Here is a 144,179-nt window from a genome sequence, read left to right on the forward strand (position 1 = left end):
GAATGCATTAAAAGCCCCCAACTTGAGTTCCAGTTGTGCCAGTTGTTTGCCATGTGACCTTAACCAAATAATTGATCTGAGCTTGAGATTTCATGCCTCTAAAATGGGGATAATTTTTATTTTTTAATTTAATTGCCACTTATATAGCAGTTACTATGTTCCTGCTTCTATTCCAAGTGCTTTACAAATATCAACTCATTTAATTTTTACTAAGAAAGCCATGAGATAGATACTTTACAGATATAGAAACTGAGGTATAAAAAAGTTAAGCTACTTGTGCTGGTTTGAAAAGATGTATGTCCCCTAGAAAAGCCATGTTTGAATCAAAATCCCATTTCATAAAGGCAGAATAATCCCTATTCAATACTGTATGTTTGGATCTGCAATTAAATAATTTCCCTGGAGGTGTGATTTAATCAAGAGTGGTTTTTAAGCTGGATTGGGTGATGACATGTCTCCACCCATTTGGGTGGGTCTTGATAAGTTTCTGGAGTCCTATAAAAGAGGAAACATTTTGGAGAATGAAGGAGATTCAGAGCATAGAAGAATGACATAGCCACGAGAAGCAGAGAGCCCACAAGCCAGCGATCTTTGGAGGTGAAGAAGGAAAATGCCTCTTGGGGAGTTTCATGAAACAGGAAGCCAGGAAAAAGAAGCTAGCAGATGACGCCGTGTTCGCCATGTGCCCTTCCAGATGAGAGAGGAACCCTGACCATCTTCATCATGTGCCTTTCCAGATGATAGAGAAACTCTGTATTCACCATGTGCCCTTCCACTTGCGAGAGAAACCCTGAACTTCATCAGCCTTCTTGAACCAAGGTATTTTTCCCTGGATGCCTTAGATTGGACATTTCTATAGACTTGTTTAATTGAAACATTTTCTTGGCCTTAGAACTGTAAACTAGCAATTTATTAAATTTCTCTTTTAAAAGTCATTCGTTTCTGGTACATTGCATTCTGGCAGCTAGCAAACTAGAACACTACTTTTTCAATGTCATAAGAAGTAAGGGGTACATGGCAGAGCAGGCAGCTTGGCTCACATCTATTCTTTTAACTATCTCTACCACTTTAGGGATATTTTGAGGATGGAGGAAGAAATAAATGTTTTCAGTCACCATTTACTACTTAATCAAAAGTGTGCAACTAGTTGATAGGAGAGGCCTTCCCCAGGAGTGTGAGGGACTGCTTTCCTGAGTTAGTTAAACAGTTTGCTGACTTGGCCTCCTGCTTTTTCCTTATGAGCTGGGAAATCACTTTCTGAATATACCCTGTCCTTGAACTCTAGTTAATTCTTAAGTGAACAAGAATTTAGGATAGGTAGGAAATGGGATAATTTCCGTACAGGGTCCTGGGTACAGTGATTGGTGCCATTCTGGAGGATACGATGGCAGCACATGGGTGTGTTAGATTTTAGGAGCTACCTGAACATGTAGCCAACATTTTTCCTTGAGCTAACAATCCTTTCTTTGGGTGGTCTAATAATTTGAGTGGAAAGAATGAAGAACCTGATTTAGGATAGGTCACATTATGTGAAAATAAAAAGAAAATGTGAGGAGCTCTTTTCTAGACTGAATTAGCCAGGATAGGCTAACTCTGGGTGAAAAAAAACAAACAGCAAAATCCCAAATCTCGGTAGCATAACACAGAAAGCTCTTTTCTCCCTTACACAATGGTCTGGCATGGACTTTCCCAGCTAGCTCCTCTCCAAGAAGTGACTCAGAAACTCTGGCTCCTTCCATGCTGTAGTTCTGCATGCCTGTAGGTCCTTGGAAGAGAAAGAGAGTAAAGAGTTGTTCATGGGAGTGTTTTATGGGCTAGACTTACAGGGATTTACAACATTTATGCTTATATTCCATTCACCAGAAGTCTGTCACATGCCTCATCTAACTTTAAGGGAGGCTGGGGAATGTAACCCAACTATGCCAAGGAGGAAAAGAGAAATGGTTTGGGGGGTAATTCATTAGTCTGTCCCAGGGAACTAACAAAATAAGCAGAGAAGAAAATTCCACTTACCTTTTATGGTAGATTATACTGTTGAGCCTAATTACTGATTGCACACTTCCCTGTAAGATATCAGACATCCTCCTCAAGTCCATGCAACTTGCAATGCCCCTCACCCTGGAAGGAAAATACTTCCTCTTTCCATTGAAATTTGGCTTGGCTGTGCTATTTGCTTTGGCCAATGTGATGTAAATTACACCACCTTCTGGCAGAAACTTAAAGAACCATTGTATGTATGGTTCTTGCTCCCTTTTCTGTGCCTTAAGAACAGCATGTCCCAAATAGAACTGGCCCTTCAACCTGAGTCCTGGAATGAGAAGATCTGTGGAGCAGAGCCAAATAGGGCTGAGTAGAGTTGATCAAAGCTTCAGCAGCTACAACCAACCTACAGCCACTAATAAGCCACAAAAGCAAGAAAGAGATGTTTGCTATTAAAAGCTACTTAGAATTTGGGGTTATTGGTTGCATCAACAAAGCTAACACATTTGGCATATGTTTAATTCCATTATATATAAGATCATGAAAAGCAGGAACAGAGCTGATGAGTGAGAGATAGAAGCTGAGAATCTTTAGTTCTTAGAGCTGATTCTCACAAGTATGATTTGAGGTATGCTTAAGCTATCCCACCTATTCCCCAATTATTCCATCATCTACCCAAGTTATTTTCTTTCTGCGTCTTTAGTTTGAACAGTGATAGAATTTCTAACAATAATATCACTAAATAAAGGAAACATGTTGTATTTATATACAAATTCTTAAAATAAGTCTATGTAATTAGGGGGAGTGAGAAGGACTGGGGAAGGGAATGATTAGAGGTACTCCTCCATGAAGTTAATAGCACATACTGAAAATTAACGTAAAAATTTGAAACCTTGAGATACTGAAGGCAACATTTTGAGCAAGTGGAGCACAAAATGGTATGTATTAATTAACAATGAAGAGTAGGACATATCCGGGGTATGTCTAGGACAAATGAACTTGGGAGAGCTCTAGGGAACCTTGGACAGGGAAAACATAATGATAGTAGGTGTCTGGAATGGGATAGAGAATAAGAAGACAGTTTGTGTGGGTGTTGAAGGAGTACTTTATATATGGATAGCCCTATTTACTATTATTGGCAAACTTCTTTAAGTAGTTTGAACAGATGCTATGATAAAGCTTATGTGAAAGTGCAAAAATTCATTGATTGTTGCTTATATAAAAGGAATTATTACTGAAGATATATATCATACTTGTCACCATTATAAAATTTCTTTAAATTCATAGATAGGCTACATGCTAGAAGGTAAATTTGTTATGCTGGCACATTTGCTCATTAAAATTATGTTGGAGAGTTAAGGTACACATTCGAGCTTGAACTTAAAGATGGGGCATAAACTTTAAGTATTAGGTCATCCTAAAAACATCATTTGGTTTGAATTTGGTGTTATTCTGATGTTAATGGGCAATTTAGGTTGTACTCTGGGTGATGTAGGAGTTAGGATTCCTTTGTAGTTCCAAATAACAGAAAACCCAGCTTGGAGTGGTTTATAAAACAAAGGAAATTTGTTGGTCAATCAATGAAAACACTAAAGCTAGAACAGGTTTTAGGTATGGTTTAATATAGGCTTGGCTCAATTTCTCTGTAATTGTTTTAGCTCTACCCTTTGTCATGTTTCTACTTTAATCTTTGGCTGGTAGCCTTTACACTTGCACTATGACTGCCAACAGCAATCAGGGCTATGTTTCTTCTTTTGCATGCTGTATGGCAGGGATCACATTTCATTCTTTTTCCCTGTGAGTATACCATTCTTGCAGGATCATTTGTTGAATTTTTGTTTGTTTGTTTTGTTATTTGTTTGTTTTTTAGTAAGTGCATGGACTGAGAATTGAACCCAGGTCTCCTGCATGGCAGGTGAGAATTCTATGCTATGTGCTTTTTCATTAACATTCAGTGGGAGAGAGGCTTCCCACATATATCTAACAAAAATCTTGAACTTTACTCTGATTGTTCCAACCTGAACCTATCAATGTATCCAGGCAAACTCATGTACTAATGAACTTTTACTCATTTCTAAAGCAACTGCTGTGATAAAATAAAATAAATGAAATTTTATCCCTTAACTTATGCCACTCAAGTTACATGACTGGTATACAATCAGGAAGGGACAGTTCCTTCAAGAAACGCTGTTAGGTTGGAGATAGATGGGGTGGGTCCTGTGCAAGGAAACAGTGAATGCCATATACAGGTGACATCGGCTTAGTTTCCTAGGGTGACTGTAACAAAGATTCACAGACTGGGTAATTTAAAATAACAGAGACATATTGTTTCATAGTTCTGTAGGCTAAAAGTCCAAAATAAAGATATCAGCAGAGCCATTCTCCCTCTGAAACCTGAGGGGGTAGAATCCTTCCTTGCCTTTTCCTAACTTTGATGGCTTGTTGGTAATCTTTAGCATTCCTTGGCTTCTACCTGTATCATTTGAATCTCTGCCTTCATCATCACATGATGTTCTCACCTCTAGTGTATGCACTTTTTCTCTTCTAATAAGGACACTAGTCATATTGGATTAAGGACCTACTTTATTCCAGTATGACATTGTAACTAATTCCCTGTACAGTGGCCTTATTTCCAAATAAGTTCACATTCTGAGGTATCGGGGGTTAAGACTTCAACATATCTTTTGGGAGGTGCAATTCAACCCAGGATATTGACTGAAACTTCCAGATTAGTTGAGGAAAGTAGAAGAACTCATGGCCTCAGAGTCCAATTGACCTACTTTCTGGCTTTATTTGTGTTACATACTGGTGTGTGAACTTAGACAAATTTTATGACTCTGATTAACCCCAGATTTCTTTTCTTTGGTAAAAAAAATGCTATTTTTCCTTGAGTACCAAGCTTCAAGTACCAAGTTTCTCAGATTCACCATTGACTAAGTAATAACTTTCTGGAAAAATAGACACTATATTAAGTGCAGGTAACAATGATAAGATGCACCCCAATTTAAAAAAAATGTAGAATTTTTTTATCAAGGGAGAATCTCAGGTTTGAACAAACATGGTAATACATGAAAATGAAGTTTGTTCTGAAGATTAGAGAATATGGCATATGGTAGGCAAGAAATTATTGCATTATCTATCTCCCTTGGGCTTGGTTCATTGTGTTTTTTGGGGGGGTGGTGGTGGTGGTTAAGGGAGGATCATCATCTTAGTTTTAATACTAAATTTTTCTCAAACTAGGCATGGCTTTTTGGGGCAAACACTTCTGTGGTAAAACCTAATATTTTGCATTTGTAAAATTGGTGGTCTGGACTGGATGGTCTCTAACATCTCCTTCACCCCTTTAAAGCCATGAATGTTGACAATGATCCACGTTTCACTAACCTGAAATTTAAGCTGCCTCTGAGATTTAGGGGGAAAATGGCTGAATGATTTGGTGAATGGTCTTTTCCTTCTAAATTATAGCCAATGTTTGCCCACAGCCCTGTGAAAGCAAAATAACCTCTGTCTGGTTTGCAATATTACTGGATCCAAGAACTTACCTTTTCACAGACCAATGTGGAAAACTACCAGCGCATCTGCTACTCTAATTTATACCTAAAAGGGTACGGCTGGCTGGAAAGACCACGGAAATGACAACATTTATTCCCATTTTTGCAATTACAGTGTCTCTTTCAGAAAAGTAGGTTTTTTGTTGAAAGATTTTGCATATTCATCCTCTTTCTTGGAAAAGACATATGTTGGCCATAAAACCAGCAACATGGATGTATTTAACTCTTTGAAAGCATTGTAAATTATTCTCTCAACAATTTTTCTAAAGAATTATAATCTTAAAAGGCTGTGTGACAAAGACCACACTGTTTAAGGAGTCTGCCTTTCAATTCATCACCAACATCTCTTTTGACAAAAGAGAAAACGTATCTGGTTTTTACTAATCCCGTTCTTCATCCAGTCTGCTTGAGGTGGGTGCCTGTCCTTCTGTTAAAAGTGAGATAAAATTAGTTCATTTATCCATCTCCTTTGTTTATTACGAAACCAATATCCAACCATGTAATGTCTGTTAAGTCAGGTACTTTGGGAAGTGGAATTAATACTTTCAGATCAATAACCTCTCAATAAATTCAATGAAACAGTAATTTACCAGGGATTATACATGATAAAACTTTACCAGTGTATCACATAGCTCCTGAAAGAGTTAATTTTTCTGGAAAGGGAGAGAGGAGGAAAACTAATATCTGTTCAAAATGACTGTTAAGCCTTGTGCTAGGCATTTTCACATACATGAATGCATTTTCTTTGTAGCATTGTTGTAAGGTATGGAAATTATCCTTGTTTCTGTCTGAGGAAATCCAGTGTCAGATGCATTTATGGAACTCATAACCAATAAACCAAAAACTGTGATATGTAGTATATTTGACTGCAGAGCAGATTCTCTTTCTTTTCAATACACTGTGATAATCCGGATTGTCATTTTATAAAGTTCTGTATTGATCATTGTAATAGCAACCTTTGTTGAATATTTATTCTGTGCCAGGCACTATGCCAAATACTTTACATGCATTATTTCATTTAATTCTTAATAAAACCCTTCCTACTATTCTCTTTGTTTTAGAGATGAGGAAATAGAGCTAGAAAGGAGCACAGTTTATATTCTTTTCCTGTTATAGCCAGAGAATTTTTTTTAAATGCAAATCAAAATCCAATTATGTTGCTCTCAAGTAAAACCTTACAGTGTCTTTCCCTTGGCTTCAAGGGGTTGTGTGACCTGGCCCCTGCAACCTTCCAACCCCATCTTGCCTCACTGCTCCACAACTCTGTACTGCAGCCACCCTGGTTTTACACTGGGCTCCCTCTGCTGAGAGTGCTCTCCCCCTCCACCCTCAGCACCAGCTTAATTTGTATTCATTCTTAAATTGTCATAACTTCTTCATACAACTGATTCAAATACAGGATTAGGCCCACCTACTTTTACTGAATAGCATTACTCACAGCATTTAATTATACTCTTATTTTTGTGACCTTTTTTTGATTATGGTATGATCCATGAAAGACAGAGGCTGTACCTTTTTTAAAAATCATAACTCCTAGTGCCAAGCACATTTTCTAGTTCTTAGTGAGTGTATATGTTTTTTGAATGACTTTATGACTAGTACTAAAAACAATTTTTTTTCTGATTTATAAGAAACATATATTTAGAGAGAAAATATCTATGCAGCAGTATAATGTGAGAAATATTAAATATTTTATTTTCTTTTCCCTGAATCCAGTGATCTTATCCCATGTAGACAATAAGGGCTTAGATGATTAATGTCCCAGTTGGGAAGAGGAGAAGGTGCTTTGGAGAAACTATGGAACTTGATGTTACAACTTTGGCTGTTCACTTCTAAAGCTACAACCAGGTATAAGAAAGGAAATGTATGGGAAGAAGAATACATTGGCTGAATGAAATTAGAGAACTCTAACTAATGGTAGAGAGAGGCAAGTTTGGACCAAAATTAGGAAAGTTCAATGTTAGTATGGGTTGCTCTACATTGTTCATCCTATCCCTTGGCAGTGGGTGATTGATCTTCCTCTTTAAGTCATGAGAATTGAGAAAAGTGGAGTATCTTAGCTTACGTCTTCTATAGTTGGCTAGGAAACTGCAAGTATGTCAGAAAATGCCGTATGCTACTGCAGGCAGAGAGAATCCTACAGAGTGACTAGGCTGATGAGCCCGAATGCTGCCTCCAAGGAAGAGCTCCATGAGAACAAAGAACACTTACGTTTTCTATTGAAGGCTCAAAGTGGTATGGAGGTGGTGCTGAGAGCTGCTGGCCTGAGGAAGGCTCACAGGGTGGCACAGGAATTGCAGGCCCAGATGGAAGCACGTGCTTCAACTGGGCTCAGCTGGTGGACACAGCAGCTTTCATGGATTCCAGTAGATGAAAGGGCAGGCAGCTGAACCACAGTCACAGAGTGGATCAAAGCCACAGTGGTATGATGGAGTGTTCTGTGATGGAATGATTGTACATCTCTGTGAAGGAAGGCCAGATGGATCAAAACTAAGATGTAGGTGTGACCTCCCCACCCCTTTCCACCTCTGCACCACTCCAGGGAGGGCAGGGAAAGGAAGAGCTCATGTTTGTCTTAGTTTAAATATTAAGAAAATATTAAGAAAGGTTTCTTCTCTCAGGGGAATTAAAAGTTGATGAAAGAAATTAAGTTCGATTACAGGAAAACAGAAGATTATATATACAGTTTTGCACTTTCCAGTTTGAAAGAAATTGTACCTTCTGCAATTCTATTGTGTTTTTCTTTTCAAATATATTTTAAAATGATTAATGGCCATGAATTTTAGGTTGTGTGAAATCAATGCCCTTCTCCAAGTCCCAAAGGAAATATTCTTTGCCTCAGGTTCCCAGAATCAGTAAATCTTGTGGTAGTGGTTGCCTTCTTCATTTTATCAGTAGGACAGTGGGAATCACATAACTCATATGAAGTTAAATATTCAGCCCTCCAAAGTAAATTGCTCACAGGAAAGGAGAAATACCCCTTTTAATTATTCTTGCATATAACTTGATATTACACTGAAGACAAACCACTTCAAATTCCAATTTACCAAACCAGAATACTCTAATAAAAGCAAGATCTGTCATGTGGCCAGATTTAGCCTTTTCATTTCTTTGAATCTTGGGCAAATACAAACATTTTCTAATATAGTAATGTTTTCATTTCACATTCTGTTCCAAACTGTAACTGGAGAAAAGCATAAGAACTTTAGATCCAATTTTACCATTTAGAATGATGTCCATTTTGTTGTTTATCAGTGTTTCTTTAAAATGTTTCCTCAAAACATGAATTTCTGACATTTCAGTAAATACTCCTTGAAAATATCTCAACTTCTTCAAGGAATAAGATGTTTTCAGATGTTAGTTGGTAAATAGGCACATTATCTTTCATGTCAGATAATCATTGCTTGGTTTTACTTTGTTTATTTATTAACTTTGTACCAAGAGTGCATGATATTAAACATACATACACAATTCTTTTTTTCCTCCTTTCCATCAAGAGTCAACTTCATTTTGCATTTGAGAGTGACTTTGCATTCTTCCTCAGTTTGGTGTTCTAAGCTGAGGGAGTGGGAACTATTAGAAAAGAGCCTTAATCAACACTAGAGCATTGGGCCATTATTTTATTTTAATACACACAGGGTAATTCTTCCCCCCTCAAATCAGCAATGAGAAACATGCATTGTAATGCATCACTGCTAAATAATTAAGGCAACTTTGAGTTCAAAAGTCAATAAATATTCTTTAAATAATGCTGCTTCAGAGTTTGAGTTATTTGCCTTGAGAGTCTCCATTGACTGAGTTAACAGGATAATTGCCAAATAGTTATTGTACAGATGCACAGCTAGACCGGGCATGTTCACTGTTAAACATTGATAGAGGTTTTTATTTTATGAATTGACTGAGGAGACCACCTGAAATGAAATGAAAATTACTTATACTGCTTAATTTTGTCTGTGTTTTCACCCTTGACAAAAAAGACTGCCAAGCTAAACAGAGATCAATTTAGAAGTTTTAAAATTTTTTTCCTTGTAGTTGATAAAAAAACTTGTTGAATCTCAACTTTAAGTACTTAAGTTAATTAGATGAACTTATTACTAATTCCAATATTTCTTCTGTTGAATTTAATGATTACAACATTAGGTAATTTGTAATAAAGTTTCCAAATTATATAAAAGGTTAGAGAGTAGCATCTTACTGAAATTATATACTAATATAAATCTCAGATTTTATCAGTCCAGACATCTTTCCTGTATTCCAGTCTTAAAATGACTATTGCCTGCATCTCCACTTAAAAGTGTAATAGACAACTCACACTTAATATGTCTCATCTGAACCCCCGATCTCCTATTCCCTAAATGTGTTCCATCTGTATTTCCCCCAAATCAGTGATGGCAACTTCATCTTTTTTTTTCAGTTGTTCAGATAAAAAAAGTATGAGTCATCCTAATTCTTCTCTTTTTCTCTTATACTTCAAATCCAATTAGGCAAAAGATCTTGGTGGCATCCTTCAAAATACAGAATCTGACCTCTTTTCATCTCCACTGTTATCATTCTGATAGTATTATCTTTTACCAGGGTTGCAATAGTCTCTTCACCGGTTTTCCTGCTTCTACTTTTTCATCTGTTCTTCCTCAGTCTATCCTCAACATTGTAGATGGAGTGATTCCTTTCAAATGTACATCAAATCATGTCATTCTCCCGTCCAAATGTTTCCAGTGACTCCCTGATGAGCTCAGCATAAAGAAAGCTTTACAATGACCTGTAAGACTGTACTTGATTTGCCTCATTCCACATCCTCACTAAATCTTTGACTTCTCCTTCACTCACTTTCCTCTAGTCACACAAAGCTCCAAGTCGTCCTTTAGGCAACCCCGGCATGGCCCTTTCTTAAAGGTTTTGAAAGGACAGGTCTTGCTGTCTGGAGAGTTCTGCCTCTGGATAGTTGCACAGGAAGCTCTTTCACCTTCTTCAAATCTTTGCTCAAAATCTCATTGAAAATGAGTCCTACTTCAATCACCTTATTTGAACTTGCGGCCTATCCATTCACCTGAGCTTCTGTCCCGGCACACTTGACCATATTTACTCTGCTTTATTTGTCTTTTAATATTTCATAACACTTAGAATCTTTTTGCACAACGCACACAAAGACACCTGCAAATATAAAATTATAAACATAATTTTCTTTATTTCTTTCCTGCCTTTTCATGCTAGAATATAAGCTCCATGAGTGCAGGGATTTTTGTTTTGTTCACTTCCTGTTACACGATGAGCTCTCAGAAATAAGTATTTGATAAATAATTAAATAAGTAGAAATTAATTAGACTCTATTATTGGAAGGATGAAATCCAGGTGTTACTTTATTTTGTAAAAATCTTATATTTTAGGTTTGGCCTTTGTTTTTCCTGGACAGCGTTTAATGGAGTCTAATTTAAGGGGGTCTACATTGCCCACAACCCTTCACCCAACCCTGTCAAGAAATGAATGAATGGTTATTTTTATGTTCTCCTTTTACTCTCTCTTCCACCTTAGTGCATAAATTAGAAATTGTGCAAGTTAAATTCTTCCCTGCTGCAATTCCAATTTAGCATCCTATAGAATAGAAAACCTCAGGGCTAAAATAATTTTTTACCTTGGATTTGAGATCTGATTTTGCTACAAATCTCATGTAGTCTGAGCTTGGGCATTATTTTTTAATATAAAGTGAGAATAAGAAGCAATTTAAAGGTTATTTCTAATAATGTACCATTCGATGATACAGTGGGTAGGTACCTCTTGCCGATTGCATTATTAAAAATGCGACTCTAGAGAGATTGAATTGATGAACCTCTGGATCTACCTGGATTGGGATAGAAATAAACACAGGAGAGGAGTAATAAATAAGGAGGAAGTAGAGATGTCAATGCATTTGTGGCTCCCTATGAGATTGAAGAAAGCAAAAATGGAAATAGCTTTAAAAAAGCATATATATATTTGATCAGATAGTGGTGCTACTAGAAGTAGTGATTTGGAGTCAGAACAGGTTTGCATGATGCCAAGGGCAAGGCTACAACTTTAGGAGTTGTGACTGAGGTAAAGCAGAGGAAAAGGTGAATAAGTGATGAAGTGAAGGAACTGTGGGAATGTATGTGGATGTTGGTATCTCCAAGACAATGGTAGGATGGAAGACTGAGTAAGCTTCAATCCTTCAGAATATGATGGAAGGTGCTTGAGATTATGAAGGTCAAAGCAATGAGGAGGGGGAGATTATGTTATGTTGTGGTATAACCCTTGCCATCAGATCTTGTGAAACATGAAATGTAAGAAGAGAAAGTCTCATCATTAGAGAGAGAGAGAGAGAGAGGTAGGGGTGTTTTAGTTTGTAGGCTGCTGGAATGCAATATACCAGAAATGGAATGGCTTTAAAAAAAGGAATTTATTAAATAGCAAGTTTACAGTTCTAAGGCCATGAAAATGTCCAAATTAAGACACCAACAAGAGGTTACCTTTGCTCAAGAAAGGCTGGTGATATCTGGAACAGCTCTGCCATCTGGGAAGGCACACTGTGACATCTGCTAACTTTCTCTCTTCATTTCATAAGGCTTTCCAGGGGTGTCTTCCTTCCACATCTCCAGAGGTCTCTGGCTGTGTGGGCTCTGTTGGTTCTAAAGCTTTTTTCAATATGGTTCCCTCTTAAATGGCTCCAGTAAGCAACCCCACCTTGAATGGGTAGAGACACATCTCCATGGAAACCATCGAATCAAAAGCTATCACCAACAATTAGGTAGGTCACATCTCCATGGAAACAATAAAAAAGATCCCATCCAGCAGTATTGAATGAAGATTAAAGGACATGTTTTTTCTGGGGTACATAATAGCTTCAAACCTGCACAAGGGGAGTGTCATGTTTTGCTAGGAGAAGGAATTGAATGAAATTGGACACATTTATTGCCATGGGATAGCAACTATTGTGAATGTAATAGAGAAGGGTACAAAAAAAGTGTTGCCATGAATGAAGATGTTTCTCTACTCAAATGAAAAAGTTTAATTCGGTTTGAATTTAATCAGGGTAGTATTCATGGTCTATGATGGTATATTGAAAGTAAATCATGTATATCATACAGCAAGCTAGAGGAATAAAATTCTTCCATTTATTTATTTATTTATTCATCTATCTCTCTATTTCTATCTCTATCTATCTATCTATCTATCTATCTATCTATCTATCTATCTATCTATCTATCTATCTATCATCTATCTACTAATCCTTTGTCAGGTATGTGTATTACAAGCATATCATCTCATTGTAGTTGAATTTATCAATATTTTCCTCTATGAGAAATAAAATTTTTTAGAAGTGATAATTATTTTCTCCTGGAGTCCAAACAGCATGACATTTGACCAAATATTGGCCATCTATTCAGATTTCACAAGATATCTTTAAGAGTTTCATGGAACCCATTTAATTTATGTTGCCTTTACATCCATTTACATAATCAAAACACCATGAAGACACACACCTGAATTGCACAACCCTACAACTTCAGCACTTTTAAGCCACCTTATTGGTTGCTGTAATTAAATTCAAAAGGATTTTTTAAATTAAGACTCTTGTGGGAAAAGATATGTTCAAGAAATGAAATTATACTAAAAGAAGGAGGCTAAATAGATTGCATTGAACACTTAAATTGGGATTGCAGATAGTTTGGAAAAATAGCATATTTTTTTCTTTTCACATTCCAATGCTTTAGTGCATTAAAGAAAAAAAAACTTCCTTCTTTCGTTTTCATTTCTCATTGGAAAATCTGATTTGTATGGAAATTAATACACCCATGAATTTTCCATAAAGTATGGCACCATGTTCTTTAAAATTTATTGAGTACATAATATCCCCCAGCCATTGATAGCAAGTTAAATGCTTTTGTTAATAATGATCTGCATTACCAATTACATATTAGCATTTCATGTATTCCAACTGAAAAATTATTGCATATCTACAGTTTCAACAGTGAACCTAAAGAATTATATAGGAAGAGTTGCGGATATGTTGTTTTATATAATGAAACATATATATATATATATATATATATATATATATGTTTATATGTATATATATAAACATATATATACATATAAAAAGGTTTTTTTGACCCATAAAATCACTTTTATTTCATTATAGTTACCCTCTTCATTCAAAAATCCATTGAAGTAAATACTTAGAAGCATAGATACAATTCAACTTTAAATGCATAAAAATGTACTAGAGAAGTACTTATACACTTCTAATACAGAAACGTTGCATACATTAGTTTCAGCATTATTTATGGAGATTTAATGCTGATTATTAATAATATCTCATAACATCACATTAAGCAATATTTTAATATGTGTTGGTTCAGCCAATTTTAAAGTGAGGTATTAACATAACTGTTAATAAGAATGCAAAGCACCACCATCCCCTGAATCCATTCTCCCAGCACCTTTGTATGTGATGTTCTGAATGAATAACCATTATGAAGATACACTTTTTTGATTTCTTAAAAAATACAAGAAATACCAGGAATAACAGTCAACCTTATAGACAACATTCTAGCATTTCATATTTAAGGGTAAATGCTTATCTGTTACTCTATTTTTTTACTTTTGTATATTTTAAATTGTTATACTATGCAACAAATAGTTATAGCATTTCTAAATATTTTCTGTAAACATTTAATAATAATAAGCTATTAGGTCTGGAAAATGATTTCCAATATAACAGAGTTTGAAACTGTGTAAGCTACTTCAAGCTCATTAAATTATTGACGTCAATCTGTAATATGAATTTGCTGATGTTTAATAATTATTGAGCTAATTTTGAAGACTTGACCCCATCTAGTGCATTTGTAAGGTTTTTTGCCTTATGAATTCTTGCCTGTTGACTGTGGGATGAATTGTGAGCAAGGCTTTTCCATACCCATTACATTCATAGAGCTTCTCTTCAATGTGAGCTCTCTCGTGTTGAATAAGGGCTAAGTTATTGCAGAAGGTTTTCCCACATTCATTAGAGTTTTTCTCTAATAGATTTCCTGGTGTCAGATAAGGTCAGCCCCATGGGTGAAGGCTCTTCCACATCTGTTACTTCTGTAGGGTTTCTCTCTGGTGTGAGTTCTAATATGCTGCATGAGGAATGAGTGATCGTTGAAGGTCCTTTCACTTTCAGTACATTCCCAGGATTTCTCATCTGTATGAATTCTTTGACGTACGGTAAGTGATGTCTAGTTGAGGGTTTTACCACATGGTTTGCAATCATAGGATTTCTCTCCTATATGAGTTCTCTCATGCTGTGTGAGTGCTGAGCTCTTCTTCAAGGCTTCCCCACATTGATCACATTCGTATAGTTTTTTCCCTGTATGAATTCTCACATGTTTTAAGAGGGATGAGATTTCTCTTCAGTATGAATTTTCCAGTGTTAATCAAGATATTCACTACAGCTAAAATATTCTCCACATTCCTTACATTTATAGAGTTTATTACCAGCATGCATTCTTTAATATTTATTAAGGTAAGAACTATTCCTGAAGGCTTTTCCACATTCATTACATTCATAGGGTTTCTCTGATGTACAGTGAAGTGTGGTTTTCTGCTAAAGGCTATTTGGCAGAAATCGCATTCATAGGGTCTCTCATCTGTATGTGATCTTATATGTCTGGTTAGGCATGAAAGAGTGGTCAGCAAAGGCTTCCCCACACTCATTACATCCAAAGGCTTTCTCTTTGGTACGCATTCTCTGGTGTCCAATCAGGTATGAGTTCTGTTTGAACACTTTCCCATATTCATCACATTCAGTTTTTCTCACTAGTATGAATTTTCTTATGCTTCATTTGAGATGCATTATACCTGAATGCTTTTTCATCTCCATTAAGTTCATGAAGGCTCTTTCTTTTACAATTAAGTAAGTGTAAAATGATGTTTCAAACTCCTTTCGCTTAAAACATGTTCACATAATTTTAGTTTTGGAATAATACTTGAGCTCAGATAAAATATGTTTGCAAAAGCTTCATATCCATAAACTTTTTTCTTAGTAGGTGCTTTCTCATAGATATTCACTTGATTCAAAAGTCTCTCTGTATTTTCATGGTATATCTTTATTTGGCTACCAACTCCCCAGTCATCTCCTGGACAGCCTCAGCTTTGAGGTGAGGTTTCCTGCCCCACTATCTGCAGTTCTTCTCCATGTTCCAAGTTAAGATCACATGTGACCTAGGAACATGGTGCCCACGGACACGAGATTCCTTTAGGTCTCCAGCATCATGTCCCAGAATGGGGTCCTCTGAGCAGGTTCCAGCTGCTGCCACCCCTCCAGGTAAAATTCACAGCCATATCCTCAAAGGTCAATGATTTCTGAGTTTTGGTCCCGTCCTCCTTTTCATTGTTAAGGGCAGAGGGCCCAGGAGACAGTGCAGGGCCATGCAGCTGGTTTCAGCCAGTTTGCAAGGGAGCCAGGACTTCAATTCAGGCTGCTAGGCTCCAGAACTTGCAGGGCAGTGCTAAGAGCTTGAACCAGCCAGGCCAACGCTGTCTGCAGTCTCCTGCACACTCTTTGGAGGATAGATGGAGGCTGACAAGTAACTGTTCCCACCTGGCCTGGTCACTCGAGCTAAGTGCTAGGACTTTGCTGCCAGGTGCCGATTCATGTTTCAGTTTTGCTTGTGATGAAAAACAAGTGGTTTTAAAATGTTGAAATATATTTATCTCAAAAATCTTTTGCTTTGAGAAAATTTTCCTTAGTACTAAGTGATATACCGTAGGTATGCTTTAGATATAGATTTCTAATTTTATGGACATATTCCAGAAATGTATATCTTGTTTTTTGTTTTTGGTATACTTTTCCTATTGTCAAAATAGTTCAGACAGGTAAGCAAAATGATAAAAAGCTCTGGAATGCATTTTGGAGGGTCCTTAAAACATAGATTGACAAAATAATTAAATCAATGGGTATACATGTCCTGGTTAGCAGAAATTACTCACAGTAGAGTATGTACTTTAAGCTGTCAAGTATTGATATTGAGAGATTTCTAATGATACAGCCAAGCTCTGCCTAGATGAGTTGGAGTTAAAGGTACAATGTATGAAGCTATTGACTCACAGAATGACTAGATGGGGATCTTGGTCTTTTTAATACAATGTTCTAACCACAAATAATTTTATAAATAGCTACATGCATATAAATTTCCTTACAATAATTTTCTCCAAATAATAATTCTATTTACTTATTTTGAATTATGGCACATAGAGTACTAGAGATGAATTACAGTATTAATTGATCTAATTAAAATCAATTCACCTCCAGCTTTCTAACCATGGGCTATGAAACATATGAAAAACCCTTCCTTTGGTCTTATAAAAGCATCACTAACTAATCAACCAATCAATGTGGTGATGCTCAATTCTTTGAAGTACTGAATCCACTCTCATTCGCTTCCCAGGCCTACTTGTTATTCAGGTGAAGCTATTTGACTCATTTTGGTAAACATCTGTGGATAGAAGTGGGTCTGTAACTGAGAGGCCAAATATAGAAGAATAGTGATTAACACATCACCTGTCTCTCTTCTGCCATAGGTCAGAGAAGGATGTATACTGTAGGTGGGGCAGTTAACTGGAGTCTCTGTCAGCCTGAATCCTCCCCATGGCACCCCAATCACCCTGTGCTTGGATTTTGGGATCTATCCTGTTTAATGGAAATATAACTTAAAATAATGACAGAAACAAATGCTGGCAAGTGTTAACTAGGAAAAACACAAATACTCAAAATTATTTTGGAAATGGAAATCACCAGAAGTAGGTAAGAGTTCGTGCAAAATCATGGAGTCATGCCACATCATGGGATTGGCTGGAACACACACTGTGAGGGGAGGAGAGGTAGCAGATGAGGCCATAGAGGTAGCCACAGATGCTGCCACACTTTGAGCTTTTAATTTTAACATGTAATGGTTGTGGAGTCATTGAGAGGTATTAACTCAGATGTCTGGAACATCCATGCTTATACTAAAGAATTCAAGAGAATCTACTTCATTCAAACAACTACTTGGAAGGAACCTAAGGAAGAACTTCAAGGTATTAATCCCCCATTTGTCACAATTACGGACCAAAAGTATTTTTCAGCCAGCCATCTACATTACTCCTGATTCCCAAGTATAATACCAAATGATATGAAAGGGCATAAGATCATAATATCCACACAGTTATTCCTTCTAGAACAACAATCTCAATTTTAAACACAAGGAATACCAGGGGGCTGAAAAACACCCAGAATATCCAAGCCATACCAAGGAATAATTTAATCAGGGGTGCAACATGGGCATCTGTGCTTTCTAGAGTTCCTCAGGTGATTCCAGAATGTAGCCAAAATTGAGATCCACTGTTATAGTGAGAAAAAGCATTCTATTACATAATATGCTTTTTAGTCTTTGGCCTGCATTAAAAATATAAAGTATAATATTTTATTTCCACCTTAATAATAATTTCCTAATGGCATGCAACATGTACTCATTTCTAATGGCCACGTTTTTTTTTGGTATGCTTTAACTGCCTTCATATTATCAGTGTTATATGAAAAGAAGAGTAATATCCCCAGGGAAATCTTAGACATTCCAGGTCTCCTTAATGTTTCAAGGGTTGGATTAGAGTTTTCCCAGGTTTTGATTCATAGTGTATTTCCTCAAGACCTTAGCTAGGTAGGGAAAGGGCCATGCGGGAGCTGACATTCAGATAAAATCACTACATGTGTTTGTTTGAAGGTAATTATTGAAGTAAACGCGGCTGATATTATTCCAGTGTGCCAGGTGCAGGGTATGTGTGTGTACAAATGTGTGTGTCTGGGGAACAGCAATACATCCTTGGTGTATTAGAAAGTTTATAAAGAAAAATACTTGATATTTACATACTCATAGAAGAATTTCTTAAAGCTCTTGCATTTTTATGAAGTTCTTGCAAAGTCTGAATTCGTGGGCGCCAGTGAAATCCATCTGCTGCTCTTAAGGAAAAACTGACTTCCTTTTTCCGTTTGGAAGGATATGGGTGAGAAAAATCCACCTACAGGGATATATAGTCATGTGAATATGTATTCGTATCTGTACACGCAGCATGTCAGTCTGTGCAAATGTGAATATACTTTCTCAAGTATTGCATTTCATGAAATATTGACAGGTAATATGCTCTTTTTTTCTAAACATTTTGCTGACTGGGAGTATTCCCAGTGATAAAGCTGCTGCCAGACTGCTTGGGTTAGAATACTGGCTCTGTCACTTGCTAGTTGGATGATACTGGAAAATTTACCAGGTATCCCTGTGTCTCAGTTTCCTCATCCTTCAAGTGTGTGTGTGGGATGATAATATTTACTTTCATAGGATTGTTTTGAGGAATAAAGGAGGTGATATATTTAAAGTGCCTAAAACAGGGCCTGGTACTTAGAAAAGGCTAAAAATATTTGTTATTATCCTGGAACAATCTAAAATGCAGGATAAGACATCATATCCCTAATGTATTTTAAAGACTTTCGATGAAAAGCTATTAAGTGTGTAAATCACATATAGACCACAGTTGGATGGGTTACCTCTGTCCTCAAAACCCATTCGATTTACTCACATATCAACCCTGGAGCCTCATGTAGGTGTTTTATGAATCTTGACTTATGTTTTTCATGTCACTGGAAATCCCATTCAATATTCTTATCTGGTGTGCTTTATGAAACTGCTCTCTCTGCCTGCTTAGTTACCCAGTTGCTTCATTTGTAAGCTGTTACAGGTGTTGCCAGCTGAGAATTTCTGTCATAAACTGTTGAGCCTGGTTGTGTTCTCTGGTTTTTCCTTACTGTGGTTTATATGTCTATTCACCCCTACTTAATTATGTGGGGAGGGTAGAAGGGAAGTTTATCCATTTCCTTAGAGGTTACACATTTGTAACATTCTCCCTGTTCTCCAAGTGTATTGTATATTCCTGCAGATTTTTCCACATAGATAGATGAAGGCTAAAAGTAAAATGTAGCATATCTCTGCTTTCTCCTGCCTTTCACTCAAAAGTTACCACTTTTCTGTCTCATTCTTTCATTCATATATTCTCATTCATATTTTGTTCATTTTAGGTGGTGAATAGAGAAGGTATATAGATATATATTGCAACCTAAACTTTCTCCTTTTAGGCACACTCAGAGATATATCTCAAGGCTGTGAATTACATTCAGCATGTTGTGCCACCATCCATCACCAAAACATATCCATCACTCCAAATAGGGACTCTGTATTTTAAGCCATAACTCCTTATTCCCTATTCCCACAGGAAGCTGCTTTTAATTGAGACCCTTACATACCAAATATAATAATTCAATGAAATGAAATTCTAATGAAATTCTGAGCACATGACAGATTAATGAAGAATTCCCGGGCTGAGTAGTTAAAAGGCACAATTGTTAAGTTCTCCTGGAGCCTCTGCTAAAATTCCACCACTTCAGATAAAAGAATAATTTGCTATAAGATTTTGTTCATATTTTAGAAATCTAAGGTAATGGGCAGGACTTTAAAATTATGTATTTTCTGGAAGTATTTTAAATATATATTTGTAAGGATCTAAATTAACAATAAAAAAAGCCTTTATTGTATTGCCGAAATGTCCAGTGGGGGAAGTTTCTGTAAAGCAATCCAACAAGATTTTTTAAAAAAACCATAACCATTTAATGCACCATTACCTGCAAAGGGTCACCCACTAGTTTTGTCACTTGACACTAAGAATTAAGGTAATGCTGGTAGCTTTAATATATAGGCCACCTATCTGCTAATTGATATTTTATATCAGCATTGCATTTAGAATTTTAGTCAATTAAGAGCTTCTTTTGTTACTTTTTCATAGAAAGAAAAAAGAAAAATATCAAATTCAAAGGTTAATTATGGCTAACCTTAAATTTTTTCATTTAAACTCAATGAGAAATTACCCTGAAACAGTAAGTTAAGGTACTTCCTCTATGAGAAGCTTTAGAAACAGCCAACCTAGTAAAGAAAAATCATAATTGTTTTTATAGTTGGAAATGTCTGTCCTATAACATATTTTTTTAGATATCTGATTTTTAAAAAATAGTTTGAAATAGGGGCATGAATAAAATCCTAATGTCATAACATTTAAGAATGGCTATTTTAGTTTAGCTTGTATCATCCATATTTTCTGGTCAATCCATGCAAATTACACAAAAATAGAGTCCTCAGATTACTCTTCAGTTTATTAGAAAATAGGTAGCTATATTTTAGAAATCTCATAAATCTACATGCAGAAAAGTGTTGCCTACTCATCAGTTGTATATAGAGGCCTGAAAGACTGCAGAATGGATCATAGCATTTTTTGCTACCACTTTTGTTTTCTTTCATTACATTTATTTGCAAATAGGTGGGAACTCTGAAACAGGCATATGTCATGAAGACACAATGCCTCATGTGTGTCTCACATTTCTACACATCTTGAGAGTGAGACACCGACTGCCTATGTTCTGGATTATCTTTTCAAGGATGTTTGTTATCATAGACAGTCTTGTAGGATAGTGATGGTGTCTCCTTTGGGAGCAAATGGCAGACATTCTGACTGTCTGATGTAGTGATAGTCTCCTTCTGGAGCAAATAAATGCCTATATTTAATAGGCATTCTTATTAAATATTATAAAAGTGAAACCAGTCATCTTTTGCTGTGAACAGTCCACTCCCCTGTGCAGGTGTATCACCCAACCCTCTTCATGCTGCTCTGTAGGAATTGGGGCTTGGGGAACTGGTGCAAATGCTGAAACTCTGGCTACTGCTATTGCTGTAATAAACTCTACTCTGTCCCTGACCCAGGAGTCTCATGTATTCTACCAGCAACCATAAAGCTGCTGCAGACTAATTTGTTAGCTTGTAAGCAGGGTAAAATCTCAGACCCTTCACAGTTCTTGACAATTCAAAAACTCTCGGCTTAGTTTTTCGAGTATTATTCAGTTAATATTTTTATTTTAGGTTTTTACCCCATGTTCCTAAGTTTGGGATTTGGGGTAAACCAGTGTATCCTAACTGAGCCTCGGTTTACTCATATGTACAATGAAGACAATTATAACTACCTTATAGCCTATTTGGAGAATTAAAGAAAATAATATATGTAAAAAATCACTGTAAGCTTTAAAGCTGTGCACTGCTTTTAATAATTTCAGTGATTCATTCTGTAGTTTACATTGTTTTCTTTGGTAATGTGTTAGTGCTCTCTGACACGTTAGAAATAATTATAATAATCTTTCATTAGGAGACTCCAAAGCATCCTTGTGGAGTTAGAAAAGAGGGGCAGAATTTTTCATCTTCTGTTTTCAATTGGAAGATGAAGACAAAGAATATTTAAATTATTTTTAACCCAGTGTTTCACAGGTTTTAGGGCTCAATAAGGCATCTTAGGAAGCAGTCACAATTCATATATGGATATCCTTGGTTGCTTCTATCCATGAAACATTAGATTTCCAGAATCTTCTCTTTGAAAATTAGCTCATTGGGTTGTGGCTGTTGAAAATTTTCTAAAAAAAAAAAAAAAGCTAATATTCCTGAATATTTTTATATAGAGATACCTTTTCTTGGACATCTTCACAAAAAACTAAGCTAAAAAATACCTTGAAGTTTTGAAAGTAGCAGCCTGACTGGACTGGATGGATTACACATATTATATACAATCAAAATCTAGTGACAAAAGTAGATTAAAACCCAGTTAACTAGCCCCTTTTGTAGAAGTCTTATCTAACCTAAGCTCTGTCATGATACATTGCATATTTCCAAAGGTTCAGGGAGGGATGACAGAAGATAGAACAAATTGGTCCAGAGAAAAAGAAAAGATCTAAGGCCTTAGCCTCTGCGACGTATTCTAGGGATTCATTTCTAATAAATCCATAGACTCTGGGTTCATTTTCTATAGGCAGTGCCTAACCATGGACATCCTGTTAACAACATTTAATAGACAAGTTTCCTCCTCCTAGGAAATAACATTCCCGGGTCTGTTCAAAGGTCCAGTTATTCTCTTGACAAAGAGGCTAGATCTGGTCATCCTCTTTCTTTCCCCTCTCCTGGGATTCCTTCCAACAAACAGAATGAATTGATCTCAAACCAGCAGTTTTAAGTCTTTCCTCCCTTAGTAATCAAGGAGACAAATGAAAATGTCATTTTTTGACAATTTAGAATGTATATTTAGAACTAATCTTGGGAAATCTTTGTTAAAACTTGGCTAAACCCTTTATATGTATTATTTCATCTCACCATAAAAATTACCCAACAAGATTTGAGGGGGGAAATATTCACCATTTAAAATGAGAAAATTCAACTTCAAAGCAAGTATATATATTTTCCAAGTTTACACAGACAACCAGTGTTGACATCAAGATTTGAATCCAGCTGTCTCTCACCACAAATCCATGCATATTCTATGTATCACACTGATTCTCCTTGCACCTCAAAAACTTGTTAACCATGCGTAGCAGATTGAGTTATGTACATCAGGAAGAAGAACAAACATTCTTAGACATAATCTGTTCCAGTGGGGGTGAACCCATTGTAAAAAGGACCTTCTGAAGATGTTATTTTTAGTTAAAGTGTGGCCGACTGAATCAAGGTTGGCCTTAACCCTATCACTGGAGACCTTATAAAGAGAAAACCATGGAGAGCAGCTGAAAGCAGTAAGTCAATGGGAACCCAGAGGAGAAAGGAGAAAGCATCACTACATAATGGGAAAGCCAAAGAACCCAAGGATTGTCAGCTAGCCAGAATGCCACAAAACCAGAAGGAAGCAGCCATTCTAGCTTCTGAAACCATGAGCCCATAAATACCCAATGTCTGGTATTTGTCTTAGCAACATGAAAACGAAGACACCATGTATTATAAAGTCGGACTTCCATGGCTTGTGTCTGGGGTGGTTTGGATTTTCCCAAGTCACAGACTAAGTCAGAAAACTTCTACCAGTTTGGGGTAGCAGGTGACGAACTTCTAAAATCCACTACAGAGACTCTTGTTTGGTTGACTTTGGAATATACTGAGAGTGAGTCTCACATTAAAGAAATAATTTAAATTCTGCCCATACATTGTAGTTCACTTACCATTTTATGCACTTGAACTAACCAAAATAGCTGTTATTGAAATATGAAACTTTAAAATCCTCATCAAAACAATGGAAAAGAGAATGTATAAGTGCTAGCGAATAATAGAAGATACACTATATAATAGAGAATCGCAGAACTCCACAATAATAAAACTGGTATTCTAATCAAAGTGTATATTCAGACTGCAAACCAAAGTTGAATAAGATTTTCTCAGGGCCCAGGTACCTTCCCTGGGTGAATGTTAAGGACCTCTTCATCCTCAAGAATGCTTCTGTACTTCTTTCCTCTTTTCTCTCTTCCAAGCACAAACAACTTCATTGCTTCTGCATTATATGTTGAGCACTTCAGTTATTATATTTTCTATATCTCTCATCTTTCTAACAGCACAAAAGTCCTAGGCCACTCTATTCTCCCTTTTCTCTACCTTTTCTTGGGGGGATTGCAAAATAATTGAGACTGTAAGAAAGAAGTTAGTAGAGGTCTTTGTGTATATCTGTGATAGGTGGAGGACAAATAGCAATTTAGAAATTTTAAAATCTGTGTTCTGGAAGGTTGTTAAAGTGCTTGAAAGTATAATCTGAGGGTTCTAAACAGAAGCCTTTGTCACCAGTGGATTGGAAGTGGTCCTACTTAGTATACTAGGAATGCATCGTTCTGGCTTTCTTTTTGTAAATCACATAAACTGAACCATTTAGTAAAGATGAATAATGCAGTTGTATAAATATAGCATGTATACAATGAAGTAGGTATTTTAGAGTATATTTCCTATACATTATATATGGATGGCGATAAATTTTTTATTGATTATTTAAAATGCACTTTATTTCTTGTTATATCACAACTTATTTAAGCAGTGATTAATAAAAATTAAATATACTTAATAATATTACAGTAATGTGACATCCTAAACCAAATGTTTTATCATACTGCTTGCTTATATTATATATCACTGGTTATTCAAAATTCAGTCTCCACATTTCATTTAAGGGATGATCCAGCCTTTGAAGATAAACAACTTTTGAGTCATTCAAATTCTTCTCTCAATATCTGGAAAACCAGATGCATACTGTGGAAAAGAAATATGAATTTTATGTTCGATAGGTATGTTTATGATTGATGATTGATAAGAGAAATTGTAATCTTTGTATGATCAGCTGCAGAACTTAGGTTTTCCTGAAGGAGCACCAGCCTTGCTGCTATGACTCATGGTTCTTGTTTTATATTTGGTAAGCACAATGGCAGGTGTCTTTAGAAAAATCCTTTAACTTCTTGAATCCTTAGTGTTCTCAGCTGTGAAATGTACCTTCATCTCTAAAATGCCCATTCTTTGGATCACATGGAAGAATAAGTGAGATAATACGTGGAATACTCTTCTACCTGCTCTTCCAATGGCTGCCTCTTTTTCATCCTTCAGATTTCAACTCAAAGGTAGCTTCTTAAAGAGCCCCTATTCCCCACCACACTTGTGCCCTTCCCCACCCCAGTCTTTGTCTCTCACTCTCTGTCACAGCAGCTGTTTCTTTCCTTCATCACACTTATCCACCATCTGAAATTATCTAGGTTACATTGTTTGTTTACCTATTTATTTTCTGTCTGCTCCCATAGAATGTAAGCTACATAAGGTTGAGGAACTATAGTTCTCTCTTATTCCCCTAGGGCAGTATGAAAACAATGCCTGGTGCATGGTAGGCATTCAACAATGTACAGAGGCAGGAAATGGGCATGAAAAAATGTATGAAGCATAGGACAAATGGATTACTTTGATTTAATATTTAAAAACCTCTTCTCTTTTATAGCAGGTAAACATATTAAAAAGCACCTAACATTTTTATCCTAGTAAGAAAAATATATCCCCTGTGGGCTTTGTGGGTATCACAATTTTTTGTTGCCTTTTTTCTTTTAAAGATCAATGGAAAGAGTGAGCTGAGTGAGCTATGGTGAATACACAATAAGCTTAGCAAAACAGGAGCCAAGTTTTCAATCTGAGAAAGGAAACAACATAAAAATAACCTTATGCTGACCTGTCCCTGAGCTTGATATGGAAATCTTCTAATTACTAAAGGGATTAAACAGAAGCAGATGAAGAGATAAAGCTCTGGTCAAAAAGAAGACTGCATCTCCTGGAGTGTAATGAGATACCTTGAAAATCCAGTTGTACCTGCTGTGATTTAAGCCAATTAAAGGTGATTTTTCATGGACATCAGCTATTTTTTGCAAAAGCTCAAGTTTATCTGAGGAAAATTTACTGTTAATAAGTTTATTCAAAACAAGCCAAATGGGAAATGTCATTTTGACAAGAGAAATAATTCTCAGCCATTTACCATCTAAAAATAGAAATGCTTCAATTCCTGGGTCAAGATATGTATGCATTTAAAGAAGGATGGAGGAAAATAAACTTGTTTTATTCTTATTTTTGAAAGGCATGCTAGTTGCAGAACTGTCTTGGAGAAGATAGTAGAAGATGGTGCTAATAATCTCAGTTTTGGGGTCATACAAACCAGGTAACAATCACAGCAAGTCATTGATTCTATGACCTTAACTCTGTAAACTTCAATCTCCTCATCCATACAGTAGAGATGGTAATGATAAGAGCACCTAACTTTTAGGGCTGTTTTTAAGATTAAGTGGGAAAAAATATATTAAAAGTTAAGAGCGGTATTTGGTACGTGGCACTTCAGATTAGTTGGCTATTCTTATACTCCTACCCTCTTATCAGTCACCCAAATAAGAAAATAAAGGAAGACTGGAGTATTTGCTTTTTTGGTATCCGTTCAAGTTCTGCAATAGTGACTCTTTGTTGTAACACGTTTCTACTGTTCTCTTGGCATTCTGGGGGAGTAAGAATTATCACAGGACTTTGATATAGAGACGTATAAATCAAGGGAAGGGAGACAGTTCTGGAATCACAGAGCCAGAGAGCAGGGGCTGTTAAAGTAGATTTCTGAGGCAACTGTTAAATATTACTAGCTTTGGTATGCTTCTTCAGAGGAAAATTAATGCCTTTGAAATGCATTCTTTTCACTAAGAACGATATTTAAAAAATCTTATTTTTGAGGTACATTACTGTGAACAGAATATGAGAAAACTAATTTATGTCTTTTGGCTCTTAAAGACTTCCATTTTTATTGAATATAGGATTTAGTCTTTCCTTCAAAATATTAAATTAACAGTGTCATTTTATATGAAGAATTCGAAATGGCTCAAATTTGTTAATCATTGCAAATGTAGAGGGGGAAATGCATATATATATATAATATATATATGTATTATATGTATATCACTTTCAGTGAAGGGCAAGCCATATTCTATTTAAGGAGTTGCTGAAATAAGAAAGCATAGCCCTGGTTTTAATCTCTGTGTTGATTGGATTACATCTGACATTGGGCTTAGAGACCTATGATATTTGTCTTGTGGCATGAAAATGTGTACTTTCTTTAAGGATATTGCTTTCTTATCGATGTGAACCACACAAAAAAATGGTGGTTTCTCTGCCTCAGCCAATTCTGCAAGCCATCACCAATGCACTCCTTAGACTGCATTGTGAAGTCATAATCCCCAAGGAACAAAATTATTATATTTACAAAATAAAAACCAAAATGATTAAGAATTTACAAAAAAATATAATACATCATAGACAGGGGTCTCATAAAATTTCAAGCTTAATTCAAACATTCATTATGTCAACACTTATTAATGTCCAACCACGCATCAGGTCCTGTCTTAGCAGATAGAGATGCAAAGGTAAATAAAGGAAGGTTCCTGTCCCTAAAGGAGTCACAGTTTGGAGATAGAGGGAACAGGGCAAAACTGGAAAACACCAATGTATGATAAAATATTTTTGAGTATTTCCCATTATCACAGATAAATCCATGTTTATCCAAAGGTTGGCCATATGATCCCTAGGTAAATGCTGCTTGTATCTTGTCTGCTAAAGCTTTTCCAACAATATCTATAGCTCTAAATTTTGTTTTTAAAATACATGTGTGTAACTTTTTATTTGGGGCATTGTTCTCAGGCATCTTGAGTTATTACTGGGTTTGCAACTGCAGAATACATGGCCCATATTTTGATCCCAGATGCTCTAAGCTGTCTGGTGGTGACCCGTGCTCATAAAGTAGGTTGGTAACTCATTTTGCTCTCCAGTCAGAGATTAGTTGTTTCAGTTAAGCTTCTCACAGATTTTCTTAAATTAGCTGCAAACCACAAATATTGTCCCTTTTGAAGTTGGTACATCTGGTGAAAATGCTATTGATATAACAACTTTATTGATAAATTCTTTTTTCTCAAATTATTTCCCAAATATGGATTACTTAATTCTACTTTTGTATGTTTGTACTTTCTATTCTCTTCGATAGAACTTTTTATTCTTGACCAAGCCTCATAAGTTTAACTATTACGGATTTATAACGTGGCTTAACATCTAAGAGAGCTATTCTCATATCAGTATTTTTTCTCCAAAAATTTTTGCAATCCTTACCTTTTATTCTTCCAAATTAATGTTAGAATTTTTCTTCAATTTCTAAAATCACTTACACCATCGATTGGAATTTCATTAGATTTATAAATAAATTTGAAGATTACTGCGTCTGAACAATATTTATTCCTTGAGTTCCTAGAAGTCATTTGTATCTTTCAGCAAATTTTGTAGTTTTCTTTAAATAGGTCTTGCACCTAACTGGGGTTTTGAAGGGTAATTTTCTCTACTAGTTACTGAGAACAAACTGGAAAATGACAGGAATTACCAAGCCCGTGAACTCAGAGGGTCCACTCTGCTATTTCAACGGATAACTAAACATAATAACAGAAATAGATTTTAGAAGTAGTTTCATGTAACACATCTTATTTGATCTTCTCAACTATTGTAAAGTGGGTACTCCTATAATCACCTTTTTTTAGATTCCCTCTGTCTAGGATGTGCTTTCAACCTCATTGAAGCATCTTTAACACCTGCTCTGTCTTTCAAAGTCAATTTAAAGTTTATCTCTTCCCCATAACATTTCATGACTCCCCAAATTGCTCAAAGAAGTGATCGACTCTCCTAAATGCCTTTATCTATGTCTCTGATAGGAAATTTATAATTTACATTTGTTAGGTTTTCTAAGTCTCTAAATCACTATTGTACCCAGTGCAGTGCCTGTTGCAAAAAAGAGTACTCAAGTGACCAATTGTTAATGTCTAACCACCTGCTTGACTTCCAGAGAGGCTGCAGCCCCAGGACTTCATCAGTGCAGGAGGCTGTCTGCATAGCAAACACCCCAAATACACCAAGACCACCACACAACAGAATTCACTTAGTAATGAAAGCCATAGTTCAGGTGCAGCATACCTGTCTCCATTACTGGTTTTATTTCAAATTTTGTGTCATAAACTTGCCATGTTAAAAAAAAAGTGATGGTAAGGAGTCCATCTCTGAGTGAATATTGTTAAATATCATATATGCCAAATAATCCTCATTCCCTTCAGATTCTTCCTCTGTCTGCTTTCTCTCTTGTCCTGCTTTCCACAAAATTGCACTGTGTGTGTGCTACTGTGTTGTACTGTGCTAGATAAAATATGTAGCTACATATCTTATCACTGAAAAGGAATTAAAGAGGTCTGGTAATCTAATTTGTTTCAATAGAAAGACAGTAATATATTGTAATGTTTTCTTTTGTTAAGTCCATGCAAGTTCTTAAAAACATGCCAGAAGTTTCATGTACATCTACCTTGGACATACAGTGCAAATTTCTAAGCCATGGTTAAACAGAGAACACAACCTCTAAATGAAGCCTCAGAGATTTTGATGGAATAAATAGAGAGGTATGATTTAAACTTCCGTGTTACAGTAAACAGAGGGTACACCAATTTCTTAAAGTTTTTACTTGTCAGTACAAAGCATTTTACATATTGAAACTAAAGAGAGCTAGAATTCAACATTGAAACTTTTATAATAGTACCAATTCCAGTTTTCATGAAACTAGTAAAGAAAGGTGAATTTCCTCTTCTCATTCTTAAAAATTATGTAAAGGGAAATTCACTGGAGTTTGCTCTTCTAAGCATAATGAAATAAAAATAAGTTTTATACTGGTGGGGAAATCCGTGTCGCTACTTTGTGTCCCAATTTATATTTTTATTCTGTTATAACCTTTGATCAACACTAGTTTCTTTCCTCGCTCTCCAAACAGAAAGAGGTCATCATAAACATGCCTGTCAAGGATCTGACAGAACAGATTTATTGTGCAAGTTAGATTTTGTTGGATTGTTCTCTTACATTCTGCCTCAGGGGTTGGATCTTTCTTTCCTGAAATATATATATTTCTCCTGCAAGAATGCAAACATAGATTATTCCAAGAACCTTGAATATGGTTTACTAGCTAAAAAATTATGAGGATGTTTTTTCACTGCCAGGTAATCTAGTGATGCTGAAAAAAAACGCATAGTGTGAGACATCTGAGGGCTAAATGTATATATTCAAAAGAAAAATAGGACTTTTGCAAATAAGTATTCTTTATATGAGCACTTCAGTTTTATTTTAAAATAGAACAGTATCAATGCATCAAAAGCCACAAGAAACTTGAAGCATTTCTGTATATAGGTCAAGAGAAAATACCAAAACCTCCCCTTTTTGTCACCTAGACAATTCAGGTTAATTATTTTTTTGACCCACATCTTCTAGGAAATGACTTTAATTATGCATTTAACCTTGCATGTGTAACAAAGTTTAAGTGAGGCACATGACGAAAGGAGTGTATTTTTTTTAAGTGTAAATTCAGTTAACCTGTTTATTGGCATTGTATGATTAAAATACAAAGAAAAATGGTTCCTCAATTTGACTTAACTTAACTAGGGCTCTTTGCTGAAATCAGACTATAGGTTTACTTCATCCAAAGCCCAAGAAGCCAGGGGAACGTTGATCAATTATTTCCTGGTCAGAACTTTCCCCTTTCCCTGAGGGCTGGTTGAGTACCCATCCCTTTTATCGTGACTCTGAACTGACCCACAACTGCTGAATTCAACCAGGACCTACACACTGACGTACGTAATGGACATTTTCATATTCAATAACACCCAACTTCCCCGTGGCACTGACACTGCTGATTACTTCTACCGTTCTGAAGTTCTCCCCTCTTCTGGCTGTTTGACAACTTTCCTGTGATGCAGAACTTGTAATTATCGAAACCATCAGAAATTTTTAGCTGTCAAGATGACTAATTGCCTCCCACTGCTATGCTTGTCTCAAGGCTTATCTGGAGGGACAAGTCCATATCATTCTTTCATTTCCCCAATATTGGTATTCTGTGGTTTTGTCTTTGTACTCCAGGGTCTTCACTTTCACTTTTTAAATTTAGTGACATACATGAAATGGTATCATCCACATCTATGCTTTCACCTTCCACTTGTATGCTAATAATTGCTTCGATATATGTCTGTCCAAGATCTTTTTTCTCAGCTACCTAGTGGAAACTTCCATATGGGATCCCTCAAGTGCCTTGAACTTTCTTATGTCTCAAACTGAGCATATATTTCCTCAGAGGCAGAAATTAAGTATCATTCTAGAATTTCACTTCTCTCTCCACTGGTCATACTCAATTGATAGTAAGCCTCAACTATGCAACTTTTTGAACAATTCTTTTCTTTTTGAGAAGTTTTATCATCACTAGTTATTGCCTCATTTCAAGCTCTAACCATTTCTCCCCTGACTCTTGGGATGCTTTTCCTACTGGTACCTCTACTTACAGACACATCTCACTTTAATTACTGTTATGCATAATGTCTTGGGTGACATTTTACAACTGGATTTCTGGAAACCTTTCTTCATTGCTTGAAGCTTGTCCCCAGAATAGTTTAATGATGTGTGTTTATCTCTTGGTTTAGTTCTAAAGCGCTTGCATACCTCTCTAGCAAAGTCTCCTGCAACTGCGCCAACGTGTTGAACTATTTGCCATTTCCTTGTGGCAATATGTTGTTTCAGCCCTGATCCCTATGCTCCTGAAATTTGCTCTGCCAGGTAAAAGCTCCCATCATATATCATTCTGCTAATATATGCATCCTTTAAAGTTCTGATTATCTTCTCAAGGAAATCTTCATAACTGGAAAAGTCACCCCTTAGCCTATGTTCTAATTAAACACTTGTTTTGAAGAACTGATTATTTGAATTCAACTTAATTTTGATTTTTATCAGTCAGTAGCAAGATTAATATTCCCCCTGGGACCATCAGACAACTAATTGGAAAAATTAATAACATTAATATAGTTCTTCCATTCCACTATTTTTTCTAACTTATTGTGAAATCAGCACGAATGTGTAAGTGAAATAAAGCAATTTTAGGATTAGACTGAATTGGTGACTGTTCAGTCCTCACTCCCATTTAGTAGCTATTGAAACTATTTGACCTTAAAAATTATTACTTACTCTGAGACAGTTTCACTTCAAATGGAAAAGTAATGTACTAAATGGTAAACACTGAGTTTGATTGAAGTTGTCTTGGAACTGAACTGAGAATCACCTAATCAATCACAGAATTTTGGCTGTCATAATAACTGAATTACCTGGGTGAACTATACTGTGTTGTATAAGAACCTAGTTATATGGGCTGTCTGACCTCTTTGTCATCAACTATACAGCAATCTGATTGATTACTCTGTGACTGGCCTGAACTGTCTGTAAAACGATCAATTTTCTGTCATGTCTAATCCTATTCATATTATAATGCCACCTATTGCTAAGATTGCATTATATTCAATTCTTTATCACTGGTGAGCAAGGTCACTGTAATTGGTGATAAATGAAGCCTTTTCTCACCATATGAATAGGGAGATTCAGATTTAGACAGTGCCTTTAAAATGACTCATTTAATTTAATCAGAATACCTACAGTTGAATGGTAGTACTTCTCTCAAGTAGTACTTGAAAACCTCGTCTTATCATTTCAGCATCTCCACAGCTGACTTTTTATTGTGAATGTGAATATTCAGATGCTTTGCCACTCACATAAATTTACCTTTTTCTTGTATTTTTCTTGTGCTATGTTCTAGGAAATAACTGTTAATTTTTTAAATGCATAAAATTGCTGCGACTAGAAATTAGTGTTATGATAACAAATCGTATAGTACACAACCCATTGGTAAGCTTCAGAATCTCTAAAGATAACAGCACTGGTCTATTGATGAAGGGTAGAGTGACTATAGAATACTCAGAATAGTAATTTTTAAAAAAAATTCAGCCTTTTAAATTTTCTTGAATACACACTTGGACACTTATTTTAACAGTGGAATCTAAATACTGGACACAAGTTAAGTAGAAGGTTGATAATGTTTAAGTACTTTAGTTGCCATATCACTAAAACTAATGTACTCTCATGGATGGTGAATGGGATGATGAGATTTATTGAAATTTAACTTCTTTAAATGTGAACCAAGGGTTTATTGAAGAGTGTGTTAGTAGTGGCAATTCCTTGAAGATATGCTTTGTGGTTGGCATTTAATAGTGATTTACGCATACAGTTACTTTATTTGCCACAATCTTCAATCAGCTATTCAAACTATCAATTGTACTATCAGTGTACTTTAAAAGAATTTTTATAATGATCGATTTAAGAATGGCTCTGATTACTCTAGGTAGAATAAGCCTAGAGAGAAAAGTACAGTTTTTCTTCAAACACTGACATGTAGAAACCCAAAATCCAAGAAGTTTATATCAAGTGATGGTTGTGGCCAAAATAAAGTTGGATTGAAGTATAAGAATTAAAGAAGCAGTTCTGAAAAATTGTGAAACAACTTGGAACTACTGTTTTAAGAACTTTATATGTTCATTTTTAATTTTAGATTCTTGATGACTATATTTTAAGGTAACATCACTAAGATCTTTAGAACCAGATAAATGTTCAGGTTTGTTTTGTTTTAGTTTTCCACATCAACATCAATTACTGCTCAAAGATTCTGATTATCTAGGTTGATTGTCATATTTCGAAATTGTAAATTTTAGGTTTTACTTTGCTTCATCCATTAGGAACATATGAATTCACGACTATATTTTGGATGTAGATCAATGAAAGCCCTCATGTGTAGTAAACTTTCTTACTTAAAATTAAACCATTTTAATCACCCAGAAATTTTACTTGTAGAAACACACCCAAAAAGTGCCTGCACATGTAAATAATAAAGATTTGTGTAAGAATGCACATAGCTTTGCAATTCATATTAACTCCAAATTGAAAATAACTGAGATTTCCATCAAATAAAATTAGTCAAATTATTTGGAGAACTGGAACTGGAAGGATGGAGCTGGAAGCTGGTGATGAAAACAACTATTAGCTGCCAATATTGTGGGTAGATGAAATTAAGGGCAAAATTCAAGAGGCAGAGAGGCAAAAGTCATAGAAGAGAAAATTTGAGTTTCTGAAAGGTTTCCTGTGAGAGGAAGGCACAGAAATCAAGCCCTGCTCAAAGAAATGAAAAACGAAACATTGCTGTGTGATGTTTTGTAGGCTTACTCTGCATTTGGAATCTTAGAAGCCAAGGTTCTGTTCAGAGAATCGTAGCCATGTGAAAATGTTTTCAGTAAGTTCCACTGACTGTTAAGAAAAACCCACAACACTATTCTCCCTTTTTCTTAGAGAAACCTATCTCTCTGGGAGATTGGCCCTCACCTTCTATATGTGCTAAATAAAAATGCCGTTTCCTGGCTTCCCACCTCTGCTCTGCACCGAGTGGCTGATTTGAGTTGTAGTGCATAAAAGTTATAAAACGTTTTGATAATCACCCTCCATCAAAAAGAAGAAGAAAAACAAAAACAATGATTTGGGATTCCAAAGCTATCACTTATAGCCTGTTCAAGTCCATTGAGGATTATCTTTAGAAAAAAAACAAAAGAACTTTGTCAGGATATATTATTTTTCCTCTCCTCCAACAAGTATTTTTAAATGTTAGAGCTCTTATTTAGTAAGAGAGACAACAGTGCATTATTAACCAAATTAAGGGTTTTTCTTTCAATACAAGTTCATTGAAGTTACTGTTATGGTAGGCACTTTATAAATATGCAAAATCTCCAGTATTACACAATGACTAGTGTTTTAGTTTCCCAGCTGCTAAGACAAATATTGTACAATGGGTTGGCTTAGCAAGAAGTATTTATTGGCTCACAGTTTCAGAGCCTAGAAGACTTGCTTCCTCCAGGAGCTGGTCTCTTCTGGCTGGCTGGCAATTTTTGCTGTTCTTTGGCTTTTCTGTCCCATGTCAGACCACATGGTAGCATCTTATTTCTCTTGTGGGTTACATTGACTTCCAGCTTTTCACTTCTCTCATGGTATGTCTTTATCAAATTCCCTTTGCTAGAGGACTTTTGCCAAACTAAGAACATCTTCAAAGGTCCTTTTAACAAATGGGTTCACATCCACAGGAGGAGTGATTGGGACCTGAACAAACCTTTTGTGGGGGACATGGTTTTATCTGCCACAGAAGGCTTTGTTTATTAGCCTAGGAAATGCGATCTGAACACTTGAAGTCTGTAGAATGGTTCATAAAAGTCATTTGCATCTGAAAATTTTAAATTTGTACTCATGCAGGATAAAATATTTTTATTTGAAAATTCAAAAATAACATAACTACAGGCTGGTATTGAATATTTTGTTGGTTAAATTTTGAGTGGGAACTATGCAGGAATTTTTCTTCCAGAGAGTACTCATCTATCCATCCATTCATTCATTCACTTTTCATTTAACAAGTATATATCGAGCACTTGTGATATCTAGTACATTATGTTATATACTTATTTTACAAAGGTTATTAAAATATTCTCATCTCAATTCACAAGGAGTTTATATGTTGATTTGCAATTTGATATACAAAACTCCTTAACTGAAACTAGAAAGTAATGATGTCTTGTTTTCAGCACAAAAAATCAGTGAGTTGTTAATGGATTGGCATTTCCATAGTGACAACCATGTGTATACAACCTTTGTTCCAGAGATGTTAAATACAACACAACTGTATATATATGTGTGTGTGTGTGTGTCTATGTGACAAGGGAATGAGTGAGAGGTAAGAGATTTATTTGAAATTTTATTAATAATGAAAGAAGTTTATTTTTTATAAAAACTAAAAACAGCACAGTTATACTTTAAACCAAATATATACTTACCTTCCATGGCTTGAACTAGCTCAAGGAAGGTGATTTATACCTGCTGGTAGGAGTTGATTGTTAAATGTTAAATGTTGAATTTAATGTTAAAATGTTAAATGTTGATTGTTAATGTTAAATGTCGAATTTAATGTTAAAATGTTAATTACTGATTGTTAAATGTTAAATGAATTTTGCGAACTGTGGCTATGCCTAGCCAATATGAAATTACAAACAGAATGAAATGAATCATATTAATAGAGGTGATCGATACTTGAAATTCCTCACCACTTAATTATTTTATGGCATTTTACTTTTTTCTATGCTCTTGAGTTTATTTACCTCTATTGCACCTGTTTGGTGGAGACATTATATACTACTGTGCTGCCGTGCATCTCTTTCCGACTCTGCCTTCTGGGAGACCCAGGTGGTGACTTGAAATCAGCCTGGGGAGGATTTACACTTCAGAAACAGGTGAACACTGCAAATCACATCTTTGCCCCTTCCTGGATTTCAAAAGGCAGTTGCTGTTGACCACTTACCAGCACGCCGCTGACTCACATACAAGGCACACCCCACTCTTCTTTTTGTTTCGAAGAGTAGAGTCACAACCTTCTTAACATTCATTTTTGCTTAGTCCAGATTTGTCATTCCTCACCTTGTAGAATTTGAATGAAGCAGATGGCAAATCTGTGAGCTAATTAATCACTCTTCTTGCTGTTGTAGTTTGTGTTAAGCTCAGACTAAAGCTTCCCAAGTCAACCCATGCACATACAGAATTTACCTTGTCTAAAGTCATGGCAGTGAAGAAAGCAGGTGAACCTAGAATTAAATTGGGCATGGGAAAGCTTGTTTACCTTTCTGTCAGTTGTGAAGCTTCTTACAGAGGCGTGCATTACACTTGTGCTTTGTCATTTTATGAGTAAGTTAGAAGTAGTCTTTAAATAAATGAGCATTTGGAGAACAAACATTTATACAATAATTAATTGAATGGACAGTACAAAAAAAGTTCAGTATATTCAAAGCAAAACTGTGAGTATATCATGCATATTGTAAGACTAGGTACTAGGTATTATTATTATTTTGCATATCACTAAAACCTTAGTAATTATATTACTTCATACTTATAGGGCCCTGAAAGTTTTCTCATTGAAGAAACCAAGAAGAGAATGCTAAGTGAGCTTAAAATCTTGAAACAGCAAATCAAATATAAAGTAAATATGAAAAATGAATTAAATGATATTTATGTAGAAAAAGTACTTTATGACATTATAATTAATGAAGAAAATCTTTTACAGAATTATTATTTAGCTTTCTTACTCATAGAAAAATGGTTTATAAAGCTTTAGTGTACATATTTATTTATCTAGATCAGAGGTTGTCAAACTCTTTCCATGGAGAGCCAGATAGTAAAATTTTAGGTTTTAAGAACCTTTGAGTTTCTGTCAAAGCTATTCAACTCTGTCATTACAGTATGAAAGCAGTCAAAGATGATATGTAAAAGATGAGAGCAGCGTGTTCCCATAATCTGTTATGGGGGTAGGATTTAACCCAAGTGTTATAATTTGTTAAGCTTTGATCTGTAAATAAAGATTTGATAATCACCCTGGTTAGTTGTTCAAACTGAAATTCTCCTTTAAGACCTGAATTATTTGATTAGAAGTTCTATTCTGATTACCTTAATCCAGGAATTCCCAAATTTCACTTTATTTTCATAATGGAGACTGGCTGTGGCAAGGAAATAAGAGTGCATCTTCGTTATTAGTATGTGATGACTTGTTTTGTTTTGTTTTGTTTTGGGGGAATGGTCCAGGAATTGAACCCGGGTCTCCCACATGAAAGGTGAACATTCTACCACGGAGCCATCCATGCACCCATTACTATTAGTATGAATAGAAACAATGCTCTAATATATTAAGCTCCAAAAATATTAACTGAATTTATCTGCAGGCTCTGTGTGAAAATATTGTATGACACCTGGATAATCCCAACTTTTTAGTATAGTTTTCACATTTAGAGGAGCAATGCCAAATATGTTAGCCATAAAATGACTGTGAGATCTCACGGATAGGAAATCTGATTGCATTAGTCTAGGAAGTTTCTTTTTAAACTTGGATTCTAATAGTAAAATGAAACATTGAGAACTGAAACCAATATAATGAAACAATATTGGGATGGGGAATACATTCCAGTCCCTATGTGAAACTGCACTGAGAACAAGCAAACATAACTTATCTACTGGAGACCGGAAGATAACAGTACAAACTAATTAAATAGCTTACTCATCAAAGTTAACAGTTTGCTCATCAAGACACATTTCAAGACACTTGCTTCACTGTGCCCACTAATCTAAAGCCATTATGTCATAAACTCTGCCAAATTCCAGCCAGTTCCCTACTTTGCAAGATTCATCTTAAAATCACCGAACCCAGCCTATAAAAGCTATAAATAAGCTCCTCTGACTTTGTCTTCTTGGAGAATTCCAAGAATCAATCAAGAATCCATCCTCCCTTACTGGAGTAGGTGTAATAATCATATATTTGATTGAATAATAATTTTTTTTCTGATGGTATTTTGAAGAGTAATTGACCCATGATTTACTATTACATTTATTTACCTTGGTTATTTGCACATTCAACATTCTATAAATATTTACCATGTATCGGGCATTGTGTCAGTGCTAAGGGTAAATTGGTTAACAAAACAATATATGCAATTGATGCTATGGTAAAGGAAAAAGAAAATCAATCCCTCATTTTATTAAAAGGAAAATTCAATTTCATAGAGTTATAGGGTATGGAAAAGAAACTTGACATTTATAATGATCAGAGTAACTATTACCATGCAAACTTACTCCCCCTATTTGCCCACAGAAAGATCCTCTGAAAGCACAGCAGACCTCAGCACTCATTAGCAGAGAATGATGAAGATGATGAAAAGTAGCAGGCGTCAGGGAGGAGAAAGAAACTGACATACACACTGTTTTTATTAAAGCAATGTAAGTTTAAAAGTACACGTAGCTGTATTTGAAGTGAGATGCAAATTGCTGAGAGCTAATTTTTCAGAGCACTTACTGTTTTTACACATGTGAATCCAAATCCACAGGTAACTAACTGCGCAATGCAACTAATTGCACATATATTCAGTCTTAACAACAGGGAAAATGACCAGGTACATGTCTCATTAATTACTCCAGGGGGCAATTAGTTCAATATACAATTTTTGTTGGGAAGCTTTTCACTTTTTTTTTTTGGCACATAGTTGTTAGGAAACCTCTTGAGGTATGACCAGCTCTTTTCAGCTAATTTTTGGCCCTCTCTCTTGGAATGGTAGTACGTAACAGTGTAGCCCACCTGTGCTAAAAACCGATGGAAGAATTTCGTTTTTTAAAGTCTTTGCAATTCAAATATAACCAAACATATCTGGCTCCATTCTCTCATAAAATGAGAGTAACTAATTAGAATAGCAAAAAAGTTACTTTTTATTACGAGGCTGTGTGAAAACAGTTGCTTTACTTTGCCATTATTCCTTAATAAGATACAATAAAATCACCATAATGCATGTAAACAACTATCCTCTCTGGGATAAAACTGGATTAATGACATATTTTGTGTTTATGGAAACAAACACCATTTAGCAGCCATTCCTCTCAAGAGATTTTTCTTAACCAGCAACCAGGTACTTATTTTAGACCTAAAAAGAAAACATAGTTAATAATATTGAAAGGTTATTAGTGCAATAGAATGCTTATCATCCTTGCACAAAGGAGAAAACAGTTTCATTTAAAAGAGAAAATGTGCATTTTTATAAGAAAAGTGTGATTGTTGTTTTTTATCTCTCTAGGTTTGGAGTTATTTTTAATTATGAATTCTCTTGCTGATTAGGATCTGATAAAGAAGGAAAAGAAGTAGTCATTTCTGCATAGAAAATCTGAGGTATTCTTTATTAACCACCAAATTTTTAAACAGCAAATAGAAAACTTTCAGAAGGTGAGAGACATTTCCAACTTAATTAACTTTGGCTCAAAAGTCACAGTTGAAGGGATTCTCCCCTTAAAATAAACTACACCTTCTATACTCTCAATTAATCTGGAGTATATACCTAATTGGATTAAACAGTGTCCTTTAAAATGTACAGGGTAGAAAATTTCACATAGTTTTTTGTATTCTTTGGCTCTTACTCTTTTTGTTATAAATGACAACTTTTTATTGAAAGTAGATTTAGAAATTAGGAGTAATCTTTAGCCCACTGTATCAGTTTTCTATTGCTGCTATACAAATTGCCGTATATTAAGTGGCTTAAAACAATACTAATTTATTATCTCACAATTCTGGAATACAGAAGCCTGAAATTTTACTGGGCTAAAAGCATTGTGTCATCCAGGGTTGCTTTGGGGGAAAATCTCTTTCTTTCCCTTTTCTAGCTTCTGGAAGACTATCTGCATTCTGGAGATTGCTTGCCTTCCTTACTTCATGGCTTCTGTTCCCAATCTTCAAAGCCAGCAAGTAGATCACTCTGACCTCTGCTTCTATCATCACATCATCTCTGAGTCTAACACTCTTGGCTCTCTCTTATAAGAATCCAATGATTACTTTGAGTCCACCCAAATCTTCCAGGATAATCTCCCCATTTCAAGATCCTTAATTTAATCATATCTGCAAAGTAAAGTAATATATTTCCAAATGTTTTAGCTTCCTGGCTGCTAAAACAAGTACCATGCAATGGATTGACTTAAGCAACGGGAATTCATTGGCTCATGGACTGAGTCTAGGAGAGGTCCAAAGTTGAGATGTCAGCAAAGTGATGTTTTATCCTAGAAGTCTGTGGCATTTTGGGGCTTACTGTTGGTGATCCTGGGTCCTTGGCTTTTCTATTGCATGGCCATGCATGTAACAGCCTCTTCTGGCTTTTCTCTCTGTCTGATTTTCCCTCTTCCTATAAAGGACTTTGGAAATCCAGATCAAAATGGGGCCACACCTTAACTGAATAACATCTTGAAGAGATCTCATTTACTTGGATCCAAACCCACCAGAATGCAGACCAAGACAAGAATATGTTCAAAGTGGAGTATATAATTCAATCAACTACCACAGGTGAGGGCGGTTATGACACAGACATCTTTGCAGGGCTATTGTTTTATCACACCCAGTCATTGCTTTACTTATTTAGTTTCTAGTTTATCAATTCATTCATTTATACTGTCTTTTTTTCTTCAATTTCTTGGTGCTTTTGTCCAACTATTTATCATTTATCTTATGTGGGTAAATAGTGGGTTTCTGGTGTCTATAATAGTTCTAACATTGCATAGTATTGTGAATCAGTTATCTGCCTCTTCATTCTTACAATTCATTCGTGAAACTGATGCACATTTACCTGCTTGTTTGGTGCAAGATGTTAGATAAAAAGAAATCAGTGATTACTTAGGTCAGATTTTTGCTAAAGGCAGAATAGTCTTACTTAACTTACTTTTAAGTGATTGAAAATTAGTTCTAAGATATAGAATGTGACTTGACTGACCATTGTCTCCCATCAATACTTTGATGTGTGAACTTATTTCATTTAAAATGACAAAGGACAGTTAAGCTAAGTAGATATTACATTTTTTTTTTAAGAAAAGGAACGAACAGTTTACCACAAATATAAAAAAAAACCATTCAACGTCTGCAGGATGTTATCCTTTTTCAGAATTATCATTAATTTAAAATGAATTTTTTTAAAACGGGCTTTCATGGGCAAGTGAAATAAGATAATCAAATGGGAGGTAGTCCTGAGACTTTATAAGTCAGGTAAATTTCAATGAAATGAAATTTAAAAAAAAAAGCAAAGTTAAATGGAAAGAGGAAGGAAAAGTACTTTGTGTACATCTTAGCACAAAGCAGACATATTTGTTTTAATATTTTGAAGTTCCATTTTTATGTTACCTCTTATAGAACTTTTGCTATGCTTTAATGTACTATACAATGCAATAATGTCTTTCTGAAAGATTTAATGCATTTTGAGATGTTCTATATGTGTTGAATTTCATAAGGAGAGATTTATGAGAAACTTTGAATCTAAAAGTTGACTGTTGGATGGTTCTGCAGGAATTCTTTGAATTTCAATCAAATGTAAACTGATTGAAGCACCTTCTCTGATAAAACTGGGAAGCTCTGCACTCTGTTCCTTTCAAGCATGTAGCTTTGTCTTCTCGTAACTCCCCTAAAAGCTTCCAGTTCAATGGATGAACTTCTTCTTTTACTTCACTAAGAAAAGGTCAAATTCTATTTCCCCCTGCAATCACCTCTCACCACTTATAAGTACCGTGATGCAGGGTGAGTTATTGAAAATCCTATTTTACCTTGAGATGCTGCAGTTAGTGCTTTCAAGATTTCTAATCAGAGTTGGCACTTTCCTGTCCCTGCTGATTCTTTTACTGCTGAAATCATTTCCTTTTTAATCTAGGTGTTTAAAGTAGACTCAGAAAGAGCTTCTCTATGATTCTTCATGTGTATTTACATGTTATGTCTGAGCATATCCTACAAAGGACGAATTTGAAGATTGTTGCTATTTGGTGAGATGGTAAAAATGTGAAATATTTTTCTGTAAAATAATATAAGAGAATGTAGTCAAAGATGTACTCAGAAACTAGTTTGATTAGAGAATAAATGCAATTTTTTAGAATGATGGGCTAAAAGAATGCATTGTTACATTATTAGATAATATTTGCACTACGTGCCTGTGAGTGTGTGTAAATAAATGCAATGGCCTAGCATTTTCAAAGGGCTTCATTTGGGGGGGATAGACTAGGTGGAATATAAAAAGTCAATAAATGAGATGCTGGTTATGACCACATTATCTGAACATTTTGATTAAATAATTACCTTTTTTTTAAGAGAAAACAATTGTAATACTGATGATTTTAATTTAGGAATTTTGTGATTTTAGTTTAAAATATTTGACTTTCAAGAAGTCCTTACTATTTAAAATATTGGGCACGCAATTAAATCTATCACCATCAATTGGTGATGCTTTAGTTTTTTTTTTTTTTTTTAATTTTTTTTTTTATTAATTAAAAAAAGAATTAACAAAACAATTAGAAATCATTCCAATCTACATGTACAATCAGTAATTCTTAATAACATCACATAGTTGCATATTCATCATTTCTTAGTACATTTGCATCGATTTAGAAAAAGAAATAAAAAGACAACAGAATAAGAATTAAAACAATAATAGAAAGAAAAAAAACAAAAAAAACAAAAACAAAAAACCTACACCTCACATGCAGCTTCATTCAGTGTTTTAACATAATTGCATTACAATTGGGTAGTATTGTGCTGTCCATTTCTGAGTTTTTATATCCAGTCCCGTTGTACAGTCTGTATCCCTTCATCTCCAATTATACCTTCTCTTTTTTTTTATTTTTTTTTTAATTAACGGAAAAAAAGAAATTAACCCAACATTTAGAGATCATACCATTCTACACATGCAATCATTAATTCTTAACTTCATCACATAGATGCATGATCATCATTTCTTAGTACATTTGCATTGGTTTAGAAGAACTAGCAACATAACCGAAAAAGATATAGAATGTTAATATAGAGAAAAAAATAAAAGTAATAATAGTAAAATCAAAACAAAACAACACAAAACAAAACAAAAACCTATAGCTCAGATGCAGCTTCATTCAGTGTTTTAACATGATTACTTTACAATTAGGTATTATTGTGCTGTCCATTTTTGAGTTTTTGTATCTAGTCCTGTTGCACAGTCTGTATCCCTTCAGCTTCAATTACCCATTGTCTTACCCTGTTTCTAACTCCTGCTGAACTCTGTTACCAATGACATATTTCAAGTTTATTCTCGAATGTCCGTTCACATCAGTGGGACCATACAGTATTTGTCCTTTAGTTTTTGGCTGGATTCACTCAGCATAATATTCTCTAGGTCCATCCATGTTATTACATGGTTCATAAGTTTATCTTGTCTTAAAGCTGCATAATATTCCATCGTATGTATATACCACAGTTTGTTTAGCCACTCTTCTGTTGATGGAGATTTTGGCTGTTTCCATCTCTTTGCAATTGTAAATAATGCTGCTATAAACATTGGTGTGCAAATGTCCGTTTGTGTCTTTGCCCTTAAGTCCTTTGAGTAGATACCTAGCAATGGTATTGCTGGGTCGTATGGCAGTTCTATATTCAGCTTTTTGAGGAACCGCCAAACTGCCTTCCACAGTGGTTGCACCCTTTGACATTCCCACCAACAGTGGATAAGTGTGCCTCTTTCTCCGCATCCTCTCCAGCACTTGTCATTTTCTGTTTTGTTGATAATGGCCATTCTGGTGGGTGTGAGATGATATCTCATTGTGGTTTTGATTTGTATTTCTCTAATGGCCAGGGACATTGAGCATCTCTTCATGTGCCTCTTGGCCATCCGTATTTCCTCTTCTGAGAGGTGTCTGTTCAAGTCTTTTTCCCATTTTGTAATTGGGTTGGCTGTCTTTTTGTTGTTGAGATGAACAATCTCTTTATAAATTCTGGATACTAGACCTTTGTCTGATATATCATTTCCAAATATTGTCTCCCATTGTGAAGGCTGTCTTTCTACTTTCTTGATGAAGTTCTTTGATGCACAAAAGTGTTTAATTTTGAGGAGTTCCCATTTATTTATTTCCTTCTTCAGTGCTCTTGCTTTAGGTTTAAGGTCCATAAAACCGCCTCCAATTGTAAGATCCATAAGATATCTCCCAACATTTTCCTCTAACTGTTTTATGGTCTTAGACCTAATGTTTAGATCTTTGATCCATTTTGAGTTAACTTTTGTATAGGGTGTGAGAGATGGGTCTTCTTTCATTCTTTTGCATATGGATATCCAGTTCTCTAGGCACCATTTATTGAAGAGACTGCTCTGTCCCAGGTGAGTTGGCTTGACTGCCTTATCAAAGATCAAATGTCCATAGATGAGAGGGTCTATATCTGAGCACTCTATTCGATTCCATTGGTCGATATATCTATCTTTATGCCAATACCATGCTGTTTTGACCACTGTGGCTTCATAATATGCCTTAAAGTCAGGCAGCGCGAGACCTCCAGCTTCGTTTTTTTTCCTCAAGATGTTTTTAGCAATTCGGGGCACCCTGCCCTTCCAGATAAATTTGCTTATTGGTTTTTCTATTTCTGAAAAATAAGTTGTTGGGATTTTGATTGGTATTGCATTGAATCTGTAAATCAATTTAGGTAGGATTGACATCTTAACTATATTTAGTCTTCCAATCCATGAACACGGTATGCCCTTCCATCTATTTAGGTCTTCTGTGATTTCTTTTAGCAGTTTTTTGTAGTTTTCTTTATATAGGTTTTTTGTCTCTTTAGTTAAATTTATTCCTAGGTATTTTATTCTTTTAGTTGCAATTGTAAATGGGATTCGTTTCTTGATTTCCCCCTCAGCTTGTTCATTACTAGTGTATAGAAATGCTACAGATTTTTGAATGTTGATCTTGTAACCTGCTACTTTGCTGTACTCATTTATTAGCTCTAGTAGTTTTGTTGTGGATTTTTCCGGGTTTTCGATGTATAGTATCATATCGTCTGCAAACAGTGATAGTTTTACTTCTTCCTTTCCAATTTTGATGCCTTGTATTTCTTTTTCTTGTCTAATTGCTCTGGCTAGAACCTCCAACACAATGTTGAATAATAGTGGTGATAGTGGACATCCTTGTCTTGTTCCTGATCTTAGGGGGAAAGTTTTCAATTTTTCCCCATTGAGGATGATATTAGCTGTGGGTTTTTCATATATTCCCTCTATCATTTTAAGGAAGTTCCCTTGTATTCCTATCTTTTGAAGTGTTTTCAACAGGAAAGGATGTTGAATCTTGTCGAATGCCTTCTCTGCATCAATTGAGATGATCATGTGATTTTTCTGCTTTGATTTGTTGATATGGTGTATTACATTAATTGATTTTCTTATGTTGAACCATCCTTGCATACCTGGGATGAATCCTACTTGGTCATGATGTATAATTCTTTTAATGTGCTGTTGGATACGATTTGCTAGAATTTTATTGAGGATTTTTGCATCTGTATTCATTAGAGAGATTGGTCTGTAGTTTTCTTTTTTTGTAATATCTTTGCCTGGTTTTGGTATGAGGGTGATGTTGGTAGTTTTCCCTCCACTTCGATTTTTTTGAAGAGTTTGAAGAGAATTGGTACTAATTCTTTCTGGAACGTTTGGTAGAATTCACATGTGAAGCCATCTGGTCCTGGACTTTTCTTTTTAGGAAGCTTTTGAATGACTAATTCAATTTCTTTACTTGTGATTGGTTTGTTGAGGTCATCTATGTCTTCTTGAGTCAAAGTTGGTTGTTCATGTCTTTCCAGGAACCCGTCCATTTCCTCTAAATTGTTGTATTTATTAGCGTAAAGTTGTTCATAGTATCCTGTTATTACCTCCTTTATTTCTGTGAGGTCAGTAGTTATGTCTCCTCTTCCATTTCTGATCTTATTTATTTGCATCCTCTCTCTTCTTCTTTTTGTCAATCTTGCTAAGGGCCCATCAATCTTATTGATTTTCTCATAGAACCAACTTCTGGCCTTATTGATATTCTCTATTGTTTTCATGTTTTCAATTTCATTTATTTGTGCTCTAATCTTTGTTATTTCTTTCCTTTTGCTTGCTTTGGGGTTAGCTTGCTATTCTTTCTCCAGTTCTTCCAAATGGATAGTTAATTCCTGAATTTTTGCCTTTTCTTCTTTTCTGATATAGGCATTTAGAGCAATAAATTTCCCTCTTAGCACTGCCTTTGCTGCGTCCCATAAGTTTTGATATGTTGTGTTTTCATTTTCATTCGCCTCGAGGTATTTGCTAATTTCCCTTGCAATTTCTTCTTTGACCCAGTCGTTGTTTAGGAGTGTGTTGTTGAGCCTCCACGTATTTGTGAATTTTCTGGCACTCTGCCTATTATTGATTTCCAACATCATTCCTTTATGGTCCGAGAGAGTGTTGTGTAAGATTTCAATCTTTTTAAATTTGTTAAGACTTGCTTTGTGACCCAGCATATGGTCTATCTTTGAGAATGATCCATGAGCACTTGAGAAAAAGGTGTATCCTGCTGTTGTGGGATGTAATGTCCTATAGATGTCTATTAAGTCTAGTTCATTTATAGTAATATTCAGATTCTCTATTTCTTTGTTGATCCTCTGTCTAGATGTTCTGTCCCTTGATGAGAGTGGTGAGTTGAAGTCTCCAACTATTATGGTATATGAGTCTATTTCCCTTTTCAATGTTTGCAGTATATTCCTCACGTATTTTGGGGCATTCTGATTCGGTGCGTAAATATTTATGATTGTTATGTCTTCTTGTTTAATTGTTCCTTTTATTAGTATATAGTGTCCTTCTTTGTCTCTTTTAACTGTTTTACTTTTGAAGTCTAATTTGTTGGATATTAGTATAGCCACTCCTGCTCTTTTCTGGTTGTTATTTGCATGAAATATCTTTTCCCAACCTTTCACTTTCAACCTATGTTTATCTTTGGGTCTAAGATGTGTTTCCTGTAGACAGCATATAGAAGGATCCTGTTTTTTAATCCATTCTGCCAATCTATGTCTTTTGATTGGGGAATTCAGTCCATTGACATTTAGTGTTATTACTGTTTGGATAATATTTTCCTCTAACATTTTGCCTTTTGTATTATATATATCATATCTGATTTTCCTTCTTTCTACACTCTTTTCCATATCTCTCTCTTCTGTCTTTTTGTATCTGACTCTAGTGCTCCCTTTAGTATTTCTTGCAGAGCTGGTCTCTTGGTCACAAATTCTTTCAGTGACTTTTTGTCTGAGAATGTTTTAATTTCTCCCTCATTTTTGAAGGATAATTTTGCTGGATATAGGAGTCTTGGTTGGCAGTTTTTCTCTTTTAGTATTTTAAATATATCATCCCACTGTCTTCTAGCTTCCATGGTTTCTGCTGAGAAATGTACACAAAATCTTATTGGGTTTCCCTTGTATGTAATGGATTGTTTTTCTCTTGCTGCTTTCAAGATCTTCTCTTTCTCTTTGACCTCTGACATTCTAACTAGTAAGTGTCTTGGAGAACGCCTATTTGGGTCTAATCTCTTTGGGGTGCGCTGCACTTCTTGGATCTGTAATTTTAGGTCTTTCATAAGAGTTGGGAAATTTTCAGTGATAATTTCTTCCATTAGTTTTTCTCCTCCTTTTCCCTTCTCTTCTCCTTCTGGGACACCCACAACACGTATATTTGTGCGGTTCATATTGTCCTTGAGTTCCCTGATACCCTGTTCAAATTTTTCCATTCTTTTCCCTATAGTTTCTGTTTCTTTTTGGAATTCAGATGTTCCATCCTCCAAATCACTAATTCTATCTTCTGTCTCTTTAAATCTATCATTGTAGCTATCCATTATTTTTTCTATGTTTGCTACTTTATCCTTCACTTCCATAAGTTCTGCGATTTTTTTTTTCAGTTTTTTTATTTCTTCTTTATGTTCAGCCCATGTCTTCTTCATGTCCTCCCTCAATTTATCGATTTCATTTTTGAAGAGGTTTTCCATTTCTGTTCGTATATTCAGCATTAGTTGTCTCAGCTCTTGTGTCTCATTTGAGCTATTGGTTTGTTCCTTTGACTGAGCCATATTCTCAATCTTTTGAGCGTGGACAGTTATCTTCTGCTGCTGGCGTCTGGGCATTTATTCAGATTTCTCTTGGTGTTGGACCCAGCAAGGTTGTAATATTTTTCTGTGAAATCTCTGGGTTCTGTTTTTCTTATCCTGCCCAGTAGGTGGCGCTCGTGGCACCCGTTTGTCTGCGGGTCCCACCAGTAAAAGGTGCTGTGGGACCTTAAACTTTGGAAAACTCTCGCCGTCCTGGGGGTTCGCTAGCCGAAACGGCTTGAGCCGGCCCGGGGTCCGAACGCAGGGAGGGTTGCTGGTCGCCGCAGCCAGGGAAAGAGCCCGTCCGAATTTCCTAGTCGGCCCTGGGCAACAAGTGTGGCGGGAGGGCGCCAGCGGCAGCGGCCCGCCCGAGAGAGTGCACGTTCCCCGGGAGTCACGGGTTTGGAAGGGGCCTCCCCCACCCGTCACCGTTCTCCTCGGCCTGGGGGTTTCCGATCCAATTCTCTCAGTTGGTCCGGGGGCTGCGCGTGGTGTGGGCGCCAGTCGCCTTGGTTTCAGGGGACCACCTCTCCAATTCTCCCAGCCGGCCCGGGAAGGGGGAAGGGAGTAACTCCGGCCGCTTGCCACCCCGCCCGGTAAGGCCCGCGCGCCTCGGCGATCTCACCCGAGCTGCTTCTCTCAGCCAGCCAGCCGTTCCAGGATGGGGTACGCTGTCTTTTTTATCTCTGTTGTGGCTTTGGGCGCTTTCTGTATCGTTTCTACTCCCCTAGTAGGTGTCCTGGAGAAGAAACTAAGATCCGCGCGTCTTACTAAGCCGCCATCTTCCAGGAAGTCCCGATGCTTTAGTTTTGGCCATGATCATTGAATGGCTTCACGTTGGCCATAGTTAGGTAAAGATAATCATGTTTTAGCAGAACAGCCATAATTCTTTATAAACTGGTTATGCATGAACATCAATTATTTAAGAGATAATGCATATACAGCAAGATTTAGAGCAATAAAATTTAGCTACATTCATTCTTAAAATTATCAAATTGTTCTTAATCCAAACCATTTAGTTTCCCCGTACTCTATCAGAAACTTTTTTCTATAATAACTCTGAATGGTTAACATGGAATTGGGTGATTTTTCTAGGAGGAGGAAATAACTTCATGGCTTTGCAGTATCAATTGGGATAAAGCTTTCAAGGTTTCAATCACATTAAAGGTTGAGCCTCCATTTCTGTTTTCCTACTCTCACTTTCTCTTGTCTTTCAAACACATTGCAGAAATAAGGTGCAAATAATATAATTATAGTAACTAAAACATGTAAAAATGTTGATATTTGGTCTTGTGTAGACTGACTGAAATATGCCCTTAAACTGTCAAGAATGATTATCAAAGCAATAATTTTACTTATTAACTCCATACTGAATTTAGTATGCAGTCATTATTTCTATCAGTTTTACTACAACAAAGCACAAAGTACTATTACTTTAATGAACTCTAATGGCAATGATGTTATTTTATGGAGAAATTTCAGGACATGAGAGTGGAAAGAGATGGTACAACCTATTCTCTTCTCTTGAAGTGCCACAAGCCTTGGCTTCCAAAGAGTTACTCTTATTCAGATAAACACTGGGATTATGGAATCAATTGCCTGGCTATTTAATTAGTAATGTGTAGTTAGGAGGTACTTCATAGTGTCAAAGGAGTAGAATTAAAATCTAAAGGTTTTGTTTCTAGTCTAGGTCTCCCATTTATTGGTCATATAGTTATGGGATATTTCTAAAATGAGTTTCATCAGTTGTAATTCAAGAGTCCTGTACTGAATTATATTAAGATATTCTCTCACTCTTTAACTTTCAAATGATTTTTGGATGATTCAAGTCCTTATAATGACATACACTATAGTAATCAAAAACCAGTTACCCTGCTTCCTCCAATTTATTCTGTATATGCCTTCAGAATAGACATTGTAAAATATTTTATCTTGCTATTTCCTTCTAAAGTCATTGGTGCTTTCTTGATGACTATAGGAAAAGGTTTAAACTATCAGTCTGAGTTTAATCTGCCTGTTCTACTTTTGTTACTGAATTCTCTTGTACACATTTCTGCTTCAGCCTGTTTACTAAAAAAAAAAACAAAAAAACCAAAGCAAGCAATTGCCCAAACAACCAATCAAAAACATAGGTATGGCTTTACAGGTTTATACTCTGGATTATAAAGTCTTTTCTCTTTTCCTCTGTATAGCTCAATCTTATTTCTCCTATAAGGCCTGACTCTGTATTTTGAGCCATAGGAAAAGTTTTTAGATATTTCCAGAATATAGCTAAGATGTCATTGTGTTCATTACACTTATGATCTGTATTCTTTACTTGACATCTCTTATGACAAGTCTTTGGTTTGTGGCTTAAATTTTAATCTGGCCCTTATATATTTAACATTTACTTTTTTATATGCTTACTCCTTTTCTTCCCAACTAGAATATGGTTTTATTGTTTATTAAAGAAGCACTGCATATACTTCTTTGTATTAATCTTGGTACTTGCATGGAGTATTGTGCACAAAAGACATTCAGTAAATATTTGTTGAAACAAACTACATTTTGGAACTTCTTTTGCATAGAATTAAAGCAAATTATTTTTTGATGCAGAGGCAAAGTTAAACAAGATTGAAATGCAACTTTATTTTTTTTCTAGCAAGGGACTATGAAGTACAATTATGCAGCAAAGGAAATGCTAATAAAGGCTTATATGTCAAACGCTATGATTAATAACTAAATATCATTCTATCATTGGTTCTTTATTTGAGATTCTATCTGCTGGATTCTTATTTCCTGTATACCAAATACTGTGCTTAGTTTAGTGCAACCCAAATAAAACTGGGCCCTTGGGTTCCTCCATAAGGCCCGTTCAGCACAGTGTCATATCCAAATAAATCTAAACACATTTAAACAAAACACTGGAAAACAATGTCTGTTTCCCAAAGCTTCTTTGAAGATAGCAAGAAGTATCTATCTTCAAGATACATTATAGTGAGATATACAGCAAAACTTCATAAAATTGTATCCTAAAATGTTTATTAATAAAAAATCCCTAAAATTCTTTAAATATCCAGATATTTTTATTCTATTGGAGGCTTTTGATGCTTTTATTATCTAGCTCGCATCCCTTCCCCATACTCCATTTTTATGGATCACCTCGATCAGTACCACGAAAGTCCTGGAGTAGATCAACACAAAAAATCCTCCTGGGGCAAGGTCTGGTGAAAACTTACACATTTATATTTTTACCTGTCTCATAAATCCTTATGTCAGCCCTATGTAGAGGCGCTATAGTCCCCATATTGCAGATTGAGGAAAGTGTAGATTAGAGTGGCTACGTAATTTGCTCGGTCATGATTCCAGTTCATATGGCTGTAAGACAAACCACTTCTGAGTTTAGTGGTGTCAGATAACCATTTTGTTTGCCTTACAGATTCTATGGGTCAGGAGTTTGGACAGGGCACCGTGGGGACATGACAACACTAGATTGCTGTGGGTGACAGGATGTCTAGGTCTGTAATTTTTTGGAGACAACTTCATTCATATATTTGGAAGCTGATGCTGTCTATTGACTGGGAACTCAGCTTTTATGTTGGCTGAAATACCTTCAGGTGACCTCTTGATGTGTTCTCCATATATGGGCTGGGTTGGCATGGGGACCAGCTTCCAAGAACCAGCATACCCAAAAAGCAAGGCAGAAGTGCATAGCACTTTTATCATCAAGCCACAGAAATGACAAGTGGCACTTCTGCTATACTATTGGAAGAAGTCTCAGAGTTCCACCAAAGTTCAAGGGGAAGGGAGGTATACCTTATCCCTTAAAGGTATGGGCATCAACATTGTATGAAGAGCACAGAGTATGGAAGATACTGTTGCAGCCATCTTTGGAAAATAGAATCTGCCATCATTATAGAGGTAGTAAGAAGCAGAGGAGGGCTTTAAACCCATTTTTTTTTCCAGACTCCAACTCCTGGCACCTTTAATCACTATTCCAAAACCATTTTCTAATATTAGCAAAATTTCAGTCACAATGTAGATTGTGTTTATATTGTATTATATTGCATTTATCACGTTTATCAAATTTTTGATACCAACAAATAATCCAAAATGATATGAATTGGTAAAAATGTTGGATTATATTAGAAAAGTTGACCAAAAATGATTTTAAATTTACCATTTTCTAAATAATAATGGGGAAGACTGTATCTCCTTTATGAACTATATCTTTCAAAAGTGATTGTGGGGGTTTGGCTTACATTAAGTTGCTCTGATATTTTTAAATGAAATGTCAAATATAATTTAGTGATTGAAAGATGAAGCAAGGCTGACTACACTCAGAGTTTGACAACTTTGTTGTGTTTCCATTAAGCTATCTATCCATCAGGATCATAGCAAAGATGCCAAGTAGAAGATTTCTGAGGATGCATGTAACTCCATTGTTATAGTGTAACAATAATAATAGCTAGTGTTTGTTGAGTGTTTGCTATGTGTCATCTTCCTTCCATGGTTTATTATTTTGAATCCTCTCAATAACTGTACAAAAAAGGAACTATTATTATTTCATTTTACTGGTGGAGAAACTTAGGATGGTTTTGACAATTCGTCCCTGGTCACACAGTGGTCACAGCTGGAATTTGATCCCAAGCAATCTGATCACTGAACAGCACTCTTAAACACTATTTTACCCTGCTTCTACAATGTCTGAAATATAAAACTCTCTCATTCATTTTTGATGTTCTAAACTCCAAATGTGATGATACCTTATAAGATCCATCCTTGCCTGTTCTGCCTTTAGAGGTGAGTTTGTGCAAATTGGTAATGATACAATACTTCTGGACATCTACATTAAGGCACTATAGTTGAGGAGATACTTAGCATATACAACTTCATTGGGCACTTGTAGATCTCTGTCAGTTATAGTCATCCACATTTTACAAATGAAGAGATGGCTTCAAGGACTCAAATAGTAGATGCCAGAGCTAAAATAGTAAGTAGTTTGTTGTTCTTTCATTTTATTACAGAGGATTGTGCCTTTACTTTTAGTATTTCACTTTTTCTTGCCACTCCCTAGAGCACACACATTCATGCACACACTGTTTTTAAAAAATGTTTTTTTTTTTGGCATGCTGTATGGAGGGGGTCGCATTTCATTCTTTTTCCATGTGAGTATCCTCTTATTGCAGCACTGTTTGCTGAATTTTTGTTTGTTTTGATTTTTCATTTGCTTGTTTGCTTGTTTGTTTGTTTTGGAAGTGCATGGGCTGGAAATCGAACCAGCGTCTCCCGCATGGCTGCCGAGAATTCTACCACTGAACTACTCTTGCATCCCCTAAAAATGTTTTTTTATTTTAAAACATAATATATATATACAAAGCAAAGAGAGAAAAAGCAATAATTTTCAAAGCACACTTCAACAAGTAGTTACAGAACAGATCCCAGAGTTTGTCACGGCTACCATTCCATCGTCTCAGATTTTTCCTTTTTGCTGCTCCCAAACACTGGAGGCTAAAAGGAATATTAATAGAGTGATTCAGCAGCCATACTCATTTGTTAAATCCCATTTTCTCTTTATACCTCCTCCTTCTCCTTCTCCCACACTATAGGGATCTTTGGACAATGCCCATTCTGCCTATTTCATGTTGAGAAGGGTGTCAACACTGAAGGATGGAGGATGTAATTAACTGATAATCCTGGAGACACTGATCCCTCTGAGCTTCAGAATTTGTCTCACTTAGGAACCCTCTGGGAATTATATGTTCCAGGAAAGTAAACCTAGTACATGAAACCTCTAAAGAGTCTCAGCTCAAGCCCTCTGTGTTCTTAAGAGCCAACAGAAGTGATGTTGATTGGGGCTTAGCAAGCATGGCAATTAGCACTATTTAACTGAAGCTTGCATAAGAGCAGCCTCCAGAATAGTCTCTTGAGTCCATTTTATCTCTCTTGGTGACTGATGCTTTATTGTTTGCACTTCTTTCCTCCTTTTTGGTCAGGAAGGCATTGTTGGTGCCGGGGTCAGATTCATCACCAGAAGTCACGCCCACATCATCAGAGAGATTTTCGCTCCTGAATGATTTGTACTATGTAGGGGGGAGAGCAAAATCTTCCTTGCAGATTTGGACTTAGAGAGAGAGAGAGAGGCCATATCTGAGGAACAAAGAGGCTTCTTTGAAGCAACTCTTAGGTCTTGTTATGGGTAGTCTTAGCTTCTCCCCTACAGAATGAAGTTTCATAAGGGCAAGCCTCAAAATCTAGGGCTTAGCTTATTTTCTTGAGAATCCCCAATGGTTGCAAGGGTACCTGGAAGCGTCCCAGATGGGAGAGTTTAATAGTTCCATATTTATCTATATATCTCTATTTCTATCTCTACCTCTATATCTGTATCTATATCCATTTATTTCCCTTTGGATCCTCAAGGGACTCTACAATATTTTTTAATTATCAGCCCACCATAGTCTGAGATGTATCCTGGTATTATACTAAGTTGTAGAGAATTACAAGGCCTCATTCCAAGAGTTTGGGTTTTTTAAATGAGCTAACCAGAGAGGTTGATTTAGATTATATATTACAGAAAATTTAGGTTCTAGATATAATAAACCTCTCTGCCTTTGATCTCATATAGTAGCTGAAGGTCTAGAGTATATACACTATCATTTTTTATGATGCATTCTAATTTACTTCAGACCCAGCCAGGTTGTCTTTGTTTGAAACTCTAATTGAGGACTGATCCATTTTTTCTGTTACTTTAACTGTTATTATAAATAGCTATGCTAACTTTCAGGGCTGCAGCACTCCATTTATGCACCCTAGGTGTCACAGAACTACTCAAAGTTCCAGAAATACCAGCTTGCAGACACTATTTAAATTAGTTAAATTGGATTTTAAATTTCAGTCCTGATGGAGGTCAAGAAACTGAGATCACAATGCATGAAAAAAGATGGTTTATTACTCACAGGCCCCAGGAATACAGAGGGGTGCTACAGGGGGATCAGCAGAAAGCATAATTGGTTCATGTGGCTCATCTAGCAGGTGGGGAGAACACAAGCAAAATAAGAGAGACCCATGGGCTTATGACTTTATCATGGTCCAGGGATGGAGGTTAGTAAATTCCCTGCAGAAGTCAAGGAGTATTTAGTTAAAAGTAATCACACATGAAAAGGCAAAGGGACTGGGGATCCAGGAGAAGTGGGGATGGTTAACTTATCATTTGGGACCAGCTGTGGGTTTTGGGTAAGGTGAGTGTATGGTGTGGTTGGTATGAGTGGTGGCCACAGATGTGGGTTTGAGCTCTGGGGGAGCTTATGCCTCAGGGCTACAAAGCTGCTTATTAAGTAGGCCAAAGGTCAGTGTTGAGGCAAGTTGTTTAGCCAAAGAAAGATGGATACTGATGCAGCACACAAACATTTTGATAGTTATGACACATCCATATACATTTATAAACATACAACAATACTAACACAATGAAAGAGTGCAAAAATTAAGTAGAAGAAATGAGCTTATTGAATGGGACTAATGATTTACTTTATGCCTCTCAGATTGATATGCAAGTATCAAATTTCGTCCTTAACTTTCATAATGTCTTATGAAATCAGTCTTTCTACTTTACACACACTTTATATTGATTTGTTTGCATTCTTCCTTCTATTGACTCTGGTTCACCGAAAGCTTAGGGTGTATGTGTATGTGAAGAGACTGCAGGTAAGAAGCTGCTGGAATGTGCCAAGAAACAGCTAATGATTCAGCAGAAATGATATGAAGGATGAAGCCAGGCTTGCCATTTGCAGCGCTTCACTTTTCCTGTTGACCTTGAGAAAGTTGAGTCCTGAATGGGCAATTTAGCACTTGCTGGTTGAGTCCCCATTTGCCACCTTGTTCTGACCTCATATGATAACATAAACTTGGCAAGTACTCTTTACTAGTCTGGCATTTAAGGAAAATCAAGCTATAATCTTGAGGAGTAGCATTCTCTATTCTACTATCTGTAGAATCGTGTAGAAAATTTTAGACTTTAATACACTCAAATAATGCTGATCTCATGGGAAGATCAATTTTATAGACAAAACAAATAATATAGAGAGAACAAAACAAATACTGAATAAAATTAAGTTCCAGAGATTTAGTCAAAGCATTTCTGTTGAGTATCAGTGAAGTCATTGTCACATGTTGACAACTGAGGATGAAAGCTGGGACACAGCAGAAAATTATGCTCAAATCTATGACAGGATATTACATTTGCTTCACTTGTTCCTTATGTCTGAGACATAATTGAATGTTCTTTAATATGTCTTTCTTCCCCCAAGCAAGTGTGCCCTGACCCAGTTACAGAACATTTGTGGCAATTTTAGATGAAGGGTTGAGGAGAGGGTCATGAGTCTGAGATAGTAACAGAAAATTTAATTTACTTTGTAGATTTCCCTGCCTCTTTGAAGTCTTCTGGCATAGTACAATATAGCTTTGCTTAGCCTGAGCAAAGAGTATATTATACTAGTTTTTTTTAACTTGAAAAATAGCATTTATTAAAATTAACAAGTGGAAGCTGAACTCCAGTGAAGGATTTTATTTCAAAATAAAGATTATTCCAATTATGCCCATATATATATTTTTTTTTGTATGCTATATGGCAGGATCACATTTCATTATTTTTTCACGTGAGTATCCCATCATAGCAGCACCATTTGTTGAATTTTTGTTTGTTTGTTTTGCTTGCTTGTTTGTTTTTTGGGAAGTACATGGACTGGGAATCGAACCTGGGTCTCCCAGAGGGCAGGTGAGAATTCTACCACTGAACTACTTTTGCACCCCCATGTTCATATTTTAAGGTGCTCAAAAATAAACAATTTTTGTTGTATGTTGTGCTAATCATTCAATTTAATACAGGTAAACAGACATTTGCTAGATTGCGACTTTTTGTGAGACCCTTTGCGAGCTGCTTTGGAGGATGCAATGTGAGGAGATGCAATCCATGCTGAAAGGAATTTATCCTCACACCATGGAGAAAGGCTCATATACATATGGCTATGCTACCTTGGGCCAGTCATTTAATGTTTCTATGCCTCAGTTTCCTCATCTATAAGACGGGAAGAATAATAGTATCTACCTAATAGAGTTCTTATGCAGATTAGATGAGTTAATTTATGTATAGCACTTAGAAACATGTCTGACACATAGAAAGTGCTATATAAGTATTTGATATTATTTATTACTACGAGTAGAAATACAAAGCATATTGTGATATGAGTGATAATAAACAAAGCTTCCTACCAGGCACTTTTGCCTAAGATTTCCTCATGTTTATCAGCTAACTAAGGGATAGTGGCAGGGGAACACAATAAAGAAAAAAACAAGGAAAAAAATTTAGTTTAATCATCTGTTATAACCGCTGTCTTCCTTTTTATGTTTTCAACTAAAACTCAAGATATTAGTGCTCATCTTTACTCCCCAAATATCTAGATGTTCATAAAATCTTAACATTACAAGTAAAGTAAAACTGGTACATTGTTTTGGCTTGGAAGAAATGAAATGTCACACGTATACACACACACTGACTATAATTCACACTCTAGTCTGAGAAAGCTTCAGATAACCTAGATTGGTGCTGTAGAGTGAAAACTAGCTCTCAAACTGGCGGGGGAGGGAAGTTCTCTGAAGTTGTTCTTAGGTGGGAGAGTGCAGAATAATGTTTCCCAAATTGTAATATGCCTGTAAATCAGCTGGGGAGCTTGTTAAAATGCAGATTCTGATTTAGTAGTTCTGGGGTGGGATCTGAGGTGGTGTTTCTAACAAGTTCCCAGGTGAGGCCATGCTGCTGGTGTGTTGATCACACTTTGATTAAAATGATCCTCTAGGGAAAGTTACCCAGGCAAATCCTAAGATTAAGTCCTTGTTCCATTTACTATTGATTTGCATTTACTATTGATTTGCATTGGACAATTCTCCTAACCTCACTGAGCTTCAGCTGGCTTATGTATAAAATTGTGCTTATTCTATATGAAACTCATGAAGATAATACATAATGCAGATTAAAGATTTATGCCCTGCTTCTTATGGACCATGTAAATAACTAGAAATATAAATGTTTATTTAAAATTAAATAGAATAGCATAAACATTATCAGTATTCATTATTTTTACTGTTTCGGAGATTTTTCAATAAAATTTCTTGACTTGTTCCTCATACAGAGAAATAGAAATAAGTATTAAGTTGGATGGAAATAAGGTAGATAATCCCAATAATCACAGAACTCATCTAGAGCGGTTCTCAAAGCACAAGCACAAGTCTCAAATGGGAGCTTGTTAGAAATGCAAATTCTCAGGTCCCTTGCTAGATTTACTACATCAGGTGCAGACCATCAATCTGCGATTTAACAACTCTACAGGTGATTCTGATGCATACTAAAGTTTAAAAACCACCGATGAAGAAGAAACTGCACATCTAGGAGGGTCCCCTGGTTGTGGATTTAATAAACCACTTCTGGCTATGTGCCATAAAGGGACCTAAGTCCAGCTCTAAATATCAACAAATGGTTCAGCTCAGAAAGTATTAAATATGCATTACTAATGGAATAGCAAGACATTAAATAGTCAGGAGTCCATGTGGGAGGTAATGATGGGGATGGGTTCAGGCCAGAGATTAAAGAAAAAGAATACTGGAAAATTTGGTGGAGACTAGGGGTCAAGGAAAGCTTCTCTGAACAGAATGACATCAATGACAAGCATCCAAAATATTTAAAATTGAAATAAACAGGCCCAATATGCTTATTTCTTTGCTTTGTACATAGTAACAATGTAGAAATTGATGATTCTTACTCTGGTAGAGGAAGCTTTGAAGAAACCACTACAATTTTCAAATTATATTAGGGTGTAGAGGGTGGTACTAAACAAAACATATATAAAATCAGAAGCCTTTGGTGAATCAGGAGAAAAAAATGTTTGTAAGCTTGTAGATGAGTAGCCACTAGGGAGAGTCAACTATTGATGCACCTGTAAATCTGAGCCTGTGATATCTGCATTTTAATCTCTGTTAAATTCTTGAAATTTGAGTTTGTCACACATTCCGTTCAATAAGGCATCTACTTATATCTCTCTATCCTTACCCACAAGGCATAACACTGTAAAAAACATTTCTTGAAATAAAAAAAGAAAGCCAGCTTTATGGAAGATGATGCAATGTCTCTTGGTTTTCCAAAAGAAAGTTTGTAAGAAATCAGTGACTCTCATCATGCACAGGCAGTGATTTGAGATGTTATTCAAGCAAATGTTTTACAGTTCACATGTTCAGTCTGTATTGGGTCAGGAGAGAGAGAAAAAGAAAGAGAGAGGGGTGGGGGAAGAAAGAAACAGATGCAGATACTCTGGTTTATCTGCATTCACAGTTAGAAAAAGTTACTGTGTTTGTGTTAATTACAGGAGCATCATAAAGGATGACCAGGCTTCTGTTTACTTGTGTGCCCATGGGATGGAGCTGGGTGAGCCATTTGTTTAATCGACAGGCTCAGGCATGTTCTGTGCAAATTGGGGCATGGTGACCACTACTAGATTTTCTAATCTCTGGAAAGAAAAGAACTTAATGTAGTAATGTTAGAAAGAATCAAGCTAGGACTAGGCCTTATACCTTCAGCGGCAATTCCCATAATATGGTCTGTCATTCTCCTTGGTGATATGTTTTGTATTTTTCTGAATGGAAAAAAGGGAAGGATATAAGGCAAAGACCTAATTGTTGAATCATTCCATCCCTAATCTCACTTATGAGTTTTTCTTTAAGTGTGAAAGTTATTTTTGTGGCCTCATGAAAGGGAATTCCTTTCTTCTTTGGCCAACTTGAATGAGAATTTCCTTTTTTATAAAGGGAGAAGTGATTCTTACAATAAATGAATTTTTTCTTTAATGTAAAATCTTGTGTTTATACCTTAGAATGAAAACAAGTCCAGTTTAACTTGTGCTTTATTAGGATATTAACTTCATCTTATTGCATCATTTATGCTCATTTTATACACTGCTAAATGATGAAGTAAAAATTTAGTGACTTTAATTTCATCTTTGCATCTTTATTTCTCGCATGTTGACTGGCATTAAATATTTGTTTTATGAATAAACAGAAAATAAATGAATGAATGAATACTTATTTAGTATTCAAAAAATGATATTGTAGAGTTAGTGCATGATGGCCTATTATTTAGTAAAAATAGTAGTGAATTTTGAGTAATTGAGTCACATTATTTTGAAATTGAATGACTGTTATAATAAATATTTGTTGAGTTAATTTGAATTAAATGTCCATTTATTCTATCAACAGAGCATAAAATGAGTTACTGATATTCAAATTGTTCTATATCTAGTTAGTGACGAACTGGTACAAGATACATTTTTGAATTGTTTTTGTTATAGAAATTTCAAACACTTATAAAAAGTAGAAAAGAGAGTATAATAAATTCCATGTTTCCATCAACAGCTCAAACATTTTCAATTTATAGCCAACATTTTTTAATCAATATCCACCCCACCCCCTGCTACTCTCAAATTATTTTCGAGGAACTCCTAGAAACCATATCATTTCATCTGTAGACAATTCAGTATGTAGCTTCAAATGACAGAGACGAAATACCCACAGTACTAATATCACATATAAACAATAATATAAAACCTTAATATCATTTAATACCCAGTGTTCACTACTCCTTATTTGTCTTAGACTTTTTTTTTTTTTTTTACACTTAACTTGTTTGGATTGGGATCCAGATAATCCCATACATTCTGTTTATTAATTTCTCTTAAGTGTCTAAAAGATTTACATCTAAAACTATTGATATCTATAAAAAGAGTTCTATCTAAAAGTAATTATAGCTCCCACCCTTTGTTTCTGTTGTTGAGAAAGTCAGGACTTTTGTCTTGTTTCCCAAATCCAGATTTTGCTGATTTGCTTAGAATATAATTTTCTAATATAAAAACTGTCATTTATAACTACTAAAAACAAAATAAAACAAAACTTTGAGGTGAGAGGTACACATACATTGAAAAATGGTTCTCAAAAGTTGTGCACATTCCTGTTTATTTTCTTTCTAGAAATAAATTTTAGAAAAAAAACTTCAAAAACAGCATCTCACAAAAATTTTACCACAGGGTTCCTTAAGTGACCTTATTAATTTTCTAAAGTGCTCGTTTATCTTCCTTCTCTTTGTTACTTGGATTAAAACCAACTTTTAATTAATGCAGGGAAAATACAAATCAGAACTGTGACAGGAACTTTCATAATGCTTAAGTGTTTCTTTACTGATTAGAAAATATCCAAAGCAGTTATATTAATTTTTATAATTATTCAGCTTTTTATTCGTATTCTCGGTATGAAACAAATAGACATGGAAAACCCTAATCTTCCAAGATATTATATAACTGAACTTTCAGTAATATTAGTTGATGATATTTCTGGGAATAGGAGCAACATTGCCTGACCTCTGGTTTATTTAACCTACATAACTTCAGGTTTTATGTCTGTAGTATTCTCAGAATAGTTTTTGAGATTTAAAATGGGAAGTTGTAGTCAACTCATTCACTTTATGGCATAAAAATTAATTTTTACTTTATGGCATAGAAAAAAGGGACTAAAGTAAGTAGGGTAAAGGAATGTGGAATAAAAAACACAGATCACACATAACTAGAATTAGTCCACCAATCTAAATTAGAGTAATATCGAGCCAATTGATACTGCATTAAGAATTCCTTTAAAAACAAAATTATCTCCCTCATTAGAGAATTCTATTCTCCTTTTGCTCCTTTGCTGACCTAACTCTGCTCTGGACATTTTAATTTTTGCTGTTGCGAAAACACTGGCATCTTACACAGAGCCATTAGACAGTAACAGAAGAAGCTCACATTTATTTCCATTTCATTAGGAAAACTTAAGAGGGGAAGCTGGGTAAAGCCTATTGGAAGACTCTTTGAAACATATGTGCAACTTTTCTGTAAATCCAAAATTATTCCACAAGAAAAGAATTATTAAAAAGAATTTGAAGAGTTTTGTTTTTCCACTATCTGTTGCTGAAATCTCATTAAAATAGGAAATACTTTTTTACACATGCTTTCTTCAGTCTATACCTAAATTAACATTTTGAAAATAAAATCAGAAATGAGGAATAATTTAAAGGCTTTATTTGATATTTTAATGAGACAAAGATGATTATTTTAGTTACTTAAAGGGACCAGCCCTTTGCTGAACATTTTCTTGTAAAAAAGGATGTTTATTTACTGGCCACCTAATATTTTCATAAAAATTATTGTAGCATTTAAACATTCAGCTATTATGAGTTATTTTATTTATGAAAAGAGTGAAAAAGTAAAAACTAAATTCTATGACTTCAATAATTGTTGAATCATGAAACTAGACCTATTAGAACACTTGGAGATCAATTCTTCTAATTAATCCAAAAGTTCTAGATGGCTGAGGATTTATGCTTTAAGTATTGGTGCTTAAAACATTATTATTGCAATTTCGAATGTATTAGAGTCCTTTCTGAAAATCAATTGTTATTCAGTCTTTTCTTGATGACTCTAGATCCCGGGTCATATCCTATCTCAGTCTTAAACCTCTCATTTCGCTTTACCACAGACTTTCAGAAACATCATACATCATATTAAATCTCAACACTTTTTGACCCTCCTTCAGTGGTTCCCTTCAGCTTCCAGGAGGAAGTCCCAATCTCCACTGCCTGTCAGGTAACATTCTTATGGTCAGCCCTTACATACCTCCCCCATCTGCACCTCTTACCCTGCCTCCCGCTAACCTCCGTTCAAGTGCTGCTGATCGAGGTCTCTCTTGCTTTTCTCCATCACACATAGCGTGCCTTCTGCCTGGAATGTCCTCCCCTTATACTTGACTTGGTTAAATATTAATCATGTTTTAAATATAAAAGATTGAAACATCCAACCTTCTCTTCTCCCTTCCCTTCTTAGGCTCCTACAGAACATTGGTGACCACCATTACTTTGTAATCATGCTGTGCTATATTTGATTACTCATTTGTCTTCCTCATAAGATGGTTATATGTCGTTGCTTTAGGGACACAGAACTGTTTGCCATTGCTTTACCAGCATTTAGCATAATATCCTACACATTTGAATGAATCAATATATGGTTGCTGTTGTTGAATAAATAATTCTGGACATCCTAATGATTGGCATCTACTGAAGAATATAGAATTATAATATCTTTCATCAAATGTCTGGAATTCTGAGCTTTATGAACTATTGGATTTGCATGTGATAGTTGTTCTGTGCATCTTCTTTCTGTTTGATTAATTTGTTAATTCTTGATCCTTCAGGGTATATGCCATGGTAGTGTGATGATATGAGAATCATCATATTAAGAAAAGATATAACTATCAATATATATTTTTCTGCTTTCTTTGCAAGAGGGAGTGTGAGAGTATTCTATTTGTGGCTAAAACTATTTGTTTTTACCTGTGTTAACTAATTCTATTTAAGAACTGATTGATTAAATGTTGATTAATTTTGTAAAATCAACTACTTTTTAAAAAAATCAATAATACGTATTTTTGTATTATTAAATAATGGCTACTATTACTGCTTTAGAATGAATCAACTGCTATCATGTACTATAAATATGAGCTTATTAAATCAGCTTTATCTGCTCTATTTCATTTTAAAAAGCCAAACAAAGCCAACAAAAACTTTAAATGAAAATTCATAAGGAAAAGTAAAAAAATTTCCATATCAACCTCTAATGCTGATTACAGAGAGACAGTATACTATACTACTTTATCTCAAATGATGAAAATATCTTTTGCAATAAGAATTGAAATGATATTTGTTTCTATAATTCATAATGACCAGTTTTCTAAGTGAGATATATGAATGTTGAATATTTTCCTCTGAGATTATAGATGAGAAAATGATACGCAGAGAGCTAAATATTTGTATTGAACCCTTAATTCTGGCCATTTTTAGTGGTCAAATCACCTCTTCTTTTAATTATGTTCCTAAGGCACTGATAATTTAATTCTTCCTCTATCATTTATATCATGTTGATATGCTTTAATCACACAACAAATTTAGCTATCCCTTTTCTTGGGGGTCTTGTCCCTTTGCTGGAATTATGGGAGTTAAATTCATCTTTGTGAACCATTTCTTTTTAAAATATTCTCATCAAGTGCCTTGGATTGACATGCTGAAGTGCATTTTGGGCAGGCGGCATAAGCTGAAGGTTGGAGGGAGGTTGGAGTATAAATTTGTTCTACTCAACCTTGAAGAAATGTTAAGCTTTAATTCTCTGCTTCAAATACAGTACACTGAGTGTATATTCAGTGCTCCTGAGAGATTCCTAATGAACTGAGAAACAACCAATTTGAGGTGAGAAAAATATATTTCATCAACCCCCTGAGCAGCAACAATTTGCCTCAGCTTGTCACACATACTTGATTCTGATTAAAATAAGGCAAATGAACTAGCTTACTTTCTCAATAAAGAAATTGCATCCGTCTTTAATAGTCTCAAACTCCATAAAATATGGATTGTGTACGTTGATTGTTAACATGTAAACTAGCAAGATAAATAAGACAATTTGGGTGAGGAATAAATTCTAGTGGCCATGACTGGAGAGAGAATTAATTTCTCTGTTTTTAACTGACTCAGTTGACAATGGTGACAGGATTAGATGTGATATGCTTGGCTAAAGAGGCTTTCAAAACTTGCAATTAAGGTAAATTCCTCCTCAAATTGCTCTCCTCCCTTTGAACATTTATTGCAGTTGGGATAATAAAAGTCATGATAGTGACTGATGTTTAAAGAATATGTCGTTGGGGAGAAAGAAGGGTGGTAGATGAGACACCAGACATGGTAGATGAGATTTATTGTGTTGCAAAAACAAATGAGGGCTGACAAGACAGAAAGATGGGGACAGCTTCCAGGCCCCTGAACGTTGCTGTTTATGCCATGGGTGTAAGTAGAAGGGGCTCCTGCTTGAGGCATGTTGACAAACTTCAGGGTGCCTATTACTGAGGTAGCTTCTCCGTTGGAAAGTCAGCTGGCACCAATGGGGAACAGCAAAACTTTTGAGAAGTGGGCTACATAATTTTGACTGAAACCCTCTTCTGTCTAACTAATAATAAATCGAAATGATTTTTTTAAATTTAAAGTGTCGTTTTGTTTTACAGAGCACATTCAATATAGAATCTCATACAATGTTCATAAGAACTTCGTGAGGCATAAACATCCTTGCCTCATTGTTGAGGTTTATAGAGATTAAGTCACTTGCTGAATGACTAGAACTTGAAACCTAATATTCTGACTTGAAGTCTAGATTCCCCTTCCACTGCCTGAATTTTTACTTGAAGGTCACAGTGGAAGTCATTTTGACAGGAAGCATTTTGCAATGATCAGCATAATATCTACTCTTAAATCTGCTATTGGTTCCTTCAACTTCTTTGACTATGGTTTTCTTCCAACGCTAACAGACTGACATACACCATGCATTTCAAATGTCACACCATAAAATGTGACACAAAAGTCAGATATGGCTCTCTGGTTTTACTTTACATACTTTAACGTGATATAGTGGAGCCTTCCATAATCTGCTCTAATTTCATTCTAGAATTGTTTTGTGTGTGAAATGAAGCAATTACCTATACTTTAGATAGTTCTTGGTTTCTGGTTAGAAAACTTCGGAATATTGAGGATGTCAATAAAAAAAGTCTCTAATGGACATGTAAGAATATTTAGCTGAAAAGAGCAAAATGTTTTCTCATTAAAAAATTATTATTGTAGTCAATGCTCATTGACCCCATGTTCCCCGATTTTCAGGATGACTGTGAAGAATTCTGCATCATTATTTTTAAGTGGCATATAATAATTTTACAGCCCACTTTAAAAACCCACCATCCCCACACAGCCTCCATTCTGTTCTTTCCCATTTCCGATAGTTTATTTAATTTAATTAAAACCTATGTATTTAGTAACAATATTTAACATGAAGCTATATAGTCTTCCTAAATAAAGTATATAATGTCAATATGACATCAATAACATTTCCAGATAGATTTTTTTTCAACTGAAAAAAATGTAAACTAAAGTTCAACTGGAAATATATACATACAAAAATAGCAGAAAAATTATGAAAAAAGAAGAGTAATACAGGCAGAGAATGGTCCTACTAAATATTGAATTGTATTTTAAAGCAGGATTTTTGGTACTGGCACAGATAATGACTCAGATACAGGGCCATTTGAATATTAGTATATGTGAAAGTGGCATTCAAATTCTACAGAAGGAAGACAATTCATTTAATAAGTGGTACTGGGATGATGACAATGGTTTATGTGGAAAACAGAGATGGACCTCAATCTTGTAAGTGAGATTTTCCTTTTCATGTATACTACCCTGCCCCTTTTGATATTTTTGGTGTGCTCATGTTTTATTTTTATAATAAAAATAGCTTATTTTTTTAAAGTTGATTTCCTCATCATTTGCTCAGGTTTTGTGGTAATACCAGTTTACTTTGTTGTTAACATGAAAAATGAATTTGCTCTTAGTTCTAACGTTTTATCTTTCACTCTATGCATTGAATGTGTATTTTTAAATATAGACTTATAGGTTGATAATAATTTAAAAAGGCTTACTTAAAAATTCAAAACTCACAAGCTCTTTTAACAGATATTTTAATCCCCCAATTTCCCTATTCTGCTTTTCTTTGTAAGGTTTTGAGTTTGTTTTAAATTTCTAATTTTATAAAACTCAGCTTTTTCTCTTGATACAATGTCCTGTGACATTCATTACTGGCAAAGATGGTTTCTACATAAGTAATCCCAATGAGACATGATCTCTTGCTCACCATTTAATCTATGGGATCTTTCTCTGAGCTGAGCTTCTCACAATCACGGCTCAGTTGTTAACATGGCACAATGTCTACCTCATTAAAGTATGGACGCTAATGGTAGCACCTAAGAAACATTATGTCTGAATCCCAAATGGAGAAAAATGTTTCCTAGAAATGAAAAATCTATCTGTCCCTTTGGTGAAATAGTCCAAGGGATTCCTAGAAATGGATATCGTCTACTGTGGAATAGTATATGTGTATGTGTGTGTAAGTGGAGAGAAAGAGAGAGAGAGGGAGAGAGAGGATATAGATGCAAATAGGCAAAGATTAGTTCATATATAAAAATACAATTCTGACTCATAGCCTACATCAACCAGTCTAGCAAGTCAAACATAACAATTGGCCCTAAGCTGATAGGACCTGATCAATAACTGCCAGCTTCCTTAATTTTTGCTATTTCCAACTTCAATGATCAACTGAAGAAAGCCAAATCTCCTCCTCTAACCAATCACATAGGATGCCACTTCTCATTAGCCCTCCTCCAGCTTCCCGATGTGAAGAGTTTCCAGTCTGAGCATACCTGCATGCTCCCCTTTTTTCACTATAAAGCTTTGCAACTTCTTTGCCTTCCTTTGAGTCTTTGCCAAATGCAGCTGATGGTGGCTGACTCCCTTGCTACAGAAAGCTCTGAATCAATAGCTTTTGCTTGTTCTCATTGCAGTATTCTTCATATATTTTCACAATACATACATTCACATGTACATATATGTACACACACATATTGCCTGAAATAGTTTCCTACATTATAGAACATGCTTAGTAAAATTTTATATAAGAATGACTGGAATGCAAAGTGGACTGGTATCTTATAGTAGGAGTCTGAAAAACATCCAATTTTCACTTAAGCTGGCATTTTATGTTATTTTATTTTACTATTTGACTCTTATATTTACTCTTTCCTGATAACTCTTTCTTTTTTCCTTCCTCTAGGGCACTAACCTGCCACCTCAGTATACTTTTTCAAGTTCCACGATAGAGAAGGGAATAAACATGCTGCAGTGAAATTGTAACCTATTTTAGGAAAACCTCTGGGTGGCCTAGACTTTTAACAGATAAAGGCTAACAAAAAGCAAATGCTTCAGACTGGATTGAGATAAGGTAGGGCTATCGCTACCAATAAATGCAAGTTTTATATAGATTTATCTAGCAAAGAAGAGGAAATCTACTTCCAAATTCCTTTGTGTGTGTGTGTGTGTGTATAATGTTTTAAAGTTAAAAATGGAAAGTTATGTGTTCATTTCTGGATAGCAAAAGAGAAAAGTTCACATCTAAATCTGAACACTAGGTAAAATGATCTATACCTGCAGTATCTCAAAATGTACAGTACCATATAGTACGGGCATATCTAGGAGATATTGCGGGTTTGGTTCCAGACCAATTGTGGTAAAGTAAGTCACACAAATCATGTAAAAGTTGTGTTTATACTATACTGTAGCTTATAATGTGAAAAGCATTATGTCTTGAAAAATGTACATCCTTTAACTAAAAAACAAGACTTCATAGCTAAAAAATGCTAACTATCATCTGAGCCTTCAGCAAATCATAATTTTTGCTAGTGGAGGGTCTTGCTTTGATGTTGATAGCTGGTGACTTTTCATGGTGGTGCATGCTATAGGCTGGGGTGGCTGTGGCAATTTCTTAAAATAAGACGATAATGAAGTTTGCTGCATTTATTGACTTTTCCTTTCACCAAAGATTTTTCTGTAGCATGCAGTACTGTTTGATAACATTTTACCCAAAGCAGAACTTCTTTCAAAATTGAGTCAATCCTCTCAAACCTGCCACTGCTTTATCAAATACATTTATGTAATATTCTAAATCATTTGTTGTCATTTCAACTATTTTCCAGCATCTTCACCAAGAGCAAATTCCATCTCAGGAAACCAGTTTCTTTGCTTGTCCAGAAAAAGCAACTCTTCATCTGTTGAAGTTTCATCATGAGATTGCAGCAATTCAGTCATGTCTGCACACTGCACTTCTAATTCTAGTTTTCTTACTTCCTCCACTGCAGTTACTTCTTCCACTTGAACCCTCAAAGTCATTCATGAGGATTGGAATCAACTTCTTCCAAATTCCTTTTAATGTTGTTATTTCCCACAAATCACGAATGTTCTTAATGGCATCTAGAATAATGAATCCTTTCTAGAAGGTTATCAGTTTACTTTGCCCAGATTCATAGAGGAATCACTATGAATGATAGAGAATAGAGGCTAGAGGAATCACTATCTATGGCAACCTTAATAAGACTCTTCCTTTCACTTGAACAACTTAGAGATTGTTGCAGGGTTGCAAAGTGGCCTAATTTAAGTATTGTATCTCAGGGAATAGGGAGGCCCAAGGAGAGGGAGAGACAAGGAATAGCCAGTCAGTGGAGCAGTCAGAACACGTATTAACATTTTTCGATTAAGTTCATCATCTTATATGTGTGCAGTTTCTGGTGCCCCCAAACACACATGATATCACTGATCACAGATCACCATAACAGATAGAACAATAATAATGAAGCAAGTTTGGAATAGTGCAAGAATTACCAAAATGTGATGCAGAGACGCTATGTGAGCATATGCTATTGGAAAAATAGTGTTATTAAGCAGCATTGCTACAAACCTTCAGTTGGTACAAAAAAATGCAATATCTGAAAAGCTCAATAAAATAAGGTATCTCTGTAGTGAATTTTTATTCTTTATCATGTACAATAATAAGCAGCACCTATGTGGTAAAATCCGACTGGACTTTCTGGCTTAGTAGCCTTAAACATAGGTATGGCTTGTAATTCTATTGGTGATTTTTAATTATGTATTTTAACCTTATGAGAACACACTATATTTTGATTTTTTAAAAAATGTTTCTTACTTTACAGTACCCAACCAGAAAGGATTACTTAATTGCACAAGATTAAGAATTCTTTGTGTATACCATTAGGTTCATAAATTGATATGCAAATTGAAAATACTTGCTGTAGGAATTCAAAACTTAGAGATGACCACTGAGAATTAGGTGGTTGGGGAGGCTTAGATCAAGGATTTTTGGGGTGAAGAATACGCAGTTTAAGGGGTGGTGGGAAGAAATTCAAACACTGGTCTAAATCAAAGCGGGGTAGGGAATTTGGTCTTCCTTTCCATCCATTTAATCTAAATTTCAATCCTGGGTATGACTATGTCAGTATGAGGAAAGATCAATCAAACCCATGGCAAATAGGAGAATTCAAGTGGTATTTGCCATAATGTTGACGACTCCACTTATGCCAGGTGTTTCTTGGATTGAGGATGGTGAAGGCAAGGTGGCTCTCAAGGCATCGCATGCAAGGTCCAGGACAAATGAATTTAACTGTGTGAGAGAAGAAAAACATGGCTCCCAAGGTGATGATCAAGCCAAATGCATTCCACATGGCAGCCCATATAATGTTTTTAAACCTGGTCAATCATCATAACACTTTCTCCTTAGGGCCAGAGTGTCGTATGGGGGGAATTTTGAATACAATACAAAATTCCTATATTTCATGAGGAATGTTGCCTTAATTTCATACGCAGCAAAACACAATTTAGGGAGGATGGTGACTGTGAAATACATGAAATATAATCTCTATGGTCATATTCTGGATTGTGATAGATGCTAAAACTGAGAGAAATATAGTTAAAAATAAATGATAACCTGAGATGGAGGGAAAATACAAATAAAATGGATAGATAAATAATAGCCGTGACTATAAATGGCCTTAAAAATGGATTGGGGTCTTCCTAATGATAATGAACTGCAGAAGATATGTTGGCATTTGTCAGTAATTTGGATATGTATCACTGAACCAGTCAGTGTAATTTCTGTCATCGGTGAACTATCAATCAAGAAGACTACAGACGACTTGCTAATTCTGTGAAGTCTAGATAGAGCTGTTTAGACCGGTCCTGTGGTGTTATGGAATTCTTAAAAAATATATATTCTCGAATGTTTTGTTTCAATTTCATTTGCCTATTTTGATCATTGAAGTATTTTATGAGGACATTTCTGGTTTTTGAAATTAGGAAAACGCAGTAAAAATTGCACAAATATATTCGATTAGAATTCAATAGTTTATGCAAGTTCTTATTCTGCAATAAAGAGGTAATATGCAGATATTGTAGAACTGCCCCAGGGAAAAGTTTGTAATACTAGGAAATTTTCTGGGCTTATTTTGATTTACTCAGTGATATAAAATTGAATTATTGTAAAATATCAGACAAGTCACTGAGTGATTTCATCTTACTAACAGATTCCTCACCAGAGCATTTCACCCAATTCTTGGCTGATGCTATTACTTGAGTGACTTTTAAAAAAGGAAATAGAACAAATTCCTTTTTGTGTGTCTGTGGACTAGAAAAGACAGGCAAACAGGATGGTCTCAGAAACTAGAACTTTATATATATGAAAAGGTGCCAACATTTTGGAAATGATACAACTTACCTGGGAGACTATTTTTTAATGCCTACATCATTTAAACCTTTAAGTATATTTATAGTAACTGATTAGTAATTATAATACAGCAAATTTTCATCTTTGGCACTTTAAAAATTTTGCTTTTTCAATATTCAGTTTAGAAAACACTCTGATAACTGGCAGTTTTTCACTATCACAGTATAGTGATGACCCAAGATTAAAAATGTATCTGTAAAAATACTTAAGTTCTTCTGTGAAAACAAAAGAAAGATAAAATGGATTTGAAATAATTGTGTGATATGTGTTGTATTACATTTATTTTTTATTTTGAAAATTTAAAATTATTATAAGGTACTTAAGGGGAGTGCCTCACTTCTCAACCATATCATATCAGGAAACTTACTGCACTGATTTGAATTACTATATTTTTATATTATCACTATTTATTTTGTAGCCCCAAATGATGTTGATCTTGCATATTGCTAACAAAACAAAATGCAAAACATTTCACTTTGAAATAGGAGAATTTAAGTCAGTGAGATCAGCATATTCCTGATAATGAATTGGAAAAATATTTGTAAAATATTAACGTCTGCTATATCACATAATTATAAAATCGTTACACAAGTAACTGAAAGGTATATAAATTTATCATATTCTATAGTGATTTTTTTTCCTATTGGATATTTCTAAATAAACCTTGTTTAATAAGTTTTGGAACAAGATAAGGTATAAATGTAATCATTCACCATTAGATTAAAGACAGTGAACATTTTCAGAAAAAATAAATCTTGTTTCAATACATTCTGTAAAGGCACTGTTAATATGTCTCTCCCTTCCCCCTCATGTACTAGATTCAGTTTGCAATAATCTTGTGTTTTACTTGGCAATATCAGGAGGATTTAAAAAAAAATACTTCAGGAAATCATCTGAAAGAGCAGATAGAATGCATGAATTCAGTATGTGAAATGAAAACATTTTCTCATAGAGTGAAGTTAAACATAACTATATACAGCAACTACATATAATTCATATTCAGTGAGGATTTACTATTCTAGCAGTACATTTAGGCTAAATTATGATTTGATAACAAGCAACCTGAAATCTCAGTTGCTCAACGCAGCAAAGTTTTTGTGTAGAGGTTGACTCACATGCCCAACATGGGTCAGCTTTCCTTCTGCGCCATGGTATCTTCATTCCAGCGCCCAGACCGACCGACTCACTGGATGGTTCCGCCTGGGAAATTGCTCAGTCTCAAGGCAGAGAGAACAAAAAAGGGCAGTCTATGAGCAGGCTGTTTAAGGTTCCGCTCAGAAGTCACACAATCACTTCGGTTCGTATTATATGTCCTAGTTCAGCAACAGGGAGAGGTATAAACCTCCCGCACGGAGGGTTGCCGTGGAAGCAGGGGCAGCCAGACCAGAAAGGTTCAACAAATATTGCAAACGATAAAATGATCTACCGTAGGAAAAGCTTTCCAGTTATTCCTCACTAAGGAACGGATATAAAATAAAACAAAATAAAACCAACAAACAAAAATTTAGACCTGGTGTTGTTCATATGGTTCAAATTCATATTAATATATGTTTTTATTTTGTTAATCCCTTGCTTTTACTTCCTGCTGGTCTTTGTCGGACTTTTAAAATCATTTTTTCTTATTAGTGGAGAAAACTCTTGTGTGCTCTGTCTTTAGGTGTTCCACGTTTATTTTATTCAACTAGTGCATAGAAAACACTCTATGTGTTTACAAATATGAGTAAGTTCCTACCCTTAAGAAGCTCAGAATTTAGTTGGGAAAACAGATAATTAAGTTGAATATCGTGGTGATAATAAAATGGGAACATATGTTAGCTATTTTGATTTTAAAATTTGTGAAATGTGGTTTAATGTAGATTTTCTCATGTAATACTCATAACAAAGCCACAGGTAAGTGTCTTTTTTTTTTGGCATGGGTAGGCTCCGGGAATTGAACCCACGTCTCTGGCATGGCAGGCAAGAATGCTGCCACTGAGCCACCATTGACTGCCCTACATTTTTTTTTTTTTGCCTGCTCGTTACTTCTTTTTTCTCAGATTTACAAATGCGGAAACAGGTTTGGGCGGCTAAACAACATGTCTAGGATCACATACCTATATGTAACTCAAACCCGGTCATCTACTTCAGGAATTAAACTCTCATCTACCACACCATACTGTCAGCTCTTTTTTTATTTCTCTGAAAATGTCTTATTTTCATTCTGTATAATCTCAACCTTTTTGTCTCCTCTGCATTATAAATCTGGATTATCACCAATATCAAGTGCTATTTTCCCAGGCTTTTGACAGAATGAATACTTTCTGCTTTGGGGTTAAAGCTGAAGTTGACGCCCCATTGAGCAAAACTTGGGAGATAAATCACTTCTTGTGTAGCTTCATTCACTTCCCCAGTGACGGCAGTTTAGGTCCATCTCACCATCTGACTACTTCAAAATGGAGTTCACTGTCACTAATTATGGCGTAGTGTGCAATTTGTCTAATCATTAAAATGCACACCTTTCTGATGGTCTTTGTCAATACTATTCAAAACTTTAAAAAGAGATCAAAAGAGTGAAAAAGTCAAAACCCTGTTTATGAATTCTGAATACTTAAGCGGTCCATAATAATTGCCTTCAGACATTCTTTAAAAGAATTTCTCTGTAAACTAAAAGGAAACTACAGAGAGTCAGGGAAAATTTTTATTCACATTAGAGTTTTTCACCAAAAAGAACATTATTGGAGGTGGAGAGTTGTTAGTTATTAAAAATTGTTTTATATGCCTAGGTAGCATCTAGATTGCTAATTTGAAAGGAACAATGGAGGGAATGTAATATTTAATAAAACCCAGAAGTTGTTGGCAGTGTTTGCTGTAGCCCCTGTTTTTCATTCTTGAAGCAGGATTCAAATCCCATGCTGTACCCTCTGAAGCAAATTTATCCCACATACATAAATGAGTAATATACATTTTAATGATGGTTTCTTGGGTGATAAAGGAGAAAATGTATCTTAAAGGTCCAACAGCAGATGAACCTAATGAAATCTGTATTAGATTTTTTTTTTTCCAAATCCTTTTCTCTGTTTTTATTTGCCAGGATCTCTCCTGCTTGCTCTATCTTCTGTCCTTACCCATTCAGCCTCCTACATTTTCCAGAATCCATTTCTGCTTCTCAATCCACTGCCATCAGGTATTCTCTCCAAATCTCTGGAGAGAATTTTCTTAATCAGAGCAACTTAGTGCTTTCTTATTTCTCCAATCATGTTTCCCAAACCCCTTTGCCCTGCTCAGCTAAAAAAGCATTCTCTGGCTACCAGTATCTACTTTTCCTTGAATAATGGCAACTTTCACAAACAAACATAGTTCTTTCCTGTGATATAATGCATGTATGCATACTTACATACATTTTAAGATCAGAATATCTCAAACATTCAAATCTTGATGAAGGTACCATTGGATGTTGTTTATTAAAAAAATAAAAGTATTCTGATATTTGCAAAGCAAAAGAATTAAAAATGATTTGACTGTCATTCAGTTTAGGTGGCTTCTCATTTCTTTCATATTTCATGAACTTAAAATACTAAAAAATGTCATGTAGTGATGCACCACCCCTTGCAAATTATTGCATGACCTTGTCATAATGGATACATAATATGATTTGTTTAACTTTTTTAGTTTATCCCTATTTGTAATTTTTTGTTGTTCTCTTAAAAATAGATTTATTTTAATTTCTCATTGTGGAAACTTATCTTTAAACATGTTGAGAACATGATTTCGTTAACTATTTGTTACATACCCTTTGATAGTTGTCAATAATTTTTTCTCATCACTTGTTACCTTATCTTGGAACATTTTCATTTTCTTTTCCTTATTAGATGATAAGCTCTTCAAACCCTAAGCCAATCCAACTTCCCAGAATTCTAGCTTTCTTTTTTTAAACTAGGGATGCTGTAGACAGTAAATCACAGCCTCAAGCAATCTTAATTTTGGAAATTTGAGAAGAATTATAGGACTTTTATTCCCCAGTAACTTCTGTTGTTACAGGATTGCTTTTAATGAATTAGGGAAACCCAGTACAGATTCTTGGAACACTCAGAGAAGAGATTTTTGCCTGTAATTAAGAACCTATCATGCTAATGTTTTGTGGTACTTTCATATTATAACGTTGCTACTTGTAGTGTTCTAAATATGTAATGTAAATATGAAGAGTGAAATTTAATATCTTTAGTAAAACATAGTGTATAGAACCTTTGGAATTGAAATATTTTGGATACACTTAGTTAAGTGAGAATATTTAAAACTATTCCATATTATTATATATATCATATATTGTTCTATACTCAAACGTATTTTAATTCAGTCATAAAAATTTAAATTGTTCTTTTGAATTAAAAAATATACTGACCAGGAGGTCAGGGGGATGAATAGGAAAATCCTGGGAAAAATGGAAGACAAGGAAAAATATCCAGGTCAAGAGAACTGAGTGAGCAAAAGCAGAAATGAAAGCAGAAAAATGGGAGTGAAGGGGACTGTAAAGAACCAGTTTAAGTTTGAATAAGGCAGCATGGACATAGGAGGTTGGAGAGGGATGAAGAAACTCAAGAGAACAAAGCAGAAGGGAACTAGAGAAGAGACCGGTCCTCTGTTATGAACAATGAATCCAGCGTATCTAGGGAGAGTTTTCCTCAGATAACCCCCGTGTACCGTTCTGTAGGGCACTGGGGAGCTTGTTCTTCAAGCATCATTACCCTTTTGTTCTTACTTCTACCTGGTTACAGACTTTAATGAAATTTTAGCATCTTTTAATATAAATACAGTCTAAAACATACCTACACTTTCCTTCCCCCTTTCTCATATAGCTTGACGTTTCTATCTATCTTTTTATTTTAGCATGGGCAGGCACCGGGAATCAAACCCGGGTCTCCAGCATGGCAGGAGAGAATTCTGCCATTGAGCCACCGTGGCACTGTCCTCTCTCTATCTTTTGATAAATCCAAATTCTGGCGTGTGGCTGAGTTGTCAAGCTTGTGAGAAACCAGGATGTGTAGATGGAGTCAAGGAGTACTTTTCCTGAGTACCTGTTAATTTGCTCTTCCTTAGTTGAGCTTCAGAGCCTTTACACCACTGAGACGTCTCACTGCAGCCTGACTATACTTTTATGTCTCACTGTGTACATTCCTCCTGGGAGGAACCTAGTGCATAGGAGGTTCTTTTGCCAGGAGTCTGGCACCTAGTTAGTTTTGGTTTCCTAATGTTTAAACATATTATAATATATATATATATAAAATATATCTTTTCTTCTTCAACTGTAGCTGATGAAGAAGAAATATATTCTGTTTGCGCCCTCAAGGCAAAACTCTTGCATTTGGTACATAACACAATCTCAGCAAATGCTCAGAATGCTTGTTAGATTAATGAATACATGGATGAACACAGGAATGAAAGCTATATTTGTCGCTCGAGCCCTGGAAAAATTTTAGACTGTAACCTGGCCTCCTAATTCTCAACCCACTTTTACTCTTGCTGTACTCATGTGTTTGCTTTTAGCTAACAAATATTACTTGAGCACCTAATATGTGTGAAATTCTTTGCTTATTTATATCTCACAATATGAATGAGGCAGCTAAGCAGTCTTATATTTTTAAAAGACACATATATTTTCCTCTTTGTAAGCTGTTATTCATATCCTTAATACATTCTTCTGTTGGACTTGTTTGTTTTCTTTCACTTTATAGACGCACTTTATACATTTGGAGGTAAGTCCTTCGTCACAAATATTTTCCCAGCTGTGGTCAGTGTTTTGACTCTTCTTACAGTGTTTTGTCATGTAGATGTTTACATTTACTCTTATGGATTTCTATTTATCAATCTTTTCTTTTATGGTTTCTAGAGCTCAAAGATATTTATGGCAAATTTTAACTTCTCAAAACTAGAACTAGAAGAAAATCTGTTAATTAAGTAAAGTTAATTAGGTAGGTTTATTAAGAGAGAAACCAACTTGACGTAGAATAAAAGCATCTCAAAATGAGGAAATTACAGCACAGTACATACAAGCTTTAGGCCAATTGAAGTGAGGAGTGGATCGGGATTGGGCAAAATTGCTTTGGATAGTTGGGTATATAGAAATGAGTGTTTCGAAGCAGATCTTGATAAACAAGTTGTTAGGCTTGATAAGAAAGTTCGCAGTCTTATCTTTTAGGAGCTGTTATTTACTGGAGAAAGCAGCTAAGATATTTTTGCCTGTCCTAATATTGTTTAATACAGGAAACAGGAAATTATGACTGTCCCATAATGTTTTTTTTAAGACAAATTGTGAGTTTACAGAACAATAGTGCATAAAATATGGAGTTTTCTTATGTCACTACACCACCAGAAGTTGCATTGGTGTGGAATATTTGTCACAGTTGATGAAAGCACAGTTGATAATTGTGCCATTAATTACTTTTTTGCCATAGTTTAACTTAGGGCTCACTGGACAGTGTAGTTACATGTTTTTTTTGTTTGTTTGTTTTTTTGAGTTTACTCTGTTACCACATATACAGTCTAACAGTTCCCTTTTTAATCATCTTCAGATCTGTATTTCAGTGCTGTTAATTACAATCACAATGTCATCCTACCATCACTGCAACACCGAAATATTTCCATCATTCCAAACAGGAAAACTGTACATTTTAAGGCTGAACTTCTCATCCCCTATTCTATCCCACCCCCTGGTAATCTATAGTCTAGTTTCTGATAATATGAGTTTCCTTACTCTAATTCAAACCAGTGAAATCATACAATACTTGTCCTTTTGTTTCTGTCATATTTCACTCAACATAATGTTTTTCTATTTTAATTTTTGCATTTAACTCTTAAATTTACATGTAATTTATTCTGGTAGACTGAGTGATATTTGAACCCAGCTTTGCTTTTCACAAAGTGACTGCCTGGTTATACCATTCATTTATTGAATATATTAATGATTCTCCAATGATTTGATATGCCTTATGCATTGTATGCAAATTGTCATGTATATTTGACTCTATGTCTGCCCTTTTTCTTCTGTTCAATCTATCTGTCTGCCTTTGCCTGTATCACCATCATAGCATTTGAAAGAGGGGGCTGTGTATGTTTTGCAATTTGGTAGTGGTCACTGTTCTGCAATGTACGTCCATTTCAGAGATTAGTATGGCCATTCATAACATTATTTTTCCACAGCAATTTTAGAATCAGCTTGTCTAGTTTGAAAAATATTAGTTGGTATTTTTGTGGGGATTTGGTTAGTTTAAACATTAGTTGAGAACATATCAACTATTTCATGATGGGGAACCGACTCATATAATAACATGTATACCCTTCAGAAGTGTTCTGACGTTTTCTTTATACAATACTTACATAATTCTTTAAAACTTGGATTTTACCTAGTCCATCTTTTAGTCTTCACATTATAAATGAAGCCTTTCACCCCAGCTAAATGAATATATTCAAATTTTACAGGTAAATAATTTATATGGAATTTGTTTATAATATTAGTTATCTACTCATTTAATTTTTTGGTTTTTTGCTTTTGATTTTCACAACACACAATCATTTCATCAGCAAAATGTGTTAGTTTTACGTTTCCTTTTAATTTGTATAGCTTTATATTCTTATCTGATAGAACAGGCTAGCACTTTCAATACAAAAAGTTTAATAACAATGGTGATAGTGGGCATTGACTTACTCTTGACTTCAATGGTTTAATTAAGCTTAATCTTGTGTTTTTGGCTGAAAAACAGTATAATAAAATCACACTATTTTTAAACAATGAAGTGTTAAAGATCTTTCTGTTTGTGTTTCAAGTTTCAATGAATTACCAGGTATGTTGTGGGGTAGAACATTTTAGGTGCATTTCTTCTGCTAGATGTCCTTTTAAGACTTTTAAAATCCCCTTCTCTTTTATAAGACTGTTTTCAATCATAAATTGTGATTTTTTTTCTGCCCATTCTTTTGCTTTTCTTCAAGAAATCCAAACATAAACATGTTGGTTCTGCTTTACCTACTTTTTATATACCCATCATTTTCTTTTTTACTACCTCTTTTAATTATTTATTTCTCCTTATTTGTTCAAGTTTTTCAACTTATTACCATTTTTATTTTCTGCAGTAGTTATTTTTCTTTATTCAGGCTTTAATTTTCATCTTTATCATATGAAATTCTGTTTTCTTTGCTTAATTGCTTTCTTAAAAATATCAGTTCACATTTTTTTGTTTTTTTCATTATCTCCTGAGTTCTTCCATGTAAGTTGGTGTTCTCCTTTTGTTGACAATTGTGCAATTGTTTTTTGAAATGGTAGAATATATAATCACAATTTCATTTTCTCTGAAGTACATTTTTCCTCTTCCATATTTCTTAACTGTATTTTGCAACTATTTTCTATAGTTTTCTTATAGTATCACTGTAGCGAACATGCATTATTACATTATCATTAGTATAAATTTCCCTTTCACATTTTTTTGGAGGAGGTTCATTGGGGAGTGCGGGAACAGCTTTCTAATCTTCACAACCTAACCCTCCTTTTCCCGTCCTGATGACACAGAGACAGTCAGATTCCTATAGCTATTTTTCTATTGTATATATGTATGTGTAAGTGTGTGTGTATGTGTAAGTGTGTGTGTGTACATGTTTCTGTACACGTATGCATGTGATCACGTTTGTGAAGTTCCATCTCTTCTACTTCTCTCAGGTAATCCAGATGTAGGACGTCTTCTCTGACATTCTTACCTTTTCTTCCTTCAATTGAAGGGTAAGACTTTATCTCCAGGGGACACCCATTATCTTTAAGAAATATAGTTTATTGTCTTTTTAAAAATCTGCCGTCTATGATTCCCTCAGTACTCCCAACACTCTCTTCATGGATTCTGTCTAATCTTGTGCACCATGCAGCTCTTTCCTATATTTTGGAGTCTAAAGTTAAATTTGCCTGAAATTGGGGTTTGTTGGAACTTATTAAATTCTCCTTAATACTTCATAGGATTTACACACTAAGAGGGGCAATGTTTGAATTATGATGAAGATATGTTTATGTCAAAACTTAAAGTCACCTTTTGTAAATTCTAGGCGAGAAAGGTCTAGAGAAATGGGTGCTTGCAATTAAATGAAGTGAACAGTATAGGATGAGGTAGGAGATCTTACTGATAAATAGCTTCAAAGTCCTTTTTTTAGTTTTGTCTTTTACAGTATTTAAAATTTCTGATTGTTGCATAAAGTACCCACTAAAACCCTCGAAGCACACTCTTTTGCAGTCATGTTGACACTCCTCTCCTCAAGAGGTGGTGTTTAGTACTCTGTCCTTTTCAAGCTAGGCTGCCTTTGTGTCTTGCTTTGACCAATAAACAAGAGCAGAAGTGATACTATGGGAGTTCTGAAAGACCTTTGCTTTCACTCTTGTGGAATTCTGCCACTACCATGTGATGATGCCCAGGCTAGCTTCCTTGAAGGAGAAAAAACATAGAAGTGAGAGGCCCAATCTAAAACCAGCAATAATTGCTGACATATGTCTAAAACTATTTTAGGCCATCCAGCTGCAATTGTGCTGCTAGATGATTGCAAATGTATGAGTGATCCCAGGTGAGACTAACAGCATTGACCCAGTTGAGCCTAGCCCAAATTGCTGACCCATAGAATTGTGAATAAATAAAATGGTTGTACTTTTCAGCCACTATTGTGAGGTTTTTATCACAGAGCAATAGAAAACTGATGTAATAGCTCAATATATTTCATAAATATTTTACTATATATATTCTGTACATGAATCATAAAAATATGTGAGACTAGCTTATGCATTATTACTATTTCTAAATAATAGAGTATGCAATATTATAGAATGAGGTTTTTGTGATATGCTGAAACAAGACTTTTGACAGTATATGAAAAGAGGCTTGTTAATGTATGTAGAATTGCTCTGTCTTAAAATAGACATTCAGCATCCTATATTATTGCCCTCACTCCAGTCATTTGGCTGGAGCTCTGTGGCAATATACATAAATGTGTCAAAACTTTAACAATTTATCTAATAAACTTTATATTTGACTTAAAACCTTATTCTAAGGTTACAGAATAAATTTCATATTTACCAGTTGGTAGACATATATTACTTTTTAACTTCTCTCCGGAGGGCTTTCAATAATCCCAACCAGCAAAGTCTTAAACTGATTTTTGGATGGAATTTCTTTAAAGGCCTATATGATCTGTTGTAAGTATATCATCAAGGAAAAATTTGAAAATCAGAGGTAAAATCACCAACTTCTATAGAAGAAAAATATATGACTTCTGTATACTTTCTTTTATAAAAAATTAAGTTTCTTTTATAAAAAAATAAGGGTTTATTGCTGGAATAAATTATTTTTAAAAAATCAACTTCTTGAGGTATAATGTACATAAAATAATTCAACTATAATGAATTTACTGCATTCTTTTTAGAGTAGCTTGTAATGAGTTTTGACAAAGATATATATAGCATGCTATCATGGCTGCAATCAAGACATAGAACATTTCAATCACCTGTAAATATGTGCTTGTGCCCTTTCCCACTTAATCCCTGTTCAATCCCTTACCTCAGTGACCTATAGATCTATTCCCTATTACAATAGGTTAGATTATCTTCTTATAGTTTCATACAAATAGAATCCCAGAGTATTTGCTCTTTGTGCCAGTGAATAAAAAAAATAATATTTTTTGTGATTCATTCATGTTGTTGGATGTTTCAGTAATTGTTTCCTTTTAATGCTAAGTAATATCCTATTGTATGGTTATAATACAAGTTGTTTATCCATTCATCTGTTGATGAGCATATGAGTTACTCGCAGTTCCTGACTACTGTGAATAAAGCTGTTATAATATTTGTGCATAAGTCTTTGTTTGGAGAAAAGTTCTCATTTCTTTTGGGTAAATACCTAGGATTTGGAATGGCTGGGTCAAAGGATAAGGGCATATATAACTTTACAGAACATGGTCAAACTTTTTCAAATAGGTTTTACTGTTTGTTTCCGCTTGCTAAAGCTGTCAGAATGCAATATACCAGAAATGGATAGGCTTTTACAAAGGGGATTTATTAGGTTACAGATTTGCAGTTCTAAGGCCATGAAAATGTCCAAATTAAGTTATCAACAAGAGGATACCTTCAATCAAAAAAGGCCAATCACACCCAGGATTTCTATGTCACATGGGAAGGCACATGGTGACGCTGGCTTTTCTCTCCTGGGTTGGCTTCAAGATGGTTTTCTCAGCTCCTGTGGGTACTTCCTAAGCATCTCCCAGGGCCTCTGCTCTCTGTGTCTGCAATCCAAGCACCTGTGCTTTCTCCAAAATGTCTCCTTTTAAAGAACTCCAGTAAGCAGATAAAGACATGTCTTGAAAGGGAAGGGTCACATCTCCTTGGAAATATATATATATATATATATATATATATATATATATATATATATATATATATATATACACATAATATTCCTTATTAGCACAAGGCATTTTTTCAGAAAGTAAATATTGCCATTATTTTAATTCTAATTAATTAGCTATACTGGATTACCTTCTCACATTTAGCTTTAATTTAGTCACACTGAGGAACAGGCTAGCTAAGGGAAAGGGATCTGTAAGGAAGGTATTGTAAAGATTGAAATGTCATGTTGGGGAGCAGCCTCAATACATAATAAAGATGTGGAGTAGATTGAACACTGGCCTGTAGGAGAAGGATATGCCACAAGAGAAGTTTGTCTAGCTTACTAGGTTCTTATAAATACATATTTTAATTCAAGAATTAATGAATTGATAGGTGAATCAATGTGGGGAAGTGTGTGGCAAATAAAGTTTCTCCCCTTAAAGATTATTACTGTTTAAAGGAGTAAATAGCAGTAAACTGACTTTTTGGTTATCAGCAGATTTCATTCTAAGGACCATATTGTATCGTGTCAATAAGTAGAACAGATTTAGATGCCATCTGATGGAAGTTTCTCGTGTTACGTGCCTGAGGCTGACTGATGTCATTAAACATTTGCCTTTTATGCTCTGCTTCCTTTGCTCCCATTCTGTGCTCATCAAGTCATATTCAACTGACATTTTGGCTTCCCAGAAGCACACCTCAGGTGGAGTGTGCTGGTCAGAGGAGATTAGATTCTGGCTCCACTAATCATTAAAATTCTAAAAGTTGTTGAGCCAAATACCGTTTTGATGACATAAATCAACCTCCAGTATATTTGGGTACTCTGCATCCAGGAATCCAATAAGCAGCTGAGGAGATGAACATCTGAGCCTGCAAGGCTCAGGGCTGGACCCTGGAGGGTCCTGATTTTGCTGCGGTTAGTAAGAGGCATATTCGTGGCCAGTCACTATATTTTTTGTTTGTTTCTAATGTGTCTTGCATCACCAAATCTTTAGAATGTGAATCTCCACTAATTTTGTAAAAGCATTAATTCCACTTTCTGCAAAATTTTCTCGGCTGTGTAAGTGCTATCAATGGTGCTGCCTCATATGCGCTTGAGACAAGTCCCTCTGGTTAGCATGTCAGGTCCCCACTGCATGTTATGACAGTAAATGACTCTGCTGTGCATCACTGCTCTGTGTTGCTAAAATCTGGAATTACCCCTGCTCCGGACTGGAATGGCTACTGCTCCCTTTTGCATTGATTCGTCCTAATCATGGGCTTCATCCTCAACCACTCACATCTGACAGCTAACTGTGAAGTTTAATGAGACCTACTTATTGGAGGATAAACAGAAGTATACACCATAATAACCACAGCTGTGACAGATGACAGGGGTGGAGGGAGTAAGGAGGTGGCTAGGTTGGGGGTGGGGGTAGCATGGACAATGTGGAAAAGTGTTTACTGAAGTTTGTGCTTGTTACTCTATACATTGTAGAAGAATGAAATTTTACTTTAAGACTGCAATTTTATTTGGGAAAACATAATAAATTGATGGACCTTTTGTATATGCAAAGATAAACCAAAGCCCATTGCAGAAAGGAGAATTCCAAAACACTGAGGAGCTAAACTGATATGCATACCAATGAAAAATTCATTTTGGGTGGGTTTGTGGGGTGGTTTGAAACTGTATACATCCCAGAAAAATGTGTTCTTAAACTTAATCCATTCCTGTGGGTGTGAACCCATTTTAAGTAGGATCTATTGATGAGAATGCTTCAGTTAAGGTATGAATCTCCTCATTCAGGATGGATCTTAATCTGAGAGAGAGAGGAGGAATGAAAGCTTCAGAAGTAAGAAGCAAAATCAACAAAACTGGAAGAGAAGGGAGAGACCAGCAGATGTACCACATGCTTTGCCATGAGGCAGGGGAGCCAAGGTTTGCCAACAGCCGGTCATAGGGAAGAAAGCATGCCCTTGATGATGCCTTGATGTCATCATGTTCCTGGCCTCAAAATTGTAAGCTAATACACTCCCATTGTTTAAATCAACCCATTTCATGGTATTAACTTTAAGCAGCCTAAGAAACTAAAATAACGTTTCAGTAAATCATTTGAAATGTTGCTGGATTTTATTTTTCTTTCTCTGAGAAATAAGGACATGATAGAAAGAAACTTATGATATCATGTCGATGTTATGGAGACAGTCAGCCAAGGGGATGGGAGATCCATCTGGGAAGATTCTCTGGGAACAGTAATATTTGGAATCCAGATTTGAACTTTCCTATCTGTCTTATGATTCATTTATATGATCTTCTAAGCATGTGCATTGGAGAGAAAAGAGCATACATTGTTTACCTTTGTAGCAAAGTGCGTTAAACTGAGCTGCATGAAAGCAATGAATTGGTTATTAGTGGACGAGAGGGGACCAAAAGAGAATAGCTATCAGCTATCTAGAATAGCTCGGAGTCATTAGATATAGATTTTTCAGGTAACACAATAAGGCAAGTTCCCTTTCATCCACAATTAAGTTGTCCAATGCAAAGAAGACTTGGATTCTTTGTTTTCAATACTTTGTTACTACATATACTTTGTTACTATGTATGCAGTATTGTCTTTTAGAAACTGTGTTGACTAGGTAGTTAATGGAATTATTTTAAAAATCTCAGGTAGCATATATGTTTTCTCTTTAAAAATTTAGTTATTCAAGAAAAACATGCTTATATAGTTAAAATAGCACAGCCCACTTTTTCTCTCAGGGGTATCATTTGATGTATGGAAAAAATATTAGAGTTGTCAACTGACATTGGTGATAGTCCTTTGTCATCACCCTGGCTCAAATGGATATGATTCAAACTTAGAGTTTGGAACAAGAAAGACATTTCTATGAAAAATGATATCATTTTCAAGAGGATAATCTCCAGTGACTTTTGATAATGATAGAATCTGACAAAGTACTTCCATTTAAAAATACTTTTTTAATAAAATAATATAGTGTAGAGATTCACTATCATTCTCCCACTAAGCAGGATTCAAGTTTCTCCTTAGTGCTTCTCTTGGATTGAGTAAAAATGGTACCTATTTGTAGTCAAATGAGATATGTTCTTCTCTGTTCAGCTAAAAAACACGAATGTATACCTCATTCTATTTGCTCATTGCAGATGAAATCAGGCATTCCACTACCCCTTTAATAATGTAGAGACAGTACCATGTCATGGTTTGTGAGACAGTGTTTGGGAAATTAATGAAAGCATAAGCTTAGCACTACTTCTGTGAAAATTAAATGTGGAATTCAATGGAGTGTGTCTAGACTGAACAGAGCATTAAATTAAATTTGTACTTCTTCATTTTGGTTTAGAAAAATAAGGGAATTATTGGTGGAGCATAGACTGTGGATTATTCACAGAGCAAATTATTAGTTTTAGATGTCAGCCTTATTTATATTTAAGAGAATGCATCGATATTTAATGTAAGCCATAATTTGTGAACTTAAACATAAAACAGGAACTCAGAAAAATATTTACGTTAAACCTGGAAGGTTGGAAATTATATTTTGTGTTTATTGTTTATATAGAAGATGGGAAGTCAACAAAAAATTTGGAATTTGAAGAAATATTTTATGTGGAAATCATAGATCAATGATCAGAGAAGAGTTTTAAGGAAAAAATGATTGCAACCCCTCTCCACAAAACAAACCTTCAAATACTAAGGGAAAAACTCATACCAGTGATGAAGAACTAAACAGTGTGGGAATGGTTATCCTGTTGCAAACACCTAGAAAACTAGAAAAATTATATGAACTATCCATTTGATGTAAAGAGGAGCAGACAGCACAGGATCCTCAAGAGAAGGGAAACAAACATGAAATTCTGCTATTGCCCTGGCATTCTAACTGGAGGAAATTTCTGGACTTTGGTGCAAGAGAGGGAGAGGGAGTGGTCAAGAAAATCCTGGTGGTTTTGCTGAACTGAGGAGGTTTGGTGAAGTTCTGGGAGGTGGAATTTGTGGGGCAGAATGTTGGAGACTTGGAATTTACATAAGAGAACTCCAAAAGTCAGCAAAATGGTCCTGTGAAGTTTTTGTCTGAAAACTAACGTTTATAAGCCCAAGCAAAGAACAATTTTTAGGAAACTATAAATTGAACAATTCCTATAGCTTAATCATGTTTGGGAGACGTTATTTTCCAGTCTACCACAATGGAGAGAACTTTCTGAATATCCCAGGCATTTGGTAGAGAACCTATAATGTTCAAACCTTAGTAGGGCTAAACTTGCCACAGAGTAAAGGCTAATCTAGACCTGCTTTAGAAAAACTAGCAAAAAACAAACAAATGAACAAACAAAAAACTGCACAAACCACAAGGCTTGCTATGAGCAAGCTTATTTGCAGATAATTTAGTGTCAAAAATGTGAAGGGTCTGAGATTTTACCCTACCTGTAGGTTAACATGTTAGCCTGCCATAGTTTCATGGAAGATGGCAGAAGACACAAGACTTCTGGGTTGGAGACAAAAGATAGTTTATTACACACAGCAACAGCAGAGGCTAGGGAATCAACGTTTTTGCATTAGTTGTCTGAACCTTAATTCTCAAAAGATAATGCAGAAAGAGTCGATGATACTTGCACACACAATGGATTGTGTTATAGGAGAATCTGATCTTAGGGAATCTGAACTTTTAATACTGGGAAATAAACATGCTAATCTTCTGCTCTTCAGTGAGACATTGTTTTTATTATATTAGACAGTAGACATCCTGCCCTTTGCAATAGCTCAATCTTCCAAGGCTGGCTTCTATAAAAATATCCTTGAAATCATAGTGCAAAACAAGTGGCAACAAATGCCTTGCTTACAACTATGCAGAAGTATAAGACGCCCATGGAGAATTGTCTCCCCAGAACATGCACTGTGATTTGGACGGCATCTTGCCTTCTGGCAAGTGTTCCCATGATTAAGCCACCACTCTGACTAATGTGACTGACAGAGTCTGGAGCCCAAATCTATTCAATTTATTTCATGGAACATTTAAGTAAGCTACCATCAACAGGGCTTCAAGCAGTAGGATGAGGCTAACCTATAGTTTTGACTTTGACTATGCCCCAACCAGCTAAACAAATTCCTGTAAACAATTAAACTCTGCCTTACAAAGCAAGGAGACATTACTTATTTCTCTATTGGCCTTTCCTGTTGGCCCGTGGCACAAATTCAATGAAAGAATTATGTATTAGTGATGGCACATCTACACATTGGCGTGCAAAGAGGAAGTCTAGGTAATCTTAACTGTCCATAACGACTTTGTCCAGTGAGTTGAGGCTGACTTCAATGCTTTCCAGGAATGAGGTGGTGCCATTGATCTCTCATACCCAGACCTTTGTTGGAAGGGTCTGGTACAAGAGAGACATATGTATATATTTTTTAAAAAAACTTTCAGCAATGCAAAAATCTCCTGTTATGGCCTGGGTGAGTCATTATAGAGGAATTCATTGGGCAATGTACTCATCCAAGTTGTCATTAGCTTTATGATCTAGTACCATGTAAAACAAGAGACCTAGATGGCTGAACCAGAATTAAGTTCAAACTCCACTGGCTTCCTTTTGGTGGGTTGTCATGTGGTGTGTATGTCAATGAGGCCATATGGAATATTAGAAGAAAGAAAGAAGCATCAAGAAATTTCAGGTAGGTCTATCGAATCCTCTTTTGTCTTGTTCATTACCTAGAAAGCAACTGAAGGGTATAAGATTGAAAAAAGGCTATAGAAATACAGGAGGGAAAACAGATTTTGTGTGGAGGTGCAGGAGCTAGAGCCATCTCTTACTGTTTCTTAGAGGCTTCATGGTAAGGTTAAGTGCAAAAACAATGATGTTGCTATCAGAGCTCTCTAGTGGGTGTGATAGAACCAGCAGTGTATAAAACAACAACAATGTATTTGGGGGCTTAACATATTTGCTGAGGTTAACATTGTGTAACATAGCACAAAGGATGGAAGGAGGAAATTTTAAGTGTTCTATTTAAAGATCTTACATTATATGTAAAGTGTTAATATATTATTTCAAGATAGAACATAATACATTGCACATGGCCATTATCGATCGTAATATTAAAAAAACTGAAAAAATAAAACAAAACAGTATAATAAATAAATGATAAGGGAAATAAAATTAGGACAGTAAAGAACAATTGTTTCAGAAGTCAGGAAAGCAAAAGGGAAAGGGGGAAACTCATGTGTGATAAATAGAAAACAAATAAGATCATAGACTTTAATGCAACGCTATAATTATATGAAATGTAAATGTTCTAAACATTTTAATTAAAAGCCAGAGATTGTTAGAAAGACTAAAAATACATACTGCTTGAAGATATGGAATTTAAATTTAAAGACACAGATAAGTTAAAATTGAAAAAAATGTAAAGTATGTCATGCAGGTAAGAAAGTGAATGTTGCCAAGAATGAAAGGGGATGTTTCATAATGATGAAAGGGTAAATTCATCAAGAAGACATAAAAATCCTAAATATGTATTACCCTAAAACAGAGCTTCAAAATACATGAATAAAATAATTAAAATATAACCCGATAAAACTAAAAGTAGAAACACATAAAGTTTACAATGTTGGTTGAGGATTTCACACTAACCTCTTTCTGTTATTTGTAGAACAAGCATTATGAAGTTAGTAAGGGTGAGGAAGAGCTGAACAGCGCTGTCAGCCAATTTGATTAAATTTACATAGAGAGAGGTAAGTAGACAATAGATAATAGATATAGATCAATCGATCAATAGATAAATAGATCCCAAATGAGCAATAAATCCAATAATAACGGAAAAACATTCTTTTAAAATGCTCACGGAACATACTGATGATCAACTCTGTTTTGGATCATAAAACATGTCAATATATTTAGAAATATAAAAATCATATAGAGAATAGTCTTTACCCAAAATGGAATGTCTTTAATAAAGAATGTTCTCTTTATTTTTGCTGGATTTGATTTACAAAGAGGAGTTTGTTTCAGTGATGCAAGCTAGGTCATATATTTGAAAATCCAAACCATGTGATTCACCTTATTAACAAAATTAAGAGACAACCCATGTAATCATCTCAATTTTTTTCAGAAAAATCATTTGAAAAATTAGGCCCTGTGCTGGTTTGAAATTATTATGTACCCCCAAAATGCTATGTTCTCTTTTTCCTAATCCAATTTCATAGGGACAGACCTATTATTTAGGGTAGAACCTTTGTTTAGATTGTTTCCATGGAGATCGACCCACTCAGTTGTGGGTGTGACCTTTTGATTAGATGGAGATGTTACTTCACCCATTCAAGATAGGTCTTGATTAGTTTATGAGTCCTTTAAAAGCTGACACAGGGAATCATTTTAGAGTCAGCATTGACACAGACATTTGGGGATGCTTGGAGATGCCGACAGAGATAGCCAATAAAGAGAAAGCTTAGATGCAGATGCTTGCAAATACAGAGGCCTCAGGAGATGCCAGGAACTGAGAGAGCCAACAGAAGTTGAATGGAAACTGGAGCTCAGCAGACATTGCTATGTGACTTTTCATGAGATGCTAAGCTAAGAGATGAGACCCAGAGTTTTGCCCAGGAGTGGCTAAGTCAGGACCCACAGAGCTTAGAGAGGATGCCACTGGAATCAGAAGCTGGAAGCAGTGGAACTGAGTATAAGGACCAGCAGATGCCCCACATGCCTTATCAACTGACAGAGAAATCCCAGACACCATCTGGCCCTTCACGAGAGTCAAGATATCTTTCTCTGTATGCCTTACTTTGGGGATTTTTAAGGCCTTAAAACTGTAAACTTGTTACTTAATAAATCCCCTTTATAAAAGCCATTCCATTTTGGTATATTGCATTAGCAAACTAAAACAGGGACCTATTCATAATAAAAAATAATTCTCAGTAAACTTGGAACAGGAGGAACCTTCTCTATAGATCATCTACAAAAATCCTAAACTATCCTCATATTTAATGGTAAAAATTTTAACACTTTTCCCTCAAGTTCAGAAACAAAGTAATTATACCCAATCTCGCCATTTCTGTTCACAGAGAAAGTATAGGGCAGTACAAAAGCCAAGAAATAGAGAAAAATATATATTTTAAAATAAAGAAGTAAAATTTTCTTTATTTGCAATCAATATGATAATGTCCATAAAAAACCAATAGAATCTATAAAAAAACTACTGCCAATAAGTAAATTTAACAAGGTTATAGGCCATAAGGTTCATAAAAAATCAATTGCATTTTGATATACTAGTAACAAATAACCTAAAATTTAAATAAAAAATATTTCCAAGAGAATAAAAGCACATGCTATACTTGAATAAATTTAATAAAATATATACAAGATATTTTCATTAAAAACTGTAAATATTGATGAAAGAAATGAAGAGAATTAAACAATGAGAAAGATAGAATGTTTATGAATTGTAGGATTCAGTACATAGATAAATTTTTCCAAAATTTCCAAAATTGACTTATAGAATCAATGTAATCCCTGTAGACCTTAAGGTTTTGAAATTGACAAGTGAATTCTAAAATTCATATGGAAATTTAAAGTATTCAAAATTGCTAAAACAATTTTGAGAATAGAAAAGAAAATTAGAAGACTAATACTACCTGATTTCAAGCTTTTTTTTTTAAACTAAAGCTACAGTAGTAAAGACAGTGGGATTTTGGTACAAGTATATCTCTATATATCTATTCTCCAATAAAGCAGAATAAAATGCAGAAATAGACTCACACGTATAATGTCAACTGATCTTTGACAAAGCTCCTAAGATAATTCAATACAGAAAGAATAACTTTTATTGCAAATGGTGCTTGAACAACTGGATATCTTAGAAATAAATAACCTTGATTTTTGCAGTATACCATACACAAAATTAACTCAAATAGAACATAGACCACAATTGTAAAAGCTAAACTTATACAACTCTTAAAGAAACTCAGGAGACCATTTCGTGACTTTGGATAGGCAAAATAGGAAAAAATAGGAAATAATTGACAAGTTGAACTTTATCAAAAGGAACAACTTCTGCTCTTTCAGAGACATCGTTAGAAAAGTGAAAAAGAAATTCAGAGGCTTGAAGAACATATTTCTAATTGATTAATACCTATCAATGGTTTGTACCCAAAATATATTTTAAAAACTGCTTAAACTCATAATGAGACAGAAGTAAGCAAAAAACTTGAACAATTTCCCAAAGATGACATAAAAATGGTCAATAAGCATATGAAAATTTGCTTAACACCACAATTTTCAAGAAGATGCCAATTAAAATTACTATGAAATACTTCTGCACAGTCACAAGAATGACTAAAATTGAAAAGAATGATAGTCCTCAATATTGTAAGAATGTAGAGCAACTGGAACTCTTATATATTCTACATAACTAGTAATGATATAAAATGATACAAATACTTTGGAATACAGCTTGGCAGTGTCTCTAATGTTATCCACATGCTAAATAGATGAGCCAGTATTTCCACATTCCCAAGAGGAATATAAATATGTCTACACAACTACATGTATATTCAGATTCATAGAAGCTCTTTTCAGAATTTCAACAACTGGACACAGTTGAAAGTCAATCAGCAAATAAATAGCTACGCACATTGTGGTGTATGAATATAATGGGAGAGTATTCAGCAATAAAATTAATTACTGACAAACACAATAATTCGGATGAATCTCAAAATAATTATGGACATCAGTTTCAGTTATGACAGGTAAACATCTTTGAAGTCCTCACACTCATAAAACAGCCACAGTTGTGAAAACAACTCCTCTCTGATCTGATGGAGAATTGATTTCAGTGTAAGCCACAGCTCCAAAAACTGGGGATAGCGATGGATTCAGAGGATCGCAGCTACCTGGGGCAGAGGTCTAGCAGCTGAGTTCTCCACTGGAGCCAGGAGTACTAAAGGTGAAAAAAAAAGCAAAACAGACCGAGGAGATAGAGCAAGCATCAGAACAGGCCTCAGACATGGCAGAGATCTTGAAACTATCAGGAATTTGAGATAAATAAATATGATTATATACTAAATGCTCAAATGGAAAAAGTGGACAACATGCGAGAACAGATGGTAAGGTAAACAGAGATAGAAATACTAAGAAAGAATCAAAAGAAAATGTAGAAATATAAAAACAGTATAACCAAAATGAGGAAAACCTTCGATCAGTTCATCAGTAGACTTGGTATGGCCAGAAAAAGAACTTTCAAGAGCTTGTATGCAATCACCACAGTTTATCCATTGATGCAGATAATTTTTTAAATTACCTGTTAAGATTTTAAAGATCACTCATCTTTGAATTAGTACTACATTTATTGGTAGGGATGATGCCAGATTCACAACAGGGAAAATACAGTGGATTCAACATAAATAAAAATTTGATGTAGGGAAACTTTCAGTATTTAGAACAGAACAGTATATGAAATTCTAGTCTGTTCTTCCACATTTCCTGAGTTATTGACCTTTTAATTTTAAAACATCAGTAATACTCAATAGCAGATAGCATGGAATCCAGTATCAGGATCTCTTAGTTCAAATTCCAGTTCTGTTACTGTGCCAGTTTGAAAGTATTATGTACCCCAGAAAAGCCATGTTTTAATCCTGATTCAGTCTTGTAAAGGCATCCATTTCTTCTAATCCTGATTCAACATTGCAGGTTGAAAACTTTTGATTTGATTATTTCCATGGAGACGTGACACGTCCAATTTTGGGTACAATCTTTTGATTACATGGAGATGTGACTCCACCCATTCCAGGTAGGTCTTGATTAGATACTAGAGACTTTAAAAGGGTAAACATTTTTGGAAAGAGCCAGAAACCACAGAAGTGACAGAAACTTCAGAGCAGAGTCGACACGTGGAGAGCAGAGACACTGATAGTTGGAGATGCTTGGATTCCGGCGGATGTTGCCGTGAGACTTTAAGCAAGCCAGAACCTGGAGAGAGCCAAGGGAAGCCAGGAGAGAAAAGCCAGCCCCAGAGACGCAAAATGAGGGACGCCCACAGGAAAGAGGCTGAAAGCAATGGAGCCCAGGAGCAAGGGACTAGCAGATGCCTGCCACGTGACTGCCCAGCTGACAGAGCTGTTCCGGACAGTATCACCTTTTCTTGAGTGAAAGTAATGTCTTATTGGTGCCTTAAGTTGGACACTTTTACTTCCTTAGAACTGTAAACTTACTGTTTTAAAAAGCCATTCCAGTTCTGGTATATCGAATTCTGACAGCTTGCAAACTAACATAGTTACCTATCCATCACTTTATTTTATTTAAGTTAATTAACCTCTCTTTTCCTCAATTTTCTCATTCCTAAAATAGACATAATAATAATTTACTTCATAATCATAGAGGTGCTGTAGGGATTGAGTATGTTTAAATTTATAAAGAACTTAGAACAATATCTAATACTAGTTAACTATTATTATTTTTCTTCTCACATTCCTGGAAATAGACATTTCAAACTAGTACCTCCACCCTTCTCAAGCCTGTTTCTTCAGTGTTTGGGGGCCACTCTTGGTTAACTCCTCAGTTGGTCAATAAACAATAGTGGCTTTAGACGTCACAAATTGTTTGCTTCTAGAACTCTGCTGATGAGTTTCTGTCTAGATAGACTGAGTTAGTTTACAGCCTTGAAAAGACCAGACTTTTCTATGTTCTCAAATTAGAAACTGATTAATTTATTTGTGTGTGTTCTATACACACAAATCTGATAGCATGTAAATTTGTTTTTCAGCCCATTTTATTTTAAAAGTCAGCAAGTTTTGCCTAAGGTTGTACACTAGAGAGCACTTTTTTTTTTATTATAACTTGTAGGGGCAAACTGCCAGGAATAATAGATTTTTACTTTTATTAACTTAAACTCAATCTTTGATTCTGGGAAGAGGAATGGTTATAGGCTAAGTTTAATGGACTCCACATAAACTCTTGACAATCACTTTTCATGTGGAGCCTGAATTGTAATAACTGCCTGAGAGTCATGCCATGTTTGTGTCTCTTAATCCGTTAGTGATGATACTTTCTTTCCCTTCCTTTGAAACAGTTTTTCTTGGTGATTTAATGCTTTTTTTTTATTGAATTGATGCATATCTTCCTGTTGCAGTGAATAAGAGATAAGTTCTCTTATACCTGACCATACCTGACCATACTGAGAAAAAGACTTGGAATTATGACTGTGCCTCCAAAAAAAAAAAAAAAAACAAGAACCCATTCAGGGAAAACACTAATCATTTTGAAATACACTTGGCTTCTTCCTGCAAACAAGAAAAAATATATTATTTCTTCGTTTCTAGCTCAATGGACTGCCTAAAAGTCTGTTTAAACTCTAGTTAATTAATAAGGTTCATATAAAAGCTTACACCCAAAACATCTCATCATCCTGACAGGATTCAATTTCTTTTTTAGTCAAAGACAATGATATGAAACAGATATTTGCATATCATTACATGTATCCAAGCCTTCTTTAAGTTTACAGTGACAGCTAATGAAACCTATAATTGTCTTTATAAAAATTCATCTTGGTTGCTCACTTTTATCATTTAAAGGAGGCACTACTTTTTAGTGTAATAGCAACAAAGCCTTTCTTTACCTTCGAATTCCCAGAATGACCTGGCCATTTCCTTTTTCAAAACCATTAACTAAGCTGAAATTTTGGATTTCAGTGCCAGAACTAACTTTCTCTTCTGTCTTCTACAACTAAAAGAAAATTTTTCTCAAAAAATTCTCTTTATCAGACTAAAGTGATGGCTTGTCTGTAGTCTGGGAGGCTGCTAAATAAAGGACCCCCAGTTACATTCTCTGTATCCTAGATTTCTCTATTTTGTTTGTCTTTCACTTTGAGATAAAGAATCAGGTAACCCAAGTCCAGGGAAGGTCTCACATTGATACCGAATTGGAGCACCATATCAGTGATTATATTACCATCCTAGGCTGCTCAAAGCAGATACCATAAGATGGGACAGCTTTAACAGTGGAAATTTATTAGCTTAGATGCTTACAGTCTTGAGGTTATGAGAATGTCCACATTTAGGGATTATCAGGTGATGATTTCTTCTGGAAGACCTGCTGCTGACAACCCTTGTCTCCTCTGCTACATGGTAAGGCATATAGTGGCATCTGCTAGTCTCTCCCCTTCTCTTCAGGTTTTTTTTTTTTTTTTTTTTGCTTTTAGCTTCTTTTTTCCCTGGATTTCTGTCTTTGTCCAGACTCCAATAACAGGATTAAGACCCACACTTACTGAGGTAGGTCACATCTTAAGATCCTACTCACTAAAAGATCCTACTTACAATGCTTTCACATCCAAAGGAATGTAAGAACATACTTTTCTGGGGTACATACAACTTCAAACCAATACACTCTTCCCTCTGGATCCCCAAAAGACATGTTTGTTTTCCATATGCAAAATATTTTCATTTCATCACAATATCTCAAAAGTCTTACATAATTTCACTAACAATATTAAGTATACATCCCCATCAAAATTGCTTATAGGTGTGTTCTGATCTGGGGCAGAATTCCCTTCTGGCTGTGGACATGTGAATCTTAAAGAATATGTTATCTGCTTCTAATGTACAATGGAGGGACAGTCATATGATAAATATTCCTGTTCTCTTAGGGGGAAATTGGAAGAAAAGCAGGGGAACAGGCCTCAAACAATTTCTAAACCCTGCAGGACATACTCTATTCAATTTCAAGGTCTGAAAGTCATTTATGGAATGATGTTTCTCCTCAGGGCTTGATGGACTGGCAACCCAACCCTTTGCAAATGCCTGCACAGTGGCCCTCCCCTCCCCAAATAGTGGGGCGAAGGCTCCAACATCTTAAAGTATTAAAATAATGGCCAAGTGTCTGGCTCCAACCTTGTCAAGCATTGGGGTGGCGGCCAATCTCTTTGCAATCCTGCAAGTATCTGAGAAAAATAGGGTGGTAACACTCTTTCTAAACAATGGGGCACACTAAGCTCCAGGGTATATTCACCCTTTCCACCTACATGGGTGGGTCCATTCTCTTGGCCCAAGAGGATGTCTTTGGTCCAGACCTCAGCTTCCATGGTTCTGCCTTTGAAGCCATTTTTCCTTTAATCTATCCCATTTCTGTCCTTTTTAGTCCGGGCTGGCAGTGGTTCCATTCATGCAGATCTCTCAAAAACATTGGTTTTGCATGTAATACAAAGGGTCCAAACCATTGACAGTAGACTTTCCACAGATCCTTCTGAGATAACTGTACCTCCAATCCTGACCTGTACTGAAATGGCTGACTTGGTCCATGTTCAATTAAACTTTCCTATGGGGCACTCTTCTCTGGGAACTTGCTTTCCAGAAGCTCAGAATTTTCCAAGCCATCAATTTCTTATATTTTTTGGAGATTCAGTTCTTGGCTTATACCTTTCCTCTTGCATTTTACTTTAAGCTGCGATGAGAACTCAGGCAGCCCTTTCCACATTTATTTGAAAATCTCTTCAGCTAAATATCCAAGCTGGTCACTTTCAAATTCTGCTTTCTAGCCAACATCAGGACTCAATTTTGCCAAGTTCTCTGCCACTTTAAAACAAAGGTCACCTTTCTTAAAGTTTGCAATGACACATTCATTATTTCTATGTTCTCATCAGAAGGACTTATAGCATCTATATTTCTACTGATAGTCTCTTCAAATCAATCTAGGCCTTTTCTGTCAAGCACCTCACAATTTTTCCAAGATATACTCGTTACCCAATTACAAAGCCCTCTTTTTTTTTTTTTTTTGAGCATTTTTGGTATTTGCAATAAATAACAGCATCCCACTTTCCTGGTCTCCAAATCTGTTCTAGTTTGCTAAGCTACTCAAAGCAGATACCGTGAAATGTGTTGGCTTTAACAATCAGAATTTAATAATTTATAAGCTTACAGTTTTGAGACTGAGAAAAATGTCCAGATCAAGACATCATCAGGTGATGTTTTCTTCCGAAAAACCAGCTGTTGGCAATCCCAGATTGCTTTGTCATGACAAGGCACATGACAGCAACTGCTGTTCTCTTCCTTCACTTCCAGGTTTTATGGCTTTCAGCTTCTTGCTTCCATGAATTTCTCTTTGTCTGAAGTTCATTCTCTTATAAAGGACTCAGTAAAGAAGTTTAAGGCCCACCCTGAATGAGGTGGGTCACACTTTAACCTAGATTGTACTCACCTACTAGAACGGGTCTACACCCACAGGAATGGATTGACTTTAAGGATATACTTTGCTTGGAAACATACAGCTTCAAGCCACCACGGTGATTTTAAATGGCGAGATTTCTCTTAATCTTATTGAAGACCAGAAATGAATCCTACATTGAGGAAAACAGACAATCTCAGGGGACTCAATTGTAACTCTTAAAAATATGTTTGATGAAAAAGAAAAAGAAAAAAATCATAAGAAAAGGATTCTACTCTTGGAATAATTGAGAACTATTGTTCTCCTTGCCTGTCTTGGCATGTAGTAACTCAGCTTGTGAAACTTAACCACCTGATCCAACATTAAAATATATGGAACATTCTTAAATTAAAAATTTAAGAATAATTTCTATTAGAACTGTTCTCATATTGCAACACTATGCATTCTCTCTATTTTCTACCTTATTATTTCCAAATGTGAATCCCACAGAAGTTGTGTTCATCACATTTCCAGGAAAGAAGAAATTGGTTGTTTTTTTTTTTAACTGTTTACATAAGTCAAGCGTGTGGCACTTTTCTCTGACTTTGGCTATTTTTTCTTTGTCTTTTAACTGTTCTAAATCTCCTGCATTGTCTCTAAGGTTTAGAGACAGGACTCTCTAACTGGGTCAAGTCCTTGGGAATTAAAGTGGAAAAAATCTCACTTTACCATGTACCAATTTTTGTGGCATTTCTGTGACCACTTCTTTACTCCACAAACTTCACTACTCTTAATTATTCACAAGTCAAAGAAAGAATATGAAACACAACCAATAAAATTTGTAAAATCTTTTCAATAAGTATAATCAATATAGTATATCTGATTGGTATAATTAATGAAACGATAATAAATGACATTATTAAACTATAATAAATACTGTTTCAATATTCTTTAGTTTGTTGGTTTAATTATAATTATTATTTAATTTACTGGTTTAATTATTGGTTTGCTTCAAGTTAAATATCATTAGTCTGTTTCAAATAATTCTAAAGTTACTAACACAGTTAATGCTTCATGTGTATTTCCTGACTTCCTGAAGACAAATCAGTGAAGGACATTGATAAAGAGTTCTTCATTTCTGTTGGTCATCTCCTTCCAAGCCTTCTACTAAGTGAGGAATTCGACTTCCACAGATTCAGTTTAGAATATATATTATCTAACATATGCATGTTTTCTAAAGACATGAATATCATTCATACAAAGACACTAATCCTATTTTAGTCACTATAAGCTTTTTTAATAAGAGTGTCCCAATAGGAGAATCATAATAAAATACTATAAATCCAAGAATAATGCTGCCGACCAACCTGAACTCCCTCAACATCACCATCCAGCACCACTATAAGCTGAGACTGCACAAGAACTATTCTGTCTACACAGAAACTACTTTCTTTTTAAAAAGTTGAGATTTAAGAGTTTTCTGTGAATACGAGTCATTTGTAACTGATTTAACTATAGAGGATCGATTAAATGTGTCCCAGACGACTGAAATGTATTTCAAAATGAGACAATAGACAAAAATACCTTATAGAATAGAAGTAAAAGTCAAATTAAATCTTTGTTGTGGGATGAATTTAAACATTTTGATTTATTATTTCCTAAATGCACTGGATTGAACAGCGTTACCCCCCCAAATTAATGCCCATCTAGAACCTGTGACTATGGCCTTATTTGGCCATAGAGTCTTTGCAAATGTGATCAGTTAAGATAAGAACATACTTGATTAGAGTGGGCCCTAAACTAAGTGACTGGTATCCTTACAAAAAGAGGGAAATTTCAACAGAGAGACAGATACAAGGAGAAGGAAGAAGGCCATGTGAAGGCACAAAGGGAGGCAGAAGTTGGAGTGATGCAGCTTCAAGCAAAGAATGCTAAGGATTGTCAGCAGCTACCAGAAACTGGAAGAGGAAAGGAAATTTTCTTCCCTGAAGACTTTGGAGGGAACATGGTCTTTCCAACATCTTGATTTCAGACTTCTAGCCTACAGAACTACAAGAGAATACATTTGTTTTGTTTTTAACCACCTAGTTTGTGGTCATTTGTTATGACAACCCTAGAAAAGGATGCAATTGGATGAAAACCCTAAACTTCATTTTATAGATAGTGTAGTTATCAATAATTTCTTTGTTGATATCATTATTGTCAATTACCATTTCTTAGTACAGATAACTCAAATTAGAAGAAAAGAGAACAGAAGTCAAATAATCATTTTTAATGAGACTCACAATTTAAGTACAATGCTAACTTAGATATGAGGAATTATTATTTTATAATTATAGTTAAATTTTTAGCTAATTATAGCTTTTTTCTTAAACATAGCTTCAGAAAAATAGTGTTACTCTGATGGTAGATGGCCAAGAGTCCCAATCTGCTCTTGGATATTAGCTTCAACAGAATAATTTATTAGAATAGCTGTTCCCAATCTGAGCTATATCAGACTTTCAGGGTTTGCTTTTCTCTAATTTTAATAAAACCATTAGAGAAATTTTCAACTTTCTTTTCCTGTTAATGGACTTCTTCTATATTACTGTATGAATCTTCAATAAGACATTCTACTTTTATAACTATTACTTATAATTTAATGAATCAAATCTATTTATATGTTTATGGGTATATATGTATATCTGTATATTCATATTTATGTTCATTTAGATAGAGTCGTAACATTCAAATATCATTTGATATAATTCCTAACTCCTTCCTATTTACATTGTAACTACCCTCTCGATGCAAGATGTAAACATTAAAAACTCTTATGTTGGGTGACATCATCAACATGATGACATAGGACATCCCCTGAAAAAGTCTCCTCAGAGATTTAGCCAATAAAAGGACAAATCTCACTTTCCTAGGACTCTAGAGGTTGGTAGAGACTGGATGAGGATTTTACAAATGATGAATTTGTAGAAGAAAAAGAAAAATATCAGGTAGGAAATTTCCATCCAAGACCCTGCCAGTACATCCCCATTCTTCTCCGCCCCCTCACTTGGTCCTGTGTAGCTTGGAAGTCATTCAGAAGCAGTGGCCCACATCTGTTCCTCCACAGGCAGAGACTAGACAGCTGCCACAAGTTAGACTCCATGCATATACAGTCACAGGAACCCAAGACTGCAAAGGAGCAGGGCAGAATACAGGGAGTGCTACGCACAAAAGGACCCCTAGGAAGAAAACCAAAAGTAAGAGAGACCATGATAGAAGTGACAGCAAGAACTATTGTGCACTCAGTCCAATTTGCACTGGATGGGATACCTAAACCCAAAAGGGACTTTTCTGGAGTGACCCACCTTTCTATATTGGCCTTATCTGGCTTCCTGGGCAGGATATCCTAATGGGGAAGAAACCAGGGGCAAAAAAACACCTCACAGAATAAAAGAGGGGGGCTGTTAAACTGAACTGTTGAAAGTTAGGATTAGTCTCAGAACTGAAAAAGTTTAAGGAAAACAGAACACTAAGTGAGGAAGAGAATGTAAACAAATCACAAGAGCTAGGGAGAAAATTTTGCACACAAACAGAACGGATCAAGACTATAAGAAACAGTACAGAGGAAAGAAAGTTTTCTCCTGGAGGTGAAATAATTACACGAAAATACAATCTTCGTGATGGCAGTGCATACCCAGGAAAAGAATCAGATGAAGAAGAACGGAGAAAATCTGAACAGTTAAATATGGGCTATTCTAAGTGTCTAGAATAAGTTGAACCAAGTATTAAAGAAGATCCATAACACAAAACTAATCAAAACAAAACCCTAGAAAGAGGGGAAAACAAGTCTTCAAGAATTAACTCATCGAGATAATCAGATGCAAAGAAATCAACAAAAAAATTACAAGACATAATAATAAACAGGAAAATATTGCTCAGTCAAGAGAAAAAGTTAAAATTTCAGAGGAGACTTAAGTTGGAGCAATTAATAAAAGATGCCCAAGCAAATCTCTTAAATCAATTCAAAGAGATGAAAGAAAATATGGATAAATAGCTAAAGGATATCAAGAAGACACTGTGTGAACATAAAGAAGAATTTGAAAGTATAAAAAGAAACAACAGAAATTATGGGGATGCAAAGCATAAGAGTAGAGATTAAAAGTACACTAGAGGCACACAACAGCAGATTGAACAGGCAGAAGAAAGAATCAGTGAACCGGAAACAGGACAATCAAATCATAGTCAGAAGAACAGATAGAGTAAAGAACAGAAAAATTTGAACAATGTCTCAGGGATTTTAGTGATAGCATGAGTTGAACAAACATACATGCTTTGTAGGGGAGTCCCAAAAAGAGAAGAGAAGGGAAAAGTGGCAGAAAGAATATTTGAGGACACAATGACTAAAATTCCCCAACTCTTATGAAAGACATAAATATACATGCCCAAGAAGTACAACGTATATACATGCCCATACTGCAAACATACTGCAAACAAAATAAATCCTAATAGACCTACTCCAAGACACATACCAATCAGAATGTCAAATGCCAAAGATAAATAGAAAATTCCAAAAGGATCACAAGAAAAGTGATTCATCCACATACAAGGGATCTTCAATAAGACCAAATGCTGATTTTTCATCAGATACCAAGGAGGCAAAAAAAAGTATATTTAAAATACTGAAAGAGAAAAACTGACAGTCAAAAATTATTCATCAGATAAAGTTGTTCCCCCAAATGAGGGAGAGTTTAATATATTCACAGATAAACAGAAACTGAGAGGGTTCATCAACAAAAATCGTGCCCTCCAAGAATTACTAAAGGGGGTTCTGCAGGTTGAAAGGAAAAGACAGGAGAAAGTGACTTGGAGTCGCGTGAAGACATGAAGGTCATCAGTAAGGGTAAGTAAAGGGTAAATGCAAGACCCAATGGTACTGTATCCTAGAACTCTACTCTTTAATTCCTATAAGAATCAGAATACAATCAAACAAGAAAAAAGCATTATTTCCCAATAATGGAAGTGCAAAATATAAAATGGTAAAATGGGACAAATACAATATAACAGGGAATACAGAGGGATAAGGAGCAAATAATGTATTTGCTATTTAAACTAAGTTGGTATCTTCAAATTAGTTTGTTACAGATGTAGGTTGTGTGATATAAACCCCAGGTTAAACACAAAGAAAATAATTTAAAAATATATAGAAATGGAAATGGGAAAGAGACCAGTCAGATACATCAGGAAAAATCAACTACACAGAAAAAGTGATTGCAATAAAGTAAAACAGTAAAAAGATGTGATATAAAAACCACAGGGGAAAATGACTGAAGTAAGTACTGCCTTTACAGTAATAATACTGAATGTTAATGGATTAAACTCCCAATCAAAAAACCACTGTTTGGCAAAATGCATAAAAGCATGATCCAACTATAGTTATTTACAGAAGACTCATTTAGAGCCAAAGACACATAGAGGTCAAAAGTAAAAGTTTGGAAAAAGATATTCCATTCCATAGAAATAGTAACCAAAAAAGAGTTCAGACAGCTCTATTAATATCAGGCAAAATAAACTTTAAATTAAGAGTTGTTATAAAAGACAAAGAAGAAAACCATATATTACTAAAAGGCACAATCAAAGAAAAAGAAATAATCATAAATATTTATGCACTCATCAAATTGCCACCAAATACTTGACACAAACTTTGACAATACTGAATGGAGAAATAGACATCTCTACAATAATGTTGAAGCCTTCAATACACTACTCTTATCAACAGATAGAACATCTAGACAGAAGATCAGTAACGAAACAGAGAACTTGAATAATTTGATAAAAAACTAGACCTAACAGACACATACAGAACATTGCACCCTGAAGCAGCAGCATAAACATTCCTCTCAAGTGCTCATGGATCATTCTCCAGGGTAGACCACATGTTGGATAACAAAACAAGTCTCGATAGATTTAGAAAGATTAACATGATACAAAGCATATTTTCTGAACATAATGGAATGAAGCCAGAAATCAGTAACAGGTAGAGAAATGGAAAATCTACAAATACATGTAAGTTAACACTCTCTTAAATGATCAGTGGATCAAAGGAGAAATTGCAAGAGAAATCAGTCAATATCTTGAAATGGATTAAAACATGAACAGAACATATCAAAACTTATGGGAGGCAGAAAACTGAGTGCTGACTTATAGCCCTAAAGGCCTACATTAAAAAAAAAGATCTAAAATCGAAGACCTAACTGCACACTTGGAGGAACTAGAAAAAGGACAGCAAACTAAGCCCAAAATAAGCAGAAAGAATAATAACAAAGATTTGAGCAGAAACAAATGAAATCAAGAATAAAAAACAATAGAGGAAATTAACAAAACCGAAATTTGGTTCATTGAAAAGATAAGTAAAATTGACAAACCATTGGCTGGATTGAAAAGTGAAAAAGAGAGCAGTTGCAAATAAGTAACATTAGAAATGAGAGAGTCAACATTACTATTGACCACACAGAAATAAAAGGGATCATAAGAGGATACTATGAATACCTGTATACCAACAAGTTAGACAACCTGGATGAAATGGATAAATTCCTAGAAACCGGTGAACAACATACACTGACTCTAGAAGAAAGGGAAGACCACAACAGAAAAATTACAAGAGGTTGAATCAGTCATCAAAGACTTCCCAATAAAGAGAAGTCCAAGACCAGAGGCTTCCCAGGTGAATTCCACTAATTAGTTTAAAAACAATTAGTATCCGTACTGCTCAAGTACTTCCAAAAAATTGAAAATTTTATTATATTCTTATTATATAAGGCCAATATCTCCCTAAAACCAAAGTCTTTCAAAGGCACTAAAAGAAAAGAATTTCTCTAATGAAAATAGATGCAAATATCCTCAATAAAATATTGAGGGATTTTCCATGTGAGTATCCCATTATTGCAGCACCATTTGTTGAAAAGTTTTTTGGGGGGATGAGGGGAAGTGCACGGGCCAAGATTCAAACCTGGCTCTCTTGCATGGCAGGCGAGAATTCTACCACTCAACTCTCCTTGTATTCCCTCAATTGGTTTTTATTCCAGGTCTGCAAGGGATAAGGGTAATAAGACAATTAATAGAATTCACCACATTAGGAAAATTAAGATTAAGAAAAACACATGGCCACTTCCTTTGATGCAGAAGAGGCATGTGAAAAAATTGAGGAACCTTTCTTGATAAACACACTTCAAAAGACAGGCATTAAAAAAAAAAAAGAAAGAGAGAGAGAAAAGAAGGGTGGTGCAATGATGACTCAGTGGCAGAATTCTTGTCTGCCATGCTGGAGACCCAGGTTTGATTCCTGGAGCCTGCCCATTCCAAAAAAAAAAAAAGAAAGAAAAAGAAAAAGGCATAGAAAAAAATTTTCCTGAAGATAATAAAGGGCATATATAAAAACCCACAACTACCATCATACTCAACGGGTATGAAAGCTTTCCCTCTAAGATATAGAATGAGACAAGGATGTCTACTCTCACCTCTGTTATTCTACATTTTACTGGAAGTCCTTGGCAGAACAATTAGGCAATAGAAAGTAATAAAAGGCATCCAAACTAGGAAGGAGGAAGTAAAACATTCACTGTTTGCAGATGGCATGATCCTATATACAGAAAGCCCTGAAAAATCTGCAACAAATCTACTAGAGCTAATAAACAAATTCAGCAAAGTGATGGGGTACAAGATCAACATGCAAAATCAGTAGTATTTCTATACACTAGTAATGAGCAATCTGAGGAGGAAAATAAGAAAAAAAATACCATTCACCGTAGCAACTAAAAGAATCACATATCTAAGGATAAATTTAACCAAGGATGTAAGAGTACTTGTACCCAGAAAACTACAAAACATTACTGAGAAATCAAAGAAGATCTAAATTAATGGAAGATTATTCCATGTTCATGGATTGGAAGATTAAATATTGTTAATGGTCAATTGTATGGAAAATAATTTACAGATTCAATGCAACCCCAATCAAAATTCCAACAGCCTACTTAGTGGAAATGGAAACGCCAAATACCAAATTTATTAGGGAGAGTAATGGGCCCTGAATAGCTACAAAAATCATGAAAATGAAAAATGAGTTGGAGAACTCCCATGCCCGGACTATCAATCATATTCCAAAGCTACAGTGGCCCAAACAGCTTGGTATTGGCACAAGGACTGAGACATTTACCAACAGTTTGAATTGAGAGCTAAGAAATAGAACCTCAATCTATGACCAATTGATTTTTGACAGGATTGTCAAGTCCACTCAATTAGGAAACAATAGTGTTTTCAACACAGGGTGCTGGGAGAACTGGGTGTCTATATGCCAAAGAAATGTATGGTAGTGATGACTGCACATTATTGTGAGTGTAATTAACAGGACTGAATTATGCACATGAATGTGGTTGAAGGGGGAAGTTTTGGTTTGTGTATGTTACTAGAATAAAAGTTAGAAGACAAAACATACGAATATATAACACAGTGACTCCTGTTGTGGATGATGTGCTGGGGTTAGTAGTGTAAATGTAAGAATGCTTTTACATGAATGATAACAAATATATGATACTAATAGATGGTTATAATAGGGTGGTATATGGGAAAAAATACACCCAGTGTAAATTATGGGCTATAATTAATGGTGCTATTTTAATAATCTTTCTTCAATTGCAACAAAGGTAACACACTAATGCAAACTGTCATTAATGGGGGGGTATATGGTAACATTGTATTTTTACATGATTTCTCCATAAACCTACAATTCTTCTAATTAAAATAATACCAATAATAATATTAGGACATACTTCACAGGCCTGTGTATTGGGTCTTTTAAATCAGGTCATCCATGTAAATTGCTTCACACAGTGCCTAGAACATAGAATCTCTCAATAAAAGCTAGCTACTACTGTTAAAAAAAATACAGTACAATTATAAAAGTGCTATCATCAAATTGTAAAAATGTTCCACACAAATGCAAGGTGTTAATGATGGGGTGGTGTATGGGAATCTTGTACCCCAAGCATGATTGTTCTGTAAACCCACAATTTCATTAATAAGCAAATTGAAAATATTTTCATTACTTAGATTCTAAACTCTAAACAACTGAGATGTGTCCCACCCCATTCAAGGTGGGTCTTAATCCCCTTATTTTATGTGTGAGGATAAAGGACACACATAAGAAATTCAGAGTGCTCAGAAAAGCAAAGGGATGAAATTAACAGAAGCTCACAGAAAAAGCTCTAGAGAAGCTGAGAGGAAGCCACTGAAGCCAGAAGCTGAAAGCAACAAAACCTGGGACAGAAGGACAAGCAGACACCAGCCGTGTGCCTTCCCATATGATAGAGGTGTCCCAGATGCCAGCAGTCCATCTTCACAGTCCAGGTATCATCCTGCTGATGGCTTGCATTAGATATTTTCATGGCCTAGTCACTGTAAATTGTAAGTTAATACACCCCCATTGGAAAAGTCAGCCTATTTCTGCTATAGTGCCTCCTGGCAGCTTTAGCAAACCAAAGCAGTCATATCTGTACTGTTTCTGTAAATGTGTTTATATATCTATCTCTGTATCTATATTCTGCAAGATTCTAGCAAAGATATAGAATGATTTTTACTTTTGGCTTTATAAAAAGTTGAAAATGGGGCATGTACCATGTTAATGATGGTGTAAAGTTTCCTGTAGAGGCACAGCAGTAAGGCTTGCTTACAGAATACTTCCTGGTATGTGATCAGGTTATTTCTTATTCTTGGATAGCAATCTTGCTGTGTTAGCACAATCTAGGAATTGGCTTAACATGCAGTTGGACATTATATCTAATTATTACTTTCTAGAATGGTTAAAAATAAATACTAAAAAAGTTCAGTTTTAGAGAAGCATAATTAAATTTTAAATGAATTTATAGAAAATAATGACCCATTAGTTTATCTCATTTAGATTCCTTTTTTTTTCCCCCAAAGAAGACTTTTGGAAGAGGGAATTGACCCTGTAGAGTATTAGGTGTCATATGAAGGCACTATAAAGATTTATTTTTAGGGCAGTGTCAGACCTTTGGTTACTTCTTTCAACATTTTTTAAACTAAGATTAATTTATAAATTGTAATCTTCGTGTTCTAAATTTGTGAAATTTTTTTTCTAAAAAGTTACTTAGGCTTCTCTTCAGATACATCCTATGTCTAAGTTGAAGTTTTATTTTCCTTTATTCTCACAAAACAGCATTACTTATTACTTAAATATTCTTATATATTAGATAGAAAGTGGAAAGCAATTAAATTCACTTCGTAGTACAAAATGTGCTGAGATTATTTTATTCTGAGTCTAGTTTACCTCCACTAACTTTCCTTCATATGCACCTTATACCCAGTTACTCTGAGCTGCTTGCCCTTGTTTGTAGAGGCCATTTGCTTTTTAAACTTGCATTGTCTTTTTGTCTGAAACATGCCCCTTGCAGTAACGTGTTCGCCATTCTCTTACCGTTGTCCTACAGTCCTTTGCCTGGCTAACTTCTATCCTCTTCGCAGAGATAGCATGTCATCCAGGAAAAAATTAACTACTTCTTTCTTTCCCCTACTCTGGGTTAAGTGTATGTGCTCCCTTGATTACAGTGATTTTATAAAGGTTGTCATGTCAACTGGGACACTTCAGGAATCAAAGGGGGTGTGAGTGGGAGGGACACCGGGGGACAGGCATGACAGTTGCTCCCTGGTAAACAGGGAGTGAGGTTGCCCTACAGAATATGTTTTCTGGGGGAGCATTATAATTCTTTTTATGCTTTTCACTATCATGCTGACTTCCTGTGGCTAGTGAGATATCTTAATTCTGGGTCCCCAATGTCTAGTGTTTCATAAATGCTTGTTGAAATAAAATGAGGTTATGCGTAAATAGAAAAAAGAATGTGCTGGAATAGAGAAAATCTAAAGTTCCTTTAAATTACGAAAGTTAACTTTTGTAGTGGTTATGGAAATGCACTGCAGATGTCATGTGCAGGGTATGTCATTGCTTGAGGGACCCAGCTCCTGCCCTTGTAGATCGACCCAGGTCTTCTCACCAGGCTTCTTGCACTGCTCCTGGCAATGCCTGAGCACAGCAGGGATTCTCATGTAGGCCCTTTCCTGCTTAAAAGTTGTTTTGTATTAGAGAAGTTGTAGGTTTAAAGAAAGATCACATAGAAAATAGAATTCCCATATACCCACCTCTAATTTTTTTTTTTCAATTCATTGATCTGGTTTTGGATGAGGTTCCCACCTCCACTTTTAACATTTTATATTACTGTGGTATCTTTATTAAAATTGATGAGAGGATGCAATTATAATTGTACTATCGACTATAGTCCATAGTTTACATTAGGGTTCCCAGTTTGTGCTGTACATTCCTATGTTTGTTTTTAATTTGTATTCTAGCAACATTGTACCACCTAATTTTTCTCCTTTAATTCCGTTCAGCTATAGAATCATTGCATTTCCATACATTCACAATGATGTTTTAGCATTATTATACAGTACCAAAACTTTTCCATCACCCCAAAAAGAAACTCTGAACCAATTAAGAATTAATTCCTCATTCTCTACCCCTACCCCAGTCCCTGTAATCTGTATTCTGCATTCTATGAGTTTGCTTATTCTAATTATTTCAGATCAGTAAGATCAGACAATATTTGTCCTTACTTTTATGTCTGGTTTATTTCACTCAACATGATGTCTTCAAGGTTCATCCATGTTATCACATGTATCAAAGCTTCATAACTTATCACAACTGAATACATCCCATTTTATTTATCCATTCTTCCATTGATGGATACATAGGTTGCTCCATCTTTTGGCAATTGTGAATAATGTTGCTGAAAAGACACTTTCATGTTTATTCATTCACTTCTTCAAGAGGAAGTATTGATTTGCAGACTCCCCTTCCACCTAACTGAAGCCTTTTCTTAGCACTGCCTTGCATTCTGAGATTATCTCTACCTAATTCTCTTTCCTTTCTGCTCCCTTTCACAGGCATCAGGTCTGTATCAAAATGTGGCAAATTTCTCCACCTTTTTTTCTTTTAATCTCCCCACCTTTTGTTGTGTTCCTTTCCCTTTATCTGCCGTAGACATTTCCCCCAATAAAAGTCTTGCATATTGTTGTAGGCTAAATGCCATCCCCTCCCCAAGCTGTACATGTCCTAATGCCTGGAATCTATGTTAATTTGTATCATACGGAATTTTGCAGATGTGATTAGGTTAAGGATTTGGGGATGAGAAGATTATTCTGGATTAGCCAGGTGGACTCAGTATAATCACAAGAGTCTTTTGAAGAGGGAGGCAGGAGGACAAAACTACAAAGAAAGCGAAAGGACAATGTGATAATGGAAGTAGAGATTGGAGCAATGCTGCCAGGAGCCAAGAAATGCAGGTAGCTTCTAGAAAACTGGAGAAGGAAAGGAATGGATTCTCCTTAGTAAAGTTTCAGAAGAATAATAGTTTCAGAAGGATGACAACCTTTGATTTTTGTCCTGTAAGACACATTTCAGATTTCTGACCTCAAGTCCTGCAAGATAAAAACATTTGTGCTGCTTTAAGCCACTAAATTTGTGTAAGCCTTATGTGGAAAACTTAGGCATGCACCTAGTTCTGTTTTGACTCTACTTCTCAGAGGATCTGGACTAACAAAACTGTGGATACTTAATATTTCAATAGATAAAAATGCCAAAATGACTCAAGGGACAGTTCATAAAATTTTTTCATTGGTTGGTTACTTTTGAAAGTCTTTAATTTTTAAATAAATAGAAGTTCTTTGATTATATAAAGTTCCAAAGAGAAGATAATCTCTAACTTCAAATGACAGCCTAAGTCAGTTAGAAATATAGTATGTAATATCTGTTGGTTGAGCAAAGATGTTTCAGAGATATATACATTAATAAAATATCAAGAAAACATCCTAAATAATGGATGATGGCTGTTAAAAGGAGAAAACAATAGTGTAAGTCCTTGTCATGGAGTACATTGTAGAGTTCTGTCTATATTTATTAGACTGAAAAGCTTAAGTAAATTCTATGAAGTCTCTTATTGTCCAGAAATGAAGAGAGACAAAGAGAGTATGGAGCAGTCTGCCAACCATTGAGTGCACAGGCCTGCTGTGTGCACAGTACAGCATTGAGCCTAAGCCACAACGTGCCATTGTACAAAGTCATGATTTTAGCCCATTTGAGAACTTATGCAATATTGAAAATGTTCTGTTCTTCACAGCAGTCTTTGTTACTAGCCAAGTCCGAGATAAATTAGTCTGTTTTGCAGTTTTCTCTAGAGAATTTAGAATCAAACTTTCTGGTATGTCCAAAGAAAAGCATGAAAACATATTATCTTCATAGCTTTCCATTTTATTTGAACTTGGCTTATCCCAGCCTGTTACCAGCTTAGATTGCGTGTATTTCATTGCGTTCTGTGGGGTGTGCCTGCTATTCTAGTAGCCTGAATTGTATTAACTTAAATGTCATAATGGCTCACATTGTCTGAGAAATTAGAATTTGAATAGATGGGGATTAATAACATTGGTCTTTTATTTAAATGAAAGAAACAAAGTCCAAGAAAACTCAGACTAGCTATTTATAGTCAAACCATTTGTGAAGTCTGTTAGCTCAGTTTCTCATAAAACATAATGATAATGAGGTGAAGTTAAATTTTCCAAATGGCATTTAGACATACCTGTAGCTTTATATTAGCTGGCCACATTTGCACATGATGTGGCAGCTACATATGCTATATCACAAAGGAAATTAGAATGGTATGATGAGCAGGTAGATTCACATGCATCCCACAATTAATTGACTCAATTTATTTACTGATTCATTATTCAATTTTAAACACATTTTCTTTGATAATTTATGTTTCCAGAAATTTTTGCTACCCAAAGAAAAATGTGATAGACCTGTCCCAACAATGAATAGCCCAGTGAAGCCTGGGCAGATACATAAATAAATGAAGGAACATGGTATAGAAAAAGCTACACAAACATTATGGGTGGGTAGCAGCGCAGAGGAGAGTGCCAAAATCTGCTCTGGGAGATGGGATAAGAAAGTCTTCTTGGAGGGAGTAGTGCCTGAGCAGATGAATAGTGAGCCTGCCAAGGAGACAAGGGGAAAGAGGAAGAGTTTGTCCACACAATGGAAACAGACTATGCAACATCAGTAAATCTTCCTTGATTTGGAAAGTAGCTTGGCACTGCTATTGCTATATGTAAAAGTGCTTCCGTGGTAGTGGTAAGAGGTCAATATGAACTGGTAGGAAGCAGTTTAACACAGGATGCTAGAAACTTCCTGCCTTCCCTTCTTGTGACAAAAACGTTATTTCTCATTGCCTAACATTAATTCTAAATATCTTTCTCACCTCTTAATTCTACTTGCTATTTCTTACTTTTTTTAAAAAATGGAAGACCATTTAATTCCTATTCAGTACTTACTTTTTGGCTTTTACTTTGGAGCACATCTTTTGAAACTTTCCTTTCTATACTCGAGTTTTGTTTTGTGATTTCCAATTACTGTAATTTGTTTCATTCTCAAATGTGTGATGTTAGCACTACTTATTTCTATATTTGCTCTGTATCTGAGAACTCAGGTTGGATGCTTGCTGTGAAAGGAGGTCAGATAGTAGAGGGAAATCTGAGGGGCTGGGTATACCATGTATTAAGTTTAATAAATAGCATAACATGAGATTTGTATTTTTAAAAGATCACCTTGGTCTAATGTAGAAGGTAGTTTGGTAGAGCATAGGGGTGATAATGTGAGAATATGAGAAAGTAGAGCAGTTAGGAGGCCAGAGAACAAAATAGAGTCAATACACAAAAATGGGGAAAGTGAGAAAAGAATGGATTTTAAGGTGGAACTAATAAAATTACTCACAAATTATATTTGGGAAACTTCCTAGCTTTGGTGCCTGAGTGGATGTTGACATGATCACTTAAGCTAACAAACAGACAGTAAAGAAAGTTTGGGGAGAAAGTTGATGGCTTAGCTTGTTCATATGTTGAACTGCAGTGCCTGGAATTGAGCTCTGGAAATGAAATATGGATGTGAGCATCATTAATGAAGAGGTAGTGGCTGAAGATTAAAGAGTTAATAATAGCTAATGTATACCAATGACTATGTGTTGGGCAATGTTTTAACTCATTTACTCATGTCAACTCATGAAATTGTCACAACTTTATGAGGCAAGTTCTACTTATCATCTCTATTTTATATGCAGGAAAACTTAGGAACAGAAAGGTTAATTAACTTTTCAAATTATAGCTATCTCTGGGGGAGCAGCTTTTGGCCAATTTGCTATACCATCATAAGAAACAGATTAAAACAGAAGCATCTGAATATCAGATTCCTGAAGAAGCAATGATATTCGTGATTGGCGGGAGAGAGAAGAAATTATAAAAAGAAATTGAAAAGGAGCAGTAAATAAGCACAGGTGAACAAAGGAGAAATTGTTTCATAGAAGCAAAAGCAAAAGAGTGTGATAATGAGGGTGTAGTGAAAGTACCAAAACAGTGCAGGAGAGCTTGTAAGTTGGAGACTAAAATCATCTGTTAAAATTAACATTAAATATTGAATCTAGAAGGGACACTCATATTTCATTGTCTAAAAAATAAAGCCATATGGCCTCACCTATCTTCAAAAGCTAGCAGAAAAGTACGATTGTACTTAGTGTCCAAAAGGAGAAACAAATAAATACTACTGAATGCTCTAATGAATATCTCATCTGTGTTAATAAAAGTAGCCTTCTTCTATTTGAATATTCACTGTTTTTCTATATGTTTTATAATCTTTTCCCACCATTACAGAATGTTTATGAGATAAACAATACAAGGCCATAGTATTTCCTCAGCGAGGCACATGCAAAGGTTAGTGACTCCAGCCTCACGTTAGGGAGGGACTCCTTGCAGTTAGGGACCAAGTCTTTCCTAGCAATGCCTTGTCAGTTCCTAGCACCCAGATGGTGAGCATAAGGTCTGATGAGTTGACTGTTATAACACATCTCTTCAATAGTTCAGTAACTTAATAATGCCAAGGAAATGGGGGAAAAGTGAAAGTTCTACTAAAAGTCATGTTTTGTTATATAAGAAAGTCAGATTTAGCAAAACAAAACAAAAATAATAGAATGCTGAGCTAGATTAGAGCTGCTGATACACCTCAAATGATTTTTTAGTATGTGTATATCCCTCACATGCCTCCTCTATTTTATCTGCCAACTTCTCAACATCATCCTGTCTCTGTTTATTCAGCTGAGTTTAATGTATTTTCTTTTTTCCTAAATATTTCTTAATTAAAATGGATTAACGGATTGAGCTACAATTTTAATTGATTTTGTCAACAAAATTCCATTGAAATTTTATTTATATCTTTTTTGTCTGTAATAATATGAATTATAGTAATATTTTGAGGGCTGTATCCATAGAAAATGATAAAATCTGCGCTTTCGAGGACAAGGTAAATTGACATCTTTTTGCAATTTTCATGGAATCAGACTGTGAGTTCACTGAACACAAATAGCAGTAGCAAATAACATGAATCATATCTTACATTATCTTACTCAAGCTGACAAAGCAAAGGGATTTATAGCCACAGCTGCCATTCCTTTATTTAGGCATTTATTCATCTCTCTTTTTTTAAATATAAGTACCCACACTCATTATTTTTATCATTCATCTTGAGAGCTGAAACTGGTGGGGCCACATTTTCCAGTACATAGAAGTGACTTGGGACTTTCTGAATGGAATTTGGAGATGTATATCCATTGCAAGTTTTATTAGTTCTCTAGTTTCTTCCTGTAAGGTGAATTAAGTTGTAAGCCTTTAGGCTATAGTGATGATGGTTCATAGATCTTTGATTATATTCTCAGAATTCTGGTTAAAGAAGGCACTCTGAATGTATGCTTTTGATAATGATGATGTTGGTGAAGTAAAAGAAAACTGATTGCTTTAATAAATGTCTAACACATTATTTCTTATTATTCAACCTTTATGTTTTGACATATTCTAAAAGTATTTATCTTCCTTAACATGCACCCACAGATATATCTGGAAACGGAATATATGGATGATGCAATGCTTATTTACAGTTTTCCATGCAATATGTGCTTATTTCTTATTCGAGTTTTATTTTTAAAACACTGTTTTAACATAATTTCCACAAAAGCATAACAACCTGCAGTTTTTGACTGATAGATAGACTTTATAATTTCCCATTTTTATTGGTTGGGAAAATTGGGCAGTGAATAGTAAAATACCAGAATTAGCAGTGGCTTAATTTAATTAAAAAAAATAAGAAGTCTGGGGCAGGCCACGGTGGCTTGGCAGGCAGAGTTCTTGCCTGCCGTGCTGGAGACCCGGGTTCGCTTTCCGATGCCTTCCTATGCAAAAAAAAAAAAAAATTCTGGACATAGGTGGTGCCAGTGTTGATCTGAAAGTTTCATGACTTCCTTTTGCATTGCCATTGTCGAAGCATTGGCTTTTTGTTTTCAGGCTTGTTGCTTCATGGTTGCAAGTGGTAGCTGCAGCTTTAAACATCATATTCTCTAATGACCACATTCAAAGGCTGGCAGGAGTTTTTGGGTTAGAATGGTGAAAGAGCACTCTCAAATGTCTCTGTTTTAATCAGGAAGAAAACTATTTCCCTAAATGTTCTCCAGCAGATTGCCCTTCCTTTCTACTACAGCATCACATGCTTAGCTTTACTATATTTGAGAAGCTTGGCTATTTCAGTTTTATTGGCTCCATTAGACTGGGTGTCAAATGTCCCATTAACTCTTGCTTTCATATTCACAGAAAGTCTTTGGAAATATGAGATTGTGATGGAGAAGTCACATTGAAAATGTTAAAAGAAGTTTGATTAGTTTTAGGTCCACTACGTTTATGTTTTAATTTTTGTAGTCAGCGTGACTACATCATTATGATTTCAGTTGAACTTGACTTAGACCAGTCTGTATCATTCTGCTAAATCAAATCAAATCATGTGATTTCAATAAGCTGATATTTTATGCTTATGTATAATCTAATGTTATAAAATAGGAAATAACTGAGATAATGCTCAGACCTTATAATCTTAAAAAAAATTAATGAAAAGTTTCATTTGACATTTTTACATTTTCATGCTTTAAAAATTGGCTCAACTTTTTTCCTGCAGTTTTAAAACATAGGTCAATGTGTTTTCCTTTTTTTAATATTATGTTCTTGAATCAAGAAGTGTTGGGAGTAGAAATGAGAAGGGGGTGGCTTAATGAAACTAAATACAGAGGAAGAAATGATTCTTGAAAAATTTCTAGCATGAAGCCTTCTTGCTGGGTGTGCTGGTTTGAAAGGATGCATGTACTCTAGAAAAGCCATGTTTTAATCCTAATCCCATTTTGTAAAGGCAGCTGTTTCTTCTAATCCCTATTCAGTACTGTACGTTTGAAACTTTTAATTAGATTATCTCCCTGGAGATGTGACTCAATTAAGAATGGTTGTTAAACTGGATCCCACTCCGGGTGGGTCTTGATTAGTTTACTGGAAACCATGAAAGAGGAAACATTTTGGAGAAAGGAGGAGATTCTGAGAGAGCAGAACAACATAGCCTCAAGAAGCAGAGAGCCCACCAGTCAGCAACCTTTGGAGATGAAGAAGGAAAACTCCTCCACAGGAACTTCATGAAACAGGAAGCTAGGAGAGAAAGCTAGCAGATGATGCCATGTTCATCACGTGCCTTTCCAGCTGAGAGAGAAGCCCTGACTATGTTCGCCATGTGCCTTCTCACTTGAGAGAGGAACCCTGAACTTCATCGGCCTTCTTGAACCAAGGTTATCTTTCCCTGGATTGGACATTTCTATAGACTTGTTTTAATAGGGACATTTTCTTGGCCTTTGAACTGTAAACTAGCAACTTATTAAATTCCCCTTTTTAAAAGCCATTCCGTTTCTGGTATATTGCATTCTGGCAGCTAGCAAACTAAAACACTGGGTATTGAGCAAAAAATGGGGTTGCTATTGTATTTACCTGGAAATAGGTTACTGACCGACCCCTCAACATTTTGTACCAGAATCTTTAATTAGCCCAGTGAAATTTATAGACATTAACAGAGGAGATGTTGTATAGCAGGTGTCAGAAAAAGAAAGTTGGGCAGTGGCCTCACATGACAAAAAGAGAGCAAATAAGAACCTGGATGGCATGACGAAGTTATACCACGCACGTAAGTTATAGCACTCACAGCAAGTGTGAATTCTAGAAGTCATTTTAAGATCTAAAAGAAAGTTATATAATAGAAGACAGATCAACAGCCAAAATATAGAGGTAGATAAGGAAGCTGAGTGATGTCACCAGTTTTTTGAATAATATCAGTATAATTCTGATGCAAAGACTGTGAGCAAAGGAAAAAAATGGATTAGCTACAGCTCAGTTCTCCAAGTAGATATTCATATCTGGAGGTTTTAAGGGATAGGTTTTGCTAACAAAAATATGAACTGAAGTGAAATCTTCAGAAATTCGAAAGTAAAATAAACCTTGTCATGAAAGAAGTTCTATAGATGGAGTTTCCTTCCTTTGACATTTATATGTCTTTGCTTTCAGTTCCTGATCCTTTTCTGGTATCAGATACAGAAACAAAATGGAGAGGTAAAGTGAAGGAGGGAACACTTCAAGAAGTAGAGTGCTACTTTTCTGAATAAAATTCTGGAGTATCATTTTCTTCATTTTAAGAAGACTCAGAAAACACTCTCACAGGATATGTGATAAATATGCAATTCTGTCAGTCCCCTTATCGAGTAATTGTAGTTTACAGAATTAAGTAGCACTAATATTACCTAATAAAACTGAACTCAGAAAAGAAACGTTTGAGTCAAATATGTAGAATATAGTACATAGGAGACAAAATTAGATTTTTCTGTTAGGGAGATGTTATGTCACAATATAAAAAAATTAGGTGTTTGGTCTAGACCTGGTGATTGTTTACAGACTTGGTGATATAACGGAAGAGTCTATGGCTTCTGATATGACGAAGAGTTTAAGGGGGAGATAAATTCAACTGGTGGCTCAAGACGACCTGATATGTTGTAATGGACAAGTCCCGACTTCTAGAAACTTGGTTTCCTCGTGTGTAGACCTTGCTCTATCAGGTTCCATTCAGATGATAAATTACATTATTCTTGAAAGCAAGATAGTATAGAATAAAATATACTAATCTCCCCAAAGGCTTTTTGGACCTAAACATGATTAACAAGAAGAGGCTGAGTGAAAGGTAAAAGTGACATATCATCTGAGAGTTCTGATGGCCAGCGGAGGAGTTTAGAGGACGGCTGGCAACACAGATTTTAAGAAGGCAGATTATGACAGTGTGAGAAAAATATTAAGTAATATGTAGATAAGCCTTCAAAAATGAAATTCTGATAAATTGCAAGCTAATTATATGAGAAAGAAAAGATGGGGAAATATGATGAAATCGATTTGCATGAATACATAATTTCTCTGAAGAATGCTGACATATAATGAATATGACCGAAATTGAAATGGAGAGGGTACAGATGGCTGGCATCATAGTGCTCCAGGATATATTTTAAGAATGATATTAGGATAAGGGCCAAATCCCCAAATGGAAAGCAGCTTACAGAAACAGTATATCAATAAAACAGATTTTCAAAGTTTTCTACCAAGCAGAGAGAAGAATAGGAAGTACCAGGTGGCGCCTTGAGACTAAAGACGTAATGAGAAGGGTTGACAATGAGGAAGCATAACTACTCTCCTCTCAGGCCACCTCGGGTCTCTTTGATGAGGAGACTTACTGCCAAATCATTAAGGTCGGGAATGTTGTTAAGAGGAAAATGAAACCTGAAATAGCTGAGGAGAGTCTGAGGACTCATTGGGGGCTTTATGTGACTTCATGTCTTCTAACTGGAGCTGGTATTATCACCAAGCACTCAAGAGAAACCAGATGACATTGGAGAGCTGTTTTCAGTTATTTCGTTGGATTAGTAGGAAGCAAAAGGAATTGCAAATTTGAGACAGACCAAAATTTTTACTGAAACAATAGATGCATACTTTTTCCTTAGGACTGGGTGAAATATAAAATCGTTAACGATAACTTGTGAGTTTTCCAAAAAAAGGTAGACAGTTCCTATTTAAAATGGAAATTTGAGTCCAAAAATACATTTCCCTCTCTTTAAAATTCTTAGTGAAATAACTAGAGGAATATATTAAAAGAGGAGTCACTGCATTATTGCTGGTCCTTAATGTAGGGTGTCATCCACCTGCAAAAAAAAATCTGAGAAATTCTTCAATATGCAGTGCAAGAGGGTTCAGATTGAGAAAAAGACCAAATATACAAAATTTAGAACACGTGAAGGAAAATTTATCTTCAAAGTGCACCCCAGAATAAACTTAATCACTCTCCCTGGGTTAGAAAGGCAGTAAGTGCATATGAAGGCAGGTCAAGGGGGCAGATATTTAGGCAATTATCCTTAGGATAATGGAGCCCACACAACTAAGAGACCATCCTTGCCTAAGTAAAGTGGGGCACTACAATTAGCACAGCCATTCTAAATGCAATAAAGTGCCTGGCTCTATTTTTTAATGTTCAGCCACTGATATCTTTTAAACCTCACCCTTCCTTTCTGTCTCACATTTGTGCATACTGATAAGAAAGCGAAGTGCTCTCTCCTTTCGTGGCACTTGTGGGAGATTTAAGCCTCATATCTGCTGTCTACACTCAGCAATCCTCTCTTCATTCTCAACCCCTAACCACAATAAAAACCCAAACCTGTCTCCCTTCTTTGTTCTCTTGAGCCATTTTCAGACCAGCTACTGAAGTTCTTCCTGCTCTCCACTGAAAGCCTCATTTTTTTTTTTTTTTTGGCTTCTAAAAACAGGAATTTAATAAGTTGCTAGTTTATAGTTCTAAGGCCGAGAAAATGTCCCAATTAAAACAAGTCTATAGAAATGTCTAATCTAAGGCATCCAGTGAAAGATACCTTTGTTCAAGAAAGCCGATGAAGTTTGGGTTTTGAAAGCCTCATTTTGTGAATAACAAACTTTTTTGCTTGGTGTGTGTGTGTGTGTGTGTGTGTGTGTGTGTGTGTGTGTGCGTGTGATCATCTGCATTGACAAGTGAACCAGATTCTGGTGAGAGTCCATTCTATTTCTATCAAGTAGTCACATATTATATAGATAAAGGTCAGTGTTCCAGGTAAGTTAGGAAACAAGAAATGCCCCAAAAAACTACTTTGCCTGAAGATAAAATTTTTTTTTCATAACTTCCTTCTGTCTTAGCTACTTCCACAGACTACTGCATCTTCAGAAAGGCAAGTATAAGCTTTACTAATCTGTATTTTTTCCTTTTTCTTTGATCTGAAATATTTGATCAGAGACAAAATAATACCCAAAAGAACAGTTATTTTTTCAGATGAGACTAAAAAAGGCTCAATCTGTAAGATAGCAGTGAGAAAAAAAAATGTTGAGGGTATAAAACTACTGAGGAATTTAAAATGTTGGGAAATTTTAAGAAATATATTTGCTTGTTATTTTATGGGAATAGAGGGGAGGAGGCAGTGGCAGCTTTAGTAGCTTTAGTTATAGACTCACTGGATCAGGTATTATGTTCTTCTCTCAGCTTTGATAAGAAATTAAATTTAGATTCTGGATAATTCCCACAACCTAACTGGAAACCAGGAGAGGCTAATACCAAAAATGATTTTTCCCTTTACTTGTTATCTTTTTCCTTTACTCTGCTATGGTCTTTAATGACAGTAAGTATTTATTCTGGGAATACTTTTCGGATATAACTGCTATATAACCAGCCAAAGATGGCTTGTTTTCTAAAATTTGGGGTGCTTGGGTCAGTGCTGTGATCTTTAAGGAGTTAGCATGGCATTGCAATACACAAATTACTCAGGCTGTAAGGTAACTACACCATTTTACTATAGGGCATCCCAGGATACAGCTGCAGCAAAGCTCTAACTCTACTTCGCATCAAGATTTCCACCAAGAGTGAGCAGAAGAGTAACCTGGGAACTTAAAATTTGGGTTTTAATTAAATTATATTACAGTTATCCTATTCTTGCCTTATCATTGTTTTCTCAGTGTGTGGGCAGCATTTAAGCTGTCATTTAGTTACCAATTTTTGATTTGGGAGGAACCAAACTCTGGGAGATGACACAAGGAGCCTCCTCCACACCTGATCCTACATGATGGACCTCAGACTTGAACCTGTGTTGAAATGGCATGAGACTTGGGGCTCTTGGGAGGAGGTGAATGTATTTTGCAAGTGGAGAGAATACAATTTGTGGCTAAAAGGCAGAATGTGGCAGGCTAATATAACTGGGTATTCTTCAGTATTCCTCTTTTAAGGTGATGGGTCAGTGTCCACTTCCTTTGACTTAGGCTGGGCTCTGATTATGTTGACCAATAATGTATGGTGGAACCGATATGTTGCCAGTTCCAGGCCAATCCTTTAAGAGGGCTAGGAATTTGGCTTCCTTCCTCTTGGGATACTGAGCTGCAATGTCATTCTGACATCCAACTATTCTTCTAGAGAGGCTCCATGGAGAATCCATGAGGCTGTGTGGAAAGAGTGAAGAACCCAGCTGAGCCCTATCTTCTAGCTACTTTGCCCAATTTATACTGCAGTCCTGGAGAATGCACATGCAGATGGGAGCAGAATGGTGCTCCCGATGGCTTATTTCTCCCTAACTCCATCATAGCCATGTCCCTGTTTGACTAAAGACACAGTGGTTAAACCTGAAGTGTTCAGAAAATAAGCTGGGAGGCTACTGACATTATTCACATTTGAATTCTCTGAGGAGAGATTTCCTTTAACCAACAACCCCCCACCCTCCGCCTCTGGCTTTACTGAAACGCACACTGTAATTGGAAATGTTGGGGGTAGGAATTGGGTTTGCTTTCAGCCCCATCCACCTCTCTTCATTTTGTATAACAGCTGCCTGCAGGAGTTTGTCTGCTTCTCTTTGTCATAAACGGGAAGGCCTGAGTTTTTTCATTTGATTGAGAATCCTAATTCTGGGGTCTGTGTTGAAGTCTATTGCTGATATAAGCCATATCATATTCTTCAACTTCTATCAGTCAGAAAGCTGAAATTTCTAACTGCTGGTCTCTTAATCAGTTCTACACTCAGACAGAGAACAAAGGTTGTTATTTATGAGCCCTTGGAAGCCTAAACATTTAGAATGAGAGTCTATTTGCTTAAATACTGAAGTATAAATAAATAAATAAAAACATATGATGAGGAAGATGGGACTTAGCAACAGTATATTAAAAAAAGGAGTAGATGTTTCAGTTCATCTCAAGTCTATGTTCTCAACAACACTGATGTGATTTTAGGTTCATTAGTAGAAGTCTATCATATAGAAAATGTTCTTTGTGCTGGTTTAATAGAAGTATTTTTGCTAAACTCAGAGGTGATATACTCTAAGAAGTGATTGATTCAATTGAAACAGGTTTAAAAGAAAGTGACTTGTACAATGACAGGATAAAAACTTTGGCCACAGAAGAATATGTGAAGATGTTAGAGATACATAGCTTTGAGAAGGGCAGTCTCATGGGTTTATGAGAATTTCCTTCTGCTACTGCAAGTTTGTCATGTGAAAGAATAGGCCTTATTTAAGCAGCTCCTGAGGGCAAAAAATAGAACTAGATTTGTAAGTTTCAAAGAAGCAGAGTTAGCTCAAATCCATCATTTTTCCAACAAATGAAGAGGATGCCCTGGGGAAATGATGAGAACCTCCAGAGGTTTTAAGCACTGATTGAACAACTGTTTGTAAGTAATATTTTAGAGGACACTCAAGTACTAGAAAGCAACTGGGAAATCACTAAAATCTCTTTAAATACTGAGCTTTTTAATCTTTTACTTCTAAGATTTAGATCATGTGATACAGTCTAGAGTGCTGTGGAAAGGCAGTTACATAGCACATATCAAGATATCGTGTGTTTCTAATGGAAGTCCTCTTAACTCCCAAAAGAGAGGCCTCCTCACCTTGAGACATAACCTAGACATTCACTTGAGTCTCAGCCTACCTCTGCAGAAGCAGATACATCATTTTATCAGTGTTTATTGGACTCAGGAAATTTTACCCAATCTAATGAAGTTCACATGAGACTGATATATGGAACCAGGATGCCAATTTATTCATTTACAAAGAGAAATAAGCCTGCTAATGGGATATATATTCAGATCCTCTGACCAACACAGATCCCTGTATGCACATCATATTGGAAGCCAAATTAAGTTCAGAGTATTATTTGGTGAGCATGGAATCAGAACAAGCTGAGAAAACTCTAGGAATTTAATGTCTGATGCCACTGGGCTCGATGCACACTTCTCTGTACTAGGGATGTAAACTGCCTTGGATACAGCAGGCCCTCTTCTATCACTACATCCTCTCCCTTTGTCTGGAGCTGCCTGTGGTTCTCAGTCAGCTGTTCCCTTTCCTAGTAGTTCCGGAAGTGAGCAACTTAGGATAGTCTTTAACTAAGTAGTTAGGAACATAAAATGATTGTTTTCTAATTCATGCTCTAACACTTATAACTAAAGTTTCTTGGGCGAGTTGTTTAACCATAAGCAAGTGTCCTCACATCTGTACAAAGTATTACAATAGTCTTTCAGTATTGTAATGATGGAATGAATAAGTATAAGAAGGCTGTGATTAATGTCTTGCACACATTAGATATTTAACAAATGTAATTAATATTTTAAGTATGATTATTTTTATTATTATTTCAGCTATGTTAATTTTAAGTAATTTTCTTCTGGGAGACATTGGGTTTCTTCTTTATTTTCGTTTTGCAAAAAAATATTTTGGTCAATCTTTTGTTGACATTTTAATTTGATCTCATATAATAAAGTTATTGCTTATATTTTCATGTTCCTAGAGGACAGTTTACTGTTCCTTGCTCTCCCTCTTATATACCAACATTAAGAGTAAGCACACAGACAGAGAACGAGAAAATGTCACCATAAGCTATGATTAGTCAAGGGAAGTTTCACGATGAAATGGGTGTTAAATTTATGGAAGAATTGGAAAATATAAAAAAAAACATATATCGTGCAAGGAATATTTTTAAAGAAAAGCATTTTGAGCACAAGAAGAAATCATTTTTTTGTGACACTGAATTTTTTTCTCTAAATACTATTGCTATCTTGGTGCGTGGATGGTTCAGTGGTAGAATGCCCGCCTTCCACGTGGAAGACCTGGGTTCAATTCCTGGACGCTGCACCTCCCACAAAAAAATAAATAAAATAGAATAAAATGCTAATGCTATATCTGGAAATATTTTACCTGGAATGAGAGGCTCCTTTGGTAATCATTTCTCTTTTAGCCCAACTGAGTAATAAAATATCAAATTAAACAAAAATCTGATGAAATGCTTCTGTAACCAGATTATTTCATGCCCTACCTGATTGGTGAGGCACTAACCTGGCCAATTTGCTTATTTATTTAACCCTGTGAACATGTCCTCCCATTTACATGGACTACATGACTAGTATATCCCTACTGGATTTTTGCATATTTTGTTTGTTTGTTTTTGTGTTTTTACTTTCAAAGGTTTTTATACAGAATAACTTTAAACCTCTGGCTAGGTGGTAATTTCTTAAATAAGACACAGAATATGCAAACAGTCAAATTCTTCTTCAATTTTGTAATAAAAAGACAAAAAGGAAATGAGCAAAGATAAGAACAGACATTTTACTAGAAAAGAAATGTGAGTTACCCATAGGTACCAATAGACATATGAGAACAAACTAATTAATGAGATAACATATCACACTGACCTGGATGGTGAAAATAAAAATGTTAACATAGGTGATAATGAGATGATAAGCCAAAGACCTTTTTATTCACTATTAATAGGTATATGAATACTGTGAACCTCCTTGGAAAACAATTGAGTCTTACCTAGTAATGTTTAAATGAAATTGTGTAAACGCTACAATAGTTATTTCACTTTCTAGAGAAACATGGATACATATTTACACAGATGCACACATAAGAATATTCACAACAGCATCATTCATAATGTTAAAAACACCTCCAAGTGTTATCTAGGGCAGAAAGGATTTTTTAAGTGGCAATCCATACACAGTAGGAACAAGTACATTATGATTCACTGTAAAGGTCAAACCCAGGTAAAACCAAGTACCATATTCTTTTGAGAACAAGAACACATGAGAAAACAATAAGAGAGGCAAGTAAATGTACAATTTCAAATTGACACTCGTGATTATTCCCTCTGGAAGAGAGGAAGGGATGAGATAGGGATGCAAGGAAGGAGACAAAGATATTTGTAAGATTCTATTTCCTAAGCTGGTTGCTGGGAGCATGTATGCTCCTTTTATTATTTTTTAAACTTTTGGATACATTATATGTACATCTCATGCATATTTTGAATGTATGATTTATTTCATATTTTAAAATGTGACAAGAGTCTACCATTTTCCCCTTTTGCATGATTGGTGTTGAAGCAGAGTGCCTACATAGCATCAGGGTTCTTGCTGGAGAAGGCACCAGCACAGTGGCAGGAGAAGCATTTGTAATTTCTGTAAATGGTAATGGCTCATGAACAGGGAACATTGTATGAGATGGGGTTATATGAACCAGTGGCTTTGTTCCTTCTTCTCCTCTTGTCTCCTTCTCTTCCATGGTTGCAGCACACTGGCCTTGAGTTATGATTTAGTAGTGTGATTGGGGGCAAGTTATTGTATACCTCAATGCCTGACTTTCATTATAAGTCTGGATGTTAGAAGTCCCTATGGTAAAATCAAGATGTCAACAGGGCTGTGTTCCTTTCCAGAGGGTCTAGAGAAGAATCCATTTTCTTGCCTTTTCCAGCTTCTACAGGGCTTCCTGCTTCCCTGGTTTGTGGCCACTTTAATATCAAAGGAGCAATGCTGGTTGAATGTTTCTCTAGATCTTGTCTCTTTGTTTCTCTACTTTCAAAGTTTTAAACTATAGAAATAATCAGTAGTCATTGTGAAAAAAAAACAAACACAAGCTATAAGCAGAAAATACATAACAACAAAAGCAAAAATGATTACAATATTTACTTTCAGGGGTACATAATTGGTTACATTTTACCTCACATCCTTTCAGTCTTCTTCTCTGTGCATGTCTATATGTATGTATGAATATGCATTCAGAATTTTTATATACTGTGTATTAATGTACATATAGTATATGAGTTAGTCTGGCTACATGAGTAAATAGGGAGCTAGTAGAGAAGCAAGCAAGAAAAGAAATAATATTCAAAGGAAAGTCTTTTTTTTTAAGAGGCAGGAATTTAGGCAATACAGAACAGCAGCCAGATTACTGAAATCTTGGCTGGTCTTAGATATTTTTGCGGACTCAACTTCCACTTTATGGAAGTAAATGAGGAAAAGATAAGTGCAGATATGGGTAGTTGTGTTGGCAGTAAGTTTCATTCTTATGATTTTAACATTATTCATTCTTACTATTTCTATATTATTTGCGAAGTAAATTCATCAGCTAAATGTATTATGCATGTAGATGTGACCGCAGTTAACAAAGGCTTGAAGTGGTTGTTATGAAGAAAAGGTGAGCGTTGACTGGAAAAGCGTTTAGAACTGTAGTTAGTGGCCATAAGTTTACACTGGTACCCAACTGCTACTAAGAAATTGAAACCAGATTCCTGGGTATGGCCTTAAGCATTCTCCGTGATTTGAACTCAAAGTATATTTTTAGCTTCTCCATTTGACCTTCATCACTCCACACAAAGTTATTGCTGTCCCAGAAAATTTCTTACCAAAATTTACACCTCTGTGCCCTCAGTCATTTATTTTTTTCAGCTTGAAATTTCCCTTCTGTTCCCTGCCTTTGCTCTCTATTGACAGTCTATCCTGGAAGACCTTAAAAGGATGGTTATCTCCATTAACTTTTTTTTTTGTATGCTGATTGATGGGGGTCATATTTCATTCTTTTTCCATGTGACTACCCCATCATTGCAGCACAATTTATTCAGTTTTATTGGGGGAAGTGCATGAGCTGGGAATTGAACCCAGGTCTCCCGCATGACAAGCAAGAATTCTACCACTGAACTACCCTCGCACCCCCCTCCATTAACTTTTTAAATCAGTACTCCATTATCTATATTTCCACAGAATGGTCCGATTATCTTTAGTTTATTTAATCATTGAATCTCTTTTTGTTAGTGTTCCAAATGCCTATCACATAAGCTAGGCTATAAGATCCGATGAGTGAAGGAATTAGCTACACATTTTTTCTGTCTCGCACCTAGCACGTTACATTGCACAGAAAAGACACTTGTTAAATGTTTTTAGAATTAAATTGGTGACGATGTGCTATTATAGTTATGTTCTATAGTTCATGGAGGAAGGTAAACTTACTGACCCAAAATATTAGTATATATTTTTTCTAGTAAAAGATATAGATGGAAAAAATAAAACAGCATCTTACATCTGTAAGAATGGCTGCTATTAAACAAACAAGAAACTACAAATATTGGAGAAGATGTAGAAAAATTGGGACACTTATGCAGTACTGGTGGTAATGTATAATGCTACAGCTGCTGCAGAAGACACTTTGGTGGTTCCTCAGAAAACTAAATATCAAGTTGCCCTATGACCTGGCAATACTACTATTCAGTATATACCCAGAAGAGCTGAAAGCAGTGACACAAACAGAGATTTGCACACCAATGTTCACAGCAGCATTATTCACAATCACCAAAATGGAAACAACCTAAGCATCTATCAACAGACAAGTGGATTAACAAAATGTAGTATATACATAGGATACAATATTATGCAGCAGTAAGATGAAATGACGTCCTGAAGCACATGACAAGATGAATGAGCCTTGAGGCCGTAAAGCTGAGTGGAATAAGGCAGACACAAAAAGATAGATACTATATGATTCCACGTTTATGATTATGGTAAAGGTAAGATTAGAGGCTTATAATACAGAATATAGGGGACTTAGAGATACATGGAAGCTTGAGATGGTTGAACAGTTAGCTAATGAGGTTGAACTTAATTGTAAGAGAATAGAAAGAAGTAAAGGAGGTTCACTAGTGGGTCTCTAAGTAATATTATCATATTGAAGATGAATATGATTGAAAGGGGGTGTATAGACTCACGTGTCCCACCAATTAACATTACAAATACAACTAAGTTCTTGTATGAACTACTGCAAAGGTACGAATCGTATATAAAGAATATATAATGTCAGAGTATTGAGGGAAGCTCTATTGCATACTGCCATGGTCAGGTTCATGTGTCAACTTGGCCAAGTGGTGGTACCTATTTGTCTGGTTGGGCAAGTGCTGACTTGTCTGTTGCAATGAGGGCATTTCATAGAATTAAATCATGATCACGTCAGCTGCATCCACAGCTGATTCCATTTGTAATCAGTTGCTCTAGTTTGCTAGCTGCCAGAATGCAACACATCAGAGACAGTTTGGCTTTTAATAAAAGGGGATTTATTTCATTAGTTCTTCAGAGGAAAGGCAGCTAACTTCCATCTGAGGTTCTTTCTTATGTGGGAAGGCTCAGGATAATCTCTGCTGGACTTCTCTCCAGGCCTCTGTGTTCCAACAACTTTCCCCGGGGTGATTCCTTTCTGCATCTCCAAAGGCCTGGGCTGAGCTGCAAGTGCTGAGATGAGGTATGCTGAGCTGCTTGGGCTGTGCTACGTTGAGCTCTCTCATTTAAGCACCAGCCAATTAAGTCAAATGTCATTCATTGCAGCTGGCACGCCTCCTAGCTGACTGCAGATATAATTAGCAACAAATGAGGTTCACATACCATTGGCTCATGTCCGCAGCAACAAAACTAGGTGTCTTCACCTGGCCAAGCCAACAACTGAATCTAACTACCGTATCAGCCAAGGGGCGTGTCTTCTGCAATGAGTGATGCTTAATCTAATCACTGGAAGCCTTTTAAGGAGGATTCAGAAGAAACAGGCTCTCTTTCTGCTTTGGCTGGCAAGCCTGTCCTGTGGAGTTCATCTAGACCCTCCACTGGAATCATTGGCTATCACAACCTGCTCTGCGGATTTTGGACTCTGCATTCCCACAGTCATGTGAGACAGTTTTATAAATTTTATATTTGTGAGTGTTCCCTGTTGATTCTGTTTCTCTAGAGAACCCTAACTAATACACATCCTATGGCCTATGTTTAACAGGAAAACATCAAAAATACTATAGCAATACCAGGGACACATAATGGGGAGAGGGACAAGACTTAGGGGGACTTTTGGATTTTCTATTTGGTCAGGGTGTGTTTACTAGTTATCTTTCTCTTGGGAGCAATGAAATTATCTAAAATTGAGGGTGCTGATGGGCTCATGGATTATACATGAGGCCTAGTAGATGGAGGTGGCTGAAAGATGCACTGACTGAGATTGGTGAATGACTGTGTATACTTATGATCGAACATTGTGCTGTTCAAAAAGGAATAAAGTTGTGAGGCATGCAATGATGTCAATGAACATGTGGGACATTTGGTGGGGCAAAATAAGCCAGAAACAAAAGAGCAAATATTGTATGATCTCAATTAGAAAGCACTTGTTATTTCTGGTTTTTGAGAGGCTGATTTATATATGTGTATCCTGGTATTTAGAGATAAGAATGATGCTTATCAGATCAATATTAAGGTAATTCAGAATACAGGGGTAAGGAAGACATTGCATTTTAGAACTTTACCTACTCTTTGAGACCAAAGGAAGAAAGGTTTATTTTTTCAAGAACTTAAATTGTAGCACATAATATAACTCTACCTGTCTGGATAGATCATTTAAGCAATCTAAACACATGGAGCCCAGAATAAGAATGAGAGACTTTAATCCTGTATAGCTTAATAGAATGCCTGGATACATCCCAGAGAATATTAAGCAGAAAATCAAAATGTATTGGTAAAGTCTCTTGAGCAGTGGGAGAAAAATTATGGAACTATTAAACTTTACCACTGGGGAAACCCCGGATTCTGTTTCAAATATTAGGGAAACCCAAATTAATAGGCCAAGTCCTTGATCTTGAGGCTTGCTCTTGTGAAGCTTATGTATCTAGCAGAGAAGCTTAACCTACCTATAGGTATGCCTAAGAGTCAAGTCTAGAGGACCTCTTTTGTTGCTCAGATGTGGGCTCACTATCTCTAAGCCCAACTCTACAAGTGAAACCATGGTCATCCCCACTACATGGAACATGACATCCAGGGGTGCAAATCTCCCTAGCAGCATGGGAGATGGCTCCCAAGGATAAGCCTGGCCCTGGCACTGTGGGATCAACAATGCCCTCATGACCAAAAGGGGGAAAAGAAGTGCAAGAAATGAAGAATAGTGGACCGAGAGGGTTTAAGTAGAGTTGAGAAGCTACTCTGCAGGTCACTCTTATGCAACCTTCAGTTGGATATTGCTACCTATCATAACTTGCCAACCCCCATCCAAAACCACTCCTGCCTATCCCAAAGAATTCCTAGGGTATTATATAAGATTCCACAAAAGTTCCATGAACTAGGGTAATTTCCAGAAACCTACAACCTCCAGAAGGGTCCCTGGACCAGATAAGTCCTGAAATGCAGAAGGGCCAGCCCTTCCAGAAAAATCAACTCATTCCATCCCCTTATCGCATATTATTGATAGCCCCATCCAATATGAAAAGTTAGAATGACCACAGTCCAAATACCCATAAAGAGTGCGAGAAAGATCATAGGTGATGGTGGAGTTTATACAGAGAAAGTAAGGTATTTATAAATGTGTATGATTGCTGAATCATTATATTGATATTTCTTGTAGTCTATAATATCTTAGAGCAGTTAGATGTAAAAACCTGAAATTGTGGAATTGTAACCGTACCAACCTCTAAAATCTGTTTTACAACTAATTGTTGCGATGTACTTTGAAATTTGCCTTTTGTATATATGTTATTTATCACAAAAAAGAGAAAAAAAGAGGACGAGTATAGCAGAGAAGTAGGATTTAACAAATGAGTATGATTGCTAAATTATTATATTGATATTTCTTTTGGTCTCCAGTGTCTTGGAACAGCTAGAAGAAAAAATGAAAAATCATGGAACTGTAACCCATACCAAACTCTAAAATCTGTTGTACCTGTTAAAACGTACATAGAATTCTTTTTTGCTTTTTTGTATACATGTTATATTTCACATTAAAAACCAAACCAAACCAGAATAGCATCTTCTGTTTTGCTAAGAATTGTTTTATCATTCAGCTAACTAGGTTTAACAATGCAAACTGAAAGGCTTGAAACAAAATGATAATAACTGGCTTATACAAGAATTTCTTTTTTTATTATTATTGTAATCTTGCTTGCAGAGTTAAGCAGCAATATGGACCCCCCAAATTGGAGATCAATGTGTTGTTTATTGTAGGTCTGTAAACAATTTCATAATCAAAAGCTAAATTTTTACTCTAAAGTTGGTCCTACTCACTTGAAATCATTTAGTGAATGTTTGCTTTTACCCATTGCTGTGATACATCCTGAGGGAAGTACAGAAGTGAGTAGAATACATGGATCCTGCCCATTTGGGAGTCTACGGTCTTCAATGTGCAGAATGATAAAACAAATCCCAGAAAATGTTTGCATGTACTAAATTGTGTATTAGGATTTAAAGAGATTCTTTCATGACAATATAAGATAGTAAAATAAAAGATTTTTAAAGATTGTGTTTGATTCAAAATGGAACTCAGTTTTTTTGACTGATTCAAGTCATTAAAAAGTGAAACATTTTGCATATGAATTTCAATCAACTTAATCTATTGAGACGTGTTGTACATGTCATTGTTCCTCAAAAGTAGATTCTAATTTCTTTTTTTAAAATTTGCATTGGCCTCAGCATCATTTCATATTGCTATATATTCCATTTTTCAGGTTTGTTTTTAGTTTGCTGGAAAATTAAGTGTGATGAGAAGGATATTTACGTTTGTTTAATAATAGGAAATTACTTTATTTTCTTATCAATCATTGAAAAAGGAAAATGTTCAGCTAAAGAAATTGTAGGGAACTAAGAAAGAAATAAGAAAAAAGATTATTTTTCTTATAGTACAATTTAAGACTTTAAAATGAATTATAAAAATATTTACAATCTAAAATTTATACCAGAAGTGAACACATATAATTTGAAAATAGACTCCATTTGTCATTTGGGAAATAGATGTATTTGGATTTTTTTTCCTTTCTTTTTTTGGGGGGTGGGGGGGGGGTGGTACATGGTCTGGAAATCAAACCCAGGTCTCCTGCATGGAAGGTGAGCATTCTACCAATGAACCATTCTACCAATGAACTCTATTTGGATATTAACATCTAAGGGTCAACAAATAAGAACAGGAAAATCTTTTAAAAGCATTTTTTCAAGACTTGAATTATTATGTAAACCAGAGATCCACAATAAGTTTGAAAAATATTTAGTGTTTAATGTAATTATATTTCCTTGACAATAACAAAAGGGAATTTCTTTCTTATCATTTGTTTATTCATCAAATGTTTACTCAGGGTTAGGCAGGATCCTGGTCTCTTAGAATTCAACATTAAGAGGACTTTAGAAGTTCCCTATCTCCTGAAAGGCTGACTTCTATTGGCAAAAGGTGTACAATAAAAGATGACAATAAATGCCCCTTATAAAATGAATATGATTATGTGGTAGAGTATAATGAAGAGGTCTAATCTGATAGGATGGTTACAGAACACTTTTTAAGCTAAAATTTGAAAGCTGAGAAAGAGCCAGATATCCAAAGAGTTAAGGAAGAGCAAGTTTGTCCTAGAGTGGCTTCCCATGTGCCGCATGAAATAGTTTATTAAGTTAGAACAGCAAATGCCCATGCAAAAATCAATTTATATTTTTGTTAGAAACTAAAATTCACATTTCTTTATATATCTAGTCTTACTGCATATGAACACAATGCTTTTCAAGTGAATCATATGCTTAATAAGGTGAAAAATATTCATTTAAAAATGAAGAGCAATTTGCATTAAAATAAAATGAAGCTTGTAAAGTTCAATTGCCTATAATCTCACCAAGTCATTCTAAAGTATACTTTTATTGAGTTTCAGTATGTTACAGCCTGACTGCCTTAAGAAACACACTCTCAACTGGGAAAAAAAAAGTTAAAAACACATCCATTATATTTATTTAAATATAATGACCACATCAAGAAGAGTTGAATGTTGATTTTGAAAAGAATATTCATTGGAAATAGCTTTTCTTTAACTATGCATTTCTCCATAATGAACACTTCTGAATATAGAATTGGGCTAGCATTGTAAAGCATTATTTCAAGTTGCATTACTCAATATCTATATTACAATAAAGTAATCCAAAAAGTGGAGAAAAAAGTCATGGCAACCATGATGAAGCATCTGAGAACGTATCTGTCCAGTGTTTCTCACTGAGAACTTTCATGATACATTTCTGGACAGGAAGTATAAAAACTGGGTAATGATAATGATATTAGGCAGATAAAACCAGTTAAATCCCAAGCATCAGATTGATAATCAGTGCCTTGATGTCTTCTTAGAGTCTTTTTTTAATTTGACATTTATTAATGAAAAAGAATATTTAGTTGTTTTTGTACACATAGTTATTTAGTTCCCTCTATTTTAACACTTATGAGTGCCTATTATGTTCAAGGCACTTTTATATAATGTTTCAAACTAATGTTTCATCTGTTATATCGTTTAATTCTCAGGACAAATGTATGAGATAGGTAAATACTCATTTTTTTACTTATTCTGCTAAACCAAGAGATTCTGCTAATCTCCCCAAGCCTGTATTGAGCATCATTTTTTTAATACAAGAATTTAAAAAACAACTGTGCTCTTAGAATTCTTTTTTTCTTTTAATGCTTTTGAACACATGCCTCTGAATTGCTTCTATTTCGTGTGTATTGGACACATTTTCTAAATTCTCAAGTAAATTTACTCATTTTTGAAATATGAATGTTAATATCAACCATGTAAGTTTTATTAAAGTTTATTAAAAATAACACATTAAATAACATGCAGACATTACAATGTCTGTCATAAAGAATAAATAAAATGATGGATTTAAAAAATTATTACAACGCCTGCACATGATAGCTTCTATTTTTCCATTTGCCGATAACACTGTTATAATGATGGGAAGATAATGCGAAAGCATCCAACGTCTTTCCACTTACTCATTCTCTCACTGTGACATTTGAAATGGCCTTTGAAGTTGCCTTTTCTGCTTGGTTACCACAGATATTATCCTTATTTCCTCTCTCTAACACTTGCTAATATGACTTCAAGAATCTCCTAAATGATCTTGACTCCAGATTATCTTACCCGTGCCATGCTCTTCTAGAAGTGGAATCAGCAGCTACATTTGGTAACACTGCATAGTGTTAGGTAAGGGTTAGGAAGACTCATAATAGGGGTGCTCTTTTCACCTTGCTGTCCTATACCATTTCACCTCACTCTGGCACATTCTCTTCTTTTTTTTGAAACTGTTCCAATATCATTTCCTAATAAAAAGATCATAATGCTTTCTCTCTGGCGTGGTCTCTAAAAATGAAATGAATAATAATGAAGTAGTTTACAAAATGAAGCAAGTAACACTTGCCTGTATAGCATCACTTCATTTGAACTCCCACATGAAGAAATTACAAAAATATACTACCTACCAACATTTTCAATAGGCAGAAAGTTACAAAACATTTTACAAAAAGAACACCAGATATTTAAAGCGATACCACCTAATAAAGTCATAAAACAAGTTTTTAAAAATTCCGTTTAAAATGGTACCTTCAACATAGAAGTTTTTTTTTCCTTCCTTGAGTAGATATGGTTTTTGACAAACAGAAGAAAATTATTGGAAATGAAGCATGCCTTCACACTGGGCTGTAGTACACGGTGATTGAGAAGTACTGAAAGATCAATCCAGAGATCTAGACCTGCACTTTCCAAGAACTGTGGCCGCTAGCTATACGTGGCTATTAAGCGCTAGGAATGCAGTTAGTTGAGTTCTATAAGTGTGAAAAATATATTGCAATCGGAACACTCAGTATGATAACAAAAATATAAAATACCTCACAATTTAAATCGATTTCATGATATAATAATATTTTAAATACATTGAGTTAAAATATTTTTTGTAAAATTAGTATCACCTATTTCTTTTTACGTGTTTTTATTGTGGATACTAGACAACTTGAAATTACATGTGTGGCTTACCTAGGTACTTATTGGGGAATGCTGGTCTGGATTGTAGTGACTTTATCTGCCAATCATAAGCGCTTTGTCCTGGCCTCAGCCTTCTAAGTATGTAGGTCTAGTTGATCTAATTTCCTTTCTTTTCTCATATGCTCTGTGATTCAGTTGTATCAATCTAGCCTCATGCTTTTTTAACTTAGGGAAATACAGTCCTCACTTAACCCAAGTTTTATTCTATTTGTCTGTTGGTTTTCTTGCTTTGGGATAGTTTGCATACGTGGAACCCACTTTTGTAATGATCTGTCTTTCCAAGGTAATATATTTAATTTCCTATCCTTCTCCTGTGGCACAGAGCACTTGCATATATTAATAAAATGGATTAATTTTATTTCTGCACTTTGGAATTGTACCATGCCAAAGGTAAACTTTTTCACTTTATCTTATTATTCATGTCACAGCAGTAATGTCAGGTTGCACTTGTAATGACAGTCAAAAATTACAAAAAACAATCCCATTAAGTCTGTCTTCTGAATTTGATATTTGAGTCATTAATAAGAAAGATTGCTTACTTTGTCAGTCGTAGTAAACATAAATTTGCAGTGTAATTGTTTTATGAACAAGAGGCCTTCTTTTAATTCCTGATAGATTTTAATTCATAATGATCTGTGATTAAGACATTCGTTGAATGTTTAGTAGTCTTTATGTGATAGGGAAACAATCAGCAGGATTACATTATCCTCTGGCTATAAAATTTAGAGACAGTTAATAGATCTCTTAAGTGGATAATAATAAAAAGAATATTTCATGGACTAAGCTCATGCCTGCATAATGTGGATTCCGATGCTTACTCAATGTCATTATCGGAAGGAAAAAAGTCAAGAAGATAAATTGGAACAATTAGATGAACTAAAGTATTTGGAAGAAAAACGCTTCCATTAAGTTGCTTTCTAACTATACATCTTTACTCTCCCACCCCATTCTTTTAGTAAAAAAAAAAAAAGAGCGGATGTGATCCCTCAAGCTTCTATTGATTATTGAGGGAGTTGATACTACTGGAATCATATGGCTTAAATATGGGTCTAATTTGGGCATTTAAAATACCAGAGTATATATATGCTTTCATCTTAGGAAAATATATTTCTCAATTAGGTTGCAAGTGGTAATGTCACAGAATAGAGTCTCTAGGAGGAAGAAGGCTCTGAGACAGAGTTTATAGTGCAGGATGTTTCTTATGGAGCATCTTTGGGATAAATCCCTGAGGAAAGAAGGAGAAGGAAGCAGTTTGACAGAAGGAGAAATTGAGTTGCGATGCAGTTCTGACAGCACTCTTAGCTGACCACAAGGGGGGTTCTGCAACAAAAGTGGCTTTTCAGAGCTGCCCTATGCTGGGCCAGAATGTCTGGGACTTTGCATGCTCACATCAAATACTCACTGGATGTGGACTGCCCTGAAAGGAGCATCACCTCAGGTACGAGGTGGTTGCCTGCTGCCAAGGACATCTCTGAAGGGGCTGACAGCTGAGAGCTCTCTGCTGACCATACTCTCAGAAGCTGAGGAAACAAGCCCTTCCTTGAAGGAGGTTTTGGGTCAAGTATCACTGCATCCACTACAGATAATATTTGTATAAATTTACACCATAATTATTCATGTTTTTAATTTATTTATCCATATAATAAATATCTAACAAGAGTTCTCTATGTGCCAGGTATCATATTAGATATTTGAATATGGAAAAAAAAATAACATTCCTGAATTTTAAGATCCTGGCTCATCCAACATTTCTCTGACCCACCAGAACTTCTAATCTGTTACGCCTGCCATCTCTTCATGCTGCATCACTATTTTCATGTCCTCTTTCCTTCCACTCAATAGACATACTCCATATCCCTCATAATAATTACTCCCTCAGTTCCCTAACCCCTCCTTTTTCTCTTGTATTCAGTTCGTGAAAATCCCAGCTCTGGTTAAATTGATCTTTCCAGAGCAGCACTCAAGTAGTTTTGCCTGACTAGGGAAAGACACACAAAAATATACACACACACGCACATGCACACGCTCACACTCCTTAGCTGACACTTCTCACAATAAATCCATGACCATGAACCTCAAATGAGTCCTTAGTGTTATCTGGCTGTCCTGTAATAATGTATTTCTCTAATTATTTCATCCCATGACTGGTCCCGATGACAAATGCCAGTAGTGTGTTGGCAGATTTGTAACAATCAGTTCTTTAAGGGAAAGAAAAACTTTGACTAGTAACATTGGCCAATTTCTGTGATGCACATGTTTCTACCCAGGCTATTCCATGCTGTCAATGTGACATCACTGAGTGTGGAGTTGGGAGAGATGTGCACACCTGGCTCTCTTGAACTCACATGAGCCAGCTCCAACAGACATGAGTATATCACATCTTTTTCTTTCTTCTCAAACCAGCAACAATTTTCCCCCTTCTTTACTTTCAGATGATAACCTGCCTTCTTACTTCACTGAGAAAAGAGTAGGAATCTGAAGAAAACTTCCATATCCTCACACTACCAAATCTACCAAAATACTTGCTCTTGCTCCATACACCCTGCTCATTTCTTATTGCCACGAGTGATAGTCCTCACTCCTGACTAGAGCTAACCCCTCTTCTTGTGCCCTGGGTCCCATCTGCTGGCTGCTACTCAATGCCTTTGAACCTGCAATTTCCTCTTTCCTATGCAACATCCCTGCTTTCATTTTTAGTGGCTCAGTCTCACTAGCATACATACATGCTGTAATCTCCCACATAGAGAAAGAACTTCTTATTCTACAACCTCCTTCAGCTAACCTGCCACTTCTCTCTTCCTTGCATAGAATAACTCCTTAAAAGAGTTGTCTTAATCTCTAGTTCTACGACTCCTAATTTAAAAAAAAAATTATTCCATTGAAATTACTCAAGTTCATCAGTGACCTCCACATTGCTAAATCTGGTGTTCAGTTCTCAACCCTCATTGAATTCGACCTCTTCCAGCAGTGGCCCTTGAAGAGTTTTCATTTCCGCTGTCTTTACTAGATCAGAGGAGAGAGCTTCCTAACTGTTTTCTCCCTGCTTCCTTCCATGCTCTTCTGCCCTTTCTCCTCCACAAAGCAGCCAGAGTATTATCTTTAAAACATATCAGGTCATGATTTTTCCTACTCAGACTCTAATGGTTTCTCATCTCACTAAGAATAAAATGCAAAGTGCTCTAGCAGCTTCTTCAAGTCTTGGCCTCAACATCTACAACTGTTGTCCGTGGTCACTCAGTTCCAGCCACACCGACCTCCTATCTGTTCTCTCAATATGTCCAACACTCTCCTGTATCAGAGGCTTTTCAGTTGACATTTTTCCATTTGCCTGGTGAGAGCCTTTGCTTGCAGGGGTTTCCACATGGCCCACTTCATTCAGGTCACTGCATATCAGTCACCTTCTTAGTAAGGACTTCCTGGCCATCCTCATACTTCCTCCCCTGTTCCTTGTCCCCTTGACCTGACTCATCTGTATTGGTGATATTTACTCCTCCTAACCTTATGTTATATAGCTTTTGTCTATTGCCATGTTACTACTGCCTCGTCATCACAGGAACTTTGGATTATTGTTCAAATCCTAGAATCTAGAGCAGTTTATTCCATATGGTAACTGCTCAGTGGATATTTATTTCATGAATAGTAAAGTGAAGTAAACATTCAGTTTAGTGGTGTGCTGGAACTAGCTTGCACCTGCTTGTAAGAATTGATTATGCTCATCTCTTTCAAACTTCACAGTGAGGTCTTATTGGTAGCTTCAAATTTGCCAGGGTTGGAGTATTTACTCCACATAAATTGGAAAATTAAACACATGAGGACTTTTTGTTTTTCCCCAGAGTGCCAGTTGATAAACATGTACCTCACATCACTGCTTATAGTAAGTAGGGAGCATTCAGTCTCTTCCAAGGCTCAGTAAAGGACCTAAAGCTGTTTCTCAAAAGAAGAATAATCTGCAGAGGATGACAAGGTTTTGCTCCAAATCCTAGGAAAAGGAAAGTTCAGTGAATTAGATTTCAAAATGTGAAACAATGAGAAAAAAAATCTTTGAAGAAGTTTAACCATAAAGGTTAAAGAGAGCTGGGACAAATATTTAATGGGAGATGGAGGCTTAAGTGATGGCTTAAATGATGAATTTTTCAATTTTAAAATTGAAAAGTGAGCAAAATCAAATGTTGATGGCATGGACATAGAAGAGAGGGAGAAACTGAAAATGTTAAAAATAAAATAAAACAGAAACAAATAACCAGTGCATGAAGACTTGGAAAATCAATAAGAAATGAGACACAGAGTCAGAGTAGATGAATTAATTTCGGGGTTCCTGACGTTCAGGACTTATGCCATGCCATATTACATTTCACCAGATTTCAACACAAAAAGCTTGAAAATGCAGTGGTCAACATTATTGTATTGGAAAGGTGATCTCAGCCATTTTTCAACCCCCCTTTCTTACAGTTCCAAGAATCCCAGATATTTACATAGTCCTGAAAAGAGGAACCCCCAAATTCTACATCCTAAGAAGGAAGGCATCCATGTTAATATCAGTTTCTTTTTTAGTTTTCCTAGATTATTAGCCTAAATCAGCAGATCCATAGCCATTTCCTCTGAACACTTGACATGTGTTAGCTTCCAAGTACCTGCACGCTTTGTGTTTTTTCTCATGCACCCAGGATCAACCTAGGAGTTGGGTAGATTTTACTTTTCAAGCATTCATCCCATCTCTGTCTTGGAACATAAAGGCTAATTGCCATGGATTTTAAAACCCCAAATTGTCTTAAATGTGGTTTAATTTGAAATGGCAAATTGTCTTAACTGTGTTTAATTAAATGTGGTTTAATTAACTGGCAGTGGTCTTTGGAACAAAGGGTCTATATTTCTGGGTAGAGTCAGCCTGGCTTGGCTGACAGAGAACTGCCCCAAGAAGGACTGAGTTTGAAGTTGAGTATGTAGTTTCCTGGGTCTTGGAAATTCCACTGGTTAGAAACATCAGAATTTGCTTCTCAGGAAATTTTCTATATATATTTTGATCCTAAGAAAAATATTATGGAGTTATTTACATATGAGTGTGTATTAGCTATGGTTCTCTAGAGAAATAGAATCAGCAGGATATATCTGTAAATATAAAATTTATAAAATTGTCTCATACAACCATGGGGATGTAAGAGTCCAAGATCTGAATGGCAGGCCACAAGCTGGAGCTCCGGTGAAGGTCCTTAATGAAATCTAAGGATAGGCTGGCTGGCTGAAGTTATTGTCTCTTCTGAATCATCCTTAAAAGCCTTCGGGTGATTAGATTAAACATCATTCATTGTAGAAGACATTTGCAATCAGCTGTGGGTGCAGCCAATGTGATCATGATTTAAGTCCATGAAATGTTCTCACAGCAACAGACAGGTCAGCATTAGCCTGACCAGACAACTGGGCACCGCTACCTGGCCAAGTTGACACATGAACTTGACCATCAAAGAGTGGTAGGAACTGATCTGCCTGCTCTAACCTTTATAGTTTTAATTACAAGGACCTTATAATTGGCAGCTGCTTTATGATATGGTTTCAGAAATGCTGGAAAATTTCTTCTGTGTACTTAGCTCCTTGCTACATACCAACCTCTAAATATGTAATTACACATGGGAAGGTAATTTCTTTATTCTTTATTTATATCCAGATTCACAGTGCAAGGGGCCTTATTAGGCATTCACACTTTAATCTGATGTATTTGAATCCTTTTTTTGAGCACAGAGTGTGGCTTTTGAGGAGATGGAGATGGGCGGGGAATAATATGAATGTACAAAATAGAAGGCATAAGATATTAAAGATAAATTCAATTATATCACAAAGAGTAACATAGTACTCAGTGTGTGCAAAGCTCTTTTCTAAATGTTTTACAAATGTTAGCATATTTAATCCTTATAGTACTCATATGAGGTAGACCTATTATTATCATTCCCATATAACAGATGAGGAAAAGGAAACATAGAGTAATTAAGGAACTCATGCCAGGTCTCAGAATTGAGTAGACTAGAGTCTTTTAGGCTAACTGAGAAGTAGCTGAGCATAATGGTTAACTAACACCATTCCCAGCATAGTCACTCAATCTGATGGTTAATCAGTCTTGGGTTTCTAAGCAATATATAAGGGGTGATTCAGAGGACTATTTAAAAGAACCAATAGTATCTGCATAATTTAGAAGAGAATTGAGAGTGATAAAACTGTCAGAGCCCTCTCCTGTGGTGATTATGCAAGACAGAGAAACTCAATTACTCCAACCAAATCTCAAACTCAAACTGTAGTGTTGAGTCTTTATTAGTAATGATGAAGACAGAAAAAAGTACACATTAGGTTTCTGAATAAGAAATTAATGAGGCATATTAAATATTAAAAAAAAACTTAAAAAGCAATTTTAAAGCCTGTGTTCTAATTACTTTGCTCATTATGTTTTAACATTTTGTATTTCTAGCTCATATACCAAGTAATGGGGACTGTAGTCTAGTAATATACTGAATGGCTTGGGAAGATCTCACCTGGAATGAACATTTTTCTCAGATCATTTACTAAGTAATATAAACCATGGCATTTAATCTAGACAGAGACTATTAATATTTAGTTTCCTATATAGAAATAGATTTAATGATTAAAGTCAAGTAAAATAATTAAATGTGTTAAGTATGGAATTTCCCATCAATAGAGAAAGGATGCATTATTTAATAAATGGGGTTCCTTGGCTTTTCTGTCACATGCTGGCATCTGCTCTTTTCTCTTTTGGGTTCTGTTGACTTTCAGCTGTTTCTCTAGAGAAATAGAATCAGCAGGAGATATCTATAAATATAAAATTTATAAAAGTGTCTCACACAACTGTGGGGATGTAAGATTCCAAGATCTGTAGGGCAAGCTGTGAGCTGGCAGCTCCAGTGAAGGTCTTCAATGAACTCTCAGGAGAGGCTGGCTGGGCAACTGTGGGGATGTATGATTTAGCCATGAATCACTTGGGTGGCTCCCATCTTTTGGCAACTGTGAATAATGCCACTATGCACATGGTGTGCAAATATCTGTTTGAGTTCTTGCTTTCAATTCTTGAGGGCATATACTTAGTAGCATGTCTTCTTCCATGTTCATTGTCCTTTGCTCATATGGACTTCAACTGTATTGGATTAAAGTTCACCGTCATTCAATTTGGGCACACAACTATAACATCATCCAGGGTCCTATTTACAAATGGGTTCCCACTCACCAGACCAGGGACTGAGATCTGAACGTACATGGTGTGGGGTACATAATTCAATTCCCAACATCACATAAGAAGAAGGAGTTTGAACTGGTCCCCAGGACTCAACTCAGGGACATAACATATCTGGCTCAAAATACACAGTGAGTTGCTGCCACTCTGATGCTTCAGGCTTCCTGGAGAAAACATCACATGAATGTAAGCTGGATAGGTCTTAAGACCAAGAGACTAAACACTTGGGGCTAAGTAGTCTCAATGGCAGGCTTGACAAAGGTAGCCCTGGGTGAATGGCGTGGATAAATCAGCAAGTATCTTCCTCCAGGGGTGGGGCAGCAGGTGTCAGTCCTTCGTCAAGGTCACTGCCTTGTTTTAACTTTTCTCTGTTTATGGTCCATGCTGTGGCTGCTGATCAGTGACATCCTACTGTTTCACTAGCAAAGGCCAAAATAAAGTAATGAGCACTGTTGGGCCTGTACGAGATCAGTTGTTGAAGAGTCTACATCTGAGTGTTGTAAATTCTAGCAGAGAGAGCAGGCTAGCTAGGAGGGGAGTGATTTATGGAGAGAAAATGTTGGAGGGAATTCCCAGAAAAGTGCTGAACCCCCTGCTAATTTGGTCATTGTAAATGGGGACAGAAAGAAGTGTGACTTAATTTTGACTTACAAGCTGGTCAAATGAATAAGAGTGAGGCTTTTTAGAGACAGATGGACTTGAAATTAAAGCTAAGCTCCTTCACTTACTAGCCATGAGTTCCTAAGTTTCCTAAAATTAAAAATAAAAACTGTATTTTAAAATTTTTGTAACTATCTATGGAACTGTTTGGCTATTCTCCTGATAAGCCTAGGAATATCTCAGAAAGGCAGGTTTCTCTTCCTACTTTCTCTTGCCCTTCACTAGGGGAACCAGAATTCTGATGTGTTCCTTTAAAGATAGAGGAATCCATACCCTATTAGTGATGATATTGGAAACTAGCCAACCCTGTATTTCCTGAGTTGCCTTCATCCCACCCAGCTCACTCTACATACCCATCAAAATCTTGGGAGTGATATCGCTTTGCTCAAAGCAGGCATAAGCACCATTGGTCCAACCAGTGCAGAGGTCCAGACCTGCCCTCGGGTCTCTTCATGCCTAGTCTAGTTCCACCCAGCTAGGACCTGGACCCCTTTCAAGTTTACGCCAGAAATGCTCAGCATTTTCTATAACCTGGATTTCTGCCATTGGTCTTGATGCCATAGAATGCTTCCTCTCCTCAGATGTTGGCCTCTCCTTCTATCACCAACATTAACTACTTCACAGCATGATTGATAACAGATACATCAATTTTTCTTCAGGGACAAACATCATCATTACCATGGAAAAGTTTTGGTAATCAATGGTGTTGATGATAGCACACTGTGAACATAATTAACAGATCTAAAATATGTATTTGGATATGTTCAAAAGGAAAATTTTAGGTTGTATATATGTAACAGAATAAAACTTTTAAAATATTCATAGGACTGTACAATACAAACAGTGAACCCTAAAGTAAAAACATTGATTGTAGTTAATAGAACAATTATTGAAATGTTCTTTAACCATTTGCAACGAATTCACCATACTAATGCAAGGTGTTAATATTAGGGTGGTAT

The 144,179-nt window shown here is 35.6% G+C and overlaps 1 long non-coding RNA gene and 1 other non-coding gene across 3 annotated transcripts; both read right to left on the reverse strand.

Annotated features, from left to right (window-relative positions):
• Positions 1–7,422: 7,422 nt before the first annotated feature.
• LOC143678945 (uncharacterized) lies at positions 7,423–94,578 on the reverse strand. 2 transcript variants are annotated; one of them, XR_013173493.1, is made up of 3 exons: positions 94,515–94,578; positions 72,789–72,890; positions 7,423–7,993 (listed from the first exon to the last, which is right to left on the reverse strand). It is a non-coding gene; the product is annotated as an uncharacterized LOC143678945 (long non-coding RNA). The 2 variants fall into 2 exon arrangements; XR_013173492.1 differs by lacking the exon at positions 7,423–7,993 and adding an exon at positions 70,193–70,554.
• A 32,552-nt stretch (positions 94,579–127,130) lies between these two features.
• TRNAD-GUC (transfer RNA aspartic acid (anticodon GUC)) lies at positions 127,131–127,201 on the reverse strand. Its single transcript has one exon. It is a non-coding gene; the product is annotated as a tRNA-Asp (tRNA).
• Positions 127,202–144,179: the final 16,978 nt, after the last annotated feature.

The sequence above is a fragment of the Tamandua tetradactyla genome, chromosome 4 (genome assembly GCF_023851605.1).
Source record: "Tamandua tetradactyla isolate mTamTet1 chromosome 4, mTamTet1.pri, whole genome shotgun sequence".
NCBI lineage: Eukaryota > Metazoa > Chordata > Mammalia > Pilosa > Myrmecophagidae > Tamandua > Tamandua tetradactyla.